Below are 144179 nucleotides of genomic sequence, written 5' to 3' on the forward strand. Positions count from 1 at the left end.
GAAGCCCCTTTACTTCAAAGTTGCCGTGGGAGAGAATTGGCTTAATGAAGTGCTGTATATGCACTGCAACACTTCATTAATAATTTCCCAACACCCTACTCACCATTTTCCCTTTGAAGTTGGGAGCTCATGTAGATACAGCCATAGAGGAGGATAAGGTCATACAGGCTGTTGTAGAGATATCTACCACAGAGCTGCATTTTGCAAGTGATAAAGATGGGACACTGTTGGGTGTCAAAAAAGCAGATGTTAGAAAAATTCATAAATAACAGTAGCAAGAAGTCACTTGGTCCAGGTGGTTGGTTTAATGCCAAATGTTCTGAAGGAGGATGAGAGTGGTGTGGCTGAGCTGCTAGCACAGATATGCAATCTCTCATTCAGATCAGCTGCTGTATCGGGCTACATCGACACTAGAAGGATCTGTCTACAGAAGTTACCATCTTTCAAAAGGACCCCCTGGACTCTGAAAGTCCCTTCTCCCGAAAACCAAGTAGGAAGAAGGGGCTTTCTAAGTCCCCGGGGGGGGGTCCTTTCAAAAGGCCCCTGTCTATACGGGCAGCATGAATTCTGAAAGTGGCACGTTCGAATTGAGTGTGGCTGCCATTAGGCTAATGAGGTGCTGCATGTTCATGTCAGTGCCTCATTAGCATCTTCCAAACTCCTTCATTACCATGCCCCTTCCAAGTGCAGAAGTAGCTTATGTTAGAGAACAGCTCTTTCAGTGGTCCATGGATAAATTTAATCTGGAAGTGAGAAGGTTGGACCAATCAGAGTCTTGCCCTTTCAACTTGAAACCTTCAGTAAAGTTCTGACATTCCTGCTAACTACTATGCATGCATCCCTTGAACACTTGTTGGGAGAGATGCAGATGGATGGAGCCTGCCAAGATCTCTTGGGATAGATCCTCATCTGCTGTAAATTGTTACAACTCCATCAACCTTAATTGAACTATGATAACTTACACCTGCTCAGGAGCTGCATACGCAATTCTTGAAAGCCACCAGATACCTACTCTTTTTAGACATACCAGCCTTCACAAAGGAAAGCAGGTTAGTATCATAGTGGGCAGGTTCTTTGCCAGGCAGACAAGTGCCCTTTAGCCCCTGATTGATCTGGGATTCACATTTGGGTTGGAAAATGAGCTGACTTCAAATGGCTTTATTTTTGTTATACTTACAGTGATGGAAAACAAATCTGGGCTGTTGTAGATGTCCTGGAACAAATTTTCCCCCAGATTTGACCAAGCCTCTGTTTGTGCACTTGCTGTTCTCAGCCAGTGAATTTGCTAATCTGATACTCTGGTGTCCAGATTACCTCTCCTGCCTGTACTGACAAGTGTAAGCGTGCAGCTCTGCCCACAGTGACTCGTCCTGATGATCAGCATGTAACCAGAGACCAATGTCTGAAAACTTGGTTCCCCATGTACCAATAATGAACGAGCAACTTCTCTTGTGTGCTTGTGTATGGGTTGGTCTGTTATCAAAAATCCTGTTTTCCTGTGGGTTTGTGCTGACACAAATAACCTCAACCTGTTTGTCCCGTGCAGATGAAGGACCTTGACTATACATATCCTGGTGGAGACTATAAATAGGTCCATCTTGAGTGACTTCATTGTTGAAACTTCTGAGAGGAAGTGATGCTGTTTGGATGCACGGTCTGACCCTATCAGATCTGAAGAAATGCAAGCCAGGCGGCTGCAATCAACAAAATAGCTGTTTCTCTCTTTTTTGAATAAAAATCTAGTGGTTTGTTCTTTTCTAAAGGCCCTCTTTGGATCCCTACACATCATCCTAGGTGTTTTGTTCTTCTCCATAGAACAGTGTGCTGTTGGGAGTAAGGATTTCTGAGGGTAATAAGAACTGCTATTCTGGATCAGACCGCTGCTCCAGTATCTTGTGGCGCTAGAACCAGCTGCTTCAGATGAAGTCGCGAGCTACACCTTGCTGGATGCCAGTGGTATAACTAGACCAAAGGGGAAGGTTCCTCTTTACCTCTCTCTGTTTGAAGTTTGCCTCTGTGCCGAAACATGAGGGCTTATATACCTTTTATTTTGATCAAATGTAAATGCTGGATATCTTTATTATCCATAGCAATATCTAAAGCTTTTAAAATCCTGCTCGGCTGCTGGCCTGCTGGTGTCTACTGGCAATAAGTTCTGCCCTTTCACATGGCTCAACCTCTGATAGTATCTCTCTATGAGAAAAGTGTAGGGTTAGAGTAGATACCTCCCCACAGGGCTGCAGACAGAGCAGCCAGGGACCTGGGCAAGCTGGTGGGACCTGGCCTCTACCCAACATCTTCTGTGGTGAGGAAGACTGATTTGGTATCACTTCAATGCCTTTCTCCTCCCTGAACTGTCCCTTTCCATCCCCACAGCCCAGAGCTGCTACCAATTCTCTTGCCAGAATCCGCTTCTGAGATGCATCGTTGGCTATTTACTCTTCAGATTTCTTCCTACTGCTTCGAACATCCAGCTTCCTTTGTACCTGTTAAAGTTCATGCTCTGGCTGTATGGCTGCTTCATGTAGGCTGGGTTTCCAATTTCTAAAGGCCACCCTTTGGCTCCAGTTGCTTTTGGAACCACACTGTTCAAGCCCTTTGCTTCCCTAGTTAAGGGTTGTATGTGACCTTGGAGATGACATTATTATGGTCACTTCATGAAGGGTCCCTCCTGTGTGACTTCAGAGACTTTTTCTGTAGTACAAATAGAACTAATGCTACTCCGTAGAACTTAAGAAAGATTCCATGGGAGGGATGGAGGTTAAGAAAACTTTGCCGAGTAGTTACGTGTGTTTTACCACCTGAGAAAGGGAAATAGAGGTGTATGCTGGTGTAACTAAGCAGAATTTTGCCCACTGTAGTCAGGGCTGGATTTAGGGGCAGTAGATCACCTGAAGTGCTGGGTCTGGGTCAGGGAGGGAGGCCAAGCACAGGATACTGCTTTTTGTTGTTAACAATAACAGGGAAAACATAATGTTTGATATAAAATGTTTTCTGTATTCCATAAGTGGATTCATTTTTTCCCTAACCTCCTAGAATGTTCTGGACCTTTGTGGAACCTCATGGAACCTTCCAGACTTTCAGAGAATTATATTTGCCTCAAACGTCATAGAATTTTGTCAGCCACGGGTGTATCTGCACTCACCTATTGTAACATTATTTAATACTGTTAAGGTGTGGTTTAATTTCCTCATGTTAGTAGATTTCAGGTATTCTTCAAATTACAAAGTTTGTATTAATTTACAGGACACTATTTGCTTATGGAGGTTGAACCTCTCTAATCTGGAACTTTCTTGTCCAGCAACATCCTTAATCTGGCATGATTTCAGTTTGCTGGACAACCACTTATCATGGGTGTGGCCAAGTTTCCCATGGTCCCATAAAGTTGGTTTCCGGCCACCAGGCCTGGCTCAGTGTTCTGAGCTGTGATTTAGCTGTAATTTACCCCTAAATGTCTTCTGAGAGCCCAGTAAGCAGTGGAAATGTTGGTAATGCTGCTAGACGGTATTGACCTACCGTTATCTGGCAAATTCTCTCATCTGGCACTGGACAGTTCCTGATGGTGTGGGATTACAGAGGTTCAACCTGTACATGGCATAAATCAATACGGATTTAGAGAGCCTAGTGTAACCCACACACCTAGTGGGTAGGGTTCATTGTCCCATGTAGTGGCACTCAGGCCACTCACAGAGAGAAAGAATGAGTGTCCTCTACAATCCAAAGCCAAGGCTCCTTTGCCCAAATTGTAGAGACTCTTACACTACACACCAGAGATCTGAGGTTCAAGCCTGCCTCAGGGCAGTTATGTAACCCCCCACAAAAGGCAAAATCTGAACCGGGACCTCATTGCATGAGCCTCTAAAGATTGAGCTAAAGCCAGCTAGCTCTCACCAGAATCTGTAGAGAAGACTCATTCTTTCTCAGTGTAAGTGGTCTAGGTGTTCCTACATGGGACAGTGAACCCCACCTAGATATGTGGGTTACCGTTAGAAGTGGGGGGCTTGTCCAGGATTTCAACTGGGTCTCTAAAGCTCAGGGCATGCTTCCTTAGCTAGGGGAAGTATGTAACCCCCACACCTAGGGGTGTGGTGTACTACCCCATGTAATTGCACCCACACCAGGGGTGTGCAAAGTGGGGGGCAGGCCCCCTCAGGGATGTGTGAAATCTCAAAAGGGGGGCATAGCACAATCATTTGCTGGGTCTCAGGCTCATCAATTTCATTTAAAATGTTGAAACATGTTACTGCTTTTACATATGTGCATTCACCTATACAGTGATTAATAAAGTTTTTAGATTCCACAGACTTATTTTCTTACACGTTCGGAAAGAGTTTTTATTTCATATGAATATAATTAAAATTTCCGTCAGTTTGGATTACATTAGATGGGTTGGGGGTGGGGGTTTCCCTGATAATTGCACAGATAAAAAGTGGGGCCTGAGGTCAAAGGTGTGCTCACCCCGATCTAGACCACTTATACAGAGAGAAAGAATGAGACCCCCTCCACAGTCATAGCTAATAGCCAGCTCGCTTTTTGCTCATGTGGCAGGGCCTCAAGCACTAAGTTCCAAAGGGTCCAGGTTTGGTTCCGCGCACCAGCATTAAATCAGGAAAACCTGCATATTCAGCGCCTCATTAGCATAATGACAGCCAGTCGCGCTTCGAAAGCGCTGCTTTAGAAATGCAGACTGGCTGTATCGATGCAGGCGCTTCGAAATAAACCCCACACTTCGAAATTCCCTTATTCCCAACGTGTTTTGGCCTTGGAGAGGTAACAATGCACCCTTTCTGCTCCTCCCTTGGCTTTTTAAGCCCCTGCCACAACGTCCTTAGTCCTGCTCCACACTCCATTTACTCTTTCCCTTGAGCCCCGCTTCTGTGCGCTCCTCCCCTTCATCCTGCTCACCTCCCCTTAGCTCTGCCCTACGCTTAGCTCCTCCCCTTAGTCCCCCCTACACCCACTTAGCCCCGCCCCTACACCACTTAGCCCCTCCCCGCCACTCACCAAGCCCCTCCCTTCATTACCTTGCGCCCCGCCCGCAGGACGCTCGGTCTCGCCACTCTCTCTAGTCTGCCCGCCCGCCTCGGGTGGCTTTACGCAGTAGCAGCCCCCGCTCTCCGGGGTCCCCGAAATAGCAGAGGGCCAGCTAGGATGCGGAACGAACGCGCTGCGGTGCGTGGGGCGCGCCGCCTCCATCCTGTAGGGAACTACTTCCGGTGGAGGCGGACGCCAAGAGGAAATTGTCCGCGTTTCTTCCGCCCGCTCCAGTAGGAGGCGGCCGGGGATTGGTTCTCGGCGGGCACGTGGGGTCAAGCGGCCCCTCCCGGTCCGTGCCTCACCATCCGGGGACTGGGCCAAGACCTTCCCGCTGTCGTTCAGGGCTGCGGAGCCGGCCGGGTGGGAAGGGGCCGCTGCCGGGCCGGGCTCTGGTGTGCAGACGCCCCCCCGCCCTACGACTGCGGGTCCCTTCCGTGCTGGGCACTGGGCTCACCCCTGGCAGCAGACCCCGCCCCCGCGGTGGGCCCCGACACATTGTGACGCCTTCACCACTGCCCCCCCCCATCCCGTTCCCGCTCCCTGGGTGGGACTGTGACACCCTGCAGCCCCCCTCAGGGGAGAGACACGTGACTCCCTCCCTCCTCAGGCGGGGCGCTGGGAATCACCTCTTCAGCCATGACCCTGCCCCGCCCGTGGGCTCCCTGGTAGCTGCGGGCACCGGCAGTTGGGGAAGATCCCTGGCATTGTTTGGCTCCCCCCATTGTGGCCCCAGGAACAGGGCCTGGTGTTGCTGAGAGTCGGGTTTGCTCCCCTGGCTGGTGAGTTGCCAGGGTCAGTCCCAGGCCCGCGCCAAGCCCAGCGGAACATGGAGTTTGCAGAGCTCATCAAGACCCCTCGAGCCGACAACGTGGTCCTGCACCGTCCTTTCTACCCCGCGGTGGAGGGGACCCTGTGCTTGACGGGCCATCACCTCATCCTGTCCTCGCGGCGCCAGGACAATGCCGAGGAGCTGTGGCTGCTTCACTCGAACATTGACTCCATAGAAAAAAGGTGTTGTTTCCCTTCTCTGCCTTCACCTAATTCCTCCTCTTCCTGAGCGGTGGGAAGGAGCGCGGGGAAGAACTGGGTGTCAGGAATCCAAGGGTGTAGTTCTAGTCTGGCGGACAGTGCAGTGTAATGATGAAAATAGAGGCCTGAGTGCTGGGATAGGGCTAGAATCCAGCTGTTTTGGACATTGACTGAGTTACTTCACTTCTCCTTTGGTTTCCCTCTTCTGTAAAATGAGGGTGATAATTGCCAGTTTTCCTGGGTTGACGAATGTTTGCCAAATGCATGCGTAGAAGGGGATTTTTTTGTACGTCGCTCTCCATCTGTAGCTCTCAAAGCACTTTACAAAAGCTGTAACTATCATAATCTTTGAGGCACAGATAGGTGAAGTGACATGCCCGAGATGTTGTAGCAAGGCCAATGGCAGAGCCAGAGTGGAACCCATGTATTTGTAGACCTAGTCCAGTACACTGCATGAGTTCACACTGTCGTTCTGCCATCCCACACTGAGAGCTGTACTGTGTGCAAGCAATTATGACTGTACTGCCTGTGTTGCTTACCATGCAGTTGAGTCTCTGCCTGCTTTTTATCAAGCTTAGCTTTGTGCCATCCACAGATTTCACCCACCATGAACTATGAGGGTAAAACCTAAAGGAGTGCCAAGACAACTCTGACCGTGGTTGAAAATTAGTCAGACTGTTTTATAGGTCATATTTTTATATCACTCTTCTTCTAAAAGTCAATCATCTTTGTAGTCGCTGCTTATGGCATGCTCTGTAAGCTGTCTGTGGGAAGATACTGTATGCTCATAGGGGAAAACTGAGGCATAGAGGTGCAGTAACATGGTCAAACATTGTCAAAGCCACGCCCAGCGAAGTAGAACTATTAGTAGAACCTCCAGAGTTGTGAGACTCAGTCTCTTACTGCACTATGTTACCTAAAAAAGCAATGAGGGGTCCTGTGGCACCTTATAGGCTAACGGAAATGTCTGAGCATCAGCTTTCGTGGGCAAAGACCCACTTTGTCAGATGCGGGTTACCTAATGCACCCAGAAATCTTATTCTGAGTCCTGTCTATCTTCCTAATCTGGTAAATCCCCAATTCAGTCTGAAGACAGTGACAGCTGAGCTGCTTGTCTGTGTTGCTAACTCCTTTCAGCTTCTGCTAACATCTCATGCTCTCATTTGAATAATTACCTCTTTCTTCCCGTATTTCCTACTCGCTTCCATCCTTTGTATTTCTAACTGCAACATTTTTTGTTTGTTGCTAGTAAGCAGAAGAGAAATAAGCCCATTTAAAAAAAAAAAAGAATTATGCTGCTTTGTGGGTGCATAGAGATCACCCGAGGCATTTTTAATAGGCACCTTTATCTGCATGTTTTTACTTAAGGACTTGCCTGCTATTTATTCCTAGGAGATACTGAGCAGTGGAGAATTTGCAGCTATAAAGGAAGGGACACCTGCTTAATTAAGGGGCAGAGGGGTAGTTCTTAGGCTGAATCGTTTTGGTCTTTTTGCTTAGCCCTTCTTAACTGTTCTGTGATTCAGTTGAAATAACTGAGATTTGGGGATGTTTTTCGGGGGCTCAGCATTAGAAAACAGGAAGAAAACCTTTAACCTCCTTTTCCCTACTATACGCTTATTCCTATCAGAAGCCAAACATGGGTGCACATCCATTTATAGTAGTCCCCTGAGATAAGCACATTCAATATGCGTGTATCTCATATTTGCATGATTGGGTCAGGGAAACCCTCTGTGAAAGGGGAAGAGACCTGATGGACCACTTAGCTCCTCCAGCCCAGCTCCAACAGCTGCCAGTGGGGGCGGGGAGAGGGGAGGGGATTCCTCTGTTAAGGGGGATCCCCCTGTTAAAGGGTTGCTGCTGGTGGGAGCATAGTAAAGCACTGGGTGTCAGGAATCCAGGGGTTTAGTTCTAGTCTGGTGGAGAGTGCAGTCCAGTGATGAAAACAGAGGCCTGACCACTGGGCTACAGATGGAAAGCGATGTACAAAAAAATCCTTCTATGCACATATTGTGCAAACATCAGTAAACCCAGGAAAGGAGGCAATAATCACCCCCATTTTCTGGAGGAGGAAACCAAAGCAGAAGTGAAGTAACTCAACCAATGTCCAGGGCAGTCCTAGCCGCCATTGTGTGAGGGACGAGATCCCCCGTCAAGGGGGAGAAGAGGTGGCAGAGCACTTTGCTCTGCCAGCTCAGCCCCAGCAGCTGCTGCGGCAGTGAGGGTGGGGGTCCCTCTAAGGGGGATCCTCCTGTTGAAGGGCTGCTGCCATGGCACAGGGGAGGAGATGTCCCTGTCAAGGGGTCCCCTACCCCTGCGGCAGCTGGCAGGGCTGAGCTGGCAGAGCCAAGTGTTCCGCCAGCTCTCTTCTCCACCCCTGCCCTGTTAAGCGCTGCTGCTGGTGGATCAAAGCTCCGCCGGCACAGCCCCAGCCACTGCCACTGGATGGGTAGGGGTGGGGAGTGTGCAGCTGGAAGCTGGCTGGGCACAGAGCCCTGTCAGCAGCTGTGGGATTCCCAGCTTGGGAATGGGAGCTGCTGCTGGCGGGGTCAGGGGACCCCTACTGCCCTGCATTGAGAAGTGGCTGGGCTCCTAGCCCAGCCCCCAGCAGCAGCCCCAGATGAGGTTGCCGCTTGGTTCCCGGCTCCCCTGTGCTGGCGGGACTCGAGAAACTGACCAGCCATGTGCTGGTCAGTTTCCGGGGGGCTGCTGCGTGGGTCCCAGCTCCCCCTACTCTGGGAACCAGGAAACTGACCAGCCCCAATGAGCTGGTCAGCTTCCCAGCTCCTACAACCCTAGGGGAGCTCAGAACCAGACAGCTGTCTGGTTCCCATCTCCGCCGACTTGCATGAAATTTGAGTTACAAGGGGGTAGAGAGCAAACCCTGCGTAACTTGGGGATCTACGGTATTTTATTTTTTTACAGATCACCATTAAATACTTGCTTTCTGTTTTCTAGAGGCACACTGGGAGGAGAGTCCTACTCTTAAGCATTAGCAAATAACACAAATTGCATGTAAATATACAGTAAACTCTTTCATATCTGGCAGCCCAGTGACCAGGAGGTTACTGGATATTCACATATTCTGGGTTATAGTGACAGAGACAGCTGTGTTAGTCTGTATTCTATCAAAACAAAAAAGCTGTCAAGTAGCACTTTAAAGACTTAACAAAATAATTTATTAGGTGATACGCTTTCAGGGGACAGACCCACTGCTTCGGATCGTAGCCATACCAGCACATACAGCACACATCTTTATATATTGGGTCTGTTCTGGTATGGGTGTGATCTGAAGGAGTGGGTCTGTCCCACGAAAGCTCATCACCCAATAAATAATGTTGTTAGTCTTTAAAGTGCTACTTGACTGCTTTTTTATTCTGGATAATAGAGAGGTATACCTAGCAATGCATAACACTAAAGAAAAACAAGATCAGACATTAAGAAACAAACAAATGTATGCAGAGTACTTTACTTACCAATAATAGCATTGTACACTGTGCACTTATACTGTGTTTGCTGTGTTTATTTGTATTCACTTTCATTACACTGTACTTATGGAAAAAGGAACTAAAATTTACTAATGGTTAAAATGCTGGTTATTTGAGAGTTCCAGATTATAGAATGCTGGAAATGAAAGAGTTACTGTATTTTGCAGGAAGATTTGAATAGCACGTTTTCTAAGCAAATGCGTAGCAGATAAATTGCTACTTGTCGGAGCTTTATTCTCATATTATGAGTATTGGGAAGGTCTATGTATGTTTATCCAGGAATTTGGACTTCCGTAGTGACTATTTCTCTGCCTAGTTGAACATACTATGTCTTTCATTGCAGGTTCATTGGCTCGTTAGGCACCATCATCATCAAATGCAAAGATCTGCGAATTATTCAACTAGATATACCTGGCATGGAGGAGTGTTTAAACATCGCTAGCTCTATTGAGGTAAGAGGTATTAATTTTTACTCTTTGTAATAAAGGACACATTCAGAAAGTTTCATAGCACTTACATTTTCAAAGCATTGTTTAGACTTTACCTATGAACAGCTGTTCGGAATAATTGAAGAAGGAGCTAGCAGAATGTAGGTTAAAAACTATGCTTTAATTTTAACTTACTGAGAGAGATCCTGATAGCCATGTATAACAATGACTGAAGCAGGCAAGGTGATGAAGTTCTTGTTCGGGGGCCATACATCAGCTAACTGACTCCGATGGATGTTCTAGTAATGCAGTAATTCCTACTGCGAATACTTCTGGCTGTTTCAGAAGGTGAACAAAGACTGTAAACCCATTAATTTGGTTTGGGAGAAGAATGGATTGTTGTATGACATGTTTGGTTTTTTTCATATGACTAGCAAAATTATAGTTGCCTTATTTGATCACGTCGTTCACCATAGTGTAAGGCTTTTTCCCAAACATGACAGAACTGTGCTCATGCATGAAAATAAGCAAGTGAAGCTCACTATTGTAGTTTCATTTGTCTAGGCTATGTACCAGGCAAAAAGCGAGTAGCGTAACTGGATGGTTTTATTAAGATGGGTGAATGTTATTTAAAATTAATTCCCTTGACTGTCTTCCTGTATAATGAGTCTCTTCTTTCCACACTTCTGTTGCACTGTTAAACAAATGCAACATTACTTCTAAATGTTGCATGGGCAGTGCCCACGGAAAGCAAGTAAGAATCACAAGCGTTCTAGATATGTCTGTCTTGGAGAGCTTTAGTATGTGCCACTAAGTTTGGGTTAGGTAAATTATGCTGCGGTTAAATTACAGTGCTTAAAGTACAACAATTAACTTGACATACAGTGTCTTTTCAGGGCTAATTACATAAACCTAGTTTATATTCTTCAGATCTGCCTTGTTTCCTAGTTCCAGTAACTGGCTGTGCAGGACTGTATCAAATGAACAGTAGAATCATAGAAGGTAGGAATGAAAGGGAATTATGTAGGTCATCTAGTCCAGTCCCCTGCATTGAGGCAAGATTAAATATTATCTAGACTAGACCATCCTGGAAAGGTTTTTCTCTAGACTCTTTTTAAAAACCTCCAGACACAGAGGTTCCATCACGTCCCTCAGTAATATCTAGTGCTTCATGACCCCTACAATTAGACTTTGACAAAATTTCCTAACCTAAATCTCCCATGCTGCAGTGTAAGCCCATTGCTTCTTACCTTGCCCTCAGGACAAGAACAAGATAAAGGCTATGTCTACACTAGAAGCATGTCAACAGAAGTCACTGTGGACAGGGTAATGCCAACAGAACCTCTATCAACAGATCGTGTCTACACACAACTTGCTCTGTCGACAGAGATATGCCAGACCGCACTGCCCTCTGGTGCCAGAAAGTGGAAAGGCAGCTCTGCAAAGAGGGCAGCCAGGCAACTGGAAGCCTTCTCTGTCGACAGAACTGGCTACACTGCACTTATGTTGACCTTACTATATCGAGGCACTCTTATGCCTCAAATTTTTGAGAGAGATTACTGTCGAGGAAAATGCAGAATTCTGTCGAGACTTTGTCAACAGAATGCTTTAAATGTGAGGATGCTCCCTGAGTTGTGTCGACAGAAGGCCTCTTAAACTCTCTAGCGTAGACGCAGCCAAAGAGAATAGTTTATCACACTGTTCTTTTCAACAGTCTTCAGGGTAAGTCATAGGATGTTATGTCTCCTCTCAATCCGGTCTCCTCCACACTAAGTAAACCCATTTCTTTCAGTCTTTCCTCATAGATCATGGTTTCTTAAACTTGAATAATGTTTGCTGCTCTTCTCTGGACTTTCTCCAGTTTGTCTGCATCTTTCTCAAAGCACAGTGCCCAGAACTGGACACAGTCCTCCATTTAAGGCCTGATCGGTGCTTAGTGAAGTAGAATTACTGCTTATGTCTTGCTTATAACACTCATCTTGTTACATCCCAGAATAATGTTTGGGGTTTTGGCAACAGTGTTATGTTTTTGACTTGTACTCAGTTGTGATCCACTATAAGCCTTGGATCCTTTTCCTCTCTATTCCTTCCAAGTCATTCATTCCCCTGTTTGTGTAATTGATTATTTCTTTCTAAGCATACTCTTGGCATTTGCTTAATTAAATTTCAGTGTGTTTATTTCCAACCATTTCTCTGGTTTGTCAGTATCGTTCTGAATTCCAAGCCACTTGGTGACAGCATGAGCAGCCTCTCCATCTTGGTACTGTCTGTGGTCTAGGAGTGTACTGTCTCCGCCATTATCAAAACAGTTTACGAAGATAGTGAAGAGAACCAAAACTAGGACAGATTCTCTCTTTCCCTCCATTGGATCCCACTCAATATGCCCTTCCAGCTTAATTGTGAAACATTGACAACTCTCCTCTGTATACACTTTTCCAGCCAGTTGTGTCCCCACTTTATAATAGGTTCATCTTTTATGTTTCTCTAGTTTGCTTAAGAAACTCTTAGGAGACATTATGAGAGAAGGCTTATTAAGCTTGAGCTATAGCACTGCTTCTTCTTTATCCAGGAAGCTTATTACTCTGTCAAAGAAGGGTATAAGATTGTTCTGACGTGATGTGTTCTTAACAGCTCTCTGTTGACTTTATTACTTCATTTTCTTCTGGGTGCTTACAAATTGTTTTTTCTCTTACCTTTCCATGTACCAAAGCTAAGCTGACCAGTCTATAATTCCTTAAGTTATCCTTATTCCCCTTTTTCTTGATGAGTACTGTATTTGCCCTTTTACAATCACCTGTCAACTCTGTAGTCCTCCACTAATTTTCAGAGATAATTTCCAGTTCCTTAAGTATCTAGGATGTATTTCATCAGGCTCTATCAACTTCAAGACAACTAACTTGTATAAGAAATTCTAAACTTGTTTATTCCCTATTCTAGCCTCAGATCTTGAGCCATTTAGACAGCTGTTCACTATGTTAGTGGTCCGATCACTGCTCAGATTTTTTGGTGAGAACTTATACCAGAAAAAGTATTCAACACTTCAGACGTTGCTGTGTTTTGTGCTGTTCTGTTTTCCGTTATGTGAGTAATGGACCTTTCCTGGATTTGGGCATTCTGTTTCTTCTAATGCAATTAGAAAATGCTTTCTTTTTACCTGTTCTTTTTACCCTAGTTTAGTGTTTGTTTTGGCCTTTCTTATTTTGTCCCTGCATGCTTGTGGTGGTGGGAGATTTTTCCACTTTTTTTGTGACTTTTTTGAGGCACAGGTCGTTAAAAGATTTCCTGGTTAAGCCACGGTGGTGTCTTATCATACATCTATGATTCCTATGGGCCAGGATAGGTGGCTCTTGCACTCTTAATAATGTCCTTTAAAAACTGCCAACTCTTTTTTTTTTTTCCCTAGACTTGTTGCTGCCACTGAGTTTGCTAGCATCTGCCTTGAAGTCCATTGTCTTTATTGTGCTGTTTTCCCTCCTCCCATTCCTTATAACTGTGATCTCATCATTTCATGATTGGTTTCACCCAAGCTGCAGTCTGCCTTCTAATTCTGAGTCCAGTTCTTCCTTTTCTATTCAGAATCAAATCAAGAATGGCCTCTCCCCAGTTGCCTTCTCCACCTTACGTAACAAATTGTTGTCTCCAGAGCATTCCAAGAACTGGTTGAATGATCTGTGCCTTGCTGTATTATATTTCCCAGAGGTGTCTGCGTGGTTGTAGTCCCCCATCACTGCTAAGTGTTGTGCTTTGGATGTGGAGTTTTTTTAGTTGTTTAGAAAAAGTCTCATCAAAATCTTTCGATGTTTTTGTGTTGAAAACATAAAAGGCCTCAACACAACCTACTTTATTTTATACTGCAGCACAATAAAATGGGCAAAAATAAAAGATGGGAAACATGGCAGTTTAGTAGGTGGTTCTGAATTAGTGATAGGATATAGAATCTTTCACCACTAGGTCACTAGTTAATCCAGCCCGGTGTCGGACAATTATTATTACCACTTGGCTATTCAGTGCATAGTGAAATCAGCTGATGTTGGACCACACTGGACAGAGGTCTATATCCATTCTGTGATTTACTTCCTTGTCTGTTCAATCCTTTGCCTCCCTGATAAGAAAAATTGTTTCTTAGTCTCAGAGTTAATATGCCGAGGTGAGGAAGGACGTATGTTGATGGTGGCTCATGTTGGAGAAGCTTGCAATGCTATGCCTGCCCTGCTGGAACCCTTTCCAAAAATACTAGTGTAATAGCTCAGAATGCTGCAGGATCAGTGTTGGAAGCTGTAGAGTTTGGACCTGCTGCTGTAAAATCCCATAACCCTTTTGAAAGAGTAAATAAAAGATGTGAGTCCAAATCCAGATGTTTTCCCTAGACTTTGAATCCAAATTGTATGTAAGAATGGCCATTCTGGGTCATACCAAAGGTCCATTCAGCCTGGTATCCAGTCTGCCCAGAGTGGCTAATACCAGGTACCCCAGAGGGAGTGGACCAAACAGGTGATCAAGTGATGTCTCTCCTGAAGAAGTGGGTCTGTCCCACAAAAGCTGGTTGCCTAATAAATTATTTTGTTAGTCTTTAAAGTGCTACATGACTGCTTTTTTGTTCTAATCATTTTAGTTGCCCTTTTCTGACGCTAGTGTATCTCCTCTGAGATGAGGAGACCACATCTGTATGCAGCATTCAAGATGTGGGTGCACCATGGTTTTATATAGGCAATACGATGTTCTCAGTCTTATACTCTATCCCTTTTTTAATGATTCCTAACATCCTGTTTGCTTTTTTGCCTGCCACTGCACACTGTGTGGATGTTTTCAGAAAACTGTCCACGATGACTCCAAGATCTCTTTCCTGATTAATTGTAGCCAAATTAGCCCCCATCATGCAGTTTGTATTAGCAAAACTAAAAGGTGAGAGCAATTGTACTGACATTTTTGACATGAAAGCTCAGCTGAGCAAACAAACCAACACTTCATTTTTCCACAGGCATTGTCCACCCTGGATTCCGTCACTCTGATGTACCCCTTCTTTTACCGGCCCATGTTCGAAGTTGTGGAAGATGGCTGGCACGCCTTCCTGCCCGAGAGAGAGTTCGAACACCTCAGTTCAGTAGTAAGTTGGATATCGGAAATTATTGGAACCGTACAAAGAGAGTCAATCAATCACTTCAGGCTTGATCCTGCCAAATGTTTTTGTGTGTGTAGTCTGAGCCGTGTCCTGCAGTACTGTGTAGGTCAGGGCCCTTAGCGTTACCAGCTAAACCCTGTGCGGTTGGAAGATGAAACCTGTTCATGGGGCAAAAATAACCTGTGTGCTGTGGGGAGGTGGTTGGCTGTTCGGCACCTGGTCTGAGTTGGAGAATTGCAATATGAGAGTTTTTCAGCCCTGAGCTGAAGGGACTGCAGTTAGTCCCTAAAGAGTTTTTCCTAGCCACAATTGAGGAATATGTTTATTTCCACACATTTCACTCAAAAAGCTCGAGCGAGTCTCAAGCCTTGTTTGCAATGAGGAAATCTACGAAAAAATCTCACCGGGCCTACCACTAGTTCACCCGAGCCTCTGCTAACATTGATGGCATTTGTTGTGTAGACAAGGCTCCTGTGAATAGGTGCATTTTTACCATGTCTGTAAACTCTCTAAAAGCAAGGAAGAAAAAGCGGTTTAAAAAAAGCCTGGCCATAGGGTTACCGTCACTGCTAATGCTAGTTCAGGTCAGTATGTTCCGGACTTCAAAGTTGCAGTAATCGCACACAGTCTCCACAGTGGTTCATGTGCCCTGTACTGCATCCATTAGTTCGTAATTAGAACAAAAAGCGAACATTGATTTTTTTTTTAAAGCCTCAGTCCAGTCTAATGTCTGACAATTGCAGTTTCCTGTATATGGTTGATAAGTGAGCCCATTGTTTTGTTTGGCCATGTTGATTTGCTGTGATTGTTCCAATACTAAAGCAGTCCAGGGAGAGATGCTGGCAGTGGGGAGGTGGCAGAGGCAGCAGGAAGTTACACCGCTAAAAATAGCAGCGTAGATTGGAAGGCACAGCTAAGCCATGTGGAGAACTCTGTAGAGTATGTAGCCTGGGAGTTCAGGCACGTAGGGCACTCTGCCAAATGAAACCGTGCCTCACTTCTTCTTTGCTTATACCCGCGCTAGCTAGACCCTCGTGCTGTCTGTTCTCTACAAACAGCTACTAAGCAGAGATGTATATTGAAAGCAGGCAAGTTATCATTGGTGGCTCCCTTGTCTTTCCATGTACCTGAGGTGTGGAAAGTTTTATTTTACAGATCACTGCCCTCTGGTGCTAGGCTTCGTTTGCAGTCGTTCAGTTGAACTGTGAGCTCTTAACCAAGAAAGATCAATGACGTCTCTTATTCCAAACCTTTAGACTCAACCTGCTGTTATAGAAAGGGTGATGCAGTACTGATTCAGAACAACCTAGATTTACTTCCTCAGAACAGTAGCTGAAGTTACCATTGGCTGAATATTTCCTGTTCATTCAAAACAAAAAAGCAGTCCAGTAGCACTTGAAAGACTAACAAAATAATTCATTAGGTGATGAGCTTTCGTGGGACAGACCCACTTTTTCAGTGGGTCTGTCCCACGAAAGCTCATCACCTAATGAATTATTTTGTTAGTCTTTCAAGTGCTACTGGACTGCTTTTTTTGTTTTGATAGCCATGCTAGTCTATACACTATCTCTTTGTTACTATTCATTCAACTTTTTCATTGAGCTGTAAGCAGCAAGTTCATAGCTACTTTAACACATTAATTCAAGGGCTAAGTAAGTTTCAGATTACAGGAGGTATCTTCTTTTTTCTAGTTACATTACCAATTAGAGCTGTTCTGCCTTTATCCCTAGTTAAATATTATAACTAGGGCCATACCAAATTCACAGCTATGAAAAACATGTCGTGGTCGGTGAAATTTGGTCTTTCCTGTGAAATCTGGGTTTTAGTTTACTTTCACCCTACGCTACACAGATTTCACAGGACAGACCAGTGTTTCTCAAACAGGATGTGACTCAGAAGGTGAGTGGGCAGGGTAGGCTTGCAAGCTTGTTATAGGAGAGGTTGCAATATCGCCCCCCCCCCCCTTACTTCTACTTTTAGAGCTGAGTGGCTGGAGAGTCATCTGCTGGCCAAGGGCCCAGTCTGAGGGCAGCAGAGTTGAAGTAAAAGTGCAGTACTACAACCAGCTAGAACGAGGTAGCACCTTCTGCATGGTCTTCTTTGGGTCAGGACCCCTGCGGTAACAACACCACAAAAATTCAGATATAAATACCTGCAGTCATTACATTTATGATTTTTAAAATCCTATGACTGTGAAATTGACCAAAATGGACTGTGAGTTTGGTTGGGCCCTGATTACGTCTGTTTTTCAGGAACTCTGGTTCATACAGAGTATCTCTCCAGGCATTGCACTGATGTCACTCGGTTGTGTATGAGACAACCGTAGCGTTTTACAACACTGAGGTGAAATGAAACAAAAGTTGGTCGTATTCAACTTTGTGTGTAGTTACATAGATTCTTTAGAGCTTCTGGAGTTTGTTCCCCTGGTGTCACCATGTGTTCATGAAAAATCTGGTGGACAGAACGTCATCCTCAATTTGTAATGAAATGTCACTGTACACTTGAAGTACAGCACTCCAGAAATTTTGTATAAGCAATTGCCTCGTCATGCTACGTTTCAACACATCTTTGTTTTCCGGCCTGGGTTGGATGCTGTGGCAAGATCATTGAATGCAAATGTGCTCCAAAGACCATGGAGCAACTTGCAAGTTGCAGTGTGCTGGCATTTATTGATGCCGTAGATTGTGTGTGCTAATGACGCTGTCTCAGTGGGGGTGAGACATAGGGCAGTAGCACTCTTGTCAAGTGTCTGCCAGGCTTAACAGTTCTAATGAATCCATCACTCCTGCAATTTGTACAGCTAAATTATGGCACTAAGGGTATGTCGATGCTACAGTGGCACAGCTACAACACTGCTGTAGGACTGCAGTGTAGACACTTACATTGCAAAAGGAGGTTGTCCATCAGTGTTGTTAATCCTCCTGTCAGAAGTGGTAGGTGGATCAATGGAAGAATTTCATCCACACTGGGGATTAGGTCTGCCTAACTGCAGCACATGGGGAGTGCTAGATTGGTTCAATTTTTAGGTACAGACAAGGTCTGAGTCAATTAAATATATTGCTGATGTCTTTGTGTAACTTCTGGGAGACAACAGTTTCTAATGTCTGAAAACCGTAATATAGTAACACCTTACTTAATGTTGTAGTTATGGTCCTGAAAAATGCCTCTTTAAGTGAAATGAAGTTAAGCAAATCCAGTTTGGCCTGGCGAGGTGAGGGTTAGGTTCCAGGGAACCTTTTTTCCAGCAGACAAAAGACATTGCTGCCTGTATGTGTATAATATACATTTTAAACAGTTTAATGCTGTACACAGCAATGATGATCGTGATGCTTGGTTGGAGGGTGGAGTCAGAGTGTGGAATATTTCTCAGGCAATGTCTTGCTAATAAATGATGAACTAGCACTTGGCTGAACCCTCAAGGATTATCGTGTTGGTAGCATAGCCTTAATCTGGCAGCAGCATGGGGTGAGGCAAGAGGGAAGAAATATGGCAGACCCACAGCAGTGGCTGCAAACACTTCCCTGCAGAAGTGAGGCTCGGTCAGAGGATGTCCTGACATCCGCACCCCCCTGTTCTCCCTGCACAGCAAGCAGGAGACTCTTGGAAGCAGCTCCAAGGCAGAGGGCAGGAGGGGAACAGCTGAACTGCAGTTGCCCAGCCACATAGCTTACAGGGAACTTAGAAGAGCTGATGGGAGCTGCTAGTTCCAAACCCCCACTAGGACAGACGGCTTCTCCAGGAAATCCTACCCGTAGTGGACAAAGCAGGCAGCCAAATGAGGAGAGAAGGGAACGTTGCACAATGAACATGGGCTGAAGAGATGAGCAATGTAACAGTGTGACACCATGAACAGGGCCAAGGTTAAGTGAGGCTTTACTGTGAAGTGGGTCTGTCCCACTAAAGCTCATCACCGAATATATCGTTTTGTTAGTCTTTAAAGTGCTACGTTCCTGCTGCTTTGTTTTGTTGGAGTACAGACTAACTCGGACGCCTCTCTGTTACTATATTTTGTATTGAAAGCGGGAACTTGAATCACACGAGGCAAACAGGTTTGCAGAGAGAGGAACTTTCTCCCTTTAGCCATTGCTTTTGTGCCCTCACTGGCATTTTTACGCCCTCCCAATTTACTATCCTCAGTTTAGTTTAGCTTATTGTACCCTTACCGTATAGTGTGTGAAGACTGTGAATAAGTTCTGATCTAATACAGATCTCTGCTGTGCTCTTCATGCCCTGGCTGTACTACTGCACGTGGTTGCCCTTTGCTTTCATGCCAGCAGCTGGTAATGACAAGTGCAATTTTGGGGTGTGTTCGCAATCCTACAAAAGGGGGAGAGAGCAAACGATATTTCACGTGTGACTTTGGTGGTGAAGTGCTTTCTGTCACTTCAGGGGCAGAGGACGTCTAGGGTACCTGATGTTGACACTAAAGGGGTTAATTGAATCTGTTTAAGTGGTGAGTGGACTACCTAACATAGCTGACACTAACAGCTGCAGTCTTCCTCCTAGCATAAAGGTAAGCCATAGCTCGACGGTTTGGCGGTACCATTCGTCTCTCATTACTTATGAAGGGGAGCAGAAGGGATGGGTGGAGTCAAACAACTGAAATGGGAGGTAAATTTGGTCCTTTTCCTTCCCAGTGATGGGCAGGGACTCAATGCAAGTGTGTTACAGAATTTTGGTTCTTTGCTTTGGTGCTTAATACATGGCTATAAAGTTTTTATCAATTCTTTGTCTACTGTGGAATTCTGAACAAGCTCACACATCTTCTGAGATGTGAAATGGCAAAGCTGTGCCAGGTGCTTAAAAAGGGGAACTCTGGCTTGTATTTGCAAGGAGCTGAACTGTGGTCTAGCAGGGTTCTCTTCCATCTGCTTCCTTCAGGAAATAACTTACAACTTTACAGCTGTGTCAGGTAACATCATCAATGGGGAGGTTTCCTACCCTGAGTACAGATTAGAACTAGATTTGTTTGTGAAACATAGTTGGAGTCCATTCTAGCTCTCAGACAGAGGCACTGTGTGCAATAGCCAAGGAGACCTTGGTAACAGCAGTGTCCTCCTTCAGCAGACACCTCTTCTGGTCAGAGGGACCACTGTACTTAGCAGGTTCTGTCACAAAATTCAGCACTGTGGAGCAGTGCAAAAATATGGGACAGCCACACTGGGAGACCTGCAATGCACAGGCATGTCCGTGGATGCAACCAATGTTGCATGCATTGAGTTGGAGCACTGGCTTACGTAAGTTTGGGCACATAGCAAACTTTTGAAGGGGGAAAACAATGCTAGAAATGTTCAACTGCTATAGTAACGGAGAGGTAGCCGAGTTAGTCTGTCCTCAAACAAAACAAAACAGCAGAGATGTAGCACTTTAAAGACTAACAAAATGATTTATTCAGTGATGAGCTCTCATGGTACAGACCTAAATTTTAACTGCTATAGTTAACTTCAAAGCAAGTTGACTTTGCTAGAACAGATGGACTTACATCACTTTGGCTTGGTCTGGATTGGGAAACTTGCTAAAACGTCCCCAAGCTGCTATTGCAGGTTGATGCTGTTTGTGTTTCAGTGTCATCCAGAGGCCTAGGTCAAAGCCCCTTTGCATTAGGCACTTTGCCAACTTATAAAAAGTCCCTGTCTCAGGCCAGGTCTTCGCTAGGGGAATAAGTTGATTTCAGATGTGTAAGTCTCTAACTATGGCAGTTGCGTAGCTAGGCTCGACTTATCTGAAATTGACTTACGTGGCTGTCCTCGCTGAGGAATATCGGTGGGGGAGTTTCTCGCATCAACCTCCCTTACTCCAGGAGTATAGGGATAAACTGCCAACCCCGAATAGGTCGATTTCACTCATCTCTACCAGACACACGAAATTGACCCCCTGTAAGATTGCCTTTGAGGAGGTTGATCTTCTGGGTAATGTAGACATGGCCCCTGAGAGTTCACCTGGTTGATCCCCCTAAATTTGGGATTAACCATACCTGCATCTGTAGGGTGCTCGCAACAGAGAGGCCAAGAACGCTGGCTGATTTATTAAATAGCCAATGTAATTTTTTGGCCGCACTGGCTTGCCTTGTTAGAGTGCTGTCTAGATACATGGTTTTTGTGGTGAAATTATCCTGTTTTGGGTGAGGCACAGATATTTAACCAAAACTCCTAAGGCTGTGTCTACACTAGTGAGTATGTAGAAAACTCAGGGGCTCTTTCTAAGGATCCCACAGAGCGTCTACACACACGTGTTCTTTTTTCTTTTAAATCAGAACAACATGGCACTTTTTCCCACAGCCCTCTTCCTCTCCCAGATTCTCTCAGAAAAATGTGTAGCTGCCCCAGAGGCTCTCTTTTTGAAAGAGAAGGCCTCATGATGCTGGATTTTTCGACCCCTGGCCTGTTGTTTTGAAGGAGCTAGGCTGTGTGGCTGGTCGCTATCGAAAGAGCGGATTGATTTTTTTTCAGTCCGCCTTTTTTTGTGTGGAGATCTTCCGGAAGACCTTCTTTCGAAGGATTGCTGTCGTGTAAATGTGGCCTAAGTGACCTTGTTTGTATATTTCCACATGGTATTTTCCAACTTCTCTTTTTCTAGCTTTAACTTTGAATGTTCTGGTTGTCTGATCTTCCCTTCTGAAATGGTAAGATCTGTTTTCCATTACATCAAACGTTGGCTCGCCTCTTTTCCAGACGAATGAATGGCGGCTGAGCTATGTCAACAAGGAGTTCTCTGTCTGCCCCTCTTATCCACCAGCTGTCATTGTCCCCAAATCAGTTGATGACGAGGCCCTTCGGAGAGTTGCAACGTTTCGCCATGGTGGCCGCTTCCCAGTCCTCAGCTATTACCATAAAAAGAATGGGATGGTAAGTCTTGTTTGAGTGCTTTCTGCACTTAAGGGGAGTTGGGTTTTTTGGGGCTGGACAAAAATCTAAGAGTCTTTTCCAAACTTTTGCTGTGTGTGTTGAAAAATAACATTATCCTGAAGGCTTTCAGTGCAACTCATAGAAGTGGACTCATTATCACCCCCCAGCTTATTCTGAGACCATCTTTTCACAGTCATTTATATCTAAAACTAGAAGATTTAACCAGTGCTGCCTGGGGTGGGGCTACAGTAGTGCGGGCCACCCACTGGCTTCTCCCATGGGCTGTGCAGCCTGGTCAGTGGCTGCTTCCTATGGGTGGCAGGGCCCATGGGCCACGGTGGCCATAGTGGGGACCATGTGGCAGCTGCTCCCCAGGGCAAGCAGGGAAGGGTGGTGAAGATGGTGCTGCAAGCTAGTGGCTGCTTTCTGGGGCTGGAGTGCGTACTGCCCCCGTGGTCATTCGTGAGTATGACTGTCCCAGCTTGCGCACTCCTCCCTTTCCATTTGATGGAAAACAGTCACATTCCAGGCACATCCCATTGTCCTGGCACAGCCAAACCCCGACCTTGCCTTAAGTTATGATAAGAAGAAGCTACATACTAAACATGGTGGTCCTAGCTCTTGCAGTTTAGGAGGAGTTCTTGAACAAATGGGCTCTCGGGTTGACAGACACAGACTGACAGATCCACAAACTCTAACTACGTAGTAGACAAGCCCAGGCATCTCCAGGTGTTGGAATATGGAGCTGCCAACCTAGGCTGGTGGGGACTGAAAGCTTTTCAGAGATTTGTTCAGTAGCGGGTAGGCAATGTTAGCTCCCAGTACAGAGCTGACATCCTCATGCTTGCACACCACCACAACTGGCGCTTGTTGGGCTGCCTGTGCCGACTGGCTATGTACCAAATGGCCAACAGAGGCTGCATTATCTTGTTACCCTGAGACACAGTCCATCCGGATACAATTGCGTGAATGAAGCTGGCCTTGCTTCTACTTATACTGCACCTGTTCTGTGAGTGAGCAGAGGACTCTCTTCTCCAGGCCTGTCAATGTGGCTTCATGAACCAGCAGCAAATGCTTTTGCTCTCTCACAACCCCCTTCTCTTTTAAATTGTCACAATCTGAGGCCCTGAGACCACTTTAAACCAGCCTCCAGGTGCATGTGATGACAAAATAATTCACCCAGCAGACAGGTTACTAGGTGATTCCTTGCTCTAGGATGATATGCTATTGAAGGCATGGTTTAGAATTAGATGAACTCGGGGCTGATCCACGATAGGTACTTCCTGCATTTCTATTTTGCTCAGGGTGAGGTAGCTCATGCCGTTGTCCGTCTTGGAGCTTCCACTCTCTTCGCTGTCGGAGGGGCAGAGGGGAATATTTCTCGAGATGTTTGCTCTTACTAGACATATGTTTCAGTCACTCAAATTGTAACGCTTGATGGTAATGGGAGCAAGTAGCTCTTGGGACCCTGCATGTGCCCCATTGCCCCATTTCTCTTCCTTTCCATGCCTGCCTAGATGGGGGCGAGCAAAGTTTTTAAGAGGGGGGGCCCACCTTTCATCCCTGCAATTTACAGCACCCCAATCAAAACACACAACACAACCCTGTCTAATGTTATCCAGACCAACAGAAACTTTGGTTATGTTCATAGAGAAAAAATAGCCCTTTCCGCACTTGTAAGAAAATAAGCATATAGAATGCAGAAACTTTATGAATTGGTCTACAAGGGGTTTTGGGATCAGGGTGGACCACAAGCTAAATAGGAGTCAACAGTGTGGCACTGTTGCAAAGAAAGCAAACATAATTCTGGGATGCACTAACAGGAGTGTTGAGAGCAAGACACGAGAAGTCATTCTTCCGCTCTACTCAGGACGGATTAGACCTCAACTGGAGTACTGTGTCCAGTTCTGGGCCCCACATTTCAAGAAAGATGTGGAGAAACTGAAAAAGAACCAGAGAAGAGCAACAAGAGTGATGAAACGTCTGGAGACCATGAGCTATGAGCGAAGACTAAAAGAACTGGTCTTGTTTACTTTAGAAAAGAGATTTAGAGGGGACATGATAGTGGTTTACAAGTACCTCAGAGAAGGGTACGAAGAGGAGGGAGAGAAATTGTTCTCTTTGGCCTCTGAGGATAGGACAAGGAGCAAAGAGTTTAAACTGTTTCAAGGGAGGTTTAGGCTGGACATCAGGAGAAACTTTCTAACTGGCAAGGTGGTTAAACATTGGGAATAAATTGCTCAGGGAGGCTGTGGAACCTCCATCAGAGGAGGGTATTTAAGAGCAGGTTAGATACCTAATGGGGATGGTCCTGTGGGGGCAGGGGACTGGACTCAATGACTTCTCAAAGTCCCTTCCAGTTCTAGCGTTCTGTGATTCTAATGACTTCTGGCATGCTTTGCTGTACCCTGGTCATTAGCTATATTTGTTTCAGCATCATCTTCAGGCTTTTAGTTGTCACTTGTACTGATGTTATGCAATAGCTTTAGCATCTGTGAAATTTTTCCTCCAGGCTGTTGTGGAGCTGTGGTTTCTTGGTCTTCCTAGAACCACTGAATAAATGTGCCTCCAAGGAAGGTGTCTGTATTGCATGGTTGACTATAGTGTTTCAAAAACAGCCTTGGTTAGAGACTAACTGGCAAATCCTCCTTCAGGAATCGTTTCAGTGGGAGTCAGAGGTTGCGAACAGCGTGGGCTAGAAATCATTACATGAAAACTAAGGAGGAGGTCTGAGGCTCTTTCTCCTGAAGAATAATAATTAAGAGGTCAGGAATAATTTTAATTTAGTGGTCAGCAGTTTCCCTCTGATTTTTTTTTCCCATCCATTGGCAGAATAAATGTTATCACATGCAACAAGGCATGTGCAGATATGCACCGCCGAAAGAAACATGCTGCCAGCTGTGAATGGTTGCGGGCACTGAAAATCAGCTGGGTGACACCTGAATCTCTCCTGGGTGGCTGCCCAAGCGCTCAGCTTACAGGGCACACTGGTGGTCAGACATATGGGCAATTAAAGATATGGGTGGAATTGAAGGGCGTAGCCACACGGAAGGGGGAACAAGTGTTTGTAGCTGAAGTGGGAAGAGAAGTAGAGCACTAGGGGCAGGATTTCTCAGAGAGCAATCTCTGCTGCAGGGGTCAGCAACCCCTGGCGTGGTACGTGAACCGATTTTCATCAGCGCACGAGCTGGGAGCTCAGCTGGGAGCTTGCTCAAAGCCATGCCGCCTGTGAGGTGACAAAAGGCCAGTTGATGCTACCAACCACCACCTAAGCGGTAGAGCTCTGCTTCTTTATTTATGAACGAAGCTGTTGTAAGCAGGACTGTTAGTGACTTTACAAAGTATCTCTGGACCTGGGACCATACATAGAAGTCAAAAGGTCAAATTTTGGCCCTCCGCCTAGGAGAGGTTGCTGACCCTTGCTCTATTAAATAGAGCTCTTCAGCTGTTTCAGCAGCTAAGAGGGCCAGGGAGTGGGAAGGATGGTGAGCAGAGAAGCCCAGGCATGGCTGGTGCAAGTCCATGGATGACCTAGAAGAGCAGTTTTGACTTGGATCCCGAAGTTGCTGGAAGAGGAGTTGAAGGCCGATGTAAGGAGTTAACAGCACTGCCGTGATGCAGCTGTGAAAGGAGAGCAGAAGCCCTGTTGGTGAGCAATGTTTAGAACTAAACTGACCAAAGCACTACCAGATGGGTTGCTCCCTACAATAAGCCACTGGTAGGGGCCCAGACTAGACAACCTAATGGCTTTCCCCGCTTCTGAGTCTCTTTGTTCTCGTAGGCAATGATGCGGAGCAGCCAGCCGCTCACAGGTACTAATGGGAGACGGTGCAAGGAAGATTCAGCACTTATTAATGCCACCTTGAGGGCAGGGAAGCGTGGCTACATCATTGACACCCGTTCCCTGAACGTTGCCCAGCAGGCCAGAGCCAAAGGAGGCGGCTTTGAACAGGAAGTTCAGTATCCTCAGTGGAGGCGAATTCACAAGTCTATTGAGAGGTAGGTGAAACAGGGTGGTCGGGCATCATGTAGCCACTTTCACACTGTCTCGAGGGATTGGTTCCCAGGGTCAGTGAGTCTTAAGACCTCTCAGTTGCTCTGAGTCAGACTGCTGGTATGGGGTTCTTAATCCAGCACCAGTGGAGGGTAGATATAACAGAGCTGTTCTCCCTCCCTGAATTTGCTCCTAGTGACTGGAGTATAGAGATGTTAGCTGGTGCAGGAACTGGCTGCAGTAGTTATACACTAGCAGGGAGTTGCCCTATGGTAGAGGAAGCCTTGCTGGCCATTTGTGGCCACAGCTGAGAGGCTGATCTCTTAAGAATCTCAGCTTAGGATCCTGCACTAATGCAGCTCCATTGTAGCATCACGAGAGCAATAAACCCGAACAACCCAGGGCAGGCATGACCTGGGAGAACTAAGGGAAGGAACTGAACCGTTATGAGTTGTTGCCATGTTTTTGTAGCTCTTGTGAGCAGCAGCACTTGATGTTAGTTTTACAAGCAGGCCTGAGCAATGGTGTATTTTACTTTGTGTCCATTTCTAAACAAAAAATAAATGTTGCTATCTCTGCTTATTAATTTCTTGGGACCAAATCTTTTTTCTATCAAATTGTAGTATGCTCTCTTCTTTCCCACACCCCTTCATCCTCTTATCTTCCCATCACCGCTTTCTCTTTCTTTTAGTAGGTGTTAAGCCTTGTGGTGTTTAAGTGTCCCATGGTCAGTAGATCTGTAACTTCAAATGTGCCTTAAGATAGCACAGCAGCAAGAGGATTGATGAGAAACATTTAGTTCAATCTAAAGCACGCTGAGCTTAACAACTTAAGTCTCAGAAATGAAACTCATAACAAATGTACTTTATATTTACAGAATCTTATTTTATCGTTGTACATAGTTTGTCTTATTTAAAGACATTTTACTTCAATGGTGATTGTAGTAAAAAGAGCAGCGTGGGGTTCTATGTGTAAGACAATGATGTTCAGGTCATATCTTCTCAACTTGCAAGTAAACACTTGTTTGTTTATACTACTGTCTTCAACAGCACCCATAATATAGATGTTGCAACTGGAACTTGAACAAGTGTGTGCAGTATGTTCCAGACCAGTGTTTCTTAACCTTTTTTTTTTTTTTTTTTTTAAAAGGAGTACTTTATTTAAAAAAAAAAAAAAAATCCCCAGGCTTCTTTCACGTACCCCTCAAGGTACACTTACCACAGGTTGAGAAACGTGATCCGAAGGTACTCTGAGGTCTTGAAACAAGTGCCAATCAACCTTTCCAGATAACTGTCCCCTTTGCGGGGGTCTGATTTGTGTTGCATACCACCCAGTTACACCTCACTTAAAAACTACTTACTCACAAAAACATGCAAAAAAAAATCACAGCAGAATAGTACTGAAAACTTGCTGACTTTCTGCCATCAAATAAATGAATTGGAATAGAAATATTGTACTTATATTCCAGTGTAAGGCATATGAAGCACTACAAACAAGTCATTGAGTGAACTTTTAGATTGTACTGACTCTACTTGTGTTTTTTATATACCCCATTGTAAAACTAGGTAAATCTCTAGATGAGTTGATGTGCCCTCTGGAAGGGCTTGATGTATCTCCAACAGTACACATACCGCTGGTTGAGAAACGCTTTTCCAGACTACAGTCACGCTTTTTCTTGCTAGTGTAGATTCAGCCATGTCAACTGGAATAAAAGGTAGTAAAAACGTATGTAGTCAGCGGTGTTAGTGGATGTAACAGAAAACACATAGGGTGCAGATAAATTAAGTAAGACAATGCTGTGTATTTTGATGGGACATTTGAGAGCAGAATGCTCCTTTTAAAGAGTAGAATTGCCCCAGTTTAAGCACTAGGATTTTTCTAGGGTGATAAAATGTGACTCATATGCAGTAAGATGTGTTGAATAAGAGATTATCGCATTGTTGTAGTCATGCTTCTTGCCATAAAATCTCTTGACACGCTAATGCTTACATTTATATTTTGATGGGTGTTCTTGTAGGGATGTGAGCATGGTGTAATTGCTTCGGTAATATTGGTTCTGGGCTCAATCACCTTTGCTTTCCCCAAAGGTACAGTATTCTGCAGGAAAGTCTCATCAAACTTGTGGAAGCTTGCAATGATCAATCGCATAACATGGACCGCTGGCTTAGTAAACTAGAAGCCTCCAACTGGCTGACTCACGTTAAAGAGATACTGACTGCTGCTTGTCTGGCCGCACAATGCATTGACAGGTAAATACTAGCTCCATTCTTGGTCATTATCTGTGGTGCTGCTTGTTAAATATTCCTTTATGAGACAGCAACAGTGTTTTCCAACAGTGTTCTTCCTTGCTTATTTGCATTTCATTGTCATCATCAAGAAAAAGCTCTGTGATAGGTCAAATCTAGTTTTTATTAATACAAGCAGAGCGAGGCATCATAACAATAACAGACATTAGGTCACCTAGTCGAGATTGTGTCCTATGTCATCTCGTGTTTTGTCCAGTTTAACCTATATCACCAATAAAAAAAAGTTAAACTAGAGTTTCAACAACTGAACTAGTATTGAGAGACACATTACAGGGAAGCTAAACTTGATCCTGTTTCGATCATGAACATACATGTTCTTTACTCAACGAACATCCTTCTTATTGCGCTAGTCCACTACCCAGTCTGATTTTTAAATGGCTAAAGCAACGGGACTTCCATCACTTCCCTTGGCTTTTTCTCCACAGTTTAATATATCTCATTTTTAGGAAGTTTTTTCATTAGTCCAGCCAAATTTATTTCATACTCCTTTCTGTAAATCTAAGCAGTTGTTCTCCTCTCTTTTAAAGGATCCTGATCTTTTTAACTTGTCACTTAGCCAATCTCTTTCTATTTGTTGACGATGATTCCTGAAAAAAAATTTCCCTCCCTTAACCAGTTTTTTCCTCATATCAAAATTTCCTCTGGTGTACTTGGTCTCAAGGTGAGCAGAAGTGAACGTAGAAGTCTGGCTGTGGCCTTTTCACAGCTGTATGGAAAGGGCTCATTTTCTCCCACCTCCTGGGAGCTAAGTCCTCTCTGAAAACAGGAAAAAAACACTCTTTGCAAATCTGCTGTCTGAAATGTTAATACAGTTTGGCTAAGAAAATGGCGGTCAACTACTGAGACATGATGCTGTTAGGTATACAAAGGCTATGAATTCAAGCTGGGACAGGTGCAAAGAAGGGCACTGAAATGAGGTGAGCAATGGAGATCCTGCCTTATGAGAAGGGATCCCTGACTGCTCTCTCTCTCAGAGGGGTGAATGCCAGGGAAGGAGAGGGGTTTTTAAGTTACGGGCCAATGTTGGCATAAGAACAAATGGATATTAACTGGCCATTAAGAAGTTAACATTGAAGATGTTAGATGAAGGTGCCTAATCAGAGGCGTGATGCTCCGGAACAGCCTTTCAGGGGTGTAGTGAGGGCAAAAAAAGAACCTGTTTCACAACCGAGCTGGGTAAATTTATTGGGGCAGAGGGGTTGGTATGATGAGAGTGCCTACAATGGCCCACCCACAACTGCTGTTTGCAAATATCTCCAGTGACTAAACCTGGGGCGCCAGATGGGGAGGATTCTTAATTGGCACAAAGCATTCTTTCCCAGGTGTTGGACTATTGCATCTTGCCCATGTGGCCTAACTGATGGCCATATATTGGGTTGGAAAGGAATTTTTCCTCCAGGAGTTTTTCCCTCAGATTGGCAGAGACCCCTTGGGAGTTTTCAGCATCTTCTGCAGTGGAGGGCATGGGTTACTTACTGGTTTGGACTAGAGCGCATGGTGCAATTAATGTGCAGTCTTTAAATCAAGGTCTGAGGACTCCAGTCACTCAGCTGGAGGTTATGGACCTGTTACAAGGGTGGGTTAGTGTGGCTTGTGATGTGCGGAAGGTCATATTAAATTATTATGATGGTCCCTTCTGGACTTTGAGTCCATTAACCCTGGTCAGTGACGCAAATGGATTGCACCAAAACCATCAAATCATGCCACTTGCTTGCTGCTGACTTTCTGAGGAAGGCCAATAACTCCTTTACATTGAGTGCAACTCATAACTTCTAGCAGATTAAAAAAGGCTGTTTTCATAGAGTTGATGTGGGACAACTCAATTTCTGTACTGTCAGTCCTGTTTGGAAGCTAGCCGCTACTTTTGAGTACTTTTGGGCACTGAAGTTGTAGACTCCCCTTACAAGGAGTGGTGGGAGGTAAGTGTCTGCATCCTCTTGCATCTCTGGGACAAAAGATGAAAAATCAGAACACTACTGTGCTAGTTTTTCATTCTAGAGGGAGCACATAGACATGTTCATTAGACTTTGCATTTACGGAGTGGGGTAGAAGAGGAAGGTAATCAAGTTGCTCTTGCCCTGAAACTACTGTAAACCAAACTGAAAAAAATTATACTTGGGCTAATTTATTCATAGCTGTATCACCCCAATTCCTTTTGGATACCCTGTGTGAATTATAGATTCTTTGATAGGATAACAAGACTTGTGGATAAAGGGGAAGTGGTAGATGTGGTATACCTGGACTTTAGTAAGGCATTTCATGCAGTTTGCAGGACCTTCTTATCAGTAAACCAGGGAAATGCAACCTAGTTGAGTATGTAACTGGTTGGGTAACCATTCACAGAGAGTGGTTATTAATAGTTCACGGTCATGCTGGAAGGGACTAACAAGTGGGGCTCCAAAGGGGTCAGTTTTGCAGTCAATTCTGTTCAGCATCTTCATCTGTATTTTAGACCGTGACAGAGTACACTTATCAAGTTTGCAGGTGGTACAAAGCTGGGAGGGGTTGCAGGTGCTTTGGAGGATAGGGTCAGAATTCGAAATGGTCTGAGGAAAATAGGATGAAGAGCAATAAGGATAAATGCAAAGTACTTCTCTTGGGGACGAACACTCAGTTTCACGTATACAAAATGGGAAGTGGCTGTCTAGGAAGGCGTACTGCAGAAAAAAATATTAGGGTCATAGTGGACCTCAAGCTGAGTGTGAGTCAACAGTGTGACATGTTGCAAAAAAAGCAAACGTGATTCTGGGATGCATTAACAGGAGTGTTGTGAGCAAGACGCGAGAAGTCATTCTTCCTCTCTGCTCGGTGCTGATTAGACCTCAGTTGAGTACTGTGTCCACTTCTGGGTATCACATTTCAGGAAAGATGTGAAGAAGTTGGAGAGGGTCCAGAGAGGAGCAACTAAGAGGATTAAAGATCTAGAAAATCTGACAGGTGCGAGAAGGCTAAAAGAACTCGGTTTGTTTAGTTTGGAAAAGAGAAGTCGGAGAGAGGATATGACAGCAGTTTTCAGGTACCTAAAAAGGTGGTTACAAGAAAGAGTGAGAAGAGTTATTCTCCTTTGTCTCTGATGATAGGATAAGAAGCAATGGGTCTAAACTGCAACAAGAGAGGTTTAGGTTGGACATTAGGAAAAACTTCCTAACTGTCAGGGTGGTTAAAGACTGGAATAAGTTGTCGAGAATGGCTGCAAAATCTCCATCATTGGAGATATTTAAGAGTAGGTTGGATAAATATCTAACAGGGATGAATCTAGATGGTGCTTGGGCCTGCTGTGAAGGCAGAGGACTCGACTTGATGACCTCTTGAGGTCCCTTCCAGTTCTAGTGTTCTTTGATTCTATGACAGCATTCCCGTATACACCGGCTATGTCTGTGTGTTGTCTGCTTCAAACTAGCAGCAGAGCAATTATGTCATATCAGCACCTGCACTTGGTCGATGGATTGTTCTTCTTTACAAACCGTTTATAGCTCAGTTTAGGCCTTTGTACATGAAGAAATAGAGCCAGCAGTTAGCTTTCTTGTACAAAGAGCTGTAAGGGTGTTTGCACAAGTCAGACAATTCTTCCATGTTTTGGGAAAGGAAGATGCAGTAAGACGATTGTAAATAACGCCACTGGAAACGTGAAGGAGAATCTTGGTGTGATATTTAGAGGCATTTGGGTGATTGTGTTGTTGAAGCCCCTCCCTTCCCCCAAAAAAGTTTTTCTGAACGCCCCAGGGGGCTGCGCCCCAGTTTGGGGACTGCTGATGTAGAGAATATTCCAATGTCACTAGAATTTCCTTAGGCTTTTCTCTTGCTTTATGGTTTCTGATCCATCAGTGCAGAGAGGTGGGTGATAGTCATTACACAGGCAGAGGAAAACATTCAACAGAAATATTTCTTGTGTCTTTGTAAGCCAGGCCTGCTTACATATTGCCCAACCAATTTGTGGTTCTACTCGGTATTGTTGTAGCTTCTAAATACCCTAGTTGGGAGCACCAAGCATTTTAGATGCTCTGCAAACACCCAAGAAAACATGGGCTTCCCCATTTCGATTCTGATGAAGAGGTTTCCAAGTAGCCTACTCTTTTCAGCACAATTTGAGAGGCCTAACTGAGCATCGTAGCTTCCTAATCCATTTTCTAAGGGAGTTGGGATCCGTCCTTGTATCCTGTCAGTTTAATAGGTTGGAGCCTAAGTGGATGGGTCTGGGGAGACCTCTTCTGTGTGTGAGACAGGTATTCTGGATTCCCAAACTGCATAGCCAGAAAGTCTGCTAAATCCTTAAGTGACATGGAGCAGAGAGAACTCTGCTCTGGGGCTGGAAAGAGCATATTGGTATTTTTTCCCTTGCCTTGATAGAGTCTAAGTGGGAAGTAAGTGATGGTAGAGGGCTGCTAAGGCATCTAATGTCATCTAAGCCCCTGGCAGTTATTCGGACGTGTGCTCAGAGCCTGGAGTTACCTGCTTCTTGTATATTTCTGTGCCTGTTCATGGCCTCCTGAATTTTCTCCCAGGGAAGGAGCATCAGTGTTAGTTCATGGGACTGAAGGAACTGATTCTACACTCCAGGTAACGTCTTTGGCCCAGATCATCTTGGATCCAAGGTGCAGGACCATCCGTGGCTTTGAGGCTCTTGTTGCAAGGGAGTGGCTACAGGTAAGAGATGCTGTCTGTCCAGTGCCAAGAAAAATACACACGAGAAGCAAAAGGAGGTGTGCCTAGATCAAGACACTCACAATGAGTTGTTCAATAGGTAAACTGTGATAGGGCTGAAAGCCTCAAAACACATTGGACCTCCTTGTGATGGACATGGTATAAACTTGATAAACCACCATCCCTTATTGGCTGTATTGATATCTGAGGCACCGATGTAACCATCGCCCGTTGTCTTTCTGCCAATGGAGTATCGTGTTAGCTGTCCGTTCCCATTGGCTCTGAGAACGATCTGGTTTGTGCACTCAAAAATGTGAGGCTTTCCAAGCCCTTCTTCCATGTCCAGAATAGTGCTGCATTTGTAAATTTAACGACTAAGTCTGCTCTTCATAGTTCGTTGCAGCTTGTGTTCTCAGCCGGGCACTTTGTCTAGCATGCTCAATAATTTCACAAGCGGCTAAATTGTCATCAGGGCAGATTCCTGTAGTCACCTGAAAGGTGGCATTACTTACAGAGCTTTAGTATCACTGGGAAGTGCGGCAGCCTTATCACTGGCAAATCACTTCAGATAGCTTGAAGCTTAATTGTATGTATTACGTGATAGTGTTGTACTGAAAAGCACTGCATGGCGTCTTTTCAGGGGAAAAGGCAAAATGCCGCACTTATTGGTAATACACATGTAGCAGTCAACACTTATCATATGCATATGGTATATCCCATTCCCATTCATACACACACACAAGCACCCTCCTGTCTTGTTGCTGTTACCAGTAGTTGCTCCCCATAACTGCACTGGCGAGGTGAGTTAGATGGGGGAGGGGTGGAGCCGGGCTTCTGCCAAGCCGGATCTGTGCTCCAGTGATGACAAGACAAAACCCAGGGTCCCTGTGCAAGACGCCTTCATTTATACAGGCCTCTCTCTCAGGCGGGTTGCCACAAGTCAGCCAGCTCATGCATATGCATCATCTGGGAGAGCAGCCTTAAGAATATGCATTTAGCACCTTCTTCTGGGTGGTGCTTCCAAAGGCAGCACTTGCTGGTGACTCCCAAGGTGTCCATGTGTCCAGTCTTCTTTCAATGGGCCCCATTGTTCTCACTGGTCTTGGGTCTTCCTTCTCCATATCTGGAGGTGCTTGTCTTCCATGCCTTTCCATTCTCACCTCGTTCACTCAACAGGGCAAGCAATGAAGCAATCCAAAAAGAAAGGGTACAGAGAGTTTTGTCTTTACCTTCCCTACTTCTAGGAACTGTTCTACAAAACAGAACTTAATTTCTATAGAACGGGGCTTAATACAATGATACATGAAATGACTTGACAATATTTAAAAACTCCAGTGAGAAGAGAGTTAAAACAGATGTATCTACAATAGTACCACGAAGAAGTGGGACACAGTATCACAGAGAAATAGTTTTGCAGAAATCTTTTGCTGCCCGCCTGTTGCTTTTTGTATAACCTGCTCTTTGTGTCTTGCTTTAAGGCTGGTCACCCATTTCAGCAGCGCTGCGCTCAGTCCGCATACTCCAACAGCAAGCAGAAATGGGAGTCTCCAGTGTTTTTGCTCTTCCTGGATTGTGTGTGGCAGATCCTTCGTCAGTTCCCTTGCTCTTTCGAATTCAACGAACACTTCCTTATCATGCTCTTTGAACACGCCTACGCCTCCCAGTTCGGCACGTTTCTGGGCAACAATGAAAGTGAAAGGTTGGTGAGGAGAAGGGTTCAGCGCTCCTGGAGGTCAGGCCGTATCCGCTTAAAGATGTTCTGTCGGTCTGAAAGAGGGAGTGGCTCTAGTTGTCTTAGTTTTGAAAGCCCTTAGCTGTATCTTTAAAGATCAAGGCTATTTCAATCATCTTCCCTTAAAAGCAATGGAAGTTCTGTCTGTGGTAATATCTGGCTCCGAGCACTATGGTATGTGAGCACTACGCAATCTTTAATCAATTTCTCTGATGACACGCTGGTGAGGTAGATCAGGACAGTTATCCCCATTTTACAGATGGAAAGCTGAGGGCCTGCACCACCAAGGCCTGGATGCACGAAGGAGTTTCGGGGCTGAAGTCTGTTTTAGACTTCACTGCAAAGCACAAAACTCCTCTTGAACACTTTAGGCACCTAACTTACTCAAATAAGTTTTTGCACTAAAAGGTCCCTTGGCACCTTTTGTTTTGGCCTCTGGGCACATGTGCCACTGCTTTGCTCTAGAAGTCCAAATGCCTTTCTCTTGTCTAATGGCTCTGAAGCTTCCCAAACCTGGGGAATATGGGCTTTCAGCCCCCTAAGTCACATGCGAGGCCTCCTCCGGTCGATGTGTGCAGAGTACCAGCTGGATCGGGGTCTCAGGTGCGGGGATGGGACTTCCCTTGTAACTTTTAACCCAGTGATTAGTTTACATAATTTACCCGCCTGGGCAGTGTCAGAAAAGCCCGAGCTCAAGTCCTTTCTCTGCCTGACGGGAAGAAGGGATTTGAAGACAAATGTGCTGCCTCTTAGATAAGTTCTGGAGCACTGGATAGTGGGATATTCTGATGTGGGGCCCACTCAGGTCTCTTTTGAAGCTGTTGTACAGTGAGTGGATAAAGAGTTCTGGATCCCCCGTGAGTGCTATAACCACCAGAATGAAGGGCCATGCTCATACTTGTGTATACTCTCACCCCGCTGCCCCCATGCCTGCAGTGACTCTTCGGGGCAGTAACACAAGCCTGAGAGCAGCTCTGTAGCCTGGTAGTAACATCACTCCTCTAGGATGCCGTCTCCCTGTTCCACTGACTAATCACCCTGAGCGGTGGCTTTTGTGATGTGCAGGCTGAGGCTCCTGCCAGGCACTGAACTCAGTCTTTGTGAGTTGCAGTGATTTTTACAGGCACCTGTGGTGCTGTGACACCGAGAATCGTTGCAGCAGACAACTCCTGTGCTTCCAGACCAGGCCAACAGGCGGGAACAGTATGGGTAACTCATCCCAGCTCTCCCAAGTGCTAGTGCAGTGCCCGAACCTCTGGGCCTGTGGTCAGCTTGAGTTCTAGAGGAGGTAGTCAGTAGCTTTGATTTATGTGGCCTCTGGCATGCAAAATGTCCCAAGTCTCTCTAATAGGTTAAGTGCAGAGGTGGCTGTGACCCAGCCAGGACAGGATCACACACTGTAAGCTTTGACCTGTTTGTCAGAGGCTGGGAATGGGTCACAGGAGAGGGATCACTCAACCATTCCCTATTCTGTTCACTCCCTTTGGGGGACCTGGCACTGGCCACTGTTGGCAGACAGGACCGTGGGCTAGATGGACCTTTGGTCTGACCCAGCGTGACCGTGCTTATGATTCCCTGTGTGTGTTTGACAGAAAACAGTCTCTGTCAGGTAGCATGTGCTTTGGTGCTTCCTGCCACAGGAGGGACCCTGTAACCAGTTCTAGTTGTAACTCACTTTCACTTACTCTGAGAATTGTGTTATGATGCAGCATCTGCAGAACACACCTCTGACGCACGCGCGTGCGCGTGCACACACAGTTGTTGAAGAGTGAAGATGGCTGATTTCTGCCTCCACTCACAAATAAGCTCTTTTTTCTGCCCTCTTGTTTGGAATTAAGTAAAATTGTCCCTGCAGAATGAAGGAACTTGGCCTACAAGTCTGACCCTTCAGGATTAGGAGCATTGTCAGCAGATCTGGAGAAGTGGTTATTCCCTTTTATTTGACCCTGGTGAGGCCACATCTGGAATAGTGTGTCCAATTCTGGGTTCCCCATTGCGAAAAGGGTGTGGAAGCATAACAAGGGCAGGAGATGGATGGCAGGAGATAAATCACTTGATCATTGTCTTCTGTTCTCCTTCTCTGGGGCACCTGGCATTGGCCACCGTCGGCAGATGGGATGCTGGGCTCGATGGACCTTTGGTCTGACCCAGTATGGCCATTCTTATGTTCTTATGTTAAGCATTGGAGAAGGTCCAGCAGAGGGCAACAGAAGCGATTAGGGGGCTGGAGTACATGATTTACAAGGAGAGGCTGATGGATTTAGGCTTATTTAGTCTGCAGAAGGGAGGACTGAGGGGAGATTTGATAGCAACCTTCAACTATCTGAAGGGGGATTACAAAGAGGATGGAGGGAAGCTGTTTTCAGTGGTGACAGATGGCAGAACGAGGAGCGATGGTCTCAAGTTGCAGTGTGTGAGGGGTAGGTTGGGTATTAGGAAAAACTGTTTCACGAGGAGGGTGGTGAAGCACTGGAATAAATTACCTAGAGAGGTGTTGGAATCTGTTTTTTAAATCCCAGCTTAACAAAGCACTGTCTGGAATGATTTAGTTGGAATTGCTCCTGCTTTGAGCAAAGGGTTGGACTTGATGAGATCTCTTCCAACCCTAGGATTCTACAATCTTTTTGCTGTCGTAGATCTCTCTTCATTAACAATCTGAGTTAACCAGTTCCTCAGCATTTACAGTATGTGGAAGACTTGCAAATATTTTAGTTTCCAGGGTCCTGCCTGCTTAACACACATGAAATTAAAAACCATGAGCAGTCCTGGGCACCTCAGAGACTAACGAAGTTATTAGGTTGTGAGCTTTTGTGGGTAACACCCAGTTCTTTAGATGAAGGAAGTGGGTTTTATCCACAGAAGCTCATGACCTTATAATTTTGTTTGTGTCTGAGGTGCCACAGGACTGCTTATTGTTTCTGAAGGTAGAGTAACGTGTCTCCTCCGAGACACATGACCTTGTGTGGTTTAGAATCATAGAAGCCTAGGTCTGGAAGAGACCTCAGGAGGTCATCTAGTCCAGCCCCCTGCCTGAAACAGGATCATCCCTAACTAAATCATCCTGGCCAAGACTTTGTCAAGCTGGGACTTAAAAACTTCTAGGAATGAAGATTCCACCACTTCTCTAGATAACGCATTCCCGTGCTTCACCACTCTCCTGGTGAAATAGTTTTTCCTAATATCCAACCTACACCTCTTCTGCTGTAACTTCAGGCCATTGCTCTTTGCTCTGTCATCCGTCACTACTGAGAACAACCTCTCTCCATCCTCTTTAGAGCCCCCCATTCAGGAAGTGTTTGAAAACAAAAGACAATTGGGTAATAATGTTGGTCTGTCCCAGGTATAAACTGAAGCTGCCACAGAAGACCATGTCCCTGTGGTCTTGGGTGAACCAGCCTCAAGAACTGAGCAAATTCAAGAATCCACTGTTTGAGGCCAACAGCCTCGTCATCTGGCCTTCCGTCGCGCCACAGAGCCTGCAGCTGTGGGAAGGTAAATCAGGCTTCTTTGTAGTGTGCATTTTTGTGGTAACAGAAATTATCGTAATTCTCCATTCATCCTGCTTTGGTTCCATGCCCACAATTTGAAACCTAAGGGCAAGATTCAACTCTCATTGAAATGAATTATTACAAACTACTCCTTACGCTGCCACCAAAGGAGGCATGGAATGAGGTTTTATGTAAGCTCTCATCCAAGGGCATCAGACAGCCTTTCTGGACAATGAACACAACCTAAACTGTTCCTTCCTTACATATTCCAATGGGAAATGCTCCCTCTGCTTTCCCCTTATCCTTCCCACCCATTCCTACAGCTACAGAGTCACAATTTAGTCCTCTGTGAACACAAACACCTGAATGTGTGTTGAATAGTCACAGAGAGGAAGCCGTGCTAGTCTATACGCTATCAAAACAAAAAACAGTCAAGTAGCACTTCAAAGACTAGCAAAATAGTTTATCAGGTGAGCTTTCGTGGGACAGACCCATTTCTTCAGACCATAGCCACACCAGAACAGAACAGTCTGTTCTGGTGTGGCTATGGTCTGAAGAAATGGGTCTGTCCCACGAAAGCTCACCTGATAAACTATTTTGCTAGTCTCTGAAGTGCTACTTGACTGTTTTTTGTTCTGAATGTGTGTATCTTCCTAGTGAACCTATGAGCCCACCCAAGATTTACATCAGGTGCCAAACTAGAGTAAGAGGGATGGAATCAGTCCATAAATGAATACGGACCTGTCAGATCAGGCTACGAGGAAAGCCGAAGGCTAAATGTCTCTAACTGCTGACTTCTTTTTTAAGAAGAGAAGTAGTGAACCCATTGTGGTTATGTGTATTTCCAAGCATTACTTAAGAAAGTCCTTAAGAATGTCACTCCATAGTACTCTGCATTTTTCAAGAACAGCGTGACTCTTCACTAACTAGCTGTTTCCTCGTGGTAACTCTAGTCCTTCCTTTCTTCCAACCCTCTCTGGGGCTTTAGGTGTCTTTCTCCGTTGGAATAGGTCCTCCAAGTTTCTGGATGAAGCCTATGAAGAAATGAACACCATCATAGAATACAACAAGGAACTTCAGGCAAAGGTCAATGCACTGAGGAGGCAGCTAGCGGAACTGGAAACAGATGATGGAATGCAGGAAAGCTCCTGAGAGCTTGCAGAGCTGTGGGTACCAGGTCTTTCCTTTCCACTCACCTTTACACTAAAGACTAAACAGAGAATGTGCATGTGTTGCAGAACCTTCTGGTGCAATTGATCCTCTGCCCTTCACTGCTGAGCCCCTTACCTTACACTAACTCCAGCCCTGCCCTTTGGGTTGGGTCTCTTGGTTTTTGTTTACAGGAGATGTGCACAGTTCAGCGTAGTGTGTTTCTCTTGACAGTTGCTACTCGTAATAAATTGTGTACAGTCTCAGCATAATCTTTGTTTCTTACCTCCGTCAACTTTGTACAGACAACCAACGTGGGTGAGGAGATGGATGCTTCGGGTTTAAATTGGGAACCTTTTGACCTCCTAACCACTTATTTGTAAGAATATTACATGTGTTTTGAGTGGTTTGTGAAGGCATCTTTTGTCCAAGGTGCCTTTTTTGAGACAAGCTGAAGCAGCTTTTTGCTTAGTGATACTTTTTTTTTTTTGAGTTGGTTCTGATGTTGCGTTTCGTACAGTCTGTTTTTTTTAAATCCAGAAGGCAGTGAGGATGCAGAAGAGATAAGCTGCCTACAACTTCTGGTAATTTTATGAAACCTCCTGTACGCTTGACAAATAAGCATATGATGTTTGAATTAAGGAACTGGCATTGGCTTGGCCAGGCTCTTTGAATACAGGGGCAAGGTGAGATGTCCGTATACAGTGTAGAACTCATAGGGTTTGTTCTACCAGGCTCTCAGCCTTGGCTTTCAGTTGCATTGTCTGTGTCTTTATGGACAAGTAACGTAACCAACTATTCATATCCTCTGTGGAAAGCAAACAGGTCAAAGAGCAGAGACGGGTACTTTTTTAATGATTAAATGAGTAACCAGAATGCACTGCCCTTCTTGGGAATTCTGATTGCACTGGCCTTTTGTAAAGGTTTGCACTGATTCCTTGTGATGTGAAGGTGCAAAACGCTTATCGGGTATTTTTTAAAATGCCCACTTTGCTCAAGATGTGTTTTTTTTTGTCTTGTGTACCTCTGCTGGGTCTTGTATCAGCTTTGGCGAAAGCCGGAGTTGAACGTGAGCCAGTAATGTCTGAGAAATCAATCAGTTAAAATTTCTAGCTGCTAAAAACTACTTGAAGTGTCCAGTTCTCCATGGTACAAATGTTTAATTTCTGTGGCTACTCCCTGTGTGTCTGTGGTTAGTCTGGGTGTTCATCAGCGTTGTTCTCTTTCACTTCCCCCTTTTTTAAAGGACAGCCAAGGCTAAGTCTTGAGGGTTATCTTACCTAGACAGTTGCACTTGATTCTATGTGGCTTAGTGTCTGTAGAGCAATTATTTCTATGGGCTGATTCTTAAACTGCCAGGGATCCTTTTTCCTGTCACTGGCTTAGCACATCTCAGCTGGCATGATAAGATGGGATGGAGCCTAATAACCTGGGATGTGAGCCCAGCTGACTTGAATGTATTCTTCTGGGCTGAAGGAAATTTAGCTGCGAATGCACGTAGAATTCCGTTCAGTCATTCCCCAGAGATGTCTATGGCGATGAGATGGGATGGCTTTCACATACAGCCCCTGACATAGAGGCAGATGCAGGCAGCTTTATCCGACACTCGTAGCCCTGCTCACTTCAGAGCCCAGGAGCATCTGTGCATCAGCCGCAAGGAAGGTTATTTTCTGCTGGCTTGGCCATAGGGATGGCAGCATTTGCTTATAACACAATGTGGCATCATCTGGCTTTCACGTGGCTTCTTTAACTGAATGCTGTAGCAAGAGCAGTTTAATTAGGGGATGAATGTAGCAAAAAAGCAGGGAATAAAGTCATTGGCTGAACTGTTCAAAGCAAGTGCTATCGAATGGAGCAACTACACACATCCCTTAGTAATTAAGGCCTAAGAACATTTTGAGTGGACATCAACCAGTCACATTAGTCCTAACTGGAAAACAAGTCCCTGAAGTGAACCTACCACTTCCAAACTCTTCTTCTTTTGTGACTTGAAGCTACACTTACCCCATCACTGCTATTGAGACGTACAGTTGGCAAAATCTTCCCAGTAAAGTATAATCTGCTCCCTTTGGAGCTGGTACTGGAGGCTGCTTGGAAAGGGGGCTTAATACGGTTTTTTAATTAAAAAGAAAAAAAAAAAGTCTGTAACCTTGAAAGCTGCCGCATCCATAAATAGTCCTTACAAGAAATAAAACAAGCCTAACTACTGACCACAACAAAGGCGCAGGAGATTTGAATTTAATTTGACAGTGAGGCTGGGTGGTTTTTAAGTGCTCCACGCTGGCCAAATTTGGTTCCCAGTGAAGTCAACAGATGCAGAATTGAGCCAATGCAACTCATTCTAGACGTCTCACTTCGTGCTGCAAAGCGACATGTTACAGTATTTGTATTCTTAAAGTAAACTGACTCATATTTTTAAAAAAAAAAAAAACCCACTTGTCTAATAGACACATTTCAGTTCTGCAGACTAAACTATTTTAGGTGTAATCTGCAAAAAAATCTTAACTTCTAAGTACATTCTTGATCAAGGATTTTAATTGTTCTCTTTATTGCTTGACAGTGAGTGCCATTTAAACATCACAGTGCTGCTTTTTATTATTAAAAAAAAAAAAGCACGCTTCTTTTCAAAACATTCTGCCCTTGGCAGATCTGAATTTAGTCCCAGAATGGTCTTGTTTTATTGCAAACACCAGTTTGTCTGCTTTTTATCTTACAGGGTAAGGAAAGATAAGAATGCATGCAACCTGTTTAAAGGTGCTTGTTTCATTAAACTGGCTTTCCAGGGGATGTATATGTTCAGATTCTAACGTTAAACATTTTGGAAAATATTTGAGGGTGTGGGAAGGCACTTTGGGTCCGTAAACTTTAGATATGTGGGCTGAGGTTTCTCCTGTAGTGGCTGGTGGCCTTGGGTGCCTGATTGGTGACATGTAGAAGGGTTTTCAGAAGTTCTGAGCACAGCCTTCAAAGTCCAGCCCCTTTTGTATTATCAAATACAGACCCCCAACATCAGTAACTAGTCTGGCCATGTTCTCTGCATCTGCCCACCCTCATTACTTCTAACAAATGTTGTCAGAAATTTGTTACTATGGATATCATGAGGGTGAAATATGTAATTGCCAGCCATGTTGGGATGACAGAGAGATTATTCAACTCCATAATAACTATCCATAAACACATTTGTAAAGGTTTTGTAACTTCCGAAAGTAGCAATGGTACAGAAAGTGCAGCAGCCAAATGACCTTTTCCCCTATGTGCCTGGTTGTTCTAGTTTCTTATCTGAGGAAGTTAGGTAACCAGCTGTGACAGCTAACAAAAGGCAGAGAAATTTCACCTGAGACTGCTGTTTCATCCTGACGTTGTGCTACTGAGCGACCCTCACCACAAATGATGTGAGTGTTTTTCCCCCATTTTAGCATTAGTTTGGATCACACTGTTCATAGCCTGGATGGCTTTGTTTCATTGTTTCAGCCTTTATATTTCAGTCTTTGTTAACAGCAGAAAAAAATTAATCGCCTCCCTTGATTTTATTTTTCGTCCCAATAGACACCTTCTTCACTCACCTTAAACTGAGCAGTTGGGGCCAGGGGTCGGTCTTGCAAGGCGCTGAGCATGCTGGATCAGGCTCAAAGTTCTCTGTACCTTACAGGATCAAACCCCAAGAGCACATGTGTTCTTAGAAGCGTATTATGGCACCGTGGGAAATTCCTCTTTAGAAGTCTTCTTCACTTCTCCATCACCTTCCAGGTTTTAGGGTCAGGTGACCACAGGTAATCCAGGATGGAGTCCTTAGATTCTTCCTCCCCCACCACACCTTGTATCTTGATTCTGGGGCCGCGCAGTTTATTGCTACCTTTAATGTCTATGACCAGCAGTGGAGTGCACTTGCTTTGGGAGGATGGCACAAGTTGTGCCTGGCTTTCCTCATGAGAGAGTGTTTGGAGCAGCTTGTCACTTGCCTTGGACCTGAGCTGTAAGCATTGTGGGGAGGGATAGCCTAGTGATTTGAGTATTGGCCTGCTAAACCCAAGGTTGTGAGCTCAGCCCCTGAGGGGGCCATTTAGGGATCTGGGGCAAATAGATTTTTTTTAAAAAGGGATGTTGCTTGGTCCTGCCAAGAGGGCAGGGGACTGGACTCAATGACCTCCTGAGGTCCCTTTCAGTTCTATGAGATGCGTATCTCCGTATATTATATATGTGCATCTCCACTGTGTGGTAGTAAGCAAGCTTGGCTCATCAGCGTGGCTGTCCCCTGTGCTATTACCAAGACACCTGCTTCAGTTTTCTTTTGTACATATATGCATGGAGAGACAATTATCCATGTAATTTAAAAGCTGGACTTAGAGCTCCTAAACCTCCAGGAAGAAGAGAGGCAGTGTGGACACTATTGATGTTTACCAAAAATAGAATGAACTTGCACAGCGTAATGAACACAAAGGGAATTTGTACTTTCAATAGAGAGATATTCTGCTGGTATTATCTGAATGTGGCAATCTGTCCAAGCACCCGATTGACCACGTTGCATACAATATAATTTGCACTGTTTAGCATATTGACATCTGTAACGTTTGCTTGTTGAAGCCTTGGAATATGCTAGTGTGTACAGGCTCCTGTACAGTGGAAAATGTCTATGTATTAGAAATTCTACCTTTTTTCAGAATTGTGATATTGAATAGCACTGTTCATAACCTATTACATGTATCGTAGTCGTTAACTGCGTTCCATCCGGAAACCTGGAATCTCTAATCCGAGTTGGTTGTTGCATCAAACTTAATATAACATGAACTGTGTAACGGGAATAGTCCTGGCCAGAGTCCTGGCCACCCCTGTGCGGAATATATCACAAAAGGCTAATGGATCAGAGGAAAATATATTGGCGGAAATTCTGGTCAGCTGTTTGGAAAATGATGACATGGAATGGCTGTAAATGTAGCTTAAGGTTTGCTGAGAACCTAGTGTAAATTGTCTGAATTAAAACCGTCAAGACTTGAAAAGAAATGCTCAAGTTACGGTGCTTGTGTCTTCTCTTGTTAGCATTGTCATAAACCATGTCTGTGTGTCTGTGTGTGTGAGAGAGAGAGACACTGAGCCATCACAGGGTCTCTGACATTCCAGTCTGAGAGAATATTGGCTTTTGGGGGTTGGGGCTTTGTTCAGGTTGGTCCATATTACAGAGCTATGCAAAATTAAGAGCAAGCCATTTGAGGCCTGTAACAGGTTGCTGGCCTTTGGGTACATGCACGCATTCCAGTGGCACATGCCAAGCCTTGACTGTCTAGCAAAGGATGCTGGGAATAGTAGTCTCTGCAGGTGGACAAAGGGTCCTCTGACTATCATGTGTCTGCCAGCTGGCGACTACACTAGCTTGCAGTGAAGGTGAAGTTTGAGGAGAGATCATGAGTGGAAACTCCTCCCAAAGATCCCTGCGGGCCAACTGGGAGAGGTGTCCCTCTCTCATCCGTGCGGGTATAAAGTGGGATTGGCCTTTGTTACCAGCATTTTGTATTTCGGGGTGGGCTCCGGGTTCTAGTTTAATAATAAACCCGGGCTGCAAGGCAAGGGACGTGAATTGCATGGTGGTCATGCTGCCTCTTCTGGCGGGAGGGTTTGCCTGCTGGCTTGTAGGGCAATTAGGGGGCTCTCTGCATGCGGCAGTGTTACCGAAACATGTTGGTCCCTAGGAGGTCGGATGATTTCAATGTGGTGTTGCTACAATTGCGAGATGGATCCTGTTGGGTAACCAAAACTGTACTTTGGTGGGGGTGTTAGGTTTGATGCTGTATTCCTGCCCTTGGGCTTTCATTCGTACCAGCACCAAGAGGTGCAGAATGCTGCCATCCAGAGGCGGTTGCATTTGATACCCACTTTGCACTGGTAAATGACTGCACAAGAGCTGGTCAGTGGTCAGGACCCTGCAGCTCCAGGGCTGCATGTGGTTCTTTGGCTGCCCCCTTGTGAGCCACTCCAAGTCCAGCAGGGCGTGGCCCCGGGCCTCTCGTGGAAGTGCCTGGCTGCTAGCACATCTCTCTGCACCCCTGGTGCAGGGAGGCAGTTCCATGCACTGCCCCCACCTCCAGCACCATCCTCACAGCTGCCATGGGTCAGGAGCTGGCCAGTGGGAGCTGTGGGGGTGGTGCTTCCTTCCTTCCTCCCTCCTTCCAAGGGGCACGCAGGGATGTTGCAGAAACCCACTGCTTTGGGATCCATGGGAACGGCGTGGGGCCATGGCAGACAGACAGCAGCCTGCCTGAGCCCTTCTGCACCGCTGGCCAACAGCCACCTGTGGCCATCGCCTCCCACCCCCAGGTCAGAACTCCCTCCTACACCCAAACACCCTCTGACCCCAGCCCCCCGCTACAGCCAACAGCCCCTCTTTACTATTTCAGCCCTGCTGTAATGTGTTCTTCAAGCCAAGTTTGGGTCAATTGGCCTGCTCCTTACTCAACCTTCACTGGCTCAGTGTCACCACTATGTGTTAACTCCTTATGCTTAACAACAGGGCCAGTCCTGGACCAAACAGTGCCTCAGCTGGGGAACATCTTTGGTGCCCTCCTTCCGTTTGTTACACTGTTGAATACCTTATTTTTGATTGCCTTTGTAGCCCAAGAGCTTGGAGGAAGATGTGATTCTCAAAGTCTCGAAGCTGCAGCGAGAGTCTCCAATGGCCCAGAGGTTTGTGAGAAATGAATCCCTCTGCAGAACGTCTGCGATATTTTACTTCAGACGTGCTATTTTCCCTTGGCCGCTAACCCCACAAACAGCACTTCCCACAGTGTCCCGCAAGCCCAGCACAGCGGGCGGACACTTGGATTGCTTGGCCCTAAACCCAGCCCTGCTGAACAATCTGTACCAGGTTGTCCTGTGGCACCTTATAGACTAACAGATATTTTGGAGCATAAGCTTTGGTGGGCAAAGACCCGCTTCATCAGATGCGTGAGTGGGGGGGCTTTCAGAGGAGGGTTTAAAGAGGAGGTCTCAGTAAAGGGGAGGGCCAGAGCTCACGAGGTCTATTCAGTTAGGGTGGAGATAGCCCATTATCAGCAGTTAATCTGGAGTTGTGAACATCAAGAGAGGAGAAATCAAGTCAGTTCAGTCAGGGGGGATGTGGCCCGTTGTCAGTAGCTAATGTGGAGGTGTGAACATTCCAGTTACGCGAGGGTCCGTGGGAACACAACCCTTGCGTAAATCGAGGCCCTGCAGTCTTGTAATACTGAGGGCTAGAGCCAGCTCTGTGCACCGTGTGGAAAAACATCCTGCCTTGGCCTAAACGTACTGGCCATGCTTCTCAGGTGTATTGCATGGGAACTCACATTGTGTTTACTGCCAGAGGCCTGGAGGTATTCTTGTTGTCACCTCGTTCAGGACCTATCTATATAAAGGAAGGAGCAGTAATGCAAGGACAAGAGGCTGTAATAGTTAAACGGATACAGGTGCAGTTTTTAAAGATCTCTAAGCAATAAATTAGATCTACATGTAGATCCAGCCAGTGGGGTTAACCAACTACCAAATAAGGAAGCAAATGAACATGTAACACTACATGAACATGTAATGGTATGGTGAACCGTATAAGGAAAGTAAGGGAGGAACAGAGTGGAAAGTTCCAGAATTAGGGCGGAGCAAAGGGATGGCAAACTATAAATACAAACTGTGGGAAGAAGTCGAGGAGGATCTCCTGGAGACTGGAGAAGACCAAATCCTGTCTGCAGCAGCTAGGACTGATCACCTTTGCCTGCTCCTCCCGCCTGCCCTGAAAACCTTTGGGCAGGTCGCGAAAGACTCAGAAACCAGTACCATATAGCTAGAATAGAGAAGAAAGTGTCTGGTTAGGTAGCTAGCACCTCGCAAGGATGATTGTTGTTTTTGTAACCCTGTATTATATCTTCACCTACTGTAAGTATCTGTTAAATACATTACCTGTTCTGCTTTAAACAGTTCAGTTGTAGAAGGTTAGCAAGCTGAAGTGTAACAAAAAGAGATTGATTAATACCCCGTAAGTTGTGCAGGTCATAACAAATTCTGGGGAAATCGCGGCTCCTTCATTCTCACTCCAACCTTATTATAGAATATTTGAAGCAACTTCTTATTCGTGTTCCTGACACCAGAAATGAGTGAGGGCAAGGCTCTGAAGACACTTCTGAAAGCTGGCATGAGCACTGTCAGCTCTGCCACAGAGCAAGGAAGCCCAGCACCCCAGCCAAGTGCCCGGTCCCCACCGGGGAGGCTTGGTGGTAGTTATGCTGAGTCTGGGCCTGTAGCAGGAAGGGAGAAGTTAGCAGCAAGTCCCAACAACAGCCAGCTCCCAGCCTCTGCTCTGTGCCCTGGGGTTGTATCAGGTGTCTGCAGGAAGGAATCTTGGTGTGGAGACCTTGTGTGTCTTGCACACCCTGTAAACAGATGCCCAGAAAATGAGTCATTTTGAGGAAAAACACAGCAATAGCAGCAATTTCCAGAAAACAACAGCCTTGCTAAAGCCATTACTGGACCATCTCCTCCCTGGGCTTACCTAATTCTGTTTTTAACTAAGTTATACTTCTGGCCTTCATGGTATCCCCAAGTACAGTAAACCCTCGACTTTACAGACCCTGATTTAATGAACTTTGGGAACAACGGACGTCCTCCCTGTTGTTCCTGAAATCCTCTGGGCTCAGTAAAATCCTAAATCCCTCCCCCTGTGCCCCTGCCCCCCAACAAGTAGGGGACTTACTTTTGCCATGGCCTGGAGGAGCCGCCACCTCCTTCTCCACTGCAGCCGCTGGGGATGGGGGACGTACATGGGCAGATGGCACTTGTGCCCCGCCCTGCGGCAGCTGCTCCAAGCTGCATGGTGGCTCTGCCAGCTGCACTGGCAGGGTGCCTCTAGCCGCACGTGGTGAGGCGCCAGCCAGGTGGAGGTCCAGTGGCTTGTGCTGTGGCAGCTCTGGTAAGTGAGGGGGTTTGTCTTGTTTTTGTTTTGTGGGGCATGGCGAGACTGGACATCAGGGAGCCTGGCGGGGGCAGTAAACCCTCACATTTATTGGACCTTTGGGAACAACGGACAACCCGCTCCCACAAGTGGTCTGTTAAATTGAGGTTTACTGTATTGAGTCCACAGGTTAAGTGGGTTGTGTGAAGAAATACATTCTTGTGGTTGGTTTAAACCTGCTGCCTATTAATCTCATTGGATGGGCCCCGAGTCTCTGTTTTGTGGAGAGAAAAATAACACTTGCCTGTTCATTTTCTCCACGCCAGAATTTTTATAGTCTATCTCCCCCAGCCACCACTGCCGTCATTTTGTTATCACTTTTCTAAACTGAACATCTCCCCACGCCTCATATGCAAGCTGTTCCATACCCAACTTAATTTTTATTACTGATCTTGGTATGTGTTCCGATTCTGAAAGCCCAAGTAGACTGTATCCCCTGCATTATCCTTGTCCATGTGCTTATTGATCCCCTAAAAGAATTCTAATAGATTGGTGAGGTATGATTTCCCTTTATTTAAGCCTTTTTCACTCTTCCCCAGTAGATCATGTTTATAAATCTGCTAACGCTGTTCTTTACTTTAGTTTCAAGCAATTGGCCTGGTACTGAATTTATGCTTGCCAGCCTATAAGTGCCAGGACCACTGAGGCATTACATTGCCATATGAAGAAGATTAAAAAGACCGGGACTTTTCAGTTTAGAAAAAAGGAGACTAAGGGGGGGATAGGCTACAGGTCTATAAAATCATGACTGGTGTGGAAAAAGCAAATAAGGGAAAGTTATTTACTTGTTCCCATAACAAAAAAACTGAGGGTCACCAAATGAAATGAATGGGAGCAGGTTTAAAACTAACAAAAGGAAGTTTTTCTTCACACAGCACACTGGAGGCCTGTGGAACTTCTTGCCAGAGGAGGTGGTGAAGACCAGGACTTTAATAGGGTTCAAAAAAGAGCTAGATAAATTCATGGAGGTTAGGTCCATCAATGGCTATTAGCCAGGGTGGGTAGGAATGGTGTCCCTAGCCTCTGTGTGTCAGAGGCTGGAGAAAGGTGATAGGGGCTGGATCATTCGATGCTACCCTGTTCTGTTTACTCCCTCTGAGGGATCAGGCATTGGCCATTAGTCAGAAGACAGGACACTGGGTTAGATGGACCATTGGTCTGCCCAGTGAGGCCGTTCTTACTGTAGCAATCAAGTTTGGCCTCCTGTATAACGCGGGCCAGAGAACATCCCTCCACCAATTCCTAGAGCCAAGCTACTAGAAAACCATCCCAGTTGGGTGTAAAAGATGTTAGTGATGGTGAATCCAGCACAATGCTTGGTAAATGGTCCCAAGGATAAATTACTCCTAATGTTAAAAATGCTACACCTTATTTCCTGTCTGAATTTGTCTAGCCTCCAACTCCAGCCATTGCATCAGATCATACTATTGTCTGCTAGACTGAAGAGCCTATTATTAAAGCTATTTTTCCCATGTAGCTACCTGCAGACTGTAATTAAATCAGCCCTTCCTCTTCTCTTTGGTAAGCCGAAGAGGTGGAACGAGCTGTGCCTGTCACTGGAAGACAGGCTGTCTAATTGCTCCAGCATTTTTGTGGCTTTTCTCTGAACTCTCTCCAGTTTCTCAACCTCCTCCTTGAACAGTGAGTGTGGGAACTGGACACAGTGTTCCCGCAGTGGTCGTACCAAGTGCAGCAGTGAGCATGTAAGACTGGCCATCCAAAGCAGCAATAAAACAGTGGCAACAGGGCCATCCTTAAGATCTTTGGTGCCCTACTCGGCCCAAGGACCTGCGCCGTCACATTCCCTGCCGGCGTGGGGGTTGGCAGTGCATGGGGTGGGGCTGTGCTCAGGGCTGGGGAGGGACAGGAGGAGGGTAGGGAGGCTGGTAGTAGAGCAGACAATGTGGCATAGCCAGCTGGAGATGTGGACTTGCCAGGCAAAGTAGCCGTCCATAACTGTGGGCTGGTGGAAGGAGGGGAGGGGCAGGGGGATTGGGGTTACATAAGCACGGCCATACTGGCTCAAACCAAAGGTCCATCCAGCCCAGTATCCTGTCTGCTGACAGTGGCCAGTGCCAGGTGCCCCAGAGGAGGTGAACCGAAGACAATGGTCAAGCGATTTGTCTCCTGCCATCTGTCTCCAGCCTTTGACTAAAGGCTAGGGGCACCACACTTTACCCTTGGCTAATAGCCATTTACAGACCTAACCTCCAAAAATTTATCAAGCTCTATTTTAAACTCTGTTAGAGTGCTGGCCTTCACAGCCTCCTCCGGCAAGGAGTTCCACAGGTTGACTGTGCGCTGTGTGAAGGAAAAATGTTCTTTTATTAGTTTTGAATCTACTACCCATTCATTTCATTTGGTGTCCTCTAGTTCTTATATTATGGGAACAAGTAAATAACTTTTCTGTACTCACTTTCTCCATGCAAAGAAGAGGCTGCACTACATGTGTGGCAAGCCTGAGGTAACATCCTTCATGCCCCAGCTTTTCAGTCTCTCATTCTTTGTAGTTCCACCCTGTGCAGCTCCCTGTGGCATCTGCAGAGCTTGTTCATAGCATTTATTTCTCTACCAGGGTGTGTGTGTTTTTTAAATGAAAATCCAGAACAGATATTGCCTGCAGAGCTTATAAATCCTTTAACTCAGTTATGCACTTTGGTAGCTGCCAGCCATGGTGCCACCTAAGGCCAGATTTTTAGAAAGATCAGCACCCATTGTACTAAGGTCTTGAAAGTCTAGCCACTTATTTAGGTATCTAAATAGGATCTGGAGTTCTTTTGAAAATAGCGGCCTCAATATTCAATTATTCTCCTTCTGCTTCCATTAACGGAAGGTGTTTTTCCTCAAGTTTCTTCACAAAAGGGATAGAGAATAAGAGAGAGAATATCTTATTGCCCTTATATAGAATCATGATACACCCAATTCTTGAATACTGAGTACAGATGTGGTCCCCTCTCTCAAAAAAAGCTATTGGCATTAGAAAGGGTTCAAAAAAGGGCAACTAAAATGATTAGAGGTTGGAAGCGGTCCCATATGAAGAGGACTTTTCAGCTTAGAAAAGAGGAGACTAAGGGGGGTGATGATTGAGGTATATAAAATTATGAGTGGTGTGGAAAAAGTCAACAAGGAAAAATTATTTACTTACTCCCATAATATCAAAACTAGAGGACACCAAGTGAAATTAATGGGCATCAGGTTCAAAACAAATAAAAGGAAGTTCTTCTTCACATAGCTCACAGTCAACCTGTGGAACTCCTTGCCAGAGGAGGCTGTGAAGGCTAGGACTATAACAGGGTTTTAAAAATAGCTAGATACATTCATGGAGGTTAGGTCCATTAATGGCTATCAGCCAGGATGGGTAAGGAATGGTGTCCCTGTTTGTCAGAAGCTGGAGATGAGTGGCAGGAGAGAGATTGTTTGATCAATACCTGTTTAGCCCACTCCTTCTGGGGCACCTGGTTTTGGCTACTGTCGGCACACAGAATACTGGGCTTGATGGCCCTTTGGTCTGACCCAGTATGGCCATTCTCATGGGAGCAGAACCTTAAGGACTAGTCATGACACCAAAAGGGGTTCTCTAGAGCTTACTGGCAGTGTAAGGTCACCAGAGTTCTGTGCGGGTCTCTGTCCCAGCTGGGCCTGGCAGCTTGCTAGGTTTTGAAGACCTGAACAGAGCCATCAGGCTGGGGCCTCTTCATGGCCAGAGGCAGTCCAGAACTTGCCAGTAGTCAAATTTCACATAAAATGTTGGAAGAGACTTTAATGCATTTATAATCGGAGAAGTTATTTTCAAAAGCCTATTTAATAAATGCGTTGAACAGAAAATGTTATAAACCCTCGCTGGTGTCATCTCCTGTATGTGCTTTGTACAGTGGCTACAATGGACTATATGCCTGAGCCCTATATGAACAAGGACTGTCCTACCTGAGAGGCCATTTTTACCCCAAACTTGTGCTAAGATCCAACAAATTACACATCTTAATACTTGAATTTGAATCTGGACAGATGCCAATTTGTTCATTGCTAGTCTAGGAGGTGATCTGCTGGTGGTCTCTATGAGCACCAAACTTGATAGGTTCCCCAGTCATTTCTCCTGCTCACTGTGACCTCTATCCAATGCATCTGTCATCCCATTGAACCCAGTCCTCTCTGTTTCCTTCAGCTTACAGAATGCAGAATCTCATCCTGCAAATTGTTTCAGGAACAGCTGTTTTGCCTCTGGCAATTAATAATCACGCGACTATGATGTAGGTTGACTTGCTGCTTTTTACATTCACCCATTTTTCTCCTACCTTCTTTTGCAACCTTTCTCTCTGAACGTTGGAGGAGGGTCATTGGAGGAATCCAGGGAAATCATCCTGATTGAGTCTCCCATTATTGGCACTGTATCATTTACTCAGTTTAATTGGAGCTTCCGTGTGCCAATCTTGAGACTTCAGTGACTGAGCCGAATGTAGCCGAATGCCCTGAGGTTCAGAAACATCAAGTACGGGTAAAAACCCTAATTTGTAATGAAAGATCATTGCTATTACATGGCAGGCCCCACAGGTGCTTCTCGGGTGCAAGTTTAATCATGAGCAAATCAAAGAGTGACCCTAGAATCAGAGGAGTGGCTAACTTGCATGGAATTGAACCATGCTGCAAAGGAGCCAGATCAGGGGAAGATGCAGGAAGCAAGGGATATTCGGTGCTGAATGTAAAGGCCAGGAGCCAAAGAAACAGGTGACATAGATGTGAAACAGGGGTTGTCAGCCATGAGCCACTACCATTCCATTACAGGATGTTTATTTTTTATCTTACTTCTTCGATGCTGGGCTAATCAATGTACCCAAGCAGCACTGCTGTCTCAGGGTTGGTGTTGTGTGGGAAGCCTTCCACGAAAAGAGCTGTCCGCAATATGTAGAAGTCTAAGAACCACTGTCGTCATGGAGGCTTTCTCCTATTGTGCGGCTTCCAGGGCCAAATTCGATCTTTAAATGAAGGGCTGGGGGGTAACTTCCTCTGAACTCAAACCTCCAAGTCTGAGCAGCAATGCCGAGAGTAAATGGAGAGAAACACCCCATCTCTACAGCTTTGGCAATGGCTCTCCATCAGGTGTTGAAATGCCAGATTGATATTAACCAGACACTGAGCGATACCCATCCCTACCCTCCAATCCCAAGCAATGTCCTCGTCGGGCTGACGCCTGCTTGCCTGTTGCAGAAGTTCATGAGACCTGGAACGATGCCAGGAATTAAATTAAAAATGAGGCACCCTAGTTCCCAAAGAGCATTCATTAAAAAAGCAAAATCATTGAGGTAAATGTAGGGCTAAGAGCAGGAACAACCTCTCCTGAATGTGCCTAGCCTGTGCTTTTCTTTAAAATGACGGATTTGTAAGTTGGTGTCTCCCGAGGAGGGCTTGTTTGAGAAGAGATCCCTGTCTCTGATATTGCTTTCTGGTATGAATGCGATGCATATCATCCTCTAAGCGGAAATTAAAATGACTTATTTCTGCCTGTTTGCTGATACCATGTGATCCCTTATTGTATGTGACCAAGACTTTTTTAGTTTTGTCTTATATCGTTAACATTACAGCTAAAGCTATTGGAGGAAAGTATCAGAGAGGGAGCCGAGTTAGTCTGTATCTTCAAAAAAAACAAGAAGTCCTGTGGCACCTTATAGACTAACAGATATTTTGGAGCATAAACTTTCCTGGGCAAAGACCCACTTGAAGGAGTTTTTTCTTCACCTTTTGGTTTAGTAGTAGTAGTTGGCATCCTTCAGTCTACGTAGACTATGGATCAATGCTGTTAAGCGATTCTGGAGTACCTCTCCAGGTGTGAGCCTAGACAATTTTTTGTTTTGGACTCTGGGCTGCCCAGACGCCAGTGTCCCCCTCTCGGCTTTACAGGTATAGCTCAAAGGAGAGGGTAACCTCTACGTCTGGTACCAGCTCAGCAGCAGGAGTTGCCGGGTCAATGCCAGAAGTTGGCACAGAACCGCCTTAGGACTCCTCTCTGGATTTTCTGTCAAGGTTTACTCCCTTAGCCTTGCTCCTTCCCAGGATAACCCACAAGGCAGTAGGGCAAACCTTTTGGTTTACCTGGTTGTAATCTTACACCTTAGTTGCTCTCTTTCAATAATGAGTCTTCCTGGTTACAGTGCCTTTTTTTGGAAGTCAGAGAAACCACATATAGCTAGAATTGGTTATTAATAGAATTACTAATTAGTGTCCACTGCTGTAATCTGTTCAATAGTCATAGATCATTTCTTTGTCAATTCTATTATGTTAATCTGCAATGCAGTTTTTCATTTGCATCACTCAGTGCAGAATTGCTTTCTAAGATATTAGAGGAGTAGCTGTGGAGTCTGTATCTGCAAAAACAATGAGAAGTCCTGTGGCACCTTATAGACTAACAGATATTTTGGATCATAAGCTTTCGTGGGCAAAGACCTGCTTCGTCAGATGCATGCCACAGGAATTCTCTTTGTTTTTTTTCTGTAAGATATACTACTTAGTATTTAGTTTTAATTCTTCTAAACAATGAGGCTTGAGGCACAACTCTGGGGGGCGGCGGGGGAGATTCTGACAGTTTGTCGACAGAATGGCAGACGGGAAGCTCTGCAAAATAGGGCTGCCTGGTGAACCGGAAGCCCTCTTTGTCGACAGACGTGTCTACACTGCACTCCTGTCGACAGAACTCTGTCGACAGCGCTTTGTTCCTCAGATTTTCGAGGGATAACACTGTCCAGACAAATGCTGAGTTCTGTTAAGATTGTTGACAGAATGCTTTGTGTGTGTAGATGCTCCCTAAGTTATATCGACAGAAGGCCCCTTCTGTTGCCAAAACTCTCGAGTGGAGAGACAGATTTGAGTCTAGAGGAATGCACCCAAAGAGTAGTGAGGGAAAACTACAACTCTGCCATTACACCTCCTCACTTGTGTGGCTATTCCAAGCATAAAGCCAACGGGCCCCACTCCTTGCCCTGTGGGATTGAACCTGCAACCTTAGGGGTTAAAGCCATGGACCTGTACCACGAGCTGAAAGCCAGCTGGCTTGTAGCTAAGGCTGTAAAGCAGAGACTTCACGCTCCCTTGTCAATGGGTTCAGTCCCTAGGGGTTACACAAGGATTGATTCTCTCTCCAGTCTGTTTCAACATTTATATGTAAGAACAAAGTGATCAGGGGAGGTCACATGGACTCAAGGGCAAGCAATATGCAGATGGCACAGGCCTACTCACCATCATCTCATACGGCCACACAACTACTACCACGATGAATGAACTAAGGCCATGAATGCAGAACAGCTGGCTGAACTGGAGTAACCCAGAGGTGATGCTGCTAGGAAGAGGTAAGTATTTGAGGAGTATGCAGTCCTGGTGCAGTCTGCTTTAGTTGATTAGGAATACCAAACATTTGTCAATTCAGTCCATACTTTAAGACAGTGGTTCCCAAATAGGGTCCTCTATGGTGTGTTATTCTGGGATCCATCCCTTAAACCAGGGCCAGAACGGTATTCCAGGAGTTTTGCTCAGTGTTTATGGGGTTGCACTGTGCAGAGGACATCACTTGAGGGAAAAAAAATTGTATCCTCCATGAAGCAAAACTCCAGCTATTGGGACAGTCCATACTGATGGGGGTGTCCTGATAATATCATGTTCCTTGATATATGGCCTACAAGTACTTTTTCTGCCGCAGACATCAAGCCTCTCAATATTTTTACAAGATGGAAAACTATTACCCTATTTAGCAGGGGAAAGAAATACAAGTAAAATGTGTAGGGCTTCAGGACTCTCTGGTGCAGCTGGGAACTGAGTCCAGGAAATCCTGGGACCACAAAACTGTGTATTTTTGGAGGCATCTTAACTCAGTAGCTGGGTTCATAGCATTTTAGATGAAGTGAAAATTAGGGTGATATGACAAAAATGGATAAGGGGTTAAAAAGTAAAATCCTTAACAAGTAAAAATATATCTACAACTGAAAGGAACATGAAGCCAACAGGATCAAAGTAAAAACAAGTGTCTTTAATGATTGTGAAGCATGAGCAATAATTGTCCCTGCAGTGAAAGATAAAAATACAGAAGTGCAAAGCATTAATGCAAACACAGAAATGAGGAAATATGATGAGAGTTACATTAAATTTGACTTTACCTGTGAGTATGATTTTAAATTACACTTTTTAAAAATAAGCCGACCTAGCTGAATAATAACATAAAATGTACGTATAAGAAAATGACAGGGTTGCAGGAAATTTAGTCAGATGCCAAAGGGATCTTTGGCAGAAAACATATCTTTGGCCACGGATCTGTAAGTACTCTTCGATTCCTCACTGATTCTGAGCTCTCATACAGTAAACTCTTTCATATCCGGCATTCTATTATCCGGAAATCTCAAAGAACAGGCATTTTAACTATAAGTAAATTTTAGTTACATTTTCCATACGTACAGTGTAGTGAAAGTAAATACAAATAAATACAGCAAACACAGTATGAGTTTACAGTGTACAATACTACTGTCGTTGGTAAATAAAGTACTCTGCATACATGCTTGTTTGTTTCTTAACATCTAATTTTGTTTTTTCTGTAGTGTTATGCACTGCTAGGTATACCTCTCTATTATCCAGAATCTTTGAATATCCAGCAACACCCCAGTCCTGGGGCTACCAGATAGGAAAGAGTTTACTGTACATCCACAGGTAAAGCTGTCTACTCTCTCTGGCCAAGAGACTTCATCCCACCCTGTAGGACAATAATCTGACCTCAGTTATTCACACCATTGTCGCTTGTTAGCTGCAAAACAACTATGCAGTATACCCAATTAGGAAACTGCAGCTAGCACAGGCTTTTATTTCCGATCTGCCCTCTGCTTCCTATGCTGCCTTCCTATAGTATTTTGAATTAAGTTCAAGGTCTCAGGCCCTATTGTTAATATGCAATGTGCCCTGAAGCAGAATACCTAGAAGACCTGCAAGCCCTGGGGTGAAGGCCATGGTTGACAGCTCTGCTTCTCTGGTACAGTGGAACTCTCAATAATAAGGCTAAAGCTCATCTGTGGGGCAGACAGGACTTTCCTGAGGGCTGGCCTGAAGCAGTGGCATAAATTCCCTCAGAAACTAAGGCCCATCACCAGCCTCACAACCTTCTACTGTGCAAACAGGGGCACCTGGACCACGAGCCCAAAGGCTTCCCAGTTTTTGAAATGAACAGGCCCGGCCCTTCTACTTTTTGCTGGGGTGAACCCTGTTCCCTTCCTCTCCTCTGCCCCTTGAGGCCCCACCCCGGCAAAGCTAGCACAGTGTCCAGACGGAGAGCTCAGGTGATTATGGGAGTTGCATGGATCCTTCACCTCCCTGGGGTGGGGAAAGGGGTGGGGGTTGAGAGTAGCCATCTGCATATGACTCCTCTGGGCTTGCTCTCCCAGTCCTGGGCCGGGCAGCTGTGCAGGCAGCTTTTGTGAGTTTGGGTCCCTCCGTCGTTGCTGGGCAAGGCGATAGAAGGTATACAGAGCAATGTATGTATTTACCAAAGACACTGTCAAAACAAGACACTTCCCTAAGCACACCTTATTGTTTAATGCGCTATTGGAAGGCCCTCAGACACTGTGATGAGAACTGCAGTATAAGAATGTGAATATAATAGTGCAGGGGTGAAAGCGTCATTGCTTAGGAGACTTAAACCTTAGCAGTTCAAGGACCTGGAGACTGTGCCCTAGGGAATAATCCTCTGGCTCAGTGAAATGGGACTAGATGATTTAATAGGTATTTTTCCACCTACAGTTTCAAGTTATTCTGATTTATTCTGACAAGTATTGCTTAACCTTTTAAATAAAAGAAAACACAAAAATAACCAAAACCCCTAATGGTCAGATTTTCATAGATTGCACCATCTGCAGAGCATTTTGAAAGCATTTTATATGGTAAGTAAATAAGATATCACAGCCTGGACACAAACACCATTAAAACTGGAAGATGGCAGCTGTTAAGTGCCATCTCAGTCCCTATTTGCCACAGCCCCACCTATCCAACATGGTGGATGATAATCTCAGCAGTCACTCGATAATGACTAGGATGTCTTCATGTCACCCTCCTATTTGTGAATCTGTTGATGGCTGATCAGCCTGATCCTGGAGCTGCAGGACTTATCACAGAAGGGACAGGTGTTGGTAGCTGTTGGAACGGTATGGGCAATTTTTGCTGCTCTTTTCTTCATCTCTGCTAGTCTGTGCTGTGGTGGGACCTCTCTAAGTCTGCCACCTCCTCATGGATTACCGCTCTCCACTGGGGACGGTCCTGGGGAAGGTTCTTCCAAGTGTCAACACTGATGCTGCACTTTTTCTAGAGTGCCTTCAGCATGTCCTTATATCGCTTCCTCTGGTCCCCAATGCTCCTCCATCCTTCTTCCAATTTGGAAAAGAGAATCTCAGCTATCCGAACCACGAGACCAGTCCAGCAACGTTGTTGGTGAAGGACAATGGCTTCAATGCTGGTCACGGTCGACTTTTCCAGGACACTGGTGTTTGTGCACCTATTCTCCCAAGTGCTGTTTAGGATTCTCTTGAAGCAGCATTGATAATATTGTTCAAGTGCCTTCAGATGATGCTTGTATGTTGCCCAGGTGTCACATGCATACAGTATCATTGGAATATATGTACCTACCCAGGCCATACTTAATCAGAGCTGTTCTTGCATGTTTTACCTCTTGTGTTGTCTGGTCTCATGTTAATAAAACCTCTTTCTGCACAAACAGTTTGTAAAAGAAAATTATTCCCTCTGGCTGACTCAGCTCTCTCCCTTCTCTTCCAGCAGTCCTTCGGCTGCTCGGATCATGCAGTTCTGTGCAAGCATTTACTCTTTTAGGAACAGCACGTCTACAGTGTGTAAATGTTGGTTCTGCTCCAAAAATGAACAATATAAACATGGCATCTCCCTACTCATGCATTTTACTTCCCAACACTCTTATCTGCAAACTTCCCCGATTAATCCCAGAAAGGTAGCCATGTTAGTCTGTATCTTCACAAAGCAAAAAAAGCAGTCCTGTAGCACTTTAAAGACTAACAAAATAATTTATTAAGTGATGAGCTTTCATGGGACAGACCCGTTTCTTTAGATCTGGAAAATTCTCAGAACTACTTTTTTTTCCCTGATTAAAGCATCAGCCCTGCAATGTGATCTACAGGGGTAGACCTATGCGTCTGTGCAGTCTAATTGCAGTGGGGCTCTATGCAGGAATAACAGGGCTTCCTGCAATGGATCAGGTTATAAGAACAGGGTCTACTAAAGTGTCACTACTTTCTGTTTCTTTAGGATAAGTCCATCAATGACTATTAGCCAGGATGGGCAGGGATGGTATCTCTAAGCTCTGTTTGCCAGAAGCTAATGGGAATGAATGATAGGGGAGGAATACAACTGATGATTACCTGTTTGGTTCACTCCCTCTGGGGCACCTGGCATTAGATCTTGTCAGAAGACAGAATCCTGGGCTAGATGGACCTTTGGTCTGATTCATTATGTTTTTAATCATATTGCATTTGTTATGGCAAAACGTTGCTTTCTTTTTCAGATCCGGCTCCCCCACATGACTACTGTGTTAATGGCTGTAACAAAGTTCACAACAGTAATACTTAGCATTTTCCAAAGATGAAGCTTGCGAATGGTGGTGGCAGATTTTTTCGGTAATCCCAGATCTGTAAAATACATGGGGAGCAGAAAAAAATCAAGCTCCTATTCCAAAGAGCTGCCAAACACACCTGTTTGCCCGGGCTCTCCTTGCAGATTATTTCTTGGTTGCTTTTAAGGGTGCAGTCTCACCACCATAGTGTTTCCTGCTGGTCTTCTGAGGAATTAGCTCAAGTTCTTCTGCAGGGCACCCTCCTTTGGTGGCGTCTCATTCGCTGTTCCTGCTGCTTTGTTGTGCCCACCGCTCTGTGACCCACATCACTCCCCAGACTGCAGCACGCTTTTCTGGGCCCAGCCCCATTTCGCCCTCTCCCCTCGCAGCTCCTGAGAAAATGGCTGAGGCAGCGGTGTCCAAAACAAAGTTTAGCAATTGCCATGGCCCCCGTCCCACCCCCAGCCAGGTGCCACCCCCCCAAGCCAGACATCCTACCACCCCCTCACTCAGGCACCCCTAATGCAAACAGCTGATAACTCACCGGAGCCGGTGAGCCCCGCCGCCCTGAGGCCCGCCAGCCTGAGCTGCGGGAGAAGCCACCTCTGCTGCCACCACGTACCTTTCCCACCGAGTGGTGGGGCGCATGCACGGTGGGGTGGGGGGCACTCCACATATGCAGCTCTAAAGAGTTGCTTCACCACACTGCCCTGTCCACTTTGCCGCACCCGGTGAACAGAGAGCATATTGGACACCGCGGGGCTGAGGGATGGCAGCATCTCTCCCACCCACAACTGCCAGAGGGCCCCTCCCCGAGGGGAGGAAGGACCTGCCTTCGGGAAGACCCTGAGGAAGCATTGTCCTTTATGTGTTGACTCCCTGTGCTTGGTTGATGGCCTGCCCCTAAACGGGGGAGACTTAGAACTGCCCTGATTGGCCGGCCCAGGCGTAAGAGGAAGCAGCTGCCCCCTGAATAAGGAGAGACTTACCATTAAATGCCAGGCTACGTAGTGATGCCAGCTGCTGAGCTGCCCCAGTGAACTGGGGACAACTGAAAGGGTGGTAGGAAGCAGCTCAGAGGGCAGTCTGAAGGCACTCTTGGCTGGCAGACTCGTTTGTTGCCCTTGCAGGACCCTGGGCTGGAGTCCCCCACATAGCTCCCTACCAAACACTCCTCTGCAGGAGGCAGGGCCTGCCCCAATCACTAGACCATGCTCTCCACGAGTGTAAACCATCCCCACCATGGATCACCTGGTCAGTTCATCCTGGCATGTCTCACCTAATCCATTCTCTGTCATTGCATGGACATTGTCTGTCACTGTCATCCTCAGACACTGAGGTACTTCGATGCTTTCCGTGGCACACAAGGTTACGTGCCTGTGTACTGAAATGCTTTAGCTTGATCCGGGCTGTTGGGCTGAACAGGGAGTTAACTGCATTAAACTACTGGACTGTGGTGCACAGGTCAGACAAGATGAGCTTGTGATCCCTTTTGGCCTTCAGCTTTACAAAACTATGAAATTATCCTCTTGGCTGAATCATTAGCTATAGGCCAGCTGCGGAAAACAGGATACCAGATTTGATGGATCAATGATCCAATGCAACAAGAAAGGGCCATTCTGGGGGGGATAGATGGGAGACAAGGCCCAGGGGAACCCCCCACCCCAGCACTCAAGGCACGAGGCTCCAGACAACCACCCTCCCCAGTGCTATAGGCCCTGACCCCCGCTCTCTGACATGACTGACCAGGGAGTACCTGGGGCAGGGCATGCAGGACAGCAGGGGGTAACCACCCTGCAGCTTCTCCCCTCCCTGCCCTCACCACATGGCCTGAGTGGTAGTCTGCTCCACTCTGCCCTCCCAGCCTGCAGAGCCCACGGGCGGTGGGGAGCAGGGGCCACTTCCTGCTCCGACGGAGAGGAGGGTTCGGCAGGCCAGGAGGGTGCAGAGTGGAGCAGGGTGCTGTTTATGCCACATGGTGAGTGTGGGGGCAGGAAGCCCGAGGAGAGAGGACCCCCTGCTGCTGCTGTCATCTACACCCACTGCTTGTGCCCTGCCCCAGGTAATCATCCCTTGATCCCTCTATGAGGTGGCTGCCACGGAGCATCCAAAAAGGGTAGGGCCTGGAGCAGCCGCCCCACCTCATCCTGTGGACAGAACAGCTCTGGAACAAGGCAAGTCCTAATAGCTGGGTGTGGTTAGCAACCCTCAGGTGTATGTGGTGCTATTTCTCCTCATCCAAATCATTCTTTTGACAAGCTTGTCCCCACAAGTGTAGGATTTCCACCAGCCGCAGCCCAAACAGCATTCACAACTGCAACTACCCTCTCCCTGCACTTATTCTGAGCGACAACACCAGCGATCTGCGTTCCCTTTTTTCTGCCTGAAACTATTTCACATTCCAGAGGCATAAGTAGCATTACCTCCCTAGGCAAAGTTGAAGAACAAAGGCTTGAGACAAGCTCACACTTGGCACAGATCTATTCAAATGGCTTCCTCCTCTCTCTGAATTTCACAGAGGTCTCCAGACTGCGGACTGAGTATATGTAGCAATTTACCCACAGATAGTAAGAGAGCACAAAATGACACTTAAAGCTGGGGTATTATCTTCCATTGCAATAGGGTGATAAATAATATCTGTCTTTCTATAGCACGTGCTGACCGAGGACCGTGCAGTTCTTTATAATTAATTACATTGAGCCACACTATTGTGGGAAGCAAACCTTTTTCGGCCCCGTTTTAGAAAAGAGGCACCCAGGTACAGAAGTTAAGTGATTTACAGTGGCGAAGCTACGAGTAGGCCCCAGAAGTCCTGATGTCCATTCGTTTTAGGTAACCACTTGAACTTGACTTTGTTATGAGTCCTCCAGTTCCTGTCATCCCATCCCTGGCACTAATCACTAAGGCTGGGCCTACATTAGAGAGTTCTGTCGACAGATGGGGCGCGGCTTCTGTCGACATAACTCGGGGAGTATTGACATGTTTAAAGCATTCTGTCGCCAGATTCATGACAGAACTCTGCATTTGCCTCGACACTATTATCCCTCAAAAATTTGAGGCATAACAATCTCTGGGTACAGTACTGTCGACAGAAGTGCAGTGTAGCCACTTCTGTCGACAGGGAGGGCTTCCAGTTGTCGGGAAGCCCTGTTTACAGAGCTGCCATTCCGCTTTCTGTCACCAGAAGGCAGAGCAGTTTGTCAGTTCTCTTTCAACAAAGCAAGTTGTATGTAGATACAATCTGTTGCCAGAGGTAGATTTCCCTGTTGACAGTTACTTCTGTCAACAGATGCTTCTAGTATAGACATAGCGTAAGACTATTCCTCCCCTAAATCTTAGGATAGAGCCCAGAAATCAAGGCAAGAGAGATGACTAGTAGCTTCATGACTATGACTATTTTGGGAAGACACTCATCACCCATTCTTCTCACATGACCAAGCCATCATAGTCTTCTGCTGTTGAGGGTCACTGTGAGGTTGGGTATGCCAGATCTTGACAGGACATCTGTATTTGAACCTTTATCTTGCCTGTTGATATTCATAATTCTGCAGAGGCAGCAAAGATGGAAGCTGTTCAATTTTTTCTCCTGGTTGGAGTAGGTGGTCCATGCCTCTGAACCATACATCAGGATACTCAACACAGATTTGGTACATTCATATATTGCATCTCTCAGTATGGACCATGTTTCATAGAATCATAGGGCTGGAAGGGACCTCAGGAGGTCATCTAGTCCAGCTCCCTGCTTCAAGCAGGATCAACCCCCAGTAAGTCATCCCAGCCAGGACCTTGTCAAACTGGGACTTAAAAACCTCGAGGGATGGAGAATCCACCACCTCTCTAGGCAACACATTTCAATGCTTCACCACCCGCCTGGTGAAGTAGTTTTTCCTAATATCTAACCTACACCTCTCCCGCTTTAACTTCAGACCATTACTCCTTGTTCTGCCATCTGACACCACTGAGAAGAGTTTCTCACCCTCCTCTTTAGCACTCCCCTTCAGGAAGTTGAAGGCTGCTATTAAATCACCCCTCAGTCTTCTCTTCTGTAAACTAAACAAGCCCAGCTCCTTCAGCCTATCCCCATAAGTCTTGTGCTCCAGCCCCTTAATCATTTTTGTTGCCCTCCACTGAACCTGCCCCAGCTCATCCACATTCTTTTTATACTGGGGGGCCCAAAACTGGACACAATATTCCAGATGTGGCCTCACCAGTGCCAAAGAGAGGGGAACAACCACTTCTCTAGATCTGCTCGAAATGGTCCTCCTAATGCACCCTAGCATGCCGTTAGCCTTCTTCGCTACAAGGGCACACGGTTTACTCATATCCAGCCTTTCATCCACCATAACCCCTACGTCCCTTTCCACTGTACTGCTGCTTAGCCGGTCAGTCCCCAGCCTGTAAAAATGCTTGGGATTCTTCTGGCCCAGGTGCAGGACTCAACACTTCTCCTTGTTGAACCACATCAGAATTTTTTTGGCCCTCTTCTCCAATTTATCCAGGTCACTCTGCACTCTCTCTACCTTCCAACATTATCTACCTCTCCCCCTAGTATTGTGTCATCTGCTAACTTGCTGAGGGTGCAATCCAGTCCCTCATCCAGGTCATTAATAAAGATTGTGAAAAACACCAGCCCAAGAACCGAGCCTTGCGGCACTCCGCTTGAAACCAACTGCCATCCAGATATATTGACCCATTGACCACTACCCATTGGGCCCGACTGTCAAGCCAGCTTTCTATCCATCTTATAGTCCAAGGATCCAATCCATATTTCCTTAACTTATGGGCAAGAATGTTATGGGAGACTATGTCAAAAGCTTTGCTGAAGTCAAGTATATCATATCCACTGACTTTCCCATGTCCATAGAGTCTGTTACCTTGTCATAGAAGCTAATCAGATTGGTCATAGAGGACTTGACCCTAGTGAATCCATGTTGGTTACTTTTGATCACTTTCCCCTCTTCCAAGTACTCCAAAATGGATTCCTTGAGGATCCCCTCCATTATTTTCCCAGGGATTGAGGTAAGGCTGACCATCTATAGTTCCCTGGATTGTCCTTCTTTCCCTTTTTAAAGATGGTCATTATGTTTGCCTTTTTCCAGTCATCCAGGATCTCTGCCAACCTCCCAACAGTCTGCAAAGATAATGGCCAAAGGTTCGGCAATGACATCTGCCAATTCCCTCAGTATCCTTGGGTGCATTAAATCCAGACTCATGGATCTGTGTACATCTAGTTTTTCTAGATCGCTCAGAACTTTTTCCTTCCCCACAGATGGCTGCCCTCCACCTTCCCATACTGCATTGTCTCAGACCATAGTGTGAGAGTTGACTTATTCTGTGAAGACTGAGGCAAAAAAAGCATTGAGTACTTCAGCTTTTCCTACATCATCTGTCACTACATTACCCCTCTCAACCAGTAACAGCGCCACACCTTCTCTGATAACCCATTTATTGTTAACATGCCTGTAGAAAACCTTCTTGTTACCCTTCACACCACTTGCCAGCTGCAGTTCCAACTGTGCTTTCACTTTCCTGATTACGCCCTGGCTCTCTCCAGCCATGTGTTTATACTCCTCCTTAGTCAACTGTCCACATTTCCATTTCTTGTATGCATCCTTTTTGAGTTTAAGTAAACGATTTCCCTGTTAAGCCAAGCTGATTGCCTACCATGTTTGCATTTCTTACTATGCAGCGGGATGGTTTGTTCCTGTGCCTTCAGTAAGACTTCTTTAAAATACTGCCAGTACTTCTTTAATATATGCCCATTTAAAAAATGTTTCATCAATGCGAGTTAGACCATCTGCCAAGACAGAGCATTTCAGCAGATCTCTGGTATTGATCTTTGGCTTATTGCATTCCTTCGTCATATAGAGTTTCTTTGGGATGATTTTCACTTTGCTGATGATCAAGGAGTGATCAGTGTCACAATCTGCATTGTGATATGTGTGTGTGATCAGCTTTAATACACAGAAGTTAAATCATTATTTTCTTGCAATTACAGCGCTTTTAATGAAAAACAGATAATTTGGATTTAAATACAGCAACAGTTCAATTTTGATTTTTCAGATAACATTGTAAGGCTGCTTTAAGGAAATAATACAGGAATACATGAAGAAAGTGGGACTCAACAAACACAGAAGTTTAGAAAATAAGGACTCCGTCTGGTCATTACAGAATTTATCGTTCGAGTGTTTTACTGTGATTTTCTCTCTACCAGCAAGGAGCTGTTTTTCTGGGAGCCTTACTTTTTTCCCCTCTGTTTCAAATGGGATTCAGACCCAAGAAGTCTCATGACCTAATAAATTTGCTTGTCTCTAAGGTGCCACAGGATGGATTGTTCTATTTTAACATATTCTTTCTGATTCCTTTTTAAACACCTTACAAATTTCCAAAGATTGCTTTAATTGCTCTTTAGTGCAAATAAAGTAATCCCTTGTTTAATTACATAGTTTATTATAAAATTCTTTAATGTTTTCCTTTGTTGGCCTACACTTCTTATTTTAACCTGTGTCACAACTTATTTATTTTAGACTTATTTTATTCCCTTCCTTACTGCCATGTGCTAGAGTGAGCTTGGCTTTGTAACAGTGGAGTAAAACTCTGTGTACTGTTCTTAGAGTACACCAGAAAATGTGGATCACTATCCCAAGTAATCTGGAACCATATGATGCCATTATTGACCATCACAACAGCATCACTGGTTTGTGGCATCTTCAAATGTAATAATTTGAGATTCTATCAAATTATTTGTATTACTTATTTGTATTTTTAAATCTATCTAGACATGCTTATATTTTAAAACAATTTGTAAGCTGTCTCAAATATTTGAAATAGAGAGATAGGGTAAAAATATTTTAAATAAATGTCTGAGCCTGTTGGTTGACATTTAATTAATCAAATCTTTATACAGCACTATACAGAAGGAAAAGACGCTTTACCACTTCTGTAGATGGTGAAGAGTTGGAATGCTGACAATGCTCCTTCCCAAGCTAATTTTTCAACTCTTTCTTTTTATAGGACAAGACACACAAAAATCACTTTTTGAGAATACTCTGCCCTAGCCAACCCATCCCAGGCTAGGGCAGAACCCAGAAGTCCTGATTTCCTAACACTCCCTGCTCCAACCAAACCAGCAGAGGTGGAGAAGTATACCAAAAAGTTACTTGAGTAAAAGTACTGGGGGGGATGTAAGTAAGTAAAATCAAGGTTTCCTGGAAAACTTTTTGAGTAAAAGTACAAAATTGTACTCAAGTACACAAAGGTAAAAAGCAGCCACCGTAGGGAAACGTCCGGGTACTTGAGACATGATCATGCTGTACTTTTACTCAAGTAGTTTCCCACAAGGGCACTTTGGCTTTTACTTAATTACATCCCCCCCCCCCCCGCAGCTGTCCTTTTACTCAAGTAACTTGGGAGGGTACTTTTCCCACCTCTGCTCCCCACCCCCTCCGTCCAGCAGGCACGTGCAGAACCCGGGCGTCCCGACACCCCTCAGCACGTGCCTCCCGTTTCTGCCGCCAAACGGCTCTTCCGGCGCAACCGCCTTTGCTCCGTGACGTCACGCCATGACGCCATGCGGTGACATCACCACTCCGCGGACACGGCTGCTTTTGCAACACGGAGACGCGACCCTCCCGCCTCCGGAGCAGGTGGGGGAGGGAAGCTCGCGGGGCGGGGCGGGGCGGGGCGGAACAGCCCATCCCTCCTGCGGCCGGTCTCCAAGGTTACCGATGGCGCTCCGGCCCCCCCTCCCCAAGCATCAGGCCTATCAGGAGGCTGAGGAGCCCTGGCGCGGGTGGGGCTCGAGGGGCCGCGCGAGCCGGCTCGGGAGAGGAGCGTTGACGGCCGCAGCGCGCGAGGCTCTGGTCCACTCAGCGCTGGGCTGCGGAGCGGTTGGAGCGGCGGCCGCGCGGGCGGAGCCAATCGCGTTGCTGCAGGAGGGGTCGGTATCGTTGCGGGGCGGGCGGAGGTGGTCCGGCTCTGCGGGCAGCGGCTGCATGGGAGGGGCCACCGAAGAGTCTCCTCAGGGTCCCCCTCCCGGTCTTCTCCCCCCGGCCCCTGGCATGGCCGCCCCCCACTCCCCGGCGTCCTCCTGCCCTGGGCTCGCCGCCCCCTACCTGCACCTGCCTCCTCCCCTCAGCCCCCTGGGATGGTGCCCCCCCCCCGGCATCCTCCTGCCCCCTAGTCCTCTGGAGCGCACCTGCCTGGGCTCGCTGCCCCCTAAGTGCCTCCCATCTCCTCTCCCCCAGCCCCCTGGAGCACAACTGCCCTGGGCTTGCTGCCCCCAGCTGGCCTCTGCCTGCTCCCCTCAGCCCCCCCGGATCACACCTGCCCTGTGCTTACTGCTCTCTACCTGCCCCCTGCTTTGTCCTCTCACCCAGCCCTTTGGAGCCCAACCCGTCATGGTTTTGCTGGCCCTCCTCCTGGCCCCTGCCTTGTCCTCTTCCCCACCCTCAGTCCCCAGGAGCTCACCTGTGTAGCCTGAGCTGGTTACATCCCCCCCTCTCCCCTTCCCCAAAGTCCAGCCTACCCTGGGCTGGCCAGGCCCCCTACCCTCCTCCCATGTCCTCCTCATTTCCACCCACTTCTGGTTGCCACTGCTGCTTGCCTGCCCCACAATCAGGAGTAGGGAGAGGGAGTGCTGAAGCTGGGGTGAGGGAAGAATTGGAGACCCTTATGCCAGCTGGACTCCTGGGTGTTCTCAGTCTGTTTTCCCACCCCCACCAGAGGTAGGCACTCTGACAGGTGGACATCTGCATTCACATCTGGCTCTGGGAGCTTCTCTGGGATGAAGCAGGATCTGGAGACACTCTCCTTTCTAAAGTGTTTTTGGATTTATTGGTGGGAAGCACTGCACAGGGGCTAGGCACGGCAAAGGTGTGAGCAAAGGCCAAGAGCAGTGTTCCTTCTAATCTTTTCCATCCAGGTGTTGAAGGAAATTGTTTTATGTGTAGTGAGGCAGAAGCAATGTGGACCATCAATAGAAACAAAAACCTAGCTGTGGGCACTCTGCTAATCAGCTTGGCAACATTTCGGTCTCAGCGACACAAGCACATGGGGAACGTTGAGGGCCACTTTTCCTTGGCTGAGGCTCAAAGAGTTAAAAGGGCATCTCATTTTGGTGGCCTGGGATTGACGTTGGTGCACCAGCCTTTTTGAGTTCCACAGCAAATGAAAGGATGGTGAGAATTGAAAAAACCCATGGCTGGGATGCCGCAGACTGTGCATTGCAGCCTCAGCATGAGCTAAAGCTCTTGCCAAATGCATCTAGTCCAGACTAGGGCTAACTCAGCAATTTGCTTTTATGTGCGGTGTCAGTGAGCTATTAAGCTCCAATAGTTTCCAAAACTAAAAGGAAAAGTTTGCAATGTCATTATGATGTAGGAGGTATGATCTTAACAGGGAAGGTAGCCAAAGAGCTGGAAAAAAGCCCATTCACTCTGCTATCCGCTTGTGTCACTGTGAATGCCGGCAGTGTCTGTGTAGAGACTTTGAGTTTATGGATTTGTATGATCAATAAAAAATATTTCTGCAGTGCATGTTACCCAAGTATCTAGAAGCATATTGCAAAATTGGTTAAGAATTTAATACTCTTGCAACACTCAGCATTTATAATCCCTGATAATTACAGTGGATAGAAGAGTCCATTTAGTAGAACATAAAATGGTGAGGGAGGGGAATTCCTGTCTAGTCTTTAAGGTGCTACAAGACTGCTTGTTTTGTTTTGTTTTCTATCCGGTCTAGTGATTCATTGTGTCTGATGTTGTTTTCTTATATGGAGTAGATCAGAGATTGGCAACCGTCAACACAAGACTCATCTGAGTAACCTGCTGATGGGTCATTTTGTTTACATTGGCTGTTCATAGGCATGGTATCACACAGCTTCCAGTGGCCACAATTTCTAGCCAATGGGAGCAGTGGGAAGCTACCCAGGCGTGGTTCCCACTTCCTACAGCTCCCATTGGCTGGGAATGGTGAACCATGTCTACTGGGACTGTGGGGGGAGCCATGCATCTTGATGGTCAATGTAATTAAAATGAATTGAAACCCACCAGCAGAGCAGATTTACCTGTTGGGCCATGTGCCAAAGATTGCCAACCCCGAGATTAGTTTGAAAAACTTCGTTTTGTAAAATACCCGTTTTCTGTAAATTATGTGGCAGATTAGATTTATTATCATGACTCAGCAGAAATGGGTTTGTGTTATTTCTGTATTCTTTAAGCATGCAGTAATTTTGAAAGCATAGTGATAGTGGGGCTTTGATAACGAACACAGCAAAAGGTTATAGCTTGCTTTTTGCCTTACTGTGAATAACTTTGTTCTTTTTTTTTTTTAAATAAATCATCCTTCAATTGGCTGCTAAAGGAATCCAGTTTTCCCCACTGGCTTTCGGCAGTCAACTTTGGGCCAAGTGCCACTTTTCTATAAAAGCCAGTACAGGTTGAACCTCTCTAATCCGGAACTCTATTCTGACAACATCCTTAATCTGGCATGATTTTAGTTAGCTGGATAACCACATATCATGGATGTGGCCAAGTTTCCTGTGGTCCCATACGGTTTGTTTACAGACACTAGTCCTGGCTCTCTGTGTCCTGTGCTGTTGTTTAGCTGTAGTTTACCCTTAAATGCCTTCTAAGAACCCAGTAAACAGTGGAAGTGTTGGTAATGTGCCAGACAATATTGACCTCCTGTGGTCCAGCAAATTCTCTTTTCTGGCACCGGTCAGGTCTTAAGGATGCCAAATTAGAGAGGTTCAACCTGCACTGTTGTTTTCTTCTTGCTGAGGGCACACGGTAGAGCATCCAAACAAATGAGAAAAGATTGTAGATGTGTGTTGGGGAGTGATAGCTCAGTGGTTTGAGCATTGGCCTGCTAAACCCAGGGTTGTGAGCTCAAAGGAGGCCATTTAGGGGTCTGGGCAAATAGATTGTAAAAAAAGAAAATCAAATAGATTAAAAAGGGATGGTGCTTTGTCCTACCAAGAAGGCAGGGAACTGGACTCGATGACCTCCGGAGATCCCTTCCAGCTTTATGAGATGTGTGGGTGAAGCCATGATAATCAGCTCTATCAATTTGCAGAGCAGAAATAGGAGTCTCTTTGTTACCTTTATTAGTAGGGAGTAAGCAAGGACTGCACACGGACAGGAGAGATCATGATCCAAGAAAGTCACAGTGTAGAGACAGGATCTTCCCCATACCCCACATTTTGAGAGCTTCATGATTTTAGTAACTTGTAAGTCAGGTATGACCTGTCTGTCTTAATTTTATAACACAACCATATAGGACCTCAGTCTTTTTCTGTAAGATGTGTGGGCAGGGGGGTGGGGATGTCAGCAGCATGGCACACCGAGTCGTTCGTAGCACCCCACGCTGATTGGGGCACAGAGTGGGAAAAGAGGAGGGGGAATGTGTTCTGGAGAAGCTGTTCTAACACTGTTGCTTTACAGCCTACACAGCAACTAGAGGAGACAAGTGCACATCATACTCCTTCTGCTCATTTCCCTCCCCTGGAATGTTCATTCTGCTGTTGCGGCAAGGAGGGAGGCACAGATGCCAGCTCAGTGGTTCCCAGCCTTTTCCACAAGGGGATCCGTTTTGACAATTCAGGAAGACTTGGTGACTCAAGGCAATTCAAAGAGGGGTGGGGTCGGGGGAGCAGAGCCCTAACTAGCTAATTTTGCACCTGAGACAAGAATATAAAATTGTGCCCCCTCATGTTTATCTGTTCATAAGTTATTTGTTAGAAAAGGGGGAAAATATTTATAAAATAAGAACACTACATTTACTATAATTAGTCAGATTTGTGGTGGTGGAAAGACACTCATCCCCAAACTGCTTCCCCCAACTTAAACCCACAATCAAGAGCTTCAGGAGTCACACTCAGGGGCTAGAGGAGTCATATTGAGGGGCTAAGAGTCACTTGGGGCTGCAGGGGGCTAGGGGAGTCACACTCAGGCCAGAGGGGGTGAGGAGAGTCACTCCCGAGGACTAGGAGTCACTCAGGGGCTGCAGGGGGTTAGGGGAGTCACACTCAAGGGCTATAAGTATCGGAAGGGCAGCCGTGTTAGTTTGGATCTGTAACAGCAACGAAGGATCCTGTGGCACCTTATAGACTAACAGAAAAGTTTTGAGCATGAGCTTTTGTGAGCACAGACTCACTTCATCAGATGCTGGTCGAGGTGCTCAAGGGCTATAGGCAGCTAGGGGAGACACACTTGGGCTGGAGGAGGGTAGAGGGAGCTAGGGGAGTCACACTCAGGCTGCAAGGGGTTAGGGGAGTCACACTCATTGGCCGGAGGGGTCTAATGGGGGCTAGGGGTGGCACACTCAGTGGCTGGGGAGTCGCACTCAGGGGCTAGGAGTCACTCACAGGCTGGAGGGAGCTAGGGAAGGCACAGGGACCCCTGCAGCTGTGCCGTGGTGCTCCAGCCAGCTGTGCCAGTCACGTGGGTGTGGGGGGAGCCCTGACCCCTGCAGCTGGAAGCCAGCAGGGGCATAGAGCCCTGGCTCACAGCGCCAGCTGTGGGAACCATGCTGGGGTTTGTGGGGACTCCATCTCTGGCAGAGGCTGGAAGCCAGGGAGCTGATCAGCTCTGCCCTCCCGCCCAACTTCAGATTCAGGCTTCCACCTTACGTGAGCTGGGTGCTGCACTTCAGATATGCACTTCTCTGCCCTGCAGCTGAAATGGTTCTCAATTTAATTAACTAGCTTAACTGCCTGACAGCTGTTAATCCAATTAAGAAGTTGAGAATCACTTCAGAAGTGTGAATGGCTTCTTAAGAGCCACCTGTGGAGCTGCCCAGCCCAGCGGTGACCCTTTTGAAATGTAATGCTGTCCAGACCCATGTTTGGGTTCCGACCCTATCGGTTGGGAAATCCTGCCCTGGCTACATGCACTTGGTTCCTTCACTTGGAGTATTTTTTCCCCCCATTGTCCTGCCTGGGTTGCACAGATATTATGGGCTGGGGCAGAGATTCTAAAACCTTGATTATGGCTTCCTGACCTTGTTGAAATAAAATGGGTGACCTCTGGCAGACTGTCTTAGACAAACCTGGCAAGCTTTTGCAAAGCTCCCTCCTCTGGATTGCTTAGCACACCTGAGTCTGGTGACACCCTTATTATTCCAGTCTGGAGATGATCTTGAGCAGCAACAGTGCTGGTATACAGGAGCAAATTAGTTCAGTTTAACTGTTTGGGTCAGACATGAAAAATCCACACCTGCTGAGTGATGTAGGGAAACCCGTCTGAGTTCTGCGTCAAAAGAAGAATTCTTTGATCAATCAGCTACCATCTCTCACGGAGGTAGATTACTTATGCTAACAGGAGAATCTCTCCTGTTGGCATAGGTATTCTCAATGCAGTACAATACAGTAAACCCTCGATTTAATGGACCCCAATTGAATAGACTTCAGAAATAACAGACTGTCCGCCAGCCTCAGCCTCAAAATAAATGCCAGCAACTCACCTGAGTCGCCACCACCTGAGCTGGCCATGCTACAGCTGGTGGCAGAGGGGCCACCAAGGCTGCCAAAGTGGCTGATGCTGGAGGAGCCACCAGGGCCAGAGGAGCTGCGTGGGGGGTGGAGGGGGAAGGCTGCTGTGGGAGCTCTCCTGCCCCTGCCCAGCCCCATGTGCGTAGGGTGTATTGGCGTCCGGCTGCCACTGCCTGCAATGGCACTGAGCAGCAGCCTTGGAGGCTGCTGGCAGGCTGGGGGTGGCAGCCACGCTCTGTCTTCATGTGGGTGGTTCAGAGCCAGGGGCTGGAGGAGCTGCAGCGTTGAGTGCACCGAGAACTATGGGAGGTGGAAGGAGCCAGGCCCCAGCATGCAGCTCCTCTCCCAATAATTGGGAGAGGGAGATGGAAGTGTGAGGGGAAGAATGGGGCAGGAGGTAGAAAGGGAGGAAGTGGGGGAGAGGACAGGAATCAGTGATGGGCTGGGAAGGCCAGTGTATTGTTATACAGTACAACAGTACTTATACAGTGTAACAGTACAGTATAACAATTGGGATTTAATGTCCTTTCAGCCTTAAAGGACACCACTTCTCCCAATTAGTCTTAAATCGAGGGTTTACTGTACTGCCACTGAAGAGTTTTAACTGTAGACAGGCACAGTCAGTCTTACTGAATGAAGTAATGGTATTGGAGAAGTAGCCATGTTAGTCTGTATCTTCAAGAACACCTAGAAGTCCTGTGGAACCTTATAGACTAATCAATCTTTTGGAGCATAAGCTTTTGTGGGCAAAGACCCACTGCGTAAGATGGAGTAATAGTGTCATCTTTGCCATATAGAATAGATTGATCCTGGCAAACTAATTTCCATCCTGGCCAGAAGTAGATTTCAGACATGGATCATTTACACCCCTTCTATCCAAATGTCTAACCACCTCCCGCTCTGCCCCCCCACCTCCAAATCCTTAAGCAATTTAACAAAGACACCAAATAGATAGGATTTCTTCATTAGAGAAGTACACGCATTCTTTGCTATACGAGCACGATTGGTTCCCAACTTTCTGCTCGCGGGCAAAAACTCGTAAGAGGGACATTAAATTACCATTAAAATACATGTAAAAGTCTCTGATTGGTTCTAAGCGCTCGGAGTAGCAGCAGGTGGCGCTGCTTTTGAAAATGGGAGGTGGTTACAAGCTGGGGGCAGTTTGGGGCCAGGAGCAGGAGGGAGGGCTAAAACCTGTAGGCAGCTCTGGTGGAGGAGGCGGCGGCGGCAGCGGCTTGTTCCTCCAGGCTGCAGCGGAGGTACCTATGGCGGGGTATGGAGGGCCAGGGGGGTTGGAACGGAACGGGATGGGGTGGGTGTTGGGAGCAGGCTAGGGGGCATTGTGTGGGGAGTTGTGTGCTAGGGGAATGTTGGGACTGGACGGGGGTGTGTGTAGAGTCAGCACAGGAAGGGTTGCAAGCGGGCTGGGGGATGGGCGCTGCGGGTCTCCCCATGCCTTGGCCAGGGACCCTATGGCTGTCTCGGCTCCAGCTGCGGGTCTCCCCGCCCTCTGGCCAGGGACCCTGTGTCTGGAGCTGAGCCAGCCACGGGGCTGCAGGTCTCCCTGTGCCCTGGCCAGGGACCCTATGGCCAGTTGGGCTCCGGCTGCAGGTCTCCCGGTCCCCTGGCTGGGGACCCAGTGGCTGGCTCATATAAGCAGGGAAGTTCACTCACATAGTTAACAATGGTAAGTATATGTGTCCCTCCTTTTAGCGAGTAATCGTAAACGGAGTACTCGTTAAATGAGGGATGAGTGTACCTAATGCTGTAATTTACAGCTTAAATACAAGCTAGCAGGAAAAGAATAATCTCAGTGAAGGGACTAAATCATCAATACCTGAAGAACTTAATGTTTAAAATAATTCAGTGTCTGGTCCCTGTGGTTATGAAGGTAGTCGTCTTAATGTAAACTTGATGCTTCAAAGCTGTGTTCCAAAGTGTGCTGAAACTATTTTTCTGCCTCTGAAATTGATAAGGAAGTTTAAAAAAAAAAATCAGAATGTTGGGGATCATTCAAAAAAAGAGAGAGGCTGTGGCTACGCTAACCCCTCCTTTCAGAGGGTCTATGGTAATGTGGCACTTTGGGATATGCTAATGAGGCTCCACTATGAATATGCAGCACCTCATTAGCATAATGGCTGCCACCTGCGTTTCAAAACTGCCAGTTTTGAAATGCAGCTGCCTGTGTAGCCGCCAGGACTTCCCATCTGGTTTTGGGAATAAGGGGCTTTTGAAATCAGGGGTCCATTTTGAAAGGCGCCCCAGCTACATGGGCGGCTGCGTTTCTTAACTGGCAGTTTTGAAGTGCGCATGGCTGCCATTATGCTAATGAGGCACTGCATATTCATGACAGCATCTCATTAGCATATTCCGAAGTGCCACATTACTGTAGCCCACCCAAAGGGAGGGGCTAGCGTGACCATAGCTAGGGAGAATAAGGAAGAGAATATCTTATTGCCTCTATAAATCCTTGGTACATCGCATCTCAAATACTGCATGCAGATGTGATTGCCTCATCTCAGAACAATATCTTGCCATTGGAAAAAGTTGAAAAAGGGCAAAAAAAATATTAGGGTTGTGGAATGGCTGCCATATTAGGAGAGATTAATAAAATTGGGACATTTCAGCTCGGAAAAGAGACAACTAAGGGGGGATATGATAGAGAGTTGTAAAATCATGATGGGAGTCAAGAAAGTGAATAAAGAGGAGTTACTTACTCTGATCCATAATGGAGGAAGCAGCGTACCTTTTGTGTTTTAACAGAAATCAGTGTATTTGAAAATGTAGAAGAATATCCTAAATATTTATAATACGTTGATGTTCTTCTAGTTTAAAAATGTGATGAATTGTGATTCTTTTTAATTGTTAATTTGTTTTGAGTTTATCACTTGAGTTAACTGTGATTACTTGACAGCTCTAATCCAAATTGATAGGAGGAAAGCAGCCAGCTAACTTATAAACATGTTTTTGCCTCTTAAGTGAGGAGCAGGTGCTCAAGTTACTCTATCAGCACATGCAAAGTTGATTGGCAACCCTCAGAGAAAGGAATGCAAACTGAAAGTTAGATAAACTTTTTAAAAGCTTTTCACTTGTGAGGCTGTTACATATATTTTCATAATCTTTTTATTACAAAGTTTGGTAATTCTCTGCTATTCAGCACTTAATTGCCACTTTGCATTTTAACATAAGCTGTTTTTATTAACACTTTGCTTTGGTAAGTTATTTTAAATGTTATTTCTAAATATTGTAGGGTGTATGTTATGTACTTCCTTTAAGAAACATTTTTATATCTCTTCAATATTCTCTATCATCTGGAGAAAAAGGGTGTGTGCCTTTTATTGGACTCAACTTTGTGGGTGTGAGAGAGATGAGTTTTGTGGTCCAAAGCCTTTTTGACAAAAAGAGGTGGATCCAGTAAAAGATCTTACCTCACCCACTTTGCCTCTCTAATGTCCTGCAGCCAACACAGCTACAACAACTCTGTCACCAAGTGAAGACAACTTAAACTAATGTGATGCAGTGGTGTTCCTGGCTGCTGTTGATCTCTCTGTCCTTCTTTGCCTTCACGTGCAGGACAACTCCTACTCTCTCTAGGATTTTGATTGGCCTAGCAAAGAGGCAGAGTTCTATAAATTTAACTCACACACACTCCTGTCACATCTGCTAAATCACCAACAGGAAAAAAAAAAGAGGTAAGCTGAGAAGCAAAAGAACTCTTGATTTATTGCATTATTTCAATGTTTTTCATTTCATTTTATTTTAAAAAAATGCTAAAATTTGGTACACGCACTTCATTGGAGAACTCTTTGGTTTTATCCTGTTAGGAAAAGGAACAAATTGTTTTGTTTATTTTCCTCATAAGGTGAAATAGTGGATGAGATGCTTGTCACAGAATCTGTGATTTGTAAGAAGACAAGAATATTTTCTTTTGGGGAAAGAGAATGCTATGTGAAAAAATGAGTTTGTTACATTCATAATGAAACTTAGCACCTTTCATTTTCAATTTATTAATTACTGCTTAAAATGATGAGGGTGGGTATAAAATAACAGAATATAATGATTTTTCAAAGTTGTCATTTCAAATTAAGATCTGAATCTAGAGAGAGCTGAGTTTGACCCTCGCCTTTTTTTATTGTTAAATGATTTTACTAATTCATTCTGGGGCTTTTGTTGGAAGTGTTTTTAGGACAGTGATTGCTGTCTGAATTTCTAGTCAGACCCTTTTGTTCCTTACTATGCAAACATTGACAAGAGTTCACATGAGAAGGGGAGAGGAGGACATAATCTTGAATGGCATCTATAAAACCAGGTTGCTTCTTTGTGAAATTACTCTTCACATCAGTCTGTCTGGCAGAGAATTGGGATTGAGGCAGATCAAAAGGCTTCAGTGATTGACCTGAACACTTTTAATTAAAACGAAAAAGTGTAATTCTTAGAACAAACAAGTAAGGGGTACTTGCTCTAGCACGTGTAGGATTTCAGGTAATGTTTGAAGGTGTGGCTTCTGCTGTAATTGGTAGTGAACTGGCCTAAGGATCTATACTTGAGAGTGAGCGAGACTGGAAAGGCTAAAGCATAGATTGACACAGGAAGTATTAGGGAAGCGACTTGTGATTTTGCAAGACAGAGGGTGGATGATAAACAAATGCTGTTATCCAGTTTGCTAAGATGAAGTAAGAAACTAAATTTATCGATGTATTAGGAAATTTGAAGTATCATGCGTAACTGACTGTCACAAATATTAAAGTAATAGCAATTAGAGCCACAAATGCTAATGATTGTGAAATAAGTGGATAATAACTTTTGAAAAGTGAGGACCCTAAAATAAGTGGGCTCTGGAAAATGAGATAAGGAGAAAGGGATGAATTGATTATGAAAACTATAGGGTAAAAAGGGTATTTGTGTAATGTGATATAAGAGAAAGTGGCACCCAGAACATAGCTGGAAAGAACAGGATGACTGACAGTGAGAAACTAGGATGTACTCACCCGGCTTCATCACCAAGGACTGCAAAAATATGTTATTCCTTGTGTGTCTTGTGGGTTTGCCATGTAATTGGCAGCTTACTGATTATGGCTTGTCAAGAGGTGAGCCCTTATCAAATAAATATTAACTGTTCAAGTACATAAAGATAAAATGCTTAGTCTCCTGCCCCCAGTTTTACCCCCAAAATATATAGAGAGAGAGGAGGAAAGCAATCCTGAAGCTTGCAGAAGTGTCTCTAATTCAGTGTGAACTATATGTACCGTGTGCCATTTTTGCTCTGCAACGGTATTTCAGTAAAGCAATTAGGCTAATTTTGTAGGTTAGACTCTATAAATAGGGCTTTTGATTTTGGCTTTAACCAATAAAGATGTAAAATCCTAATAACACTTTTTGTTAAACTCCAGAAAAGTACTGGAAGTGGTAACTTGTACCTAATGACTAGTCTACAAGGATCAGTATGCAGTCTATCGGGAAGGGGGGGTGGGATTTCTAGTTTACTAATGTTAATTGGTCCATATAGACCCTATTAGTGCTCACTAAAGTGTCCTTAGTGTGCTTTAACATAATGCTGTTTGAAACAATATTGTGTTAAAGCCTACTAGAGTATGTTACTTATTACCACGTATTCAAAGAGGGAACTTCCTCAGGGACCCCAGCTTTTGCACATCAGTCTGAAATTTAAAAATTGCTATAAACCCCTAAAAAAAGGATTCAATAAACTCTGAAGACCAAAACATTACATATATTTTTCTGCTTTTTGCTTGCTTCTCTGGTTCTGTGTGTCCTATAAACCATGTTTGTTTTAAAAATAAAATTAAATAAAAACATATGGAGATACACATCTCATAGAACAGGAAGGGATCTTGGGATATTTTACAAGGTGATTTACTGCAGTTTCCACTATATAATTGATTCTTTTTGATGCAATGTTTAAAAAAAAAAAAAAAAAAAAAAAAAGCTAGACCAAGAGAGTGTTTATGATGACTTGACTCCAGGTAGTCCCTCAAATGTGACAGCTTCCAATCATAGTAGTAGGTTCTGTTGCTTTTTGAGCTCGTAGCTCCATGGGCCCTAGGAATTGTAATTTCTGCTGCTCACCACAAAGGAGGCTTTGTCCACACTGGCAGTTCACAGGGCTTAACAATAAGGTCGCATCTTGTCAACAGAAGCTGCCACGTAAACTGAACTTTTGTCCACAAAACGCAGAGAGTATCTACATGGTTAAAGTGCCCCGTTGAGAATTTGTCAACAAAACTCAGCTGTTCAGTTGGTAGCATTATCCCTGTTCCCAGTAAGGTATAACGCCTCTGTCGACAGTGTTTTGTCGATAGAGTGCCTGCATAAATGCTTCTGTTGACAGAAAGGTCTTCTGATTCCCTTGGCAGCCCTGTTTGCAGAGCTTCTGGTCAGTCATTCTGTTCAGCAAGGGCAGGGCAGTGTAGCTGCTCTCTGATAGAGAGGCTAGCTCTTTCAATCGGCTTTTGTGTGTAGACGCTGTCTGCCGACAGATGTACTTCCGAGGTTACTCCATCGACAGTGACCTTTATTGACAGAGGGTGTCTGTGTAGACGTGGCCTAAAAGCTTTACTGTGTCAAGTACAGTTTGAACCTCTGTAGTCCAAAACACTCAGGGCCTGGTTGGTATCAAACCAGAGAATTTGCCAAACCACAGGAAATCATATTGTCTGGCAACATTAGTACTGCTTACTGAGCTCTTTGAAAATATTCAGGGGCAAATTAAAGCTAAATAAGACAGAGCGCAGAGAGCCAGGACTGGTGGCCCCAGATAAACTTTATGGGATAACGGGAAACTTGGCCACACCCGTGATAAGAGGACATCCTGCTAACTGAATTCATGCTGGACCAGAGATGTCACCAGATCACAGTGTTGGACTGGAGAAGTTCAACCATTATCGGTACAAACCATGCTTTCCTGCCAACAGAGCAAACACTGCTCAAAGATTTTTGTTGGTGCTTTTTTTCAACAGTATTTACACTGTTGTGCAGTATAGACATACCTGAAGGCAGGGGTGAGCAAACATCTTACGTTGGCCCCAGTTTTCGTCACTGCATTTAGCAGCCTGCCCACCCCCCACCCCCCCAAAAAAAAACTGTTTAATGTAGTCCAAACCAATGGAAATTTTGGTTATGTTCATGTGGAAGAAAAACCCCAATCAGTTTATTAAAGTGATTACACAGCCATAAAAACAGTAACATAGCTCAACATTTGAAATGAGGTGGATGAGCCTGAGACCCAGCAGCCAATCGCGCTGTATGCCCCGCCCTGCCCCGGAAGATATTTCATGCTTTCCCAAGGGGGCCCGCCCACCACTTTGCCCACCACTGCTCTAAAGCAGAAAGTTGAAATGATTCCTCAGTTCTTACTATCTGCTGCACTGGACTTATGAATATTTTCTTCTGTTCATGCCTGTGATGTTACCTTTATTCATTCTGTTTCATATGCTGCATATAGCAGGTCATGGCGCTTGTTTGGTATTACAGACAGAACTCGGGTTGCATAAATACAGACTGAAACTATTTCTTCAAGAATAATTTTTGACTAATATTTTCCCTCTTCTCACAGCATATTTAAAAGACAAAAATGGCAGTTGTAAAGAACCCGAGCAGAACTGTTGGTCAGTTGCTGCGGAGCCCTGGTTGTGGATATCAGATTTCCATTGTGCCAGTTAGATGTATAGGTGTCTCACCACGTCAGGTGACCTCAGATGCCAGTTTTCATTCAGTATCGTTTGCAGAGACTGATCATCCTCGAGTGCTGATTACAGGTTAGTCATAATTTAATTACTTCATTCTTATTTCTGTTTCTTAGTTGGCGGTCATTTTTTTCTATCAGCACCTCATTCTAAGATCCTGAATATCTTCAAATGCCATGTAAACAATCAGGATTGTTGAGTATTCAGTATCTTTCCAGGTCATTATTCGGTATTTTGTATTGCAGAAGAACCTGGTGATCCCAGTTAGGATGAACACTATATTGCAGGTTTTTTTGGCCAAGTTCATTTTAGAAATATCGTAAAAGCATATCTGAATTATGTACAAAGAATCATCCCTTTTTGTTAAAACTGCATATTAAGTTTCTTAGTTCCGTGTAAACAGAACTCTTCTATTTCAGTTCCCATAACAATAGAGTTGAAGTCTTATTAAGTTTCTCTTTTCCTCTTTAGGGGGTCTGGGCCAACTTGGGGTGGGACTCGCTAAACTCTTGAGGTATGTTATGATTTTGTGATTTCATACTTGGCGAGAAAGTGAGAAAACCCCCCAAGATTAGGATTTTCAGAAGTGACTAGTTACACTACATGGTTTTTGGCTTAATGTACACTATGCCTCATAGTTGACTGCAGGTACTCAATTCTAGCTATGGCAATTACATAGCTAGAATCGACATATCTACAGTCAACTGTAAGGTTTGCTCTCACTTGAGGAAGGGTGATGGGAGTGTGTCGCCTCTCAGCCTCCTTTATTCCTTGTGAGAACAGGCGAGCTGGAGAACACGGGACCCCAGAAAGATCAATTTTTGCATGTCTTTACGAGAACAGGTCTATCTCCCGTTAAAAGTAGACGTACCCTTAATTTAAGCACCCAAAATTTCTGTTATGAAAGGAATAGTTAAGAATCTTAGAACACTGTATGGGACATATAACAGTCCGTATTTTAAAATATCCTGAGGACTACTATTGCTCAAGAAATCCAAGATATAATAACATTTAAAACATAATTTTGCATCTTTTGTGTTTATTCTTGTACTTTGCTTGGAGCTGAAAAATGACCAGTCGTCATTCCTTTTTTATTTGTATCTTTGTCCTTAATCCTGCAAATGTATGTAATTTTGTATGTGTCATTGGGTTCAATGAGACTACTTGGGTGTATAAAGTTAAGCATGTATTTTGAGACTCCAAGATCTTAGTTTGTGGTAAGTTTCCTTTTTTGTTTCCATGCAGTATCACAGTGCTGCTGGGTTTGAGTTTCCAATACCTCAGGCAAATGTTAAATTTGCATCTCTTTTCATATTCTTTTTGATTTAACAACAATTCTGTTGATAACTATATTTTCTAGAAAACCACTTTGTTTCCTAAGACCCACCAGCCTGCTAAATACCTAAACTTTGGACCTTCCCATAACTGACGATAATGATGTTTTTCTATCTCTGATAACCCCAAATGTGATGCAACTACTGCATTAACAGGAGTGTTGAGATTTTGTTTTGCAATTGAAATGGCAAAAAGCCATATGAGAAACTTTGATACTATTTGAATTTTTTGTGATAATTTGATGTAAAGTGAATTGATACAAAGATACTAATAAGAGCTTAATATGATCCCTTCTGGTACTTTTTTATATGATTATTTCTCTTTTTTCCTCCAAATTACTTTCACAGAAAAATTTAACATACTCTAGGGGATGTTCTTCATCTACATTGTTGATCCTCATGATCTGATTCCTAGATATCATCTGTACATAGAGTTAGAAAGTTTAAGCCAAAATGGGAGTACCAGAATAAATCCTCTAAATTTTGACATGTGGTAGTGTGAAGACTTTTGCAGGGAGCAGGGGAGGAGCGCATTTCGCTTCCATTTCAGTGGGTACCAGAAATCCACACATATTCCAGCATAATCAAACTTGCACTTTAATGCAAAAGTTTGATGGTGACTTCAGCAACGTTAAGGCAGAAGAACATCTCTAATGTCTGATGTGCTGGCATTCATATACAATCGTCTGAGATCACTATTATGGTTTTGTTAGAGTGTCAGTTTGGTGAAGCAGGATTACATATTGCTTTTTAATGTGTATTGAAAACTTCAGGGAGTGGAGTGCAATATCAAGAATATCATAGGCAATAAACGCCTTTCCCCTCAACAGATGACTGGTGTGATGTTTTTTTTTTTTTTTAAACTTTTTGGGTGGGTAGCATGTGCTGTTGTAACCTTTAACTGCTACTAAACCTAGTTTTTGTTTGCAAAACTTTTGAGAAGGAACCATAGCAGGATGTCTGAAGCTTGGTTTACACTTAAAAATCAGATTAACCTGGAGGTGTTATTGAGGCTGGGAAAATTTTTGCAACTTGTGAAATACAGTTAGGTTGGTCTAACTCTACGTGTAGATGCAACTAAGTCTTCTGTCATCCTAGCTAATACCTTTTAAGGGGCAGATTAATTATACTGATGAGGAAGAACCACTGTTGCTGATGTGGGAACCAAGTGGACTGTAGCAAGAGAGCTGCAGCCCTGCATTTGTACCACTTCAGTAGCTGTAATGTATGTACCTCGAGAACTAAGAAACTAGATTAACATTAGTGCTTGCACTAGACAGTGTCATACCATTAAAATTTACTCTTCCCAAATGACTTCTGCAGATTAGTTCCTATTAACACTAGTGTATCAGAATAGTGACTGACAAATCTACTCAAAGTCTACAAACTAATTGTACCATGTGGTTTCCTTTTCAGGAAGCGTTTTGGAAAAAACAATGTGATACTGTCTGACATTAGAAAACCACCAGATCATGTCTTTTATAATGGTAAGTGGCTGCGTTAGCATATAAAAAAGTCTTCATATTTCCTCTGCTGTTGATCATTGGCAGCAAGACATAGACAGGAGTTTAAATTGTGCATAATTCTTAATCAGGCAAACCACAACCACATTTCAAAGTGCTTTTCTGACCTTGACAGTTTTATGCATTTCATTTTGATTTCTAGGAAATTTTCCCAGAAATCTGTTTTTGCCCCTTTGCAGCATTTTTCATAGGGTCAGGACACTCAAGGCGTATGTTACTGTATCTCCTCCCACTCTTTTCTCCCTTTTCTCTAATCTGGCACCACCAGGACCTAACTGGTGCTGGATGAGACAATTTGCCAGACTACGGGAGGCCATTATTGTCTAGCAGCATTACCAACACTTTCACTGATTACTGGACTCTTAAAAGACATTTAGGGGTACATTAAAGCACAGAACACTGAGCCAGGAATGGTGGCTGTAAACAACCTTTATGAGGCCATAGGAAATTTGGTCATATCCGTGAAAAGTGGTCATCCAGCTCCACTAACATCATGACAGATTACAGATGTTGCCAGATGAGAGAGTTCCAGATTAGAGAGGCTCAACCTGTACATGCTGAAATCTGTACAAGATTACCAGTTTGGATTCACATGGTGGCACTAGTGCCTTAGAACTTGGTTAGCATCCTTTCTTTCCCTTTTGCCATAAACAAACTAAATGAAGGAGTCTAGACACGTTCAACTGGTCTCATTTCACTCTATAGGTATATGCCAAAAGTTGATATAGAGTATATTTGGTGGAACAGAGGGTCCTGAACTGCCTGTGATCTCCAGAGATGACTAATCACACAGTTACTTCTCATCTTCAAATGCTAAACATAGACAAAATACACGAAATGTTCTTCTGGGTTTAACCAAATGCTGAAGCTGCTACAAGGAAGTTGTGTGATTGCCCATGAAAGAGCAGATGTCCATGAGAGAGTGTCCTTATTAAGATGTGGCCCAGGCTGTGAAAAAGATTGGTGAGCCTTTGTGATAGAATCTTTGAGAGAGACAATGTGCCCTCTAGTGGTCTGTAAGATATTTCTGAATAAAGACCTGGGCAAGAACCTGCAAACTTATTGGACCTCCTGGAGTGCAGGGTGTGGAGGGCAATTTAACTGAACCTTGTCCCAAACTGTCTTCATCCTAATGACCAACTTTCTGTTTGGTCCATTTCTTTAGGTCCTTTTATCTATTCTGATATCTTGGACTACAAGAATCTCCGTGAGATAGTGGTGAACAATCGAATTACTTGGCTGTTTCATTATAGTGCTGTGCTCAGTGCAGTTGGAGAAGCAAATGTTCCTTTGGCCAGATCTGTAAACATTACTGGTAGGTGATTTCAGCATGGTTTGGCTAGCCTTTCAAGTTCATGACTCCTCCAGAGGCAGGAGATTTCATTTGGATTCTGATAACTTCTGTTTTTTCCAGGTTTGCACAATATTCTAGATATTGCAGCTGAGCACAGTTTGAAACTCTTTGTGCCCAGTACAATTGGAGCTTTTGGACCCACCTCTCCTCGTAACCCGACTCCAGATCTCTGCATTCAGAGACCAAGGACAATCTATGGAGTCTCCAAGGTTCATGCTGAGCTTATGGGCGAAGTAAGACCTTTATTATGGGTTGTTTGAGTCTCGAAAGAAGATAGATCACTGCAGTGTCCTTTTCTCTTCCTATCTTATTTTCCTACAGAAATGTTTTCACAGTAGTATAAGGCAGCTGTTGCAGGTTTTTTGCCTGAGGGACCTGGGATGGGAAAAATCTTATAAACTATGTGGCTGTGTCTACAGATGCCACTTCTTCTGGAAGTGGCATGGCAATGAGCCGTCTGGAAGATGCTAATGAGGCATGGGTATAAATTTCGCATTCCTCATGAGCATATGGGCACATGGTTCAGAGTCCAGAAGAAGGATCTTCTGGAAGAAAACCCTCTTTCCGGAAGCCCCTTCTTCCCCAAAATTTTGAGGGGGGTTTTCTTCCAGAAGATCTCCAGGGGCCACGCGTCTGCACATGTATTTTGGAGTCCAGAAGAGCTTCTTCCAGACTGTGAACTACATGCCCATATGCTAATGAGGCACAGGAAATTTACATTCGTGCCTCATTAACATCCTCTGGATGGCTCATTACCATGCCACTTCTTCCAGAAGAAGTGGTACACGTAGACGCAGCCCGTGAGGAGTTAGTGTGAATTTGAAAGTCAACAAACACTTGAGTTTTAATATTGTCTTGATTACTGACTCTGTGACCCTAAGAAAATCATTTCACCTCCCCTGTGTCCCAGTTACTAGCACAGCATTGGTTGGCGAGCAGAGGAATGGCTTATTAGTACCTGGGAAGTCGTCGTCCAATACATTTTGTAATGATGCCAGGAGTCAGGATGGGCCCAGATCACCAATGTAGATTCAATCAAATCAAAATGACTGTTTTTAATTAATTGATATTTGTTCACTTGTCGTGTACCCTGACATGGTAGAGAGGGAGGAGATCTGGAAGTAGAGGCATGGAATGGAGTGCTTCTTGTATGTGAGAATGGAAATCACGAGCCTCTGGCGTATGGGCAGTGGTGTGAGGAAGCAAGACATGGGCCCAGAGGTCGGGAGTCAGACAAAGCCCCTAGTATGAGGAAATGGGAGTGCGGGAGGAAAAATAGTAATGTGGGTGACACCAAGTCTTGGCATGGTAAGAGTGATGGAGGGGCTATAGCAAAAGTGTGAAATACGGAAGGAAAAGGAAGATGCAATGTAGGGAGCTTGTGTGTGGGAGGAGGAATGGTGGGAAGCCATTGGTCTACAGAAGCAGTATGGTGTGCAACCCCTTACTTCAATGTCTTAAAGCCTCGCTTGTCTCCTTCTTCAACAGTACTACCATTACAAGTATGGGCTAGACTTCCGCTGTCTGAGGTATCCTGGGATTATCTCTGCTGACTCTCAGCCTGGTGGGGGCACAACTGGTAGGATATCCTCTTCCCAACTCTCAGTATTATAAGTGAGAATATTACAGTGTGTGAACTGAATGCCCCAAGTATCAAAGTTGAGTGACATCAGTATGTGTCTGGTGACCTCATTTGCCAAAAACACCTCATTGTTAAACCTATTCTAAAAGGAACAGTCTTATGGGGAAAAAGTGGAATTTTCAGGAAACTCTAGAGATGTGTAAACTGAAACATTGCTTCACCTAAACCACTCCTGAAATGCCGGTGAAAACATAAATTGTACTTCTGCTGAAATGAATATGAAGGGTTCTGAATGGTCCTAGGGAACCGGAATGAAATATGGGTCTCTACGCTGCTCAGAGCCAATCCATGCAGCAGTGACCCAAAATCAATGCTATATGAAGGCTGTGGGGTGGCTTACATGACATGAGCCGTCGGTCTGTTCGCCGTCACCACCTCAACAACTAGGCACAAAATTGTGCCTCAGTTATCTGCCATTCTCCACCCAGAGGTGGCTGCATTTCTGTACTCCTAAAAAGAGTTTTTAATATTACTTTATTTGCATAGCATGTAGAAGCTCAAGTCATGGACTGGGACCCCATTATGCTGGTGTACAAACACCAAACTACAGAAAGACAGTCTCTGCCCAGCTGAGCTTACAATCAGAGCGTAAGATAAATGACCACAAATGTGAATGGGGGAGTTCAAGGAAACTTTTTTTTTCCCTTTAGACTATGCAGTCCAGATTTTCCATGATGCCATAAAGACCGGCAAATTCCAGTGCAACCTAAAACCAGACACACGTCTTCCAATGATGTATATTGATGATTGCTTGAAGGCTACGCTAGATGTTATGGAAGCACCTGCCACTTCACTTAGCATGAGGACTTACAACATTGGTGCCATGAGCTTCTCTCCTGAGGAGCTAGTGCAAGAGGTCAAGAAGCAAGTTCCTGAGCTTCAGGTGACCTATAAAGTGGATACTGTCAGACAAGCCATTGGTTAGTACCTGCCTTTTAATTTCAGTTCAATGATCCTGTGTCAAACTTCTCTGGGTGAAGTCAGATGCTGGGAAAGAACATTTACCTTTTTCCCTCTCCTGTATGTGTTCTTCGACACTTCCAATTTGTTTTATTTTGATGACATCCGAAAGGGTTGCTGCTGCTGTAAAGATTGTACTTTTCCCGTCTCTATTCTGATACTTGCATGTGAAATGTTAAAATATCTTTGCTATAAATCTCATGTTTTTGGGGGTTTCTTTATTCCCACCCCCCTTTCTTTTATAGCTGACAGTTGGCCAATGAGCTTTGATGACAGCAATTCCCGGAAGGACTGGGGATGGAAACATGACTTTGATCTTTCTGAACTGGTGACAACAATGTTTAACATCCTTGGCTCTGACTCAAGGGTGGCCCAGATTAATTGAAACTCCTTTTGAGATGTGGGTTCCAAACTCTGACAGAGGACCTGGAAGAAACTGCTGAATTAGTTCATTGTGCTGTAAGTCTTACAGCAGGTAAATAATAAACTTTCCATGTAGTGCAATAGAGTCGGGGTTGAAGTACTATCGTTCAAATTCACTGTGGTTACTTGAGAGAGTACCAAATTGTTTCCACAATGAGGTAGCGTTAGTAATGAGAAACATAAGATTCTCGAATGTTAGCGTTTAAGAAGCAGAAAGAAGCCTTACTATAAGTCTGGTAGTCCTTCACAGTCATTCCTACTCCCTGTGCATTCTGAAAACACGCAACAGAGTTGCTCCAGTGTTGACAAATTACACACTAATTTTAATTCCCTTGGTTCAGTTACTTTGTTGCAGATTGCAGGAAGCTGGGATTGTCCCTTCCCTCTGCCACCAACAATTAAGAGATCAGAAAGGCCATTTTATTTTTAAAATTTGCAATGGTCTTCAATGCTTTTTCATATAAAAAGAAAACGCTTTAGTTAATAGTTCAACCTTATAAGTAGACATGCAATTTATTTACAGGTAAGATTGTAGCATTAATCTTATCATCTGCATCTAGATTCAGTCCGGCTGCTGGCAGCATGATGCAAATGAGGGTTCATGAAATTGCAAATTGATGCTCATTTGCATATTCACATAGTTCATTTGCATATTCACAAAAAAAAAAACCAGCCATGTAGACGTGGTTTTGCCAGCAGCATTTTTTCAGGGATAGGGGGCTGGCAACAGGGGGGATTTTTGCTGGCAGACACATGTCTCTGCTGCTTGTTTTCTGCCATGAATAAGCAAATGAGCTGTATGAACATGCAAATCACTGTCGTTTTGCAATTTCATGAGCCCTCGTTTCCATCATGCTGCCGGCAGCCGAACTAGATCTAGACACAGCCATGATGTCCATAAATGTAAAGCAAACTAAGACGTGAATTTGTTATGGTTTTGCAAATACGGAGTTTCAGAGCAAGCTTTTTTGTGATCTTTAGAAATTGTTGACTTCAGCTTCATTGTAAAGATAACTTGGGAAACTAACACCTGTGTTGCATATGTGAATCTATAGCCATCCTACTTAAAGTAAAGAGAGCGCAGCCAGGATGAGGTCACCTTTAATTAGCACCACATCTGGCTTGTTTCCAGTCACATGTACTACACCACTGTGATCATACACTGTACGGTGCAAGTTTTTCAAGGTAGGTTGAGACTTGAGTCACTTGTAAAGCAGAGCCAATCTGGAAAATTGTGCGCTATGTATATGTGTATTTGTAGGTATAATAAAATTGAATCCTTCAGAAGAGTGGAGTCCAGAAGCTAAGATTGTGCCAGCACTTATTTATTTTATAAGTTCAAGAAATGGAGTCAAATGCAGCCTTCTAACTTGTTTGAATCTAATACTTGAAAATTCAAGTTTCTCTGGCTGCTGAGTTCCATGAAGAGTTGAATGTTTGTAGTTGATACTAAGTTGTGGTGTCCTATAATCATTTATATAAAGAGTTGGGCTGGACCACACTTGGCCAAAATTTCGAAAGGGCCATGCTAATGGCCAAATCAGAGAATACTAATGAGGTGCTGAAAGGTTTCCATTATTGCTTTGTTATAGCTGTTCAAAAGAACCAAACAGCCACTACCTTAGTCCAAATAGAAAATACCTTGTTTATGTAACTCCAGGACTATGTTGAAATTATATATGCTAACAACAGAATATGTAGAGCAGGAAACTAATGGCTCCAAACTGGTATATTAGATTTAGGCCTAACTGGTTGACTGAGGAGATGGGCTGTTCCACCCATTAGACTCTTTGTGGGTCCTTCAAGAATGAGATTTGTGGAGCGGGGAAGAATATAGTAGCCTCCGTCTGTTTTTCTGAAGCGAGCTTCACCCTTGTGGCTGCCATGCCTATGTTCTTCTGGCATCCCAGCCCTTCATCCTAACCCTGAGATGTGTCATGACCAGCACTGAGATGGCGTCACCACCTCTACCAGTTCCAGCTGCACATCAAACACCACCTATCGTGAAGTGGGTTTGGACTTTTGCAACAACAGCTCTAGCTCCTCTCAACTAACTACTTCTCATTTCCCCAAAAGGACGATTAAGATTATCTGTGATACCATCTAAGAGCCTGGCAAAGCAAGGGTGTTTCTTTCACAGAACCCTCCCCAGCTCAAGGGAAAAAGGGAACGAGATGTTTTATTAAATGAAGCTTCCGTTTTAACTTTACATTTCACCTGGTTTACCTGCTTTCCTTTCCTGTCTTTTTAATAAAAGGTTAAAATAATTTTTCTTGGTGTATAACATTCCCAGCTGTGTAACCGTAAGTCTCTGATATAGGGTGCCTCTTGTACTCCTTGCTGTCAAAACATCCAGAGATGGCTTGCTCCCACCGCTTCAGCATGCAAAGTCGCTGCCGGTTAAAAACACCATCACTCTTCCCAGGTAGTCATGCATTACAGTCTGCAGTAGAGAAGGGGCCTGAAACATAAGCCTTTGTATCACAAATCTGGACTAAAGTAAGGATCAATACTTTGCTGATATAAAGCAAAATTAAGCTGTGAGCAAGACGAGACAGGCCCTGCTTACAGAATCAGGCAAGAACAGGGCTGGTATTGCATAAACTTAGGATGACCGTATTTTCCTATGCTGAATACAGGACACCTGGTAAAATTGCTTGATTTAAGCAAGTTCGTTAGCAATCGGAACTATGCAGTACAGATGTTCAAAATATAAAGTTGAGTGAGCACCCATTAAAAGGAGTAGTGCATTACTATACCATTAATATAACATGTGCTCTGTTGGGCTATGTCTATACTACACAATAAAATTGAATTTTCAGGCGTTAGTTTGATATTAAAATGTCACTGTCTTTACTGTAAATACCATTAGCTCGAATTAGTGAGCCATAATACTGATAACAAAATATCGATATTACTGGATGGGTATAGCATCAATTTTGAATTTAAAATTTCAAGTGAAGGCTAATGTGGAAGCGCCATGTCTTTGATTTGAATTTATTAACCTCCAAAAGTGTCCCGTATGTATCCTGCAAAGCTATGTGAAGACCCTCCATGTATGGCTGCTTTCTTCTCTGCTCGCCATTCAGGTGCATGGGAAGAAGGTCACAGGAAGCCCACGAACTTTTGATTGAATTAGAATTTTGCAACACCCAGACCTACAAATGTGAAGGTCCAGACACATGGCTGACAGAACTGGGTGGGGGTGGACTGGGCTGATAGTACAGCTGCCTGCCACTATGCCAATGTCTGCAGAGCGCACAGGGAACCCAGGTGGGCTTGAGGGAGGGTTGAAGGGACAGCTGCCCACCGCTATGCCTGCGTCTGCAGTGGATGCATGGCTGACAACCAGGTGGGGGTGGACAGGCCTGGTAGCACAGCTGCCTGTTGCTACACCAAGATCGGCAGAGGATGCGCAGCACAGGGAACCCGAGCAGGTTTTGGGGAGGGCTGAATTCTGTTACTGGGTGCCGTGAATTCTGGGACAGTGCTTTGCATTCTGGGATTCTGACCTGAAACACCTACAAACAACTGGGGACAAGGCACTGTGGGATAGGTACCCACAATGCACTGCTCACGCTGTTGAACTTGCATAGGGTAATGGAGGCATGGAAACTCAACACGGAAAAACAATGGGTCAAATTTCAAGAAGGTTTGTGGATGCTTAAATTCAAACGAGGTTAAAAATTGAATTTATTAAAATCTGAATTTATCTTGTAGATGTAGCCTTAATGGGAACAGAGTCAGACCAAGTGACATTTATAATACTTTGCATTACCATGGTGCCGAGGAGCTTTATATATTGAGTCTGTTCTGGTATGGCTGTGATCTGAAGAAGTGGGTCTGTCCCACGAAAGCTCATCACCCAATAAATTATTTTGCTAGTCTTTAAAGTGCTACTTGACTGCTTTTTTGTTTTGTTTAAACTGAGAACAATTGCACTTCCCAGGGCTTTTGTCTCTGGGGACTCAGAGAGAAAGACCCAAAGGGAGCATGGCTCCCAGGCAATTGAAATAAAATCAGAAATATCCTGACCACGGCAAAATCAGCCATAGAGGTTGTAAGTACCCTGGAAATATACAGTTAAGCGTGTTCAGGCTATCTTTTATTTCAAATTTGGTTGGACTTCTCCGCTCTGTTTTTCTCTTTTGTGTTGCTGTTCTTAACTTGATGTTTTTCCCCTGTAACTTTTAAGCTGAATCCCAGGGAAATACTTTCTCTGCATGCAACCCATGATTTCTTCTCTCGTTTTGTGAATAAATCACTGGTTTTTGCAATTGCCTGTGAAGGGCTTGTCTGTGAAAAGGTCTGTGTGTGTCTATCTTTGGCCAGAAGCTAGCTATCAAATCACAGCTCTTTGTCTAAGCTCTATCTCCTGAGGGAGAGTTAAGAGTTTGGGGGAGCACCCACAAGAAGACGAGTGTGCCTTCTTGCAGAAGTGGGGGGTGTTTTCTGACTGGTGGTGGCAGCCTATCCTCCCAGAGTCCGGGAATCTGTGACTTGGGAAGTTTTAAAGCAAAGCCTATTTACAGGCAAGGTGTTTGGTTTGTTTTTTTAAATCTCCATGGGGCCTCACTTTCTGCACTTGGATTATAGGGTGGGCAGTACCCTTGACAGGCCCTTTTTCTGCTTCTGGCTTAGCACAGCAAAAGTATTGTGTCCAGTTCTGGGTGCCACATTTTAGGGAAAATGTGGAGAAATTGGAGAAGATCCAGAGAAGAGCAACAAAAATGATGGAGGTTCTTGAACATGTGGCCAACGCAGGAAGACTGAAAGATTTGGGTTTGTTTAGTTTGGAAAAGAGAAGACTGAAAAGAGACATGATAGCAGCTTTCAAGTAGTTAAAAGGTTGTTACAAGGAGGAGGGGGAAATTATTCTCCGTAGCTTCTGATGATAGGACAAGAGGCAATGGGATTAAATTGCTGTGAGGGAGGTTTAGGCTGGACATTAGGAAAAACTTCCTGTCAGGGTAATTAAGCACTAGAATAAATTGCTTAGGGAGACAGTGGAATCTCCATCATTGGAGATACTGAAGAGCAGGTTAGACAAACATCTGTCAGGGATGATCTAGGCGGTGCTTTGTCCTGACATGAGTACAGGGGGCTGAACGTGATGAACCCTGTAGCTTCCTTCCAGTTCTAATATTCTATGATTCATATCATAGCTTGAAATGGACCCATTCCAAACCATGTCCTCCATCTACATTTGTTAAATAAGAAGCATAGATTCTGTTCAAGATGCCTGCACATACAGTGGAATTTTACAGCGTGTTAGTGATCTTTGAGAGACTCCTGGCAAGGGGATGGTGAAAAAATATTTTCAGGGGTTTCCTTCACTGATCAGAACAACTTGAGATTCTTCTTCGAGTGTCCCCGTGGGTGCTCCACAATAGGTGACGGCTTGGCCGGCGCCGCAGATCGGATCTTCCAAGCAGTTTCTGCCGGACCGCGCATGCGCCGGTGCGCGCCGCTCCCTGGCGCGCTCCTGGCCATGTGCGCGATCCGGTCCCCGCCAGTTCCTCTTAACCGCCGTCGGCTGCAGACGGAATCCGACTAGGCTAAAGCCACATAGCGTATTCAACGACTTTAATTGTTTTCTCTTTAAAGTTTTCAGTTATTTAGGCTACCATAAGTAGCCGGTTGTTATTTTGTAAAAAAAAAAAAAAAAAAAAAAAAACCAAACGACAAACAAGCTACGGAGGGACAGCTCAAGCCAGTCCCAGTAACAAGCGCCGGAGGCCGGGAGCTAGGGCCATCAGCCCTCCTGCTGAGGCAGGCCATCGGACGGGGAAACAGCACAAAGAGGGTGCTAAGTACCCATGAACAAACTCAAAGACTCACCAACAATGTCCTCCTCAGGCTTTAAAAAATGTGAGTCCTGCCGAGAGGCGATGCCAGTGTCCGATGGGCACAGTCTCTGCATAAGGTGCCTGGGGGAGTCCCATGTGGCACAAAAATGCGCCTTCTGTGCAAAATTAACAACAAGAGCACGGAGAGACAGGGAGATGAGGATTAAACTGCTGCTTCTTGACAAGGCCCTCCAGCCAGACGTGCCGGAGCGGCTGCAGCAGGAGGGACCCTCCGGGGCCCTTAGAAGAAAAGCTGCCTCCCTCACTCCATCAGCGCAAAAACGGAGGAGAGTTTCTCCAACCCGATCCCTGCCGGCAGCAACGGTGAGCGGGACGGGAGGAGCACGCAGCCCCCAGCCGCAGCAACAGCTGATCGGCGGCGGCACGGAGAGCCACGTGGAAGCGGCTCAGCCTCCGATGATCAGCCAGCCGCCCCGCACCGCAGGCAGGGCGGCGGCTAAGCAAGCGCCGGTACCGGTGGCACCGCAGGCAGCGGCACCGACCCCCGGGGAACCGGCGGTGCAGAGCGCGCAGGCACGTAGCCTGCAGGCGCAGAAGGACTCCGCACGTGCGGCACCGCCTTCGAGCGTGCCTAGCACGGTGCCGACGGGGCCGGGATCCCCCGCCCATCAGGGGGCGGAGTTACCTCCCTTAGGGAGGGGAAAGGCTGCACACAAGAGGAGGCACTGCAGCCCCTCTCCAGACAGGGCTGTGGAGCTCTTTTCTCACAGCCCTCCGCTCATGTTGCAGACTCCAACCAGAAGGCAGGGGCCCCCCCTAGCCTACCCGGAGCCCCCTTCGCCTTTCCTGCAATCAGCCTCCCCATGGCTGGCACCACCCTCACCCTTCCTGGGATTTGAAATGCTGGACTATTATGCAAAATTGCTCTCTCCAGTGTCTCGACGATCCCCCTCTCCCAGACACAGAGGGTACGTGCAAAGGGAATGGTCAAGGTCACCTTCCCAGGAACAGTGCCTATACTGCCATGGTCGTCCCTACCACGCGGGGCATGGACACCATTGGCAATCTACCAGGGAAAGATCCCCACATACTACCTCGTACCCCCGAGGGCAATCGCGATCGGGGACAGAGACTCAAGCATCCCAGGGGGGACTGGCCGTAGACCCACGAGATTTTCCCTCGCAAACCTCCAGCGAGAGGGCGCACCATCACCATCAAGAACCGGAAGGGTCCAAAGAAATGTACCCCAGCGGTTCCTCGTTTTCCTCCCCGGATGAGGCCACGGCCTTAGGGGACGTCCATCGTAAGGACGATCTCAAACAGTTTCAGGAGCTGTTTAAGAGGGTAGCTTTCACGCAAGGCATCCAGACAGCACAAGTGCAAGAGAAACATCATAAGCTCCTTAAAAATTTGAGCTCCCCGGCCTCCTCCAGAGTAGCAATACCGCTTGATGAGGCGATCTTGGAGTCCGCCACTACCATACGGCAGACCCCTGCAACTATTCCGCCTGTTCAAAAGAGAGCGGATAAGAAATACTTCGTGCCGGCGAAGGGCATGGAGTTCTTGTTTAGCCACCCCCAGCCAAACTCCTTGGTGGTGGAGTCCTCGCAACAAAGATTAAAAACATCTCAATTTAAAACAGGGGGAACGGACAGAGATGCCAAGAAGCTAGAGCTGTTTGGCAGAAAGGTCTACTCCTCCTCCACCTTAACGTTGCGCATGGCAAATTACGCAGCGCACTTGGCGAACCATAATTTCGACAACTATGCCAGATTAACTTCCCTCATGGACTCGCTTCCAGAGGACAAAAAGCCGGTCCTCAAGGCCATAGTGCAAGAGGGCTACGCGGCTGCGAGGATGGAAGTTCAGATTGCTTTGGACGTTGCGGACACGGCAGCACGTTCCACAGCAACTGCAGTGGTGATGCGACGGGAGTCCTGGCTCCAGACCTCGGGTATACCGAGAGATCTGCAAGCGAAGATAGTCGACCTTCCCTTCGACTTGCAGAAGCTGTTTGCTGAATCAACTGACTCGGTCCTTCATTCCAGTAAAGATTCAAGAGCCACACTCAGGACCCTGGGGATTTACACCCCTCCATACTCAAAGAAAAGGTACTACCCACAGCAAAGGCGGTACCAGTACCAGCAACAGCGCCCCCAGTATCACAGGGGTTACGAGCAAGGGCGGCATCAGCAGCACCAGCAGTACAGAACCCCCAGGCGGCGCTCACAACAGGGCCGTCCGTCCTCGGGGCGGGGCCAAAGGCCACAAGTTTGACATACAGATCCAGGGCTGCGCCATCACCACCATTGCACAAGATCATCCGAAACGGCTTTTTCACCATCGCCTCCGACCATTCTACGACCAGTGGCAAAGGATCACCACAGACAAATGGGTGCTGGAGATCATAGCCACGGGGTACGCCATCCCCTTCCAGTCGCTCCCGCCGCCGCGACCCCCGCCCAAGCCCCACCCTCAGGAGGCTTCCCATGTAGCCAGGCTCAGGCAGGAGGTGGCCCACCTCGAGTTCTTAGGGGCGGTGGAGAAGGTGCCGGAGCAGCTGCAAGGGAAAGGGTTCTACTCTCGGTATTTCCTGACGGAGAAAAAGACAGGAGGCTGGAGGCCCATCTTAGACCTTCGTGGCCTCAACAGGTATCTACGCAAGCAACGTTTTCGGATGATCACGATTGCCTCCATCCTTACAGCACTGGACGATGGAGACTGGTTCGCAGCCCTCGATCTACAAGACGCGTACTTCCACATAACCATCCATCCAGCTCACCGGCGTTTTCTCCGGTTCATGGTGGGCAACGAACACTTCCAATACAAGGTCCTACCGTTTGGCCTTTCCTCGGCCCCCAGAGTCTTCACCAAGACCTTGGCAGTGGTGTCAGCCTACCTGCACAGACAGGGGGTGTGTATCTTCCCGTATCTGGATGACTGCCTGCTCAAAGGGACCTCGAAAAGGGAGGTCCTCCGCATGATACGCGTCACAGCAAACACGTTCTCCTCACTTGGCCTGGTTATCAATCTGGCAAAATCAAAGATAGACCCCTCACAGGACATAGAGTTCATAGGGGCTCGCATAAACTCGGTCTCGGCGAGAGTATACCTACCAGAGGCTCGCTTTCGAGCCATCGGTTCCCTCGTGCAGGTCATCACCTTCAGCCCTACAGTGCCGGTCTTGACGTGCTTGCAGCTGCTGGGCCACATGGCAGCGGCGACGTTTGTGGTACAGAACGCCAGGCTGCACATGCGCAGCATGCAACACTGGCTGGCAAGTGTATACAAGCCGGCAGTACACACCGTTCACAGGGTGGTGTCGCCCTCACCTGGGGTGCGCGAATCCCTGCAATGGTGGGTAAACCCCGGGAACTTGCTAACAGGGGTACCCTTCCATCAGCCGCAAATATCGGTTTTCCTCACTACGGATGCCTCCCTCATAGGGTGGGGAGCGCACATGGGCGAAGAGGTGGCTCAAGGACTGTGGTCACCCACGGAACAGTCTCTACATATCAATGTTCTAGAGCTCAGAGCAGCGTTCAACGCCTGCAAACACTTTCGAGACCGTATACGAGGCAAAGTCGTCGGGATCAGTACGGACAATACCTCCACCATGTTTTACATAAACAGGCAAGGAGGAGCTCGATCCCGTACCTTATGCGCGGAAGCAATCCGCCTATGGAACTGGTGCATCGCCCACGATATAATCCTGAGAGCCTCATACTTGCCGGGCACGCACAATGTGAAGGCAGACCAGTTGAGCAGGCGTTTTGCGCTCACCCACGAGTGGCAGATCCGTCCCGATCTACTACGGCCGATTTTCCACGCATGGGGGTTTCCCCAAATAGATCTGTTTGCCACTCAGCACAACAAACAGTGCCCACGATTCTCCTCCAGAGCAGGGCTGGGCCGGGCCGGGGGTCCCTGGGGGACGCGTTTGCGATCCCGTGGGGGGGCCCCCTGCTTTACGCGTTTCCCCCCGCAGTGCTGATCCACAAGGTTCTGCAAAAAGCCAGGAGAGAAAAGGCTCGGATGATCCTGATAGTCCCAACGTGGGATCGCCAACAATGGTTCCCCCTACTCCTGCGCATGTCGGACCGCCCACCGATGCCTCTTCCGGTGGCGCCGGATCTGCTCACGCAAGCCCAGGGGTCCATAGTGCATCCGCACCCCCAAAGCCTGCGACTGCAAGCGTGGCTAATCCATGGCTCAGCTCCCTAGAGAGCACATGCACAGTGGAAGTACAGCGAGTCCTAGAGAGTAGCAGGAGGACTTCCACTAGGAAAACCTACAAACAAAAATGGACTCGCTTCATGGCTTGGTGTTCTACCAAGCAGCTGGCCCCCCTTTCGGTGCCTATACCTACAATTCTAGAGTATTTACTGGACCTCAAGAGAGCAGGACTCTCGCTATCCTCGTTAAAGGTCCACCTTGCCGCCATCTCGGCGTTCAGACATGAGGATGGGGGGCACACGGTGTTCGCCCACCCTATGGTTACCAGGTTCCTCAAAGGGTTGGTAAACCTCTACCCCCCTCGGAAACCAATTCCACCCTCGTGGAGCTTGGACCTGGTGCTTACCACACTCATGGGACCACCGTTCGAGCCCTTGGCCACGGTTCCCCTTCGCCTCCTTACAATAAAGACGACCTTTCTTCTTGCAATTACGTCGGCTCGTCGGGTGAGCGAGCTTGCGGCAGTCATGGCAACGCCACCCTGCACTGTTTTTTCCAAGGAGGCGGTAACCATACGGCTGCATCCAGCCTTTGTTCCCAAAGTTTCTTCCGAGTTTCACATCACTGAACCTATTGTTCTACCCTCGTTTTATCCAAAGCCTCATACCTCCAGCGAAGAGGCGCGCCTACACCTCCTGGATGTGAGGAGGGCGCTAGCCTTCTACGTAGACAGGACCAAGTCCTTCCGGAAAACGGTTAGACTCCTAGTCTCCCTCGCTCCCAAATCGAAAGGAGAAGGTCTCTCATCGCAGAGAATTTCACAGCACATTGTATCCTGCATAAAAATGTGCTACGAGCTCAAAAAGACTCCTTTGTCGGCCACTCCCAGGGCTCATTCCACCAGGGCGGTGGCAGCATCAACAGCCTTTTTCAAGGGCGTTGCATTGAAAGACATTGCAGAGCGGCGACCTGGTCATCCTACGACACCTTCGCCAAACATTACGCCCTTCACAGGGTATTCCAAGAGGATACCCGTCTCTCCGCAGCGGTCCTCTCGGGGACCAGCTGCACTTAATCCGATTACCCACCACCTATCTTGGGTTACTGCTGGGTAGTCACGTATTGTGGAGCACCCACGGGGACACTCGAAGAAGAAAGAGAAGTTACTCACCGTAGTAACGGTGGTTCTTCGAGATGTGTCCCCGTGGGTGCTCCACTTCCCGCCCATCCTCCCCGCTTCGGATCTCTGTTAGTGTTTTGCAGGGGCACCCGAGGCGGTTGGTCGAGGAACTGGCGGGGACCGGATCGCGCACATGGCCAGGAGCGCGCCAGGGAGCGGCGCGCGCCGGCGCATGCGCGGTCCGGCAGAAACTGCTTGGAAGATCCGATCTGCGGCGCCGGCCAAGCCGTCACCTATTGTGGAGCACCCATGGGGACACATCTCGAAGAACCACCGTTACTACGGTGAGTAACTTCTCTTTTCTCTCTCACATTTCACATGTAGTGTGTGGAAAGACAGTGTAGATCAGAGAGGTCATAAAGAAGTTTGCAAACAGATGCCATCCAAATCCTGCCCTTAACACAGCCTACCCTCTGGATGTGGGCCAAACTTATCTCTTTGCCTGCACTTATTGTTAAGTAACAAAGCATACACTTTACACTCAGCTTTCGTTGAAGCTGGGCTGTAGCTTGAGTTCTTTGCTTACAGGCCTCTGATGTTCCCTTTTGTTTCCTCGGCTTCTCACTTAAAGTCTTATGTACTACTCCTGGAGTGACAAGGTGCCACCAGTTCTGAGACAGTGATGAGGTGCTTTGGTGATGCCAAAAATCCAGAGAGAAGAGCTCTTACGTGTGTGCACCTGGTTCTAGAAATGTTCGTCAGGGTGAGTCACCAGAAGAACTCTGCATCTCTGCTGGTGGGCAACTTCCTTGCTTTTTTCACAGACCTTCCAGAGATGACATTGGCATATGTTTGATATGAAGGTGGCCAGCATGGGCAGACACAGAAAACATGGACTGTGTTTAATCTGGTTTTTCAAAAGGAAAGACACTGTTAACCAACCCGGGAGGGACAAGGGACCGTGGGTAGAATGCTGTGAAACTAGAGGGGGACGGCAGGGCTTTGAGCCAGCAGGCTGTAGACCCTCCAGGTGTGAGCTGTAAAACTGGTTCAACCTAGTTCATGCATCTGATGAAGCGGGTCTTTGCCCACGAAAGCTTATGCTCCAAAATGGCTGTGTCTACACGTGCCCCAAACTTCGAAATGGCCATGCAAATGGCCATTTCGAAGTTTACTAATGAAGCACTGAAATGCATATTCAGCGCTTCATTAGCATGCGGGCGGCAGCCGTGCTTCGAAATTGATGCTTCTTGCCGCCGCGCGGTGCGTCCAGATGGGGCTCCTTTTCGCAAGGACGCCGCCTACTTCGAAGTCCCCTTATTCCCATGAGCTCATGGGAATAAGGGGACTTCGAAGGAGGCGGGGCCCTTTTGAAAAGGAGCCCCGTCTGGACGCGCCGCGTGGCGGCAAGGCTCGTCAATTTCGAAGCGCCGCTGCCGCCCGCATGCTAATGAAGCGCTGAATATGCATTTCAGCGCTTCATTAGTAAACTTCGAAATGGCCATTTGCATGGCCATTTCGAAGTTTGGGGCATGTGTAGACACAGCCAATATCTGTTAGTCTATAAGGTGCCACAGGACTTCTTGTGGTTCAACCTGTTTCTCACCACTGTTCCATGACAGACCTAAATTGTGCTACAAGGACACGTGCAAGTGTGACCTCACCGCTCTCTCTATCAGTGCGAACACCTGGCATTCGCTCACCTCGGACAGGCACTCCTGGAAACAGGGAATGAAGGAAGCTCTTGCTGTGTATGAAACTACCTTGGTGAAGGAAGTGGAAGACAGGAGAGCCCTCAGGAAGATCCGTGCCCGTGATACTAGAGCGACATCTGCCTACTGCTGCTCACAGTGCGGAAAGGACTGCCACTCCCGGATTGGATTGCACAGCCACAGAAGACGCTGCTCGAATCAGTCCAACTGGGGCGCAAACCCATGATCCCTCGGGATCGAAGGATGCCTACTCCTATCAATGACAGAGCTACAACAGTTTCCATGAGGAGTCTCTTGTGTTATTTTAAATTTACTCCAGTGGATGCTGGACACTTCTTGTGGCTGGACTATGCTTTGGGCCCAGAGCTGACATCACCGAGCTTTGCCTAGACCTAAAGCCGCCACAGGCTAGTGAAAGTAGAGAGCATTTGCCCAGTGGGAGCATCAGCACAGCTAGTGGGAGCAGCAATGAGCAGGCAGCAGGGTGATGGTGGAGAGAGGGGTTCTGCTGGGCTCGTTCTTTGCTAGATTGCTAACTATAAAGGGCTAGAGTTACTCTGGAGAGGGGAAAAGTCTGGGTGGTGTTTTTTACTTTTCTTTGGCCCTTGAATGGGTTTTTTTATCTACACGTTCTTGATTACATGTGAACTCTTCCAAAATTCCCCACCTTATAGCAGACTGACCAGCTACTTAAGCGTTAAAACTGATATATTAGCTACTACTTTTGCTCTCCTTGTAGCCAAAGCATGGCAGCTTGTAACCTCTCAAGGCATGGAAGTCTCTCCCAGTTGGTATAATGCAGCGGGAGCCATGTTGATCCAGGAATATGAGAGACACAAGGCAGGTGAGGTAATATAATTTATTGGACCGACTTCTGTGGTGTGAGAGAGAAACTGCTGAGCCACACGCACCCCCAGGTGACTGGCTTGAAATGACACCATTTGTCATCACAGCAGGTCTGGAAACCACTGGGGCTTAAGTTAGTTACAGATTAGGGAGAAATAGGTGCTTGGAGAGAGGTAGAGTGGGCAAATGTCCTGGCCTGGTGATATGAAAGGGCCCAGAGCTCCTGGCTGCTACTGTGGCAGTGGTGTCAGCCAGAGCCTCAGGGCCTTTAAATCACTGGGGCTGTGTCTACACTAGCATCCCCCTTGTTAAAGAGACACTTTGGGATATGCTAATGAGGCGCTGCACTGAGTATAACCAAATAGGAATAAGGGGATTTCAAAGCGTGCAGGGTCCTTTGGAAAAGGACCCCGTGTGGACGAGCCACGTACGATTGAAAGCAGCATTTTCGAACTGCCGCAGCTGCCATTATGCTAATGAGGTGCTGCATATTCATTGCAGTGCCTCATTAGCATCCCCCTTTTGAAAGGGGGGTGCTAGTAGAAACATAGCCTTGGTGGCACTGCTCCAGCCCCGCCCCTTTCAGATGAGTCTCCGCCCCTTCCACAGGCGTAGGACTGCAGGCCCCTCCTGCCTTGCCCATGGACTTCATGAGGATGCTGGCCCTGGTGCCTACCTTATTATTGTTCCTTCAGTGATTCACCCCCTGAACTTTTCAGCTGTTAGAGACATTGACAGGCTGGGAACCAGGTTGCTCTGCAGCCACTGGTCCTGTGCAATTTGCAGAGTTTAGTCCTTTCTGCAGAGGCTTTGCAATCTTCTGTGTCCTGTTTTCACATGGAGGTGTTTTACTTTTCAGAACTGCCGCACAACCTTCCCTCCCCTGCTCCCTCCCAGCATTCCCAGAGCTTAGTGAATGGGTGAGTCACACCCCATCGCTGTTCCTTCCTCTCTCAAGCTCACACAGTGATTTTCGCAACTTTCAAGCTCTGGGGGTGCAGTGGGGATGGGGTGCATATCAGGTAATTCACAGCACTACAGACAGGGGTCTGCAACCTGCGGCTCTGGAGCCACATGCTGCTCTTAAGGACTCTTTTGTGGCTCCCGATACTATAATTGCAAAGTAAAAAACAAACAAACAAATCCCTCATTATTTTTGATAAATGGTGAACATCTAAAAGGCCAACAATGAACAACTCATATCTCAACAGCAAATGATATATAATCTCCTAACATTGGATAACTCCCCCTTTAACAGGTGCAGTGCATTGCGGGATATGATCCTGTAACTGTGTTTTGATCGTGTTGCAAATAAAGTTTTGATTTTGAAAAGGAAAAGGAGGCTTGCGACATTCCAGCTGGGAAGGGCAACGTGCATTTTAAGGAAGAAAACTGGAATTAAACGTGAAGTAAAATTGAGATAATTAAAATGGTTTGAGGAGTGAAAGTCAGGAAGATTGTAGTAGAAATAGAACATGGAAAAAGTTTGGGAGTTGTCCTGAAGTAAACCTGTATTGCATTATATATCCTTGCGTGTGCTGTTCTTGAAACAGGGGTTACAAAAAGTATGGTTTGACGTTATTTACTAAGGACTGTCTCGTAGTCACGTGCATTGCAGCTCTTGAATTATTGAGTTTTTCCCAAATGCAAAAAAAAAAAAAAATGGCTCTTCTTGCTATTTTGGTTGCCATCACCTGACTAGGGAAGTGCCAGGAGTGAGAGGAGCAGGTAAGTGTGGGGCCCCCAGTGCGAGAGATGCATGGGGGAGTGCACAGAGAGAAGGTGCCTGGGTCACACATAGAACCATGATGGGTCACAGGTTGCCCACCTGTGGTGTATTAGCTGGGGAGCCCCTTGCGCTGCCCAAGACTGATCTCAAAGCACTTTGCATCATCATCATCATCAACCATGGGCTCAGCGCCCACTGTTGTCCGATGCCTCCCTCACTATTTCCTTCCATCTTTCGCTGTCCAGTGCAGAGTGGCTTAGTTTCTGTAGACCAGCTCCACACCAATCTACTACATCATCTATCCATTCTCTGTGGGGCCTGCCTCTCCTATTCAAACTGTCCATTATGCCGAACACCAGGCAATTTTTCGTTCATCTTTCATTCTGCAGATATGCCTTAGTAGCTGTAACTTGTGTTGTATAACCTTCTGCAGCAGGTTCTCTTTTGACTGCATCTCCCTATGTAATTTCTCATTGGTGACCTTCTGCATCCATCCTAGTCTCAGAATCTTTCTATAACAACTCCTCTTCAATGCCAATATCCTTCTCTTCAAATTTTTCATTAGCACCCATGTCTCATCCGTACAACTTGCTGCTGAATACACACGTTTGCAAAACTCTCAGCTTCGTTACAAAGCTAATCGCTTTGCTTTCCCAGATCTTATCCATCACCTTCAAGCTTGCTCTTGCTTTTGCTCTTCTTGTCATTATTGGCTTCTTGCAGTCTAGCTCATACATCATATTGCTTCCCAGGTACATCACCTCTTCTAGTTCAATCCCATCTACACTGATTTTCCTTCTTATTTCCTTATCTCCAAATACGATCGCTTTTGTTTTATCGATGTATACAATCAGTCCATACCTCTTCCTTTCTTTGTTTAGCACCTGCACCATTCTCGCTAGCTTCCCTTCATCTTCCTCAGTGATAACTATATCATCCGCGATTAATTCTCCTATGTACAGAACTTCCCCAGGACAAGACCTGTAGAACGTTAACAGGGATGAAGCCAGTAGTGTTCTAGAGAAACACAATGGGATAGAGTAGTGGGTGGGGTCCTTTCGAGTTTTTTGAATCATTCTGGAGCAGAGGTATATGCAGCCAGTTGCATGATACCAATAGGAGCAAGGACTTGGAAAAGGTCCTACGGTATCAGACTGATAGAGATACTCTGCCAGGCTCCCTTTGCAGAGTTCTCCATGGTGTGGTGGCATCTGGGGAATTCTGATGCTTTTGTCTTCTTCCTGCTGCACCTGTAAATGTGCATAAGAACATAAGAACGGCCATACTGGCTCAGACCAAAGGTCCAGCTAGACCAGTATCCTGTCTGCCGACAGTAGCCAATGTCAGGTGCCCCAGAGGAGATGAACTGAAGACAATGATCAAGTGATTTGTCTCCTGCCATCCATCTCCTGCCTTCGACAAAAGGCTAGGCACCATACCTTACCCCATGCTAATAGCCATCTATGGACCTAACCTCCAAATATTTAGTGGAGGTTTTTTAAAACTCTTTTTTAAACTCTGTTACAGTCCTGGCCTTCACAGCCTCCTCCGGTAAGGAGTTCCACAGGTTGGCTGTGCGCTGTGTGAAGAAAAACTTTCTTTTATTAGTTTTGAACCTGCTACCCATTAATTTCATTTGGTGTCCTCTAGTTCTTATATTATGGGAACAATAAATAACTTTTCTGTATTCATGATTTTATACACCTCTATCATATCGCCCCTCAGTCTTCTCTTTTCTAGACTGAAAAGTCCCAGTCTCTCTCGCCTCCCCTCATATGGGACCCTTTCCAAACCCTTAATCATTTTAGTTGCCCTTTTCTGAACCTTTTCTAATGCCAATATATCTTTTTTGAGGTGAGGAGACCACATCTGCACACAGTACTCAAGATGTGGGCGTTACCATACTTTTATATAGGGGAAGTAAGATATGTCTCTCAGAACACTGGCTCTTTGCTCGAAGAAGTGAGGTGTGTCCTGCTCTCTTGCCTGCGGGCTTGACCTCCATTCTGTCTCTTGCTGAAGGAATTGAGGCCAAAGGCTCACAGCTAACTCTCCTGTGCATGGGAAGCAGCACCCTGCCCTGGGAAGGGTTCAGGAATGTGATGCCGGGGGGTGTCGGCTCACAGCCCTGCTCTCACTTACAGGTCACAGGGATCTGTAGGGAAGGACAGTCCCATCTCAGGGCAGCTGCTCTTGCACTAGTCATTGCTTTGGCAGGAACTTCCCTGCTGTTGCTGATGGTTTCAGGGAGAATATGCTGCATGAGGGGGAAGGAGGAGCTAGTGCACGCATCTGGGAAGGAGCCACTGCATCCTCATCACAGACAGTTGCTGAGGAAAGTGAGTTTCACAGGACCCCATGGCCCAGGGGCACGTGAGTTTCATGGGACCCCATGGCCCAGGGGCAGGTGAGTTTCACGGGACCTCATGGCCCGGGGAAAGTGAGTTTCATGGGACCCCATGGCCCAGGGGAAAGTGAGTTTCATGGGACCCCACGAAGGAGAGAATGTTCTTTTGCTTCCAGTCTTGTCATTCCTATCCACTTTCACATCACTCTCTCGTCATGCAGAGCAGCGCAGTGCCCCTGCCAGGCCTGCTGGTCACTCTGGGAAGCACAAGCACCTGACAGCACACGCCTCCAGTGTAGATTTCCTGGCAGGGTGAATGTACAGTCCTGGCTTTCTTGTCTAGTCACTACAGCATGGAGAAGAGTCCCCCAGGCTCAGGTCACAGGCTGGCAGTAGGAATCCTTTTCTATCACTTCCCAGAAGAGGAGGATGCACTCAGTTGGATTCCTAACTGGGGAAATGGAGCTCAGCTCAATGAGATGCAACAATGGCAAACAAGTGACTGGTCAGCTGAGAATTTTTGGCCAGAAATGAATGTCATGAGCTCTTTGGGCAGTGACTGTTCCCCCCCTTCCATGTGTTTCCACAGTATTGAGCACGATGGGCCTCTGATCTTGGTTGGGTTGTAGGCACTACCATAATAAACACGATTAATAATAATGTGCTGCATGGAACAACCAAAGTGATTCCTTCTCAGAAGAAAGGAACAGTCAAAGTTCTGTGGCTTGTAACCTATCTTTTAAATCAGCTTCTATACCCAATGACTAGAAGATAGCTGATGTAACACCAATATTTGAAAAGGGCTCTAGAGGCGATCCTGGCAATTACAGATCACTGTTGGTACCGGGCAAATTAGTTGAAACCATAGTCAAGAATAAATTGTCACACACATAGAAGAACATAACTTGTTGGAAAAGTCAGGATGGTTTCTGTAAAGGGAAATCATGTCTTACTAATCTATTTGAATTCTTTGAAGGGGTCAACAAACATGTGGATAAAGGGGATCCAGTAAATATAGTGTACTTGGATTTCCGGAAAGCCTTTGACAAGGTCCTTCACCAAAGGCTCTTACATAAATTATGTTGTCATGGGATAAGAGGGAAGATCCTTTCATGGATTAAGAACTGGTTAAAAGACAGGAAACAAAGGGTAGGAATAAATAGTAAATTTTCAGATTGGAGAGAGGTAACTAGTGGTGTTGCCCAAGGGTCAGTCCTAGGACCAATCCCGTTCAACTTATTCATAAATGATCTGGAGAAAGGGGTAAACTGTAAGGTGGCAAAATTTGCAGATGACACTAAACTGCTCAAGATAGTTAAGATGGTAAAGACGAAAGCAGACGGTGAAGAATTTCAAAAGGATCTCACAATACTGAGTGACGGGGCAACAAAATGGCAAATGAAATTTAATGTGGATAAATGTAAAGTAATGCACATCGGAAAAAATAACCCCAACTATACATACAGTGTGATGGGGGCTAATTTAGCTGTGACTCATCAGGAAAGAGATCTTGGAGTCATTGTGGGTAGTTCTTTGAAAACATCCACGCAGTGAGCAGCGGCAGTCGAAAAAGCAAACAGGATGTTAGGAATCATTAAAAAAGGGATGGTGAGTAAGACAGAGAATATCTTATTGCCCTTATATAAAACCATGGTACACCCACATCTTGAATACTGTGTACAGATGTCATCTCCTCATCTCAAAAAGATCTATTGGCATTAGAAAAAGTTCAAAAAAAGGCAACTGAAACGATTAGGGGTTTGAAATGGGTCTCATATGAAGAAAAATTAAAGAGACTAGGACTCTTCATCTTAGAAAAGAGGAGACTAAGGGGGGATATGATAGAGATATATAAAATTATGAGTGGTGTGGAGAAAGTGAACAAGGAAAAATTATTTACTTGTTCCCATAATATAAGAACTAGAGGACACCAAATGAAATTAATGGACAGCAGATTTAAAACAAATAAAAGGACGTTCTTTTTCACACAGCACATAGTCAACCTGTGGAACTCCTTGCCAGAGGAGGTTGTGAAGGCTAGGACTGTAACTGGGTTTTAAAAAGAGCTTGATAAATTCATGGAGGTTAGGTCCATCAATGGCTATTAGCCAGGGTGGGTAGGAATGTTGTCCTTAGCCTCTCTTTGTCAGAAGCTGGAGATGGATGTCAGGAGAGAGATCACTTGATCGATACCTGTTTGGTCCATTCCTTCTGGGGCACCTGGCATGGGCCACTGTTGGCAGATAAGATACTGGGCTGAATGGACCTTTGATCTTGCCCGGTATGGCCGGACTTATGTTCGAAGTCCCAGCAAACTCTCAACATTTTGTTACTTCCCATCTGGACATTTCTGACTGCATAATCAATGTTGCCAACTTTTGTGGAAGTCTTGGAGGAGCAGATGATTATCTTAAAGTATCAGACACTGGAGTCTTGTGATTATATGAAAATCTTGGTTTTTTATGAATTGAGGTTTCAACCTACATTTTTACAGAAAAAGATGGAAAACTGACGTGAACCCTAACTGGTCCAATATAAGAAGGCAAATAAAAAGAAACCAGAATTTATTATTTTAAAAAATCTCATGTGATTTTTTGAATGTACAGTGCTGCTCATTTGTAAATACTGGAATTGCCTCATAATACTTCACATGCAGTGGATCTACATTTTGTACATTTTGATGAAATATTAGATCAGTGGTTCGTGCTCAGGTTCTTCTACCAAGCTCATCACTGTGGTATCCAGGCACTGTTTGATTAGATCGCCTCAAGGCCGGCGTGCCAGTGGGAAAATGTTGCTGGTATATTTTCACTCCACTGGTTTCAAAAAAGGAACATGTCTGTGTTTATTCCAAGAGTGTAATGACTTTTCACCACTGACAAAAGCCGCCTGAAGGAAGGGGGAAATTATAAACCAAACAAAGCAACTACATTTTTCCAATTTTTACAAAAAGAACAAAACCAAAAAACAAGTACAAAAAAAAAGCCACCAAGAAAAACAAAGCAAAAAAAAACCCAGATCTTTTTTTTATTTGGGGGTGAAAATTTACACCTTTGAATAAGAGGCACTTTCACAATCTCCCCTGTTCCACTGAAAAAGCAAAGTTAATTTGCGAAGCTGGCACCGCTTCTGTGCAAGACACAGTCGGCTGCTGAATTCTCACAGCACCCACATTTGCTTTGGCAGAGTCTGACCCAGCTAATCATTTCAAGACTTGTTTGCCCAACCTTGAGATGAAAATAATTTAGCCCTGGTGTGGCCAGGAGAGGACTTCTGGCTGGCAACAGGCTTAATCTCTTGCTGAGCTCTGTGCAAAGCAGGTGTAGCTCAGCACAACCTGCAGAGCTGCTGGGATAGCAGAAAGACCAAGGATGTGTGGGAAGCTGTACTAAACCCCTGTGAGTCTGCCTGTGGGCAGGAGTGCTGGGAATGTCTCTGCAGACAAAAGGCCCAAACAGCGCCCCTCTATGGCAGGGATTTTGAATTTATAGCCCTAATGAAGCTGAGTCTTTATGGGAGAGGGTCCAGGTACAGACGAGTTGGAAAGCTCGCATCCTCCTGCTTCCATTCACGCTGCCCTGGCCCTACAAAGAGCTCTCCTAACAAGCTACTTCCTTGGCAGGCAGGCGTCCCCCAGGAAGTGACTTCACCCCCTGCCAACACTAAGATTACACAACCCCTGGGACACTTGCTTGTTTCGATGTGGCTACCGCCTATCCCCGTTTTAACTGATTAGCTTCACTTCCAGTGTCGGGTCTAAAATTCTGGGTGTCAGCCACTTGGCAGGGTCTTAGATTCCTCCTTGGTCTGTGAAGCGCCCAGACCACCGTTGGTGGTGCCTTCTCTGGAGTCACTCGATAACAAGTAGGAAGCCTTCCCGTCACCCTCCAATTTGTGAGTCCATTGAAGGCTGATCAGCCTGATTCTGGAGCTGCAGGACTTATCACAGATGCGGCAGATGTTGTTAGCTGTTGGTGGAGTATAGGGCAGTTTTTAATGCTCTTTCTCCTTCTCCTCTTCTGCACTGTGGTGGGACCGCTCAAATTGCGCCACCCCCTCATTGATCAGAGTTCTCCACTGTGGACGACCCTGGACAAGGTTCTCCCAAGCGTTGACACCAATGCTGCACTTTTTCATGTGTGCCTTCAGCTTGTCCTTATATCACCTTCGCTGCCCCCTCAATGCTCCTCCATCCTTTCCTCAACTCAGAAAACAGAATCTGTCAGACAGACATCCGAACCACGTGACCAGTCCAACGAAGTTGTTGGTGAAGGAAAACTGTTTCAATGCTGGTCCTGTTCGACTCTTCCAGGACACAAGTATTCGTGCGCCTGTCCTCCCAAGAGATATTTAGGATTCCCCTGAAGCAGTGTTGATGGTATTGTTCAGGTGCCTTCAGATGATGCTTGTACGTTGTCCAGGATTCACATGCGTACAGTAGCATTGGACATAACATGCTCAGGTTTACAAACAGCTCTGCGGCAGACAAGGGTTCGTTCCTATTAGCAATGCTAGTTGTGGGCAGAAAGAGAATCTGACGAGGAAAAGGAAGATAATTATCTACCTTGATTGCAAGAGCCCTCATTTTGCAATCATTTCTCTTACGGTGGCAGCCGAAGGTCAGTGCCCCATCCTGCTGGGTTCTGTACCAAGCTGGTGAAAGACAGTCTCCGCCCCAGGGAGTTTACACTCGCAGACAAACCGATACCCTGGAAGTGATGTAGCAGCAGCACCACTAATCCAGGTGTCTCAATAACGCCGGCGCTAAGGTAACCCCCTGGCCGGCTGATGTTGTCCCCAGAGGACATGACCCATGGAGGATGACCCAGTTATCTTGGTGGGTGCCCAGAAGGCAGCTTCAGATGAATCCTTTTGGTATTTACCAGGATTTTGCCTCCCTTTTAAATCCCAGGCTCTTTAAAACTGACACTCGAACTGTGTTTAGCCTGGAGCTGGAGGTGTCATTTCCAGCTCTGCCAGACATACCTGTGCCAGCTTGGACCCAGCAAATGCTCTCAATATACATTGGTGCTGCAGGGACAAGAGAGGCTAGCCACCTAACAGGGCGGATATCTTATCTCACCATCCATGCTGCCATGGCAATACGGCTATTTTTAGCCCGCTTGTTGGGTGGGCTCTGCATGGATATGTCAATGAGAGGCAAAAATGACACCTCCAGTTAGACATGTAGCCCTTATGCCTACTAAGTGTGGTCACTGGCCTATGGAGTGACACCTAGCCCAAGTCATAGAGAGATAATGAGTCCCCTCTGCTGTGTGAGCTCAGCGCCAGGTGGCTTTTAGCACAAATTGTAGCAGCTGCTGCACAGAGGTCCCAGGTTTGAGTCCGCCTGTGGGTGGTTACAGACCTATGCTGAAGAACCCAAGGGGGCCTAATGCAAAACTTTAGTAAAGGGTCAGCCGGGCACTGTGCCTGCTGAGGGGATTATTCTGCCTCCTAGTCACTTCTCCGTTAATGGTCTCGGATCACGGTTTTGTCCTTGCTCAGTCGTCAGGCTGCCTCTCAGTCCCTGTCTGGATGGGTGAGGACTTTCCCAGGCCTGGGATAACACTGGTCTCCAGTCCTTTGCAGGCAAGCTGGTGAGATATCTGTTATCAGACGGGACAGCAGCAGTTGTCTGACTGCTGTTTGCAAGGGGTAGCTTTTGGTCAGGGAGCCAGTCCACTTCCACCTGCTGACTTCCCTTGGCTTGGGATTCCTCTCCCTGTCTTTCCTTTGACGTGGGCCATCCTGGAGTTAGCGGGTGCAAAGTGCTTGGAAGGGACGTTCTAATCATCTGGCTTAGCCCTCATGCAGTGCTCCCGGTCAGCGATCCAAGCACACAGTGTCTTATATGGCCTCACTGAGGGTCACCGAACCTTGCATTTGTTTACTGTGCAGTGATGTCACCTGCTGGCAGCACGGCATTTAAATCAAAGCCAGAGTCGCCTCTTCCCATCGCAGGGAAGCTCAGCAGCAGGGCATCAAGGCTGTTTGCTCAAGATAGCGGTGAGGTCACGTTGAGACCTGCATCACCAGTGGTAGGCACGGCCTTCCCACCCTCTGGACTCTTTCCAGCAGTCCCTTGCTGCAGGTGACTAGGGACAGCGTGCTAACTGGTGCAAAAGGGAGGAGCTCATGTTTTCCCTCTGATCACTATTACCTGTTCTTTGCACCAACGCTGCTGTGAAAAGACCAAGTGCCTTCCTCCGGCTGCTAGGCAACGTTTCGGCATGACCCTGGCTGGAGTGAGGGCAGCAGGGATTTAAACACTTGATGAATAAGACAATACATGGCGGCCCCAGCCAAGCACAGGGGCCCATTGTGGAGATGCAATATTACACTCGTAGCAAGAGGCCGACCGTACCTCAGAGCTTCCAATCCAATTAGGCCAAGGAGCAAAGACAGGAAGGATGATTGTCCCTTGTACAGTAAAGAACTGGGGCACAGAGGCTGGGATTAGGTGCCCATACAACTGAATTTCAGCAGAAGTTGGGTGAAGAACTTGTAAGTGCTGTTGGAAATCCCAGCTTGAGTGATTAAGTGACATATCCAAGGTTACACAGGGAGTCTGTGGCAGAGCCAAATATTAAACCTTGGTATTCTAAGTGTTTTAACATCAGGCAGTGAATGATTTGGCCTTGCTATAAACCCATTAGAAACCCTCTTCTTTGTCTGCCAGCCTTTTTTGCTAGACTTTGGAAGAGACTGTCAGAGTTTTGCATTAGATTGTATATTTGTTGCAGGGGCAAAGACCAGCTTTGTCATAAATGGGTGCAGTGTCTGGCATAAAAAAGGTCTTTAGCTACTGCCTCCATACCAACAAGTAAGTCACTGATTACTAAGTTGAATTTAATGAATCATATAAGAGTTACTTCCTTAGTGCAACTGGTAGTAGGTTTGTTGTTTAAAAGTGAAGGTTCAAAGCCCAGTGCTGTAAAATTGTTAAAATAAGAATCAAACCCTGGAGCCTCAGGGGGCTGAAGTCCAGAGGAAATTTATAAAGCCCCAGGGTGTAAAGCAAGAGCATCTCCCCTGCAATGTTTTACAAAAACAATGTAAATCAGGGCTTCCCCAAACTTTTGGGCTAGGACTATATTGATGGAACATGTACATGTTTGTCAGGGGAGGTGGGGTTGCAGGGGGCAGGGCAATGGAGGGTTTCATACTGAAAAATTGCAACTCGTAATGCTCAAAAGATGATTTAGAAGAGTTTGGTTTTTTTAGATGTCTTTTATTTTACAAAGAACAAAAAATAACAAGAGAAAAATCATCTGTGAACAACTAATGTCCTTCAGAGAGGAGGACGGCTACCAACTTGATAATTAAGTATAAACATTAAAAATTAAGTACAAACCCAAAACAAAAGATCAGTATAACAGCTGAAAGGACAGTTGGTGTTGTGCTTTTGTACAAAAATAGCAAGGGTAATGTTCAAAAAAGGACTGGCCTTCCTTAAAAACATTTTTGTGAAAAAAAAAAAGTCAAATTAGGTATGGAAACATATTTTTAAAGTTTGTGTTTTTATGCATGTGTTATTTTTACAGAAATCGACTGGAAAATAAAAATTAGTAGCAGCTGACAGTTTTTTTTAAATAGGAAGAGACTTTTTTTGTATTTTGATCACAAATTTGCTTAATATTAGGAACGATGCTGGCAAGTTGGGTCCTCAGCTCAGGTGCAACATCGTGATTTCTCTGAACTCGGCTCGTGCTGAAACAATTGGTACAGACTCCGGTTCAGCATGAATCGCATAACAACAACTATCCTATTATGAAAGTTATAAATATTAATAGACCTACAATTTAACTACTATTCAGAGACGTTAGTATTTTTGATACACACAGCATTTCATATTTAATATTTTGGAAGGAGAAATATCACTAGCCTCAATTTATTTTCACGGAACACCCGGTCCCACCATGGGGAACACCATTGGTCCGCACAGCACAGGTTGGGAAACACTAATGTAACTAATGCAAAGGGCCTGCGACAGCCCTTTCAGAGCACTAGCCAGCTCTTTAAAAGCCGCAGTGCTGGGTGACAGCCTGAGTTGTTGGAATCAATCTGACCTCAGGGCTGCTGGTGAATTTCTGCAGCTTGTTTTTTTCTTGTCTGCTGAAATTTCAAATCTTTCCCCAGGCAGATCAGACCAAAGAGCTGTCGAGTGAATAATTCTTTTAGTCCATGCCCAGAATCAGGAGGGGAAAGCGATCTGGAAACAGCAGCTGTGCAGAGCAAGGGATGGGCAGGTGCAAATCGACCCTGGGCAGAAGGGAGTGTGGGAAGCCAGCTGGTCAGAACAGAGCAGGGCATTTAGCATTTGCACAAGGGGAGGGCTGTGAGCATTAACAGTAGCAGAGCCAGCTAGCTCTGCATTGCAGAATAAACTGTTAGCTGATGGCTGCTCCAGTCCAGGACCCTACTTGGCTGTTTGTGGAACAGCCACGTTTCCATTCCTGTAATGTCTGCATACAGCTTTACTTTGTTCTCGTCACAGCCTCCTGGGGAGGCAGGGCAGTGCTGCTATCCCCATTGCACGCAAGGGAAACTGAGGGACAGAGAGTTTAAGTGACTTGCCTAAGGTGATACAGCACATCAGTGGCGGAGTGGAGAATAAACTGTGGGGTGCTACAGGGGCAGGCTAGCAGCTGAACCACTGGACAATGCTTAGTTTGCACCTCTGCCCTGCCCTGCAGCCCTCACAAATGTTCCAATCACAGCTCTGCACACATCTTGCAACTGCCTGGCAGCCCCCACGAATGCTCCAATCAGGGCTCTGTATGCACCTTGCACCTGCTCTGCAGTACCCAGCTATTCCAGTCCTGGGCTCCCCCTCCCGCCCATCTGCCAATGACCCTCAGCCTTGGTCTGCAGTTTTCCCTGCCCCTCCTGGGACCCATGTGTAGCTTTGCCAGTGCTCCTCATGGCTCAGTATAGCCAGTTCCAGCCATCTGCAGAGAACAGCCTGGTAACGGTAGTGGTGGGGGGCAGCTTGTGCCACAGCCCAGCACAGGGCCCCCAAGCTCTGCTAGCCTGAGACAGGCCTGCCTGGTTACACTTTACCAGCCAACTCGCACTGCCTGGCCACTTCAGTGGAGCAGCCCACCGATGGGAGCCCGCCCTGGGAAGAGGCTCCTGTTCCTTTCCGCTCCCTCATGGCAGATGCTCATTCACTGATTTTTCACTCTGTGAGGACGAGGTGAAGAATCTCCAGCAAAATCCCTTCCCTGAGGAGTCGGAAGGATTAGGGGCGCGGGGGGTGGTTTAAGGCTGTGAGGGCTGGGGCTGCCTCGCCCCCAGGGGACTGACAACAGAGGGAAAGATGGTTTCCTGCCTCTCCCATGGTGCACTGGGCCTGTAGCTCACCCTGCAGAAGTAGCAGAGCTTGTAGAAGAGCCTCAGCCGGTGTTGACTGGCAGGCTGCCATCTGAGTTGACCTATGACTGTGGAGGAGGTGGCCCATTACCATGGGAACTGACTGGGAACTGACCAGGCCTTTGCCAATAAAGGAGCCTGGGTGGTGGTGGGGAGCGGCCCATAAAGCAGTGACTCACGTCAAATGTGATGGGATTAACAACCTCACAGTCACCCTTGGCTTGTCCCAGACCCAGCCCTGTGAGATGCCCTGAGCCAGCTCCCTGGTCATGGGCCGCAACCAAGCCCCTTTGCATTGGCATCTCTTGGCACCATGTCAACAGAAATGGCCGCTGTAGCTCTTCATTGTCCCCAGACAGCCCGATACCATGGCAGCCTGCCCAGAGCCGAGCTCTCATGTGTCCCTGCCTAGCGTTCCTCATTCCTTCCCGAGCAGCCTTCACCCAGCAGATCCCCACTACAGTAAAAGCTGGGTTACCTGTGTAAGGAATGTGCCGGCAAGAACTCAATGCTGCTGAAGGCTGGGAGGAAAGTATCTCCCAGAGATTATTTGCATGAGATTGCAAAGATGTGCACATGTGGTACCTTGCAAACAAAGCCTGATGGGTAGCAAGGAAGCAATGAGGTTTTTGTCTATTGTAAACACATTGTTGTAAAATCACAATTTATGCTGACACTCAGTATAAGAACTGTGAAATCTCACCAATGCTCCAAGTCATTGTCGGGGGCAGGGCAGTCATCATAGCTGCATAAGACATGGATTGCACAGGGCTCCCCTGGTTAAAGCATTGCAAAGCAGGAGGAGGAAGAATATGGGTTAAGTCAGGTAGCTGAGTGCCTCTGCCCTTCCTAAGTAAAGCATTGGCCATCTAGCTGTTAGTTCGGTTTGACTAAATCTCCACCTCTTGAAAGACAGAGCCAGATACTAGTGTTTTTATCTTTTAAGAGATTCTATGTTAGTTCGTGCTGAGCGCTGAAGTCACAGAGTGGCAGCTCAGGCCGCAAAGAGCTAGAATCACAGGGTGTGTCTAAGCTTGCATACCTCTTTTTGAAAGAGGCATGCAAATGAGGCAAATTGAAAATGCAAATTAGGTATAAATTTGCAATTTGGCACCTTGTTTGCATATTCTAATTTCAAAAGAGCTTCTTTTGAAAGAAGAAAGCCAGTGTAGACAATGCTCTTTCGAAAGTAAATCCCATCTTCGAAAGAACCCTTCTTGCCATTAAATAAAGGGAAGAAGAATTCTTTCAAAGATGGGTTTACTTTCAAAAGAGCAGTGTCTGCACGGGCTTTCTTCTTTTGAAAGAAGTGCTTTTGAAATTAGAATATGCAAATGAGGTTCTGAATATGCAAGTTTACACCTCATTTGCATTTTTGATTTGTCTCATTTGCATGCCTCTTTCGAAATTGCTCGCTCTAATCTGTTGTTAAATTCTCTGTGTTGCAGGACACAAATTCTCAGGTCTTTAACAACCAGTCAGTGAATGCTTCAATGGAGTGGGCCATTCTGTTAAAGACCTGAGAATTTGTGTCCTGCAACACAGAGAATTTAACAACAGATTAGAGTGACAGATTTGTGAGTTAGAGCACATATTCCAATTCACCCCATTAGCATGTGGTACAAACAGAGCCATCAACTACCTCACACATTACAAGGACTGCTTCCCTTCTTGATGCTAGCAATTTTCTAAGACAGGACAATTAACATCCCCCAATCCCTCACCCCCCCTTCCTTCTATCCCATTTCATTTTTATTGCATTTTTTTTCTCTTTGGTTCTCTGTACTTATAAATGTCAGTCTGTACTAGAAATGGGATTGAGCTGAAGAAGTGGGTCTGTCTGTCCCACAAAAGCCCATCAACGAATCAATAATTTTTTTGTCTTTAATGTGCTACGTTTTTGCTGCTTTGTATTATTCAGGTTAGCACTAGGTGGCACTGTATAGCCCTCATTCTCACACTCACTGATGCTCACCTGAGTCAAACCGGGCAGACCATTAAGGGACGTCATGGTTATCCCTGATGTGTGTCTTGGTTGGCGAGAAGATCCGGGGCCAGGTGGATTGTACACAGGAGCATGGCAACAGTCTTGATTTTCATTCCCTGCCGGTCTCAAGCCACTACGTAGTTTGCAGGCTTACAGACACACAGGGCTACAGGCATCTGACGAAGCGGGTCTGTGCCCATGAAAGCTTATGTGCCAAAAAATCTGTTAGTATATAAGGTGCCACGGGACTTCTGTTGTTTTTGCACTACTGTGGGACAACTTCTCTGTGATGCTCCCTCATTTGGGGGCACCTCGTCCCCCACATGCTGTTGGTGTGACGGAGTCATGTCTGGGCCTGCTTTTGGATCATTGAATCATAGAATCCTGGGGCTGGAAGGGAGCTCAAGAGGTCATCAACTCCAGCCCCCTGCTCAAAGCAGGACCAACCCCAGCTAAATCATCCCAGCCAGGGCTTTGTCAAGCTGGGATTTACAAACCTCTAAGGATTAAGATTCCACCACCTCTCTCAGTAACACATTCCAGTGCTTCACTACCCACCTGGTGAAGCAGTTTTTCCTAACATCCAACCTGCACCTCTCCTTCTGTGGCTTTAGACCATTGCTCCTTGTTCTGCCATCTGTCACCACCGAGAACAGCCTCTCTCCATCCTCTGCAGAACCCCACTTCAGGAAGTTGAAGGCTGCTATCAAATTGCCACTCACTTTTCTCTTCTGCAAACTAAATAAGCTTCTGGAAACACAAGTCCTGCCTTCCAGTCCTGCCCGAGCCTGGCCCTGACTGTAAGCGATGGTGCTAGGCACTGCAATGGGGTGTCCAGCTCACGCAAGACCTGAAGGGGTTAAGGTGGCCGGGTAGGCCCATTAAGTGGCCACACCTGGAGGAGAAGCCAGAGACCAGCGCTGAATGAGACAAGGCTCAGCCAGACGGGAACAGGCTGGGCCTGTATAAAGCCTGGGAGCTGAAGGCAGAAGGGAGCTGCAGGAAGTAAGGATGTTGGAAGTGCTAAAATTGCGTGTGTGTGTGTGTGTGACAGAGAGACATGCTATGTCCTTTCTGAACCATGTCTGCTCTACCTCCAAAACACCATCTGAACCCAGAGTAATTCACTGAAGGGTCAAACGCCTTGCAACACACAGATGACAAGAATCACTTGTGACATTGTAGGAGGCCCTTGCTCAGCTTAAGAGAGTCTGTAATCTTTGCTTGAGTCTTCTCACTAATGACCCGGGTATAGGAATTTATGAGCTGCTCTGGTAATGGTGATGCAATGTGCTTAAGGAATTCTGGCAGGATGTTATCAGACCCCACTTCTGTGCCTGATATGCCTAAATTCATGGAGGACAGGTCCCTCAATGGCTATTAGCCAGAATGGGTAGGAATGGTGTCCCTCACCTCTGTTTGTCTGAGACTGGACATAGATGACAGGAGAGGGATCACTTTGATTATTACCTGCTCTGATCACTTCCTTGGGGGCACTGGCTGTGACCCCTGTTGGCAGAGAGGATTCTGGGCTAGATGGACCTTTGGTCTGACCCAGTGTGGCCGTTCTTATGTGATGGAGTTAAGGTGCTAATTGTGTTTGTTGACCATGAATGGCTCATTGATTCCTGCCCACATGCTGAGCTTGAAGTTGATGGAATGTACCATGTGCATTTCCAATCTGTGGGAATTTACCTAATATAGACACATATTACCCCCACCCTCCTCCCAATTTTCACACTTGCCATCTGATCAGCATAACTGAATTGGCCCAACAAAGATAAGGAGAATGCTCTTTTGATCATCTGGCTAAGACAAATGCATCACATTTTGCATCGTGAATCAACACAGAGTCATTGGTAATTGCCCAAGCCATCAATATCACACTGTTATCGTCAGACTCAGCTTATCCCTGCTGCGAGTGATAACTTAAAATCTTCAACAAAGCTGCTACATGACTAAGTATTGGAAGGACCTGCTGGTTCTTGTACACCTTGGATGGCCTGTATATATTGGCCATCATAGTTATCCACCAACTTGGACCATGTTGTAAAAATTGGAGGAAGAGAGTGGAATATCTCAGTAACTAGAAGGAACGGACATAGGGACAGACCAATATTAAGGTTCTTTAGAAGATCAAGAGGTGCCCCATAGAGACAAACTGTAAGGACAAGGGAGTTACAGTAACTAATATTTACTAATATTCTGGAGGCCCAGTTAACACTTCTGATGGCATAAATTACATCAGTATTTTCTTCAATAAATGGTGGGTAATGGGTAACAACGACACTTTCCCTGATTTTTTTTTGTTTTATATTTTCTCTTCTAGGCCAATACAGCACTTCATTGACATGACTAGCATCTTTCAGTCTTGCTTGGGAATTGTGGTTGTGCTCACAACAGACAAAGCCAGAACATTCTGTAGTTGCTGTATATAGAAATAAAATCCCCTTGTGATTGGCTGTAAACAGTCATGAGCTAAGCCAGCAATTTCCACTGGCTATGTCTTCAGAGGAAAACAGTGGATCACAGAATAGGGCTGGAAGGGCCCTCAGGAGGTCATCTGGTCCAGCCCCTGCTTCAAGCAGGATCAACCCCAACTCAGTCATCCCAGCCAGGACCTTGTCAAGCTGGGACTTAAAAACCTCTGGGGATGGAGAATCCACCACCTCTCTAGGCAACACATTCCAGTGCTTCACCACCCTCCTGGGGAAGTAGTTTTTCCTAATATCCAGCCTACACCTCCCCCTCTGTAACTTCAGACCATTGCTCCTTGTTCTGCCATCTGTCACCACTAAGACCAATTTCTCCCATCCTCTTTAGAGCTCCCCTTCAGGAAGTTGAAGGCTGCTATTAAATCACTCCTCAGTCTTCTCTTCTGTAAACTAAACAAGCCCAAATCCCTCAGCCCCTCCTCATAGGCCTTGTGCTCCAGTGCTAAATGCTAAATCCTAAATGCTAAATCCTGGAGCAAGGTTAGCCAATGATGTCATCAACGTCAAAGAGAAATCCTCTTTGCTGACTCTCATCTGCAGCCAATTAGGGTTCATTCTGTTACATATAAACATGTAACCAACCAATCAGCGCATGGCTGCCCCAGGCGCAGCTTGGTTCTCCGTGTGTTAAGGCACATTTCCAGTTGTTATTATTAAGGAAGCGTAATTCAACAATGGTCTATTTTAATTGAAAAAGAACAGAGGTTTTGGCGACTGTTGCACATCTCAAAAAGGGAAGCGTCGAGGGCAGCAGCATCTCCTAATCCCGGCAGCATATCATGGTATGGTGGTAGCAGGTGCCGATCTCCACTTCATCATCATCACAGTCATTATAACGGCATATCCCGCCTCTCTCTAGGCAGTGGCTGAGATCTCGAGTCGGGCGCTGGCCATTGGCTGTGCAAAGAAAAGAGCTGAGTGTGCATTTGCAAATGGTGGATGATATCAACTGTGACGTCAGGTCACAGAACAAGAGGAAACCATGGACGGCAGGAAGCAGCTTAATCAGATGCATGCGAGAGAAACTCACAAGGAGAGGAGTCTACCAGCCCAATCCAACACTCACTGAACTCTTCCCACTGACTTCCAGATACTCTGGAGATCATTCCAAGTCAGATGTCTCACAAAGAACTCCTGCAAGGCTTTTCTAAAGTAACAGCGACACAGTGACCGCTCAGATCCCAAATAAGCATCGTAATAGAGGAGATCGAACCTAGAGGCAAGATTCACTCAGTTGATAGAGCCCGAGAGTGAGAGTCAGGAGACCTGGGGCCCTGAACTTAACAGGATTGCTCATGTGCCTAAATATTTTCCCTGCATTTTGGGGAATCTAAGATCCTGATGCAGATCTGAATGGGGACAGACCTGTTTCTGGATAAGCCAGGGATTGATTTTCAAGTGTGTTCAAGAATCATAGACTCACAGGTTGAAAGACACCTCAGGAGGCCATCAGGTCCAAACCCCTGCTCAAAACAGGACCAATCCCAACTAAATCATCCCAGTTCCCTCCCTGTGTCCTACTCCACAGCTTTCAGGAGGCAGTTGTGACTCTGGGTTCAAACCATGCAAGACTGAACGATTCTTTCTCAAAATCAGCCTAAGCATTGAGGGTAAATCCTGGTTCCACAGAAGGTCGTGGGAATTTTCTCACTGACTTGGATGAGGCCAGGATTTCACTCCCTGAGTTTTCATTGTGATTTGCTTATATTCGCCACTGTAATCTGAAATTCAAAGTGACAATCAGTGGGACTGATCTCCCACAAAGCTCTTTCCCACTCCCTCCTCAGCCCCCAGCTGAAACATATGGGGACTGACACAGCTAACTTTGGCACAGCTCCAATATTTATGCCTTACCTGATGTGGCCAGGGAAATCCCTAAGAGAACAACAAGCAGCAGGTAGAGAATCCTCATGGTTCGCAGGCACCTGGGAAACCAGAGAGAAGAGACGTAAAGACAAAACTGACTCTCAGCTACCGTATCCACAGGTGCAGCAAAAACAGGCAGACAGCAAGAGAGACACAGAGGTAGGTGATGAAGGGACAGAAACTGACGCGGAGGGTCTTTGAAAGAAGAACACAGAACTCCACATGGATACAATTTGCCCAGTAAAGAGCGGGGTGGTCGTGGTTCCCATGGTATATAATGGAGGCAGCTCCATGGTTTGGGCTCCCAGGTGCCATGGTAACACCAATTATAATAATCCAGTTGACATCACTCTTGTCTCTTGCCTTGATTCCCACAACAACAGCCAACAATTGTCATCATCTAATGGTGCTGTGTTTCTCATTTTCACAGCCAGGCTGACCTCTCCCTCACCTCCAACCCGCAGCACCACCTGGGCGTTCACATGCCTGAACTGAGCAACCCCACTGTCATCTTGCAGGGTCCCTTCCTCTCTCCCTGCTCCCTTCATCTGTCCTGTCTCAAGGCTGGTTGTCAGTTCCTGGCAGCAGGCGGCAGTAGGCCGTCAGGAGGTGCTTTGAAACCACACTAATGGGGGCTGCAGATACGAATGAAATGAACTGAGCTGGAGTTACCTGGTACTTACAGCTCAACGCCCTCCAAACCTGCTTCTAATCGAAGGCTCGGTTGCCAACAACAGATCCACTCCCAGGTGCTGTGGCTGGGTGAAAGTCAGTGGCTACCCCCAGAGCACTGCAGAGAAGAGAAGCAAGAGAGACACTGACCCTGGTTCCTGGAGGGAGAAAGGCAAAGATCCCCGGAATTCAGACAGCGATTTCCAGCAAAGCTTGTGGCATTTGGGGGGATCCATCGAGTTACCTGAAGCCTACAGCACAGCACAGCCCTCACCCCCTGGTGTGTCTGCAGCAGCTCCCCCAACTCCTCTGCCAACCACTTGTTTGGAACCTTATTGTTACCCAGATGTATAAAAGCCAGTGTTGTGATTGGCTGAAAGGAGTCACGTGACAACTCTAGAATTTTCCCCCTCCATTGTTTGTTTATAGTAAGCCCACCTACCTACTGGAATATTATTAGCCAATCGAAATTCATGCTGTCAAATTCTAGAAAACCAAACACCTTTGCCGTGGCCACTGCCAGGCCCCTTCCCTGAGACCTCACCCACGCCCGGGACCGTTCCTTAACAACCCACCCCACCCCACCCCTTTTCCAGGCCACAGCCTCCCCTGGGAAACCTTCCAGGTGGTTAAGCTCAGCAATAAATTGCCTGGGGGAGGTTGTGAAATCTCCATCACTGGAGATATTTAAGAGCAGGTTAGACAAGCATCTGTCAGAGATGGTCCTGCCACCAGGACAGGGGACTGGACTCGACGACCTCTCTGAGGTCCTTTCCACTTCTCATGTTCTGTGATACTTCTGTTCTTTCCCTTCCCAATGCCCCAACCTCTGCTCACTCCATCCCTCTCATGCCAACCCTTGGTCTCCCTATGGTGTCCTTCACACTGCAAGACCCAAAGAGGCATGTTTTATCTTGATGGATGTATCATGCTAATGTAACACCAACAGACCCAGGTTACCGGCACTAGGGATAGAACTTAGGAGCAGAGGGTCTAAAGCCCTGCACTCAACCAGGTGCGCTAAAGGCCAGCTGGCTCTCAGCCAAGGCTGTAGAACAGAGACTTCACTCATCCCAGATGAGATCTCAGTACCTCTGGGTACTACACTAAATTCAAGTTATATTTCTTACAGGACACTAGAGCTGGTGGGCACAATGGTCAGAAAGGGCATTTTTTAAAAATGAAGTTTCACAAAAGATTTTACGATTCCTTCCATCCCCTCATCCCATTTCTCCCAACCAGCTCCATGCTTTTTGTTCACTAAAGTTATTGCAACTTTATGTGTGGAATGAGGTCTCTGTATTATCATCATAGCTGCAATGGGGTCATTGAAGGTCCTCTCCTGAAGGCCAGATACAAATCCATAAAGCGCAACCACAGAAGTGTGCCCGTCCCAATACCTATATAAAAAATTGGTGGACGCTGGACCCCACACGGACATGAAGTTACACAGGCGTGCTCATATTTGCATTTCTGTCATGCACTAGCACCTTATTTGTTATTACAGTTGTTGTTTAGTGTGTAGCCACCCCAGCTAAGATCAAAACTCTGGGGTGGCTGAGGCTGGATGTACACATAAAAAGAGAGAGAGCGAGCAACAAAGTTACTAAGGTATCCAGAGGGAGGTGGCGAGAAACATCTAAAATGCTGGTTCTTCTGCAATGACTAGTCAATGACATTCTCTTTTCAAGAAATGACACATTTCCAAGGCTGGTTATGAAACGAATCCACACGTATTTTATGTCACTGATGGTCTTGTGCCCCAGTCAGAAGAAGGAACAAAGGTCAAAGAGTAAGGTTGTAAAATTTAGTCAGATGGGTGAACGTGTGGTAGCACGCCCATCACTACACAAACACAGGGCCTGTAGTGAGCGGGGCTGTGGGATGGGTGTGCAGGGCTGTGGGACAGGGTGGGATGCACTGAAGGGTGGGTGTGCAGGGCTGTGGGATCAGGAGGGATGCGGTGAGGGGTGGGTGTGCAGGGCTGTGGGATCAGGAGGGATGCAGTGAGGGGTAGGTGTGCAGGGCTGTGGGATCAGGAGGGATGGGTGTGCAGGGCTGTGGGATCAGGAGGGATGCGGTGAGGGGTAGGTGTGCAGGGCTGTGGGATCAGGAGGGATGCAGTGAGGGGTGGGTGTGAAGGGCTGTGGGATCAGGAGGGATGCAGTGAGGGGTGGGTGTGCAGGGCTGTGGGATCAGGAGGGATGCGGTGAGGGGTGGGTGTGCAGGGCTGTGGGATCAGGAGGGATGCGGTGAGGGGTGGGTGTGCAGCGCTGTGGGATCAGGAGGGATGCGGTGAGGGGTGGGTGTGCAGGGCTGTGGGATCAGGAGGGATGCGGTGAGGGGTGGGTGTGCAGGGCTGTGGGATCAGGAGGGATGCGGTGAGGGGTGGGTGTGCAGGGCTGTGGGATCAGGAGGGATGCGGTGAGGGGTGGGTGTGCAGGGCTGTGGGATCAGGAGGGATGCAGTGGGGGGTGGGTGTGCAGGGCTGTGGGATCAGAAGGGATGCGGTGAGGGGTAGGTGTGCAGGGCTGTGGGATCAGGAGGGATGCGGTGAGGGGTGGGTGTGCAGGGCTGTGGGATCAGGAGGGATGCAGTGAGGGGTGGGTGTGCAGGGCTGTGGGATCAGGAGGGATGCGGTGAGGGGTGGGTGTGCAGGGCTGTGGGATCAGGAGGGATGCAGTGGGGGGGTGGGTGTGAAGGGCTGTGGGATCAGGAGGGATGCAGTGAGGGGTGGGTGTGCAGGGCTGTGGGATCAGGAGGGATGCGGTGAGGGGTGGGTGTGCAGGGCTGTGGGATCAGGAGGGATGCAGTGGGGGGGTGGGTGTGAAGGGCTGTGGGATCAGGAGGGATGCAGTGAGGGGTGGGTGTGCAGCGCTGTGGGATCAGGAGGGATGCGGTGAGGGGTGGGTGTGCAGGGCTGTGGGATCAGGAGGGATGCAGTGGGGGGTGGGTGTGCAGGGCTGTGGGATCAGGAGGGATGCGGTGAGGGGTAGGTGTGCAGGGCTGTGGGATCAAGAGGGATGCAGTGAGGGGTGGGTGTGCAGGGCTGTGGGATCAGGAGGGATGCAGTGAGGGGTGGGTGTGAAGGGCTGTGGGATCAGGAGGGATGCGGTGAGGGGTGGGTGTGCAGCGCTGTGGGACGGAAGTGCAGCCCCACTCCCAGCCCTTGCGTATGAGGGCAGCCAGACCTCGAACTCCCGCATGCCAGCGCTGGGGTGAGGGAGCGCAGGCCGCCCCAGGCTGCACGCCACAGCTCCAGCCCAGCCCAGCGGCCTGTGAGGAGCAGAAGGCCGGCAGCGGCGGGGATGCACGCGCATCATGTGACCCCTCCCCAGCCCCTGCTGAGCACTCGCCAGTCACATTCGTTCCTCCCCCGCCCCGACTCAGCCAATGGCAGCTCTGTCTGCAGTGTCCACCAGGCGTTCCATTGGCCACGTGTGGCGAACTGGACAGCGCAGTGTGGTCGTGCAGCGCCCTCTGCCCACGCGCCCCACCCCGTCGAGCCACAACCCTGCTGAGGTGGCTCCTCTAGAGGCTCCGGCGGCTTGTGGCACGGCGCCGGCGTGGCCGCACCTCCAGCTGCGGGGCAGCTCATGAGGTGCAGCCCCGGTGGCAGCTCGGTTGAGCCACTGGTGGCTTATGTCAGGGGACAAGTGCCTGGCTCGGGGAGGGGGGCGTGTCTGGTGGTGGGGGCACGTGCCTGGCTGGGGTGGGAGGCTGTGGTGATGGGTCCCTTTCTTTGGTGCACCATGGGTAGAATAGATTGTGGCGAACCTGGAAAGGTGACACCCGCCAGCCTGGTGATCTTTGAATTCCTATTGCACACTGCTGCCCTAGCAGGGAGACATGACCAGCCAGAGGGGGATCTCCCTGCGTTCCTGCCCCCCCCCCGGCACGTTTCCAGCCCCATCTGCCACCCGCGCATGTTCCTCCCCGCCCATCCAATATAAATAAATGTATTTATTTTTATTTGTGTGAGTAAATACACACACACGAGTTATTTTTATCTATCTATAATATATGGCTCAGTGCCCTCCTCCTCCTTCAGAGCCAGGCACCCCCAGCAGCTCTGCTCTAACCCGATCCCCCTCCCTTCCTCCAGAAGCAGTTGCCCCCAGCTCCCCACAATAACCCAATTCCCCGCTCCCTCCCCAAAGCGAGGCACACCCAGGCCCCACCCTACCTCTGCACTGTAACTCAATGCCAGCAACCCCACCCTGCCCCGCATCTCTGCCATCACCGCCAGCGTGAAAGCTGGTTACCTAATCAATTTGTCAGTCGCTAAGGTGCCCAGAGGACTCTTTGGTGTGGGATACATGTTTTCCTTTAAATAGGGGTTGCTTGGAAGACTGTGTCAATGTGGCAGCACCTGAAACGAAGACAATGGGGCCAATGCGTCCCTGTAGAGGACAATTCATCATTTACGCTCAGTGGCAGAAATTCAGCACTTCTTGCTTATTAAAGTTACATGATGGAACAGTTGATATTGAGTAAATGCTTCTGGCACAGATTGCTCTATCCCTGGCTGAGCATCCTTCATCGTGTTCTCTTGCAGCATATCCTGTTGCTCCGTAGGCAGCTCCCGATCTCCTCTTCATCCAAGTAACAATTGTCAGTGCGGCAGAAGCCGCCACGGAATAAACAACCCAGAATGACAAACTGGCCATTCCCTGAATGCAAAGAAAAGATTCATCTCGTGTAAATGCAGGACGCTGGTGTCTATGGACACTGCTGAGCTCCCTGAATTAGGAATGAAAACCTGGCAATAGCTACATACAAAAAGCTGCTAGGGTAAGTGAATGACAGAGTAATTTCATAAAGGAGAAAACTTCAGAGGTTTGCAAAAAGCAATAGATTGAAATCCATCTGTAAGGCCCCAGCCCAGTAACAAAACAGATGTGATGAGGTGTGACCACTTAGGGTAAAAAGTTCAAAAGTGTCTCAGGGTTTCAAATAATTTAGGTGCCTAAAAAATGCAGAGAAGCACCTAACTGGCCTGTGAAAGTCAATGGGAGTTAGGTACCTCGCTGCTTTTGAAAGTCACAATGAGACCCTATCTGCAACTGCCCCTGAAACCCTTTAAAAATCTGGACCTAAGTGACTTAGAAGCCCAAGACCCATTGACATTCACTGAAGATCATCAGTGCCTAAGCCACTTTAGGAAACGGGAGTTAGGCTCGAGTAAATGTTACCCTTACATGCCAAAAGTCAGATCCCCTAATAGGCGATGGCTGGTTTGCACCTCTAGGGAGATGCAGAGCAGCCATAAATGTGGCTCTGTCAGCCAGTTCCACTGAGTGTATTGTTTCTTGGCTTTGCCCCAACACTGCTTAACAGCAAGAGCACCCGGGTGCACCTGGCCGTAAGGATGGGGTCCTCCACAGGAGTACATCAGCAGAGCCGAGCAGTGTTCCCTGTGAGCTGAGTGCTTGGGTAGCCACCCAGGAGAGACCCAGGTGCCACCCAGCTGATTAATAGAGTGCCACTGTCAGCAGCATTTGTTTCTAATCGGGGTGCATGTCCGCACATGCCCCGGTGTGCATAATAAAATTTATTCCACACATGGTTGGAAAAATATTAGATGGACCATTGGCTGAGGGGCTGCCCAAAGCATCTTTTCCATTCCCCTTCCTGCCAAATGCTGCACTCTGTTGGCAGAAGGAAAGGATGAAACCCATTGGCCCACAGTCAGTCATTCCTCCACGAAGTGTGTGTCAAACACTCCTGAGGTAGTGGGCTACAATTTTGTGGTCACATTGCCCAGACATCAAGGACTGCACAAGGCAGTGGAGAATTGAGTCCAGTGTGAAAAGGATCAGTGTGGGACACTGATCAGCAATAGCAGCTGGGAAGAAATACTGAGGTGGGTTTTTCATTGTAAAACATAATCATTCATGCACTTAAACTGCCACAGGTCAGATTGTGACATTGCCCAGCAAAGGGGTGGTTAAAAATCTAGCCAAGGAACACAGATTGGAAGCATTTTTTGCAAACGCCACACTAAGGAGAAACAAGGTTTTACTGGAGACCCATGTCAGGGGAGGATCTTTCCTGATTTGAAGCTTTCACCTGATATAAAGGCAGCTGCTTAGGGTAAGAACTCACAAGTAACTAGATTCTTAGGGGAATGGAACTAGCTATGCATTTTCTTTCCTTTAATTTGGTAGCACACTTTGATTGTCCTGTTTTCTCATGACCACCTAACTCCTACTGTTTTGCTTAATAAAATCTCTTTTGTTTATAATCAAGCCCAGTGAAACATCTTATTACCTGGGGAGGGCTACCGCTGTGCATTTCTCCCTTTCATTGATAAAAGGGGCTTAACTAATGAGCCCTCCCTGTGCAACTGTTTTGCACAGAGCTAGACAGAATTATGTGGGTGTTTGATCCCTTCCGGGGGTTGTTTTCCTGGGTGCTGGGCCTTAAAACTGCACCTGCCCAGAGCTGTGGGTCAAGTGTTTTCATTGCTCTGCAGGGGGGCAGTAACTCCAGCTCTGTGCCTTGACTAGGGACAACCAGAGGATCTAGCTAAACAGGACAGGGTGGTGGGGAGCCCCAGAGAGCAAGAAGGTGGGTGTCACTAGCCTGATCAGCATATCAGGGAACATCCCAAAGGGTCTGATGTGACCATACCCTGTGACAGTGGCATGTGAGAAGTAAATGGCTCACGTTGGAAAAGGTCAGTCATTCAAGTACATGTCTTGAGTGTCTTTCCTGCAGAGCAAGAGCTGAAGGCCACTATGAACTCTGCAGAAGTTTGGCCATCGGATCCACCTTTTTGGTCTGTTTGAAACAAAGTTCCCCATCTAACCTTTGGATCCAGGTGGGCTGATCCCTGAGTCTACATGGAATTCCACTGACTTCTCCCACATGGATCGAGTATCAGGGTTGGGGTCTGCGTTTGTTCTGATAGGACATGAAGCAAATGACAATGTCACTGATGGACCGCAATTTCACATTTGAGTTCTTTCAAATGGAGGAGGGTAACTAGTGGTGTTCCCCAGGGGTCAGTCCTGGGACCGATCCTGTTCAACTTGTTCATCAATGATCTAGAAAATGAGGTAAGCAGTGAGGTGGCAAAGTTTGCAGATGACACCAAGTTGTTCAGGACAGTCAAAACCAAAAGGGATTGTGAAGAACTACAAAAAGATCTCAGCAAACTGAGTGATTGGGCAGCAAAATGGCAAATGAAATTTAATGTGGGGAAGTGTAAGGTAATGCATGTTGGAAAAAATAACCCAAATTACACGTACTACATGATGGGGTCAAATTTAGCTACGACAGATCAGGAAAGGGATCTTGGAGTTATAGTGGATAGTTCTCTGAAGACATCCATGCAGTGTGCAGCGGCAGTTAGTAAGGCAAATAGGATGTTAGGAATTATTAAAAAAGGGATCGATAATAAGACAAAAGATATCATACTTCCCCTATATAAAACTATGGTACGCCCACATCTTGAGTACTGCGTGCAGATGTGGTCTCCTCACCTCAAAAAAGATATATTGGCATTAGAAAAGGTTCAGAAAAGGGCAACTAAGATGATTAGGGGCTTGGAAAGGGTCCCATATGGGGAGAGGCTAGAGAGACTGGGACTTTTCAGTTTGGAAAAGAGGCGATTGAGGGGCGATATGATAGAGGTATATAAAATCATGAATGGTGTGGAGAAAGTGAATATAGAAAAATTATTTACCTTTTCCCATAATACAAGAACTAGGGGACACCAAATGAAATTGATGGGTAGTAGGTTCAAAACTAATAAAAGGAAATTTTTCTTCACACAGCGCACAGTCAACCTGTGGAACTCCTTGCCCGAGGAGGCTGTGAAGGCCAGGACTCTATTAGGGTTTAAAAAAGAGCTTGATAAATTTTTGCAGGTTAGGTCCATAAATGGCTATTAGCCAGGGATAAAGTATGGTGCCCTAGCCTTCAGAACAAGGGCAGGAGATGGATGGCAGGAGATAAATCACTTGATCATTGTCTTCTGTTCTCTTTCTCTGGGGCACCTGGCATTGGCCACCGTCGGCAGATGGGATGCTGGGCTGGATGGACCTTTGGTCTGACCCAGTATGGCCATTCTTATGTTATGTTCTTATGGACAACTTCAGTTGAGAAAGGTTGAAAGAAGCAGCTAGATCTTGGTCTGAGACTCAAGTCATGGACGTTGTACTATTAGTGTTGGTTTTGTATGTAACGAGGGGAACCCTGGCCCTGTTGAAGTCAATATTTATTATTGATTCAAGGGGATTTCACTCATAATGGAGACTCACTGTGAAGACCAGCACTTTAACAGGGTCCAAAAAGGAACTAGATAAATTCATGGAGGTTAGGTCCATTAATGGCTAGTAGCCAGGATAGGTAGGAATGGTGTCCCTAGCCTCTGTCAGACGTTGGAAATGGATGACAGGTGAAGAATCACTTAATGACTACCTGTTCAGTCTGTTCTGTTCACTCCCTCTGGGCATCTGGCATTGGCAACTGTCAGAAGACAGGATATTGGGCTAGATGGACTTTTGGTCTGACTCACTGTGGCTGTTCTTATGATCCTATTTCACTGGTTCTCAGCAGTGCCTGAGCAACTGGGTTCACTTTCTCATTAGATCACTCCCGTGTTCTCTCCCATACCAATCATTAACTGCCTCAGACAGAAGAATTTACCTGGAATGGGAAGGGAGACCAAGAAGAGACCAGCAAAAAGAAGACAAAATATTTTCATGCTTGATGGTCAACTGGGGGATCAGTGAATCTGGAGAGGAGAGAAATAAAGAGATATTAGAAGTGGAAGTTATTTAAATGATATTTATTTCTACTAAAAGGCAGCAGCATGTAAGGTACACTGATTGGACTCTAATTAGATTATGATAAGTCTTTTTGGAACTGGAAGGGACCTTGAGAGGTTGCTGCCGAACCTATCACTATTGCTGACAGATTTACCTGCCCCAGACCCTTGAAAGCCCCCCTCAAGGCTTAAGCTCACAACACTTGGTTTACAAGGTCAATGCACTAACTGCTAACCTATTCCTTCTTTCCACTTCTCTTGCTTTTTAATTGAATTTAACTCAGTGGCTCCTAAAAATGACTGCTCTTAAGAAGACAAGGAATGGCACCTGGAAGTCTGGCATTACTAGTCATAAGCAAACTGTTAATAGTAAAATGATCCATATTTTTCCACTGCAAGTGGAAAATGCTCAGAAAATGCTCAGAAAATGCTCTGGTCTTAAGGAGGATTTACGTGCCACGGAGATATGTTATTCCCATTGCATCGCATAAGATGAATGAAGTTCCTTTGGCCCAGCATACTTATGAAAAAGAGCACAACCAATGACAGCCAGGGGCCTGCAAGCGTTCCCAGCACATGGAGTGTATCACTTATCACTGATTCTGAGTTCGCCCGGGTCATAATAACAAAGAGCCCTGAGACAGGATTCTAGCCTCAGTTCCATTGCCCATTGACATTAAAGGGAGCCTTTTCACTGGGGTTGGTCACGGAAGGGTTTTCCTCTCCCGTGAACATCGGCAAGGTTGCAAAAACTTCTCCCATCTGGAATCAGGACAAAATGTCAAAATCTTGAAAATTGTCATGAACTCTAAAACCATTTTGGAGGGGGGCACTAGAAGCTTCCCTCCTGAGCATCTCAGAATGTTTAATTTTGAGTTTTACCTGACCTTTTTACTGTAACATAATATTTGAAACACGAAGATGGAACATGCCCTATATTGATTATTTTGAAACTTTCCACTTCATTTAACATGGGAAATCCACCATGACGGTCCTGTTCCCACAGACAGTTTTGGTTTCTACAGCCTTGTATTTTTTCAATAAAAAATATTGCATTGAAAAATTCCCAGCCTGCTCCACTTTCCCTAGACTTCAGGGAACATTGGGTCAGGCTTTGTGGTAGCTAAACTAGGTGCCAATACCATTGCTCAAGCATGTCTTGAGAAGGACACTTATGCAGCACCCATAGAAGTCAATGAGAGTCTTTCCATTGATTTCAGCAGGCTTCATGGTAGGTTCATAACAATGTGGATGGATGTTCTGTGTAAATTTTCCATCCATGAGAAGAACAAATGTTGTTATGGGCGCCAAAGCATGTGCGTATGTGAACCACCAGTCGAAACACATGCTGCTGGGCGTGGGAGCTCTGCTAATCAGCTGGATTGCATTTGACTTGCTCTGGGGTGGCTGCCCAAGCGCTCAGTTTGCAGGGAACATTGGTGCAGATGTGGGACATCTGTCTGTCTCCTGAAGGAGCACTGTGACCATCTTCACCAAGGAGTCTGCTCCCGAAACGGAGAAGGCTGCTGAGGGCCCTTACTCATCCTGGTATGTCTTCACCCACAGGTGATGGAGTGGTTTTGCCTTTCATTCCAGATCATAGTGATTGTCTGGTTTAACTCGTGTAGTGTGCCCTGGCCACAAAATTGCATCCTTTAGCCCCAGTCTCTTTACAGGATTTGACAGACTGGGCTGTTCTGGACCCTGCCACACACTGAGGGTGTGTCTACACTATGGGGAAGATTGACTTAGTCAGGGTTGATCTTCCGGAATTCGATTTCACATGTCTAGTAGAGACACATGGCCCTTGTACTCCTCGATATTGCAAGGAGGTCAACAGGAGACCTCCCTCTGTGTAGATGGCCAGGTAAGTCGACTGCAGATAAGTCAATTCTACCTACACAATTGCCATAACTAGGATTGCGTATCTGCCATCGACTTACCTGCCTAGTGCAGGCCCAGCCTCACCAAAACATACCTTCTTTTTTCCCATATGAATGCATTTGGTGACACCTCTGTCCCTGCTTTGCTCCGACCTGGTGGGATCTGCAGAGCAGCTGGAGTAACTTACTGGCTAGGGAGCTGGAATCTTCCAAGAAATAACACAAACACATGGAATAGGTTTAACACCATAATTGTATTAAACATGGGATGAACATAACTATAATGTAACATAACCGTTTAAACCATGAATGAGGTGCAAGGGTGGTTGCAGCCATGCTGATCTTGGGATATCAGAGATCCAAGGTGGGTGAGTTCATATCTTTTACTGAACCAGCTTCTGCTGGAGGGAGAGAAAAATGTTCCTTCGAGCCACTCAGAGCAATTCCTCAGGACTGGGAAAGTAACTCACACTTAGTTAGAAGAGCTCTGTGTGGCTGGAAGGCTTGTCTCTCTCCCCAACAGGACATGGTCCAGGAAAAGATAGTTCCTCACCCACCTTATCTCCCTAAGGATACACCTGCACTACCTGGTAGATTGACCTGGTCAGGATTGATATTCCAGGGTTCGATTCCACACACCTAGTGGAGATGTGTGAAATTGAACTATCTGGAATGGATAGTCGATCCCTGTACTCATTCTTGTCAGGAGTAAGGGACATCAACAGAAGAGTTTCTCCCATCGACCCGCCTCAGTGAAGACGGCCAAGCAAGTTGACTGCAGATAAGTCGATCCCAGCTACCAGCTACCCAATTGCCATAGTTTGAATTGTGTATCTACAATCAACTTTAGGGCCTGACTTGCAATTCATCCAATCCCATCCTAGAGCAGATCCGTTGGCTTCGATGCTTTAGAGCTTATGTGTGGTTTAAGTGTTGCACAGTCCAGCCCAGAGCAATTATCCCGTCTCTCGTCCCTGGAGCAGGATGTAACAGAGCTTAGCTGATGGTGCATTGGCTGTGGGACCAGCACATTCAACAATGGAGATGAGACTTCTTTGAAAGCTTTTCCTCGCTCTCTTTCCTGGGCATTGCTCCCTCTGCTTTTCTTTGCCTGCTCTGCCTCATAGAATCATGACCAGAAGGGACCTCCAGAGGTGATCAAGTCCAGTTCCCTGCACTCAGGGTGGAGCCAAACACCATCTAGACCATCCCTACCAGGTGTTTCTCTAACCTGCTCTGAAAAATCTACAGCGGTGGAGATTCCACAACATCCCCAGGCAATTTATTCCCATGCAAAATCACCCTGAGTTAGGGAGTTTTCTTAATGTCCAACCTAAACCTTTTTTGCTGCAGTTTAAGGCCATTGCTTCTTGTCCTATCACCAGAGGTCAAGAAGAACAATTTTTCTCCTTTATCCTAGTTAGTTAAAAGGTGTTCTCAGATCACCTCTCAGTCTCCTCTTTTCCTGTCTTAACAAACCCAATTTTTTTTTGTCTTGCTTCCAAGATCATCTTTACTGCTCTTCTCTGGACTTCCTCCAAGGTGTCCCCATCTTTTCTGAAAAGTAGAGCCCAGAACTGAACACAATACCCCAGCTGAAGCCTAATCAGCACAGAGCAATTGCTTCTTGTGTCTTACTCACAGCAATCCTCCGAATACATCCCAGAGGCTGTGTCTACACGGGCACAAATCTTCGAAATAGCCATATTTTGAAGACTACTAATGAGGCACTGAATTGAATATTCAGCGCCTCATTAGCATAGGATGCTTCTGGCCATGGCGCTTCGAAAGCCCCGCTTTCGAAAGCGCACGGCTCGGCGCGGCTACTTGGCGGTCCTTTTCAAAAGGACCCCGCCCCTTTCAAAATCCCCTTATCCCGATCACTGATCGGAATAAGGCTATTTAGAAAGAGGTGGGTCCTTTCGAAAAGGACCCCCGTGTAGCCGTGGCGAGCCACGTGCTTTCAAAAGTGGGGCTTTCGAAGCGCCGCGGCTGGAAGCATCCTAATGCTAATGAGGTGCTGAGTATTCAATTCAGCGCCTCATTAGTAATCTTCGAAATGGCCATTAGCGTGGCTATTTTGAAGATTTGTGCCCATGTAGACTCACCCAGAATGTTGTTCGCTTTTTTTGCAACACTGTCCCATTGTTGACTTGTCTTTAGCTTGTGGTCCACTGTGACCCCCAGATCCCTTTCTGAAGTATTCCATCCTAGGGAGTGACTTCCCATTTTGTATGTGTGCAACTGCTTTTGCCTTCCTACGTGAAGTGCTTTGATTTGCCTTTATTGCCTTGTTTGTCTTGCTCTCCTTCCAGGTGGGAGAAGCAGAAGCTGATAGAGCATTCACTGTTCATTAGCATGACTTTGGGTCTGGGCAGAAGAAGACCAAATCTCTGTCGCTTTTCACTGTACTGTCACAGTAGGAGGTAAGCTCCGCTCAGTGCCCGCAGGAGCCTGGCCCACCCCGGAAATGGGCAGGGGGCAGACATGATAAACACTTGCTGCCCTCCAGAAAGAAAAAGCAGCGGGCTTTATTGCAGGGAAAGGTTCCAGGACTGGTGTTCCTGGGGTATAGACTGTGGCTGTTAGTGAGGATCCTCCTGGAACCTTTCCCTGCAACAAAGCCCGCTGCCAGCTTTGTCCATATATCTTCTCTGGAAATACCATCACTGGACCTAACCAGGTTACTCACAGAATCACGGGCACTTTCTCATGCTCCTCTACTAACATCATGTATGCCATCATGTGCCAACAATGCCCAGACGCTTCGTATATTGGACAGACTTCTAACTCCCTTAGACAAAGGGTCAACGGGCACAAAACAGACATCAAAACACTCCAGATCCACAAACCAGTTAGTCAACATTTTAATGGAATGGGGCATTCTGTCAATGACCTAAAGGTATGTGTGTTACTGAAGAGGAATTATCGCACCGTTCAGGAAAGGGAAACAGCCGAGCTGGCTTTTATATTCAAATTTGGCACATTAACACGTGGTTTAAATCGTGATGGGAACTTTCTGAGTCACTACAGGGGCTGTCTGCATACTTGGCTTCATCTAATTCTTGACCTTCCCCCCCACCCCTCCACTCTCTGATTTGCTCACCTTGATTATCTTTTTCTGATTTGTCCTTGCTTACTGGTTTTGGTTCTCTGTGCCTTAAATATTGAGTCTGTTCTGGTCTGGCTATGGGCTGAAGAAGTGGGTCTGTCCCACGAAAGCTCATCACCTAATAAACTATTTTGCTAGTCTTTAAAGTGCTACTTGTCTGCTTTTTGTTTTGATAGTGTCTAGACTAGCACGGCTCCCTCTCTGTTACCCTCCAGAAAGGCAACACTTGGATTTGTAAAACCAAGGGGAAGTCCTGTGGCACCTTAGAAACTGGCAGATATATCAGAGCCTAAACTTTCGTCGGCAAAGTCTTCACCTACAAAGCTGATGCTCCAATGTAGCTGTTAGTCTATAAGGTGCCACAGGACTTCTTATTGTTTTTGCCGATACAGACTAACACGGCTCCCCCTCTGTTACATGGATTTGTGTCCCCCCATCAGCAGACAGAAGCTGGAGGCTGACTTTGCAGGGGAGTGGGGCTGAGTTCCCTGTGATGGGGGAGTGACAGAGCGCAATGTTCCACTAGCAGATTGCTTGTGTGGCCTAGTGGTTAGCACATCCGAGTGCATGCCAGTGGCTCAGGCACGCATTTTGAACTAGTTCCACCGAGCGCCGCTCTGGAAATATGCCCTCAGGGGCAACTACAGTTCTGGGCCATTTCTGTCTTATTCCTTTGAAGACAGAAGCCCCGATGCTTACAGGGTGTGCGGAGCAAATAAAATCCACAGAGGTCAATGGTTACAAGGCATGTGCCACATTCCTGATCTAGTTCCAGTGATTCCTAGGAAGTGAGCATGAAAAGCAAAACCTACAAAGATGCTAACAGCACCTACAATCATAGAACACTAGGACTGGAAGGGACCTCGAGAGGCCATCGAGTCCAGCCCCCTGCCCCAATGGCAGGACCAAGTACTGTCTAAACGATCCCTGATAGACATCTATCTAACCTGTTCTTAAATATCTCCAGCGATGGAGATTCCACAACCTCCCTTGGCAATTTATTCCAGTGTCCGACCACCCTGACAGTTAGGAACTTTTTCCGAATGTCCAACCTAAACCTCCCTTGCTGCAGTTTAAGCCCATTGCCTCTTGTTCTATCCTCAGAGGCCAAGAAGAACAAGTTTTCTCCCTCCTCCTTATGACTCCCTTTTAGATACCTGAAAATCGCTATCATGTCCCCCCTCAATCTTCTCTTTTCCAGACTAAACAAGCCCAGTTCTTTCAGCCTTTCTTCATAGGTCACATTCTCTAGACCTTTAATCATTCTTGTTGCTCTTTTCTGGACCCTCTCTAATTTCTCCACATCTAATTTCTCCACAACATGCGGGGGTAAAGGCTGGGATTGGGGAGGCAAGCCCCAGCTCCACCCCTGCCGTAAGCCCCCCCAGAGCTCAGCCGCAGTGTGGCCACTGGTCCCATCCTGTACCCCCAGTCCCCTTCAGTATGGCTGCTGGCTTTGCTGGCCAAGGCTGGCACACCACCTCTCCCCCATTCTCCAGCACTAGGCATCCCCCTGTTTGCATCCCAGCTCTGTCCCTGGGACCAGGCAGGCAGCTGTGTGGCCCCAGCTCCCCTGGAGCATGTGGGCAGCTGCACCTCAGCCCCAGCCTTCCCAGCTGGCTGCATCACGGTAGGTGGGGTCAGCCCTGGTTTTTGGGGCAGGCAATGCCTTCCCCGGCCTCTATCACCTGCCACCCATGTCTGTGAGTCAGGTGTTCTGGAAGACACAAAAGGTTAATTGTGGGACCACTGCTGGCCACCGGTTTCCAATGTTGGATGACAAAACCTTGCGAACCGTGGGCAGTGGTTGAACCTAGGACTGGGGGAGGCAAGGTCACAGTCCTGCCCTACCACTTGAGACCCCCGCACCACCCAGGGCCCTCCATGGGACCCAACCCCCCCATTGTAGAGGCCAGGTCCACTCTGAGCATGGAAGGCCCATGGCCTGATGCCTCACGCCCCCGCACAGCATGGGCAGCTTCCCCCAGCCTCTCTCCTCAGCACTTGGATGGCGCTGCAGCCTGAGGCCCCATCCTTGCCCTCCATCTCAGCACGGGCAACCCCTCTCCCAGGTAGCCTGGGTGACCCACAACCCCAGCCTCCCGTGGTGCTGGAGCTGGGGGTGGCTGGCAGCACAGCCTCAGCCTTGATGGGACTGAGGCCCAGGCAGCCCAAGGAGATGGGAGGAGCTAATCTGAATGGGGCGGGGCTAAGGGCAGAGAGTGGGTGGGGCTAGCCTTCCTCCGCCTCTTGTCCCTGCCGCCCGTGATGGGAGCCAGTCACAGCCACGGTTTTGGAAGCAGCTGAGCACTGCCAGCTGCCGCTCAGATTCCCAGCAAGCGTGATACCCAAGTGAGCGTAACCGGCTATCAAGAACCGAGAAGAAAGACAGGAGCTGCCCCAGGAGCATGCAGGCCAAGCAGGAAGAATTATTGTTTTGTTTGGTGGCTACCATAAGAACTCCTCTACAAGGTTGGTGAAATCATGTGTGGAATGGTCAGGGCGGGGTCTCTGCAGCAGAGAGAGCCGAGCTTTTCCTTTCCAAGGAGGCGACCCAGCAACAGCCTGTTCCGGCTGTGAGCAGAACGGTGGCGGGTTCTCCCCTCGCAGCGTGCTTCTGCCGTCAGGTGCCAACTGGCAAACTCTGGCAGCACAGAACGATAGTAGGGAAGCAGTAACCAACGTGTTGTTCTGTCGGATGGCACTTGTCCACTCAACAAAGGTTACCCATCAGTCTGCAGGACAATTCTGAGCTCTGGCTGTTCCCTGCACACAGAAAAGGTGTGTTAAGAGGGACACGTCTATGTGTAGTACTCAGAGGTACTGAGACCTCATCTGGGGTGAGTGAAGTCTCTGCTCTACAGCCTGGGCTAAGAGCCAGCTGGCCTTTAGCTCATGTGGTAGAGCGCAGGGCTTTAGACCCTCTGCTTGCAGGTTCTATCCTTGGTGCTGGCAACCTGGGTCTGTCAGTGTTACATAGGGAGGCATCTGAACTGTGGTGACCCACCCTAGACCTGTACATGCCTGATGGCAGCACTGTCTTAAAGGGGGAGCTGTGTTTGTCTGTAGTTCTGCAAAACACAAGCAGTCCTGTAGCACCTTAAAGACTAACATGTTCATTTATGAGGTCATGAGTTTTCACGGGTAGGAGCCACTTCCTCAGATTTGAACAGAAGATAAGAACCCAGGGTTTGCATCTGAAGAAGTGGGTCTTACCCACAAAAGCTCGTGACTGAAAAAGTCAAGGGCTGTTAGCTTTTTTAGGTGCTACAGGGCTGCTTGTTGTTTTGAAGCAGAGGTATGTTTGCTATATGCTGCAGATGTTTCCTAAAGGACAGCGGGAGAGTTTTGCAATGGTTTAAAAGATGCCGGAAAGATCCCAAATCAATAGCATGAGAGCAACCCCATTATCTGTTTCTCAAAGGTCTCGCTGCCCTGTTCATTCTCTGCCGCTCCCTGTTTCCAAGCTGCCTCCTACAGACAGACTTATCCTGACGTCCCTCTCCTCCACCCCTGCCTCCTTCAAAAACCTTGCACAAACCCTCCTCTTCGGCTTTGCTCGGAAGACATGTGTTGTCATCAGGATTAGAAGAGATTGCAGACCATGTGCCCTCTTATTTTTGCCATCCGTGTGCATAAGCAATTTTATGTGCACCAAGGCATGTGTGATGTGTACCACCAGCAGAAACACATGCCGACCCCTGTGGGTGGCTGTGGGCACTTTGCTAATCAGCTGGGCTGCGCCTGGCTCTCTCACACACTCAGTTTGCAGGGAATGCTGATTGCAAGCTTCACCTGCTGCTAGGTTCTCCAGAGCTTCCTCCCATCTGCCGTCTGCATCCCTGCTCCCAGGCCCGGAAAGCAGAATTAACCTTTCCTTGCACTGTTATATTACCATTCCCCATTTACAGGCTGGGGCATTTTAGGTCTTACCTAGAGCAGCCAGGCATAGGAAGAGGAGAATCAGCCAAAGGGCCATCATCGCTGCAGCCCAGCTGGCGTGGTTTTAGAAATGGGAAGGGGCTCTGCTCCATGTGTCTACAGACCTGGGGGCAGAGAGGGAGGGGGGCATGAATTAACTATAAGCTGGTTTCAGGCGTGTGCTTTCTCCCTTAACACTCTGCTTAATGTCGTTCTGACCCAGCGGAGCCGCTCACAAGAATACTGCTTCACTCCAACGCCTTCCTGCACAGCAACCCCCAGACACAAGGTGATGCAGGTGGCCAACCAGAGCATGAAATAACATGAGCGTATTGGCAGGGCCATAACAAGGGCCAGGCTGGTGAGGCACTAGCCCTGAAACAGAAAGGTAGGTGCACACAGCCAAGTGGGCTGCTGCCTATGAGGATTTACACATTTCATAGAGCTGGAAAGGACCTCAGCAGGTTATCTAGTTTCAGTCTCCTGCCTTCTTGGCAGGACTAAACACCAACCCCAGTGGGTTTTTTTTTTTTTTAAATTTACTCTATTTATTTGCCCCAGACAGACCCCCCTCAAGGATTGCGCTCAAAACCCTGGGCTTAGCAAGCCAATGCTCAAACCACTGAGCGATCAGTCTTCCTCTTAGCAATGAGGGCGAGATGTCAGGGGGTAGATTTCAGACCATCTTATTTCAGGGTTTTTTTTTTCTATTTCTGTGTGTGTCTTCTTGTCACGAGGTTATGCGGAGAAGTACAAAAGAAAAGTGTGTCCTGTGGAAGAATGATCGTAGGAGGCTAAATTCCACCTGTCCTGATTTTCCTGGGATGGACCCTTATTTGAGCTGTCTCACAGGCGTCCCAACGTTTTTAATAAATGAGCCAATTGTCCCATATTTCGCCGGGCTCCTGTTCCCTGGTGTCTTAGAGCAACAGTCTCCGCTGCTGAGGGGCTCACTCCAGGGCAGCTGCACTGTTCCCCAATGCCCTGTGCCCCAGGGCTGCAACCCCCCACCCCACAGGAGGGAGCTCCTCAGATGCATCTGATGAAGTGGGTCTTTGCCCACGAAAGCTGATGCTCCAAAATATGTTAGTCTATAAGGTGCCACGAGACTTTTTGTTGTTCTCGAAACTGCAGACTAATATGGCTCCCTCTCTGATACATTCAAAGGTATATTCAAACATACCGAGAGGAGTACATTCAAAGCTAGAGGGAACATTATCTACAACCAGAGGTAAAACGCTAAGTTGCACCCTGAGCTACATTCAAAGATAGCGAGAGCACTACAGACGGAGCTATACTGAAATCTAGCGGAATATATAGGCTGCATGCTAAGCTGGAAACTGAGCTACATTGAAAGAGCATAAGGGGATCAACAGTCTATGGCAGACTGAAAACTACTTAGAATCATAGGCAGAAAAGACAGGTGAAGTCAAACTCGCCTGAGTACGACGTTGAAAGCTAAAGAAACAACCAGCTTTTCACCATGGCAGATCACTAGGATGAAATACGAGCTTCACTGAAACGTTTATTCAAGGATGGTGAGAGGAGTACATTGAAAGCTACATTGACACTAGGTGCAAACATACACGGGAAGCTAGGCTGAAAAATTGAGCTACATTCACAGGTACATTGAAACATAGCGGGGGGGGGCAGAGTCCTGTCCCTCCCCCCGAGCTGCACAGCCAGGGCAGCAAAGCAGCTGGGGCCATTGCTCTGCCTCTCCCACCACTGTCAGTGAATGTGGGGGCAGTGGCGGGGGGGGCACCCTGATGCAAGCATCAGGCTCCTCCCCACCCTCACCGGTCCCCCCACCAGCAGTTGGCTGGCCCTGCTTGCCCACAGCATTTGGGGCACACGATGGTTCATGTCCCGCGCCCCCCTCCCTCCGTTGGCTGGCGTACCTGGCTGAAAGGGAGCCAGCCGAGAGGAACGTCCCTCTGCCCACTTCTGTCCGGGGCTTGTCTTAGTCTCGCCCTGAAAGGAAATCAGACTGACTGAACTGTGGGTGCACAGAGCATAGACAAACCAAGGGCTATAAAAACCGAGGCATAGCCGAGACCCCCACAGCAAAGCTGCGGGATACTGACCGCGACTCAGGCGGCAGATGGAGGATTTACGAAACCACTCCCGTACCCTGCAGCTGAGGCCTCTCACGGTGATGAGACAGCTCTGGCGTCTGGCTTCACACAGCACCGGAGGGTCAAAACCGGGGAGGTGATGTCAGCTCCCCAGTGATGGGTTGGCTTCTCCCTCCCTGCAGTGTCAGGGGAGGTGTTTGTCCTCGGGCCCGAGGGGTGCCAGCTGGTTACACACCCCTTGTCGGCAGGTCTGCTCACCTCCCCCAAACAGATCTCCTCTGTGGTGCTGGCGTGCTCCTCTGAGCAGCCCCAAAACTCTGCCACGCCACCACTGGGCAGGCAGCCGGCCCTTAAATAGCCTGCGGTAACCGGGCAGAACTCGGCTCGCCCACCTGTCTCGTTTCCAGCCAAGAGATCAAAAAGGCAGGAAAATGCCCTCAGGGGAAGAAGGAGAAGGGCACCCAAGATGGAGTCCAGGTTGTCGTTTGGGCTTCCAAGATGGTGAAGCCATGCTGTCAAACGCTGGAATTAATCAAACTTACACCTAGGGCTTCCTTTGGGCCGGTCCTTGCTGGTGCTGAGTACCAGCACCTCAGCCGCCTCAGCCGCAGGATTGGCTGGTGAGAACATAAGAACATAAGCACGGCCATACTGGGTCAGACCAAAGGTCCATCCAGCCCAGTATCCTGTCTGCTGACAGTGGCCAGTGCCAGGTGCCCCAGAGGAGGTGAACCGAAGACAACGATTAAGTGATTTGTCTCCCGCCATCTGTCTCCAGCCTTTGACTAAAGGCTAGGGGCACCATACTTTACCCTTGGCTAATAGCCATTTACAGACCTAACCTCCAAAAATTTATCAAGCTCTATTTTAAACTCTGTTAGAGTGCTGGCCTTCACAGCCTCCTCCGGCAAGGAGTTCCACAGGTTGACTGTGCGCTGTGTGAAGGAAAAATGTTCTTTTATTAGTTTTGAATCTACTACCCATTAATTTCATTTGGTGTCCTCTAGTTCTTATATTATGGGAACAAGTAAATAACTTTTCAATATTCACTTTCTCCACGCCATTCATGATTTTATATACCTCTATCATATCGCCCCTCAGTCTTCTCTTTTCTAGACTGAAAAGTCCCAGTCTCTCTAGCCTCTCCTCATATGGGACCCTTTCCAAACCCTTAATCATTTTAGTTGCCCTTTTCTGAACTTTTTCTAATGCCAGTATATCTTTTTTGAGGTGAGGAGACCACATCTGCACGCAGTATTCAAGATGTGGGCGTACCATAGTTTTATATAGGGGAAGTAAGATATTCTTTGTCTTATTCTCTATCCCTTTTTAAGGGATCGGGCGGGGGGAGCAGACAGGCCGTTGAGTACCGGCTCCTCTTTTTTTTACAAACAAAAGCACTGCTTACACCCCACACGTAGACTGAGGTTCTAGTTAGGGATGTTAAAGTTTAACTGGTTAACCAGTTAGCTCGTAAACTTACTGGTTATGGTTAACTGGTAGGGGACGGAGCTGGCAGGGGGTTGCCACCACAGGTGTGGACCACTCTAGCCTGGCCAGAGCAGCCCCTGCCCATGACAGGGGGCCACTCCAGCCCAGCTAGGCTGGAGCAGCCTATCCTGAAGCCACCCCCTGATTAATTGGTTAACCAGTTAAACCTGACGTGTAAACAGTTAACTCATTAAACAGAATTTTACATCCCAAGTTCTACACAGTTAAGTCCAGCTGAACTTGAATGACGTCTCTGCCACCCAGATTCCAGGGCACTTGGTCCACAGTCTTTCCCTCAGAGTCAGGGTCAAACAGCCCTCCTCCTCAGGGCCCGTGTTTCTGAGCTGGGGCTTCCCTGGCCTGTGGAAACTTCTCCGGGGGAGTCAGTATTTTTCCGCCCTTTGTTTGTAGCCCATCTTTCTGCACTTGCAGCTGGTCCTTCAGGACCCTTCCAGCAGTTCTCTCTGTGTAACCCTTCTGCCAGGTGGGGCCAGCTGCAGCCAGGGGTGCGTTGGATTTCTAAGGGTTCCTCTCCCTGTAG

At 46.6% G+C, this 144179-nt stretch overlaps 1 protein-coding gene across 4 annotated transcripts; it reads left to right on the top strand.

The window, feature by feature from the left end:
• Nucleotides 1-5379: 5379 nt before the first annotated feature.
• MTMR9 (myotubularin related protein 9) lies at nucleotides 5380-80889 on the top strand. Of its 4 annotated transcripts, XM_074991485.1 has the most exons (12): nucleotides 5380-6048; nucleotides 9898-10006; nucleotides 14961-15086; nucleotides 21773-21946; nucleotides 25728-25945; nucleotides 28028-28189; nucleotides 32749-32890; nucleotides 34366-34586; nucleotides 37960-38111; nucleotides 39096-39193; nucleotides 45858-45928; nucleotides 59761-59870. In XM_074991485.1, the coding sequence occupies exons 1-12, from the start codon at nucleotides 5864-5866 to the stop codon at nucleotides 59777-59779; spliced, it is 1677 nt and encodes a 558-aa protein (XP_074847586.1). In that variant the 5' UTR covers nucleotides 5380-5863; the 3' UTR covers nucleotides 59780-59870. The 4 variants fall into 4 exon arrangements, with proteins under 4 accessions (XP_074847586.1, XP_074847589.1, XP_074847588.1 ...); XM_074991488.1 differs by lacking the exons at nucleotides 45858-45928; nucleotides 59761-59870 and adding an exon at nucleotides 80871-80889 and having other exon boundaries at nucleotides 39096-39273; XM_074991487.1 differs by lacking the exon at nucleotides 59761-59870 and having other exon boundaries at nucleotides 39096-39273; nucleotides 45858-45992.
• The last annotated feature ends 63290 nt before the right edge of the window (nucleotides 80890-144179 follow it).

Source organism: Carettochelys insculpta, chromosome 3 (genome assembly GCF_033958435.1).
Source record: "Carettochelys insculpta isolate YL-2023 chromosome 3, ASM3395843v1, whole genome shotgun sequence".
NCBI lineage: Eukaryota > Metazoa > Chordata > Testudines > Carettochelyidae > Carettochelys > Carettochelys insculpta.

Coding starts and splice junctions, on each gene's coding strand:
- MTMR9 (XM_074991485.1), top strand. CDS start 5,864: ATGGAGTTTGCAGAGCTCATCAAGACCCCTCGAGCCGACAACGTGGTC. Junction 15,087..21,772: donor TCGAACACCTCAGTTCAGTA/GTAAGTTGGATA, acceptor CCTCTTTTCCAG/ACGAATGAATGGCGGCTGAG. Junction 21,947..25,727: donor ACCATAAAAAGAATGGGATG/GTAAGTCTTGTT, acceptor TTGTTCTCGTAG/GCAATGATGCGGAGCAGCCA.